The sequence below is a fragment of the Girardinichthys multiradiatus genome, chromosome Y (assembly GCF_021462225.1).
Source record: "Girardinichthys multiradiatus isolate DD_20200921_A chromosome Y, DD_fGirMul_XY1, whole genome shotgun sequence".
NCBI classification, from domain to species: Eukaryota; Metazoa; Chordata; class Actinopteri; order Cyprinodontiformes; family Goodeidae; genus Girardinichthys; species Girardinichthys multiradiatus.
In genome coordinates this window covers 23,731,334-23,845,432 of record NC_061818.1, presented here as the reverse complement: position 1 = coordinate 23,845,432, position 114,099 = coordinate 23,731,334, and the positions used below count along the sequence as shown (strand labels likewise).

The following is a 114,099-nucleotide window of genomic DNA, read 5'->3' as shown; positions in this document are numbered from 1 at the left end:
CAGTCAAATATATTTTGAGTTGCCAGTTAGTAAAAAAACATGTTAAGAGATTCCTATGTGGATTTGATTTAGGCACCCCTTCTAATTAAATAAAATTTTAACATTTGAGAGCTGTACCTTATGCAGAAAATGAGTTTAGTTACTAGAAAGTGAGTTTAGTAACTTATTAAACTAACTTACAAACTAGTCAAATAACTTCATTATTGTCAGTAAACAGCTGAAATGTGTTTCACAACAATTATAGTTTCCAAACTTTTCTTCAAAGGTTTTTTTAATAAAAAAATGTACAAAATAAATGTGTGAAAGATCTTTTTTTTCCACCACAGCAACAATAAACGAAACATGCAATATTTCAACAACACAACAAAGTCTGACTTTTGTAATTCATTGTAGATCTGAAACATAAAAGGGTCTTCCATGTTTAAAAGAAACAGACAATTGCATAGATTTTGTTGGATAATTTTTCTTTTGTTGTGGTCTAGAACATTTTAAGTATATTCTCACCAACAAAAAGAGGACATTTTCTTCACTTCACTTTCGTCACTTTTTCTTCAGAAATGCCTGCTGTAGTTGAATGACATTTAATGAATAAGCTCACCCAAGTCCGCTAATGAGTAAAGTCACTGGATGTTTGTCATCCTTTTACTATCAAATGAAATGCAAAAGGCCTTGTTAATAAAATGCAAATATTTTGTTTTGTACCAAACATTTTACATTGTCATATTTACATTTTTCAATGAAATAATAATCTCACTCTAAAAATAAAAGAAGTGTGTTCATCTGCATCACCCACCTGTGCTGGCTGGCCATATTTGCACCATTCTTGAATTGTGGTCCGGTCACTCAAAATTATTTAGAGGGCCTCAAATGGCCCGCAGACTGCTCTTTGAACACCCCTAGTGTAGGGTCTGCACCTTCACTTGACATCATTACCAGAACAAGTAATACATTTCTAGTTCTGCTCATGTAGTGGACTCTAATCATAGTTTTTATAAGCTAAAATACAACAAGTACCCTCAATAAATTTAACATTTAAATTATTAATAATCCTATAATCAGATAACAGAGTGAATGGAAATTTCCAAATAATTAAGAAAAATATTTGTAATTTCTTTCTTTTTTAAAACCCTGTGTTTTATCTCAGTTTTCTGCAACACTTTATGTAAAAGGAATGATCATTCACTGTTGTGTTCTAATGCAAATGCTTGCAGCACGAAATTGGCTTGCGCGACCTTGCATCTGATGAACCTTTTAAATCAGGTTGGTATTTACCCTTCCACCTACGCGGTGATCACCATACAGCCGGTGCGGCGTGTCATCCAGCAGCAGCAGCAGTGTCCCTGAAAGGCCTCCCTTTGCGTTGTTGCTGTGCAGCGCTGCCAGCTGGTCAGCTGATCACTTATCGCAGCTGTTCCAGTGCTCGCCCCTTTAGATGCTGCTCCCGCTCTTTATTTACCGAACCGCCAGGCAGGGGGTTGGAGCTCCAAGAGTGCCACAATTCAACAAATAGACTAATATTACTTTTAAATTGATTTAAAGAACAAAAACATAGATTATTTCATGGTGCACTTTAGCACAGGGACCACTAAACAGTTACATAAAGCTCGAAATATTTATATCGTTTTTTTCTTAGTCATGTGCATCCCAATAAATTAGAACATCTTTAAAAAGTTGTTTTATTTCAGTAATACAATTGTAATACAATAAGAGATTTATTTCAACTGTTTTTTTCTGTACATTTAGATGATTAGTAAGGCCTACAGCAAATGAAGCAAATTATTCAGTTTTTCACAAAATTATAATATTACACAAGTAAAAGGATTTTTAAAACATAAGTGTTGGCTAACTGAAAGGTATGTATATGTATTGCACACTATGTGCATTCGGTGCTTGTTAGGGCTCCTTTTGCACAAATTATTGCATCAGTGCAGCAACAAATCCAGCAAAACATTTTGATTACAATTTAACCGAAAAATGTTGGTTCGTGATACATTCCATTTGTTGGAATTTCCGATCTCCGAGTAGGAAATTTCAACTAGAACATCCTCGAAAGTCAGAATTATGAGTCGAACAATCAGGACAACTCGACCATACCCGACCTCTGCATTTAAGATGGTTGCCACCCGCACCAATATTAGTAAAAGGTTCTTACTTTGACTGTTTTTAGCAGTTCTTTATTATTTATGAAACATTTAGTCTGTTGAACATGTACTACTTTTCAGTGTTTAGAAGGGTTTTTCAACGCTGTTTATATCCACAAAAAAACGCTTAGAACAGTGTTTATTGTCATTGTTATTGTTGTAAGACTGCTGTTACAGCTGCCAGCAATATGAACAAAAATAAGCAGGAAACTGGAACGCTACAACTCGGAGATGATGTAAACTCCGACTTTCCAGTTCCGACTTCCGAGTTTAATGGAATGCAGCGTCAACTGTTAGCTCATTTGTTATGTGGGGTGTCCAGCAGAGAGCATTAAGGCAGATATGCTTATATGGGTTGAACTGTAAATTAATATATTAACTTAGTAAAAGTTGATAACTGCTATATGACTTGACATTGTAAAAAGTCTGTCTTGGAACAGGAAGTCAAGCTTGAATCCAGGTTGGACTAATTTAGCGACAGGACTAATGCTAAAGTTAACTTCCTAGCAAGCTAAGCATCTTAAACCTGAGGGAGTTGTCAATGAACACAAAATCTTAACTGTGGTAGTCAGGTAAAAGGTTTGCATGTCCCGTTGTTACATTAGATTTAAAATTGTTTGTATCAAGCTTTAATTGGTTTAGTGACATCACTACGCTACCTTGTAATATGCTAGCAGGTTTTACAGCTTGCAATTGGAACCCTTTTTAAAGGGTACTGGCACTGTTGTTTCTAATGAAAGAGATATTTTAGCTATGGTTATTGCTGAAAATATTTACATTCCACCTTTTTACAATAGAATCTGTACTATTTTGTTAAAAGTGCCATGCTCCTAGCTAGCATGCTAGCACATTTGACAACTAACAAGCTTCCTAACCCTGGGACACTTGTTGCTAATGAGGCATGTTAACTGGTTTTGTCCAGAAAAGATTCATACGCCTCATTGTTAGAATATTATCAAAACGTTTATTTCAATTTCACAAATGTTTTCTATCCTAATCAAAAAACTATATATTTTTTGTTTCCTTTTATTATCTGAGGAAAAGGTTGATGAGCAAACAATCCTCATAATCATAAATTAACTATTTTTGTTGAGTAAATACATTTAAAATTGAATTGTTAGGATTTAACTAATTTAAGTTTCTTTTAGCTGCTAAAAACATAGTCTCTACACAAAAATATTCATCAAACTCTATCTAAATAAAATGTATGTAAATTCTTATATTTTTTTCATTTGGTAAATTCAGTTTGTTTTGTTGTTTTTGTTTGCGTGTTGATGTTTATTGTACTGAATGATTGCTGTAATATTAAATGTATAGTATTTTCTAACAATTTTTTCCCCCTTAAATTAATCAGATTTATTTGGCGTCTCTCAGCGCTAAATAGTTCTTTGTTTACACGCAGTTCCCCCGTCTCTGCGGAAGGAGGCATTTGGTGGTGCGGTGTGTGACTCCTACCAGCTGTTTCCCGCCTTGAAAGCAATCCGATCAGCTGCACACACATCAACACACACTCACACACACAGAGACACGGTCATGCAGAGGGGGAAAGCAAAGGGGAGGGAGAAGGAGAGGTAGAGCGCCACACACAACGAGGGAACCCCATCAGCTGGAAGTCGAGTAACATTACAACTCTCGGTAGCCTCAAAAAGAACTACAATACACGGACGAGGGATTCGGATTTACTTTGAGGATTTAACCCGCGTCGGATCACGGGATTTTTGTCAGCTGTTTCCCTTTAATCTAGGGAGACTGCCGTTTTGTTTTTTTGTTTTTTTTAATTTTGGTGAAGGGGGCCAAGCTGGCGAGAGGCGAGCATGGAGTATTTCATGGTTTCAGCTCAGAAGGTGCCCCCGCTGCAACATTTCAGGAAAACGGAGAAAGAAGTGATTGGTGGTCTCTGTAGGTGTGTATATAAACCACATGTGCTCAATTCAGTACGAATATAACTGTAAGAGCTGTCCACGCACTGAGGCAACATGTTTGATCTGATCTGTTATTGTGTACACGACTCGCTCACGGAGGAGCTGCGGGGACTAATTAACACCAAACACCGGTGTTATACCGCAAATGAGCGCCTTGGTCTCTAGTGCTGCGAGTGCAACGTCTCCTGTCCTGTATTTTGCTCATTTGGTGTAAAAATATATGTATTTTGAGGCTAACAAACATAAACCACGTGGTTCCGTGCACACCACGCTGCTACTCCGCTCCAGTGCACATCCCGTATCTATTTATCCTCATACGTGCTTTTAATTTGCATAAGAAAATTTAATGTTTTACTAATGGATCCTGTGGTCCTTAAAAGGGTCAGTTTTAGCTGAACACATCTTTGGGGGGACATGATTTGCTGAAAGAGAGCCGAAGTTATTGTGGGTAGTGCGGCCATGCTTGTGGCTTGAGCTAAAAGTGATGGGGGGGGGGGGTGGTTGGTGTTAGTCTCGCGTTGGATGATCGAACTGTTTTCCGCTAATGTAAAATATAAACAGCTCTTCTCATATTGACCTTCTCTTTAATTTGTGATAAAATAATTGGGGTTTCTGTGCGGCTTGCTGGCGCTATCGAGCCTCCTCCACTGCGTCTTTTCATCCCGCACCTCTGCCATGCTGCCTGCCGCATTGTTGTAATGGCGGAGGACATGAAAAAGTCTGCTCGGAGCACCGAGGTGCTGTCGGGTCGGGCTCTGTGGTGACGAAGGGCTCTTTCCTTTGGCTTTTGCTAATATTTGTTTAATGCGTATCAGATAACGGGATATTTGGCGTTCGAGGGGAGGCAGGAATATTAAAAGTTGCGTTATTAATAAGGGGGTGTGTATGTCGCTGAAGGCCCGTCGATACGTCCGCAGCCCTGCTTGTAGGAGGAGGCGGAGGAATCTTTTGCTGTTTGCTGCTGCAACTGCTGCGGGCGCATGGCTACTCTGGGAAATGTAGTCTTTGTTCTGTTTGTCTCAAATCATCCAACAGTCAGCTGTGAACAAATAAAATCAGCAAAAAATATAACGATATAACAAATGTCTATGCTCTGGTATAAAAATAAATATATATACTACTGTAATCAGCTTATTTACATGTATTATTTTTTCTGTGCAGTGCCTATATTTTTATCTAAAAATAGGGGCTTTTAAGTGTTTTATAATAAAAAAAATATTGTACACAAATCTTAAGGTAACTATACCTTTTACTTTTTTCAAAACAATATCTAAAAAGTGAAACAATACATTTATTAATTTATTGAGATACACAAAGGTTTTGTAGCGAATTTCTGAACTTCGATTTTTGTAAAGCGTCACGATGACTTTCTGATGCAGATTGCTGTCAGTTGAGTGCATTTCTATTTTAGGTGTTTATAGTTACTTAAATATTATCTGTAAACAATATTATGAAATACAGATGCATATCTGTTGTTTGCCTCGTGTTTGTTAACTATGTTTATCCTTTACAACATTGGTGTCTAGAGCTGCCCCAAACAATCAGCCAGAGATAGGACTCAGTCGATTTTCCCTTGGTTAATTCTGGTTATTCATCAGCATGTCAAATAATGAAAATATAAATATATTGTCATATTGTTGGAATTAATGAAAGCTATCGACCCATTTTGGACTATAAACACATCAATCTACAGCATGTGCTTTTATGTATTTTTTTAAATCAGATAACGGTTAAGGAGATATTTCTTATATGGTTCTGGATAATCTGCAGCACATTTTTCTGTTTGTGTATAATTGGTATTAGCCAGAAGAGGCCTGATTGTTCATTACTGGCACAATGCAAGGTTGACTGAATATATCACCAGAATAAGATGACCCTGTTTTGGCACATTAAAGTGTAACTGAATGGTAAAATAAATGGGAGTCACAGAATATTGTTGACTTATGCATTTTATTTTTCATCTGGATGGGAATGAGATTTCTGAGTACTAAATCTGCCACTTGCCTGTTTACAGTCTGGTGAAGTACCTAGGAGATTTATTATAAGTTATTACATTAACAGCACAGACGTTTCAGCCTTATTTGATTACCTGGTTCTGCTCCTCTTTGTTTTCAAAAAGCATTAATTGGATTTGATCATATTCTTATGTTTTTTTGGCAGTTTGCGCCTGTGTGTATCTACACACTTAGCATTCAGACATGCGTGCATATCCTTTTTTTCTCATCTGTGTCTGCACCACAGTTCCTGGTGTGTTCGCGCTGAGTCAGTACAGCATAGAACTTGACATGAGATGCAGAGGTGGAAGTAGAGGATGTTGCAGGAAGTGCTCTTAGAATATCCCCTAACTTGAACACCAGCACCTGGCTTGCACAGGCTAATTTTGAATATATTTTACTTACAGTGGTAAAATGCATACATTGCAAGAGTCCTGCTTTCAGTGCAAAGCATGGAACCAATCATAAGCTGCCAATCTGGTTTGTTTTTCTACTCCTAATATTTTAGTTCCAAGTAATTAATTCCTGCTTTTCTCTAATGCAAGGATGCATAATCTCTGAAATATAAGGTCATAGGGTGAGTCAAAATGCATTTGATAAGCGCATCATAATAAGTTTGTCTGTAGCTGCTGTATGCAAGAAAAGTTTCTGCTGAAGTTAAGTTGATCCTGATTTCCAGCTGAAGGTTTTATCTGCGCTCACAATTCATGGTCAACTAATGGATTTGCTTCCCTCCCTTTTTTGTTTCTCCCTCAGTCTGGCCAACATTCCTCTGACCCCAGAAACAGCCAGGGACCAAGAGAGGCGAATTCGCAGAGAGATCGCCAACAGCAACGAGCGTCGGCGTATGCAGAGCATCAATGCTGGATTCCAGTCACTTAAAACACTCATCCCACACAGTGATGGGGAGAAGCTCAGCAAGGTGGGTCTCAAACTGTGGGTTTGAATTAGGCCGTGTGAAAGTATTTATTCGCTTCAACTTTCTTTGGATTTTATGTGATGGGCAGAAACACAAGGGCATAGTGCTTTTCTTGATCTAAGTAAAAACTAGTGCAGCCAACTGCCTATAGAAGTTAGTAAATGCAGTCCACTTGTGTGTGTGTGTAAATACACTGTTCTTTGAAGGCCTTAGTGGTTTTTTTAGGGAACCTTAGTGAACAAACAGCTTCATGACCACCAAGGACACATCAGACTGATCACAGCTAAATTTGTGGAGAAGATATGGCCGTCCGCCTAAACTGAGACGCGGTGCTGGGAGACCATTAATCAGCAGGCAAGGCAAGGTGCACTTCCTTTGTCTGGAGGAGCTGCAGGGATTCACAGCCCAGTTGGGAGAATTTGTCTACAAAAGAGTTATTACACATGCCCTCTACAAATTTGGACTTTATGGAAGATTGGCAAGAGCAAAACCACTGTTGTAAGAATCCTAAAGGACGTCCCATTTGGAGCTTGCTTCAAGTCGTGTAGAGGAGACTGCAAACACGTGGAATAAGGTGCTCTAATCAGATAAGATGTAAATTGAACTTCTCAGCTTACATATAAGACGCTATGTGTGGTGGTAAACCTACCATTAACATCACCCTAGACAGCCAGTCTCCAATATGAAACATGATGGTGGAAAAATCATGCTGTGGGAGTCTTTTTCTTTAGCAGTGACAAGCTTATGAGTGGTGATGGGCAGATGGATGGAGCTCAATACAGAGCAACCTTGAAAGAAAACCGCAGTAAAATACATTGATGTTTGTTGCTGCAACATGCCAAAGTGATAAAGAGATATCAATACTTTTGCAGGGGACTGTAGATGTATGGGTTTGAACTCGCTGTCATAACTAAACTCCTGATATTCTTCAGGCTGCAATCTTGCAACAGACAGCTGAGTACATCTTCACTTCGGAGCAAGAGAAGACACGGCTATTGCATCAGAACAGTCAGCTCAAACGAATCATTCAGGTACAGAAGTATGCATGAATATGTCCAGACTTCTCTTCAGTTTCAGCGTTCATCTAAACCAGGTGTCTCATTCTATGCTTGTGCTCTCCAGGAGTTAAGCGGTTCCTCCCTGAAGAGGAGACGTGCAGAGGAGAAAGATGAAGGCATCGGCTCACCAGACATCCTGGAGGAGGAGAAGACTGAAGACCTGAAGAGGGAGATGATTGAGCTGAGGCAGCAGCTGGAAAAGGAGCGAACAGTCAGGATGGTGCTGGAGGATCAGGTAACAGTCGGTTGGGGAAAAACCACACAGCAGGGCACATTTTCACAAGTTTTAAGTGCAGTGACTGATGCACCTTTTTCTCAACGTGTCCTGCACGGCAGATGCGCTCCCTGGATGCTCAGCTATACCCAGAGAAGCTGAAGGCGATCGCCCAGCAGGTCCAGGAGCAGCAAGCCCAGACTCAGAGTCTTGTTCATCTGCAGAAGCAGCTAGAGAGGGACCTCACTCCAGCACACAGCCCCCAGGTTGAATCCATCTCACTCCGGCTCTCATTAACACCAAGATCTTATAAAGAATTTAGATTATTTTCTGACTAATCTTAAATTTTAGTAGCTGCTTCGTTTTATCATCCCAAAACGAGCTTCCAGCATTTAGTGAAGTGTTTAAATTCCCCATAGATTATTTTTAATTTCACATCTCATAAAATGTAGTTTATTTGATGCTCTTTAAGCTAAATAATTTAAAATTCAGATAAAATAAAGACACATTTTGACCAATCTTTAAATTTTACAAATACATAGTTGTATAGGAGAGTCATCCCTAGGCCTACAGTCAAAGGTCAACAGCCATGACAATTTTAAAGTGTGTCAAACGAGCTGCTCACACATCCCCTCGCTGTGCCTGTTCCCTCCATGACATCTTTGTCTTCCCATTTCCTCAGCTTCACCCCGACAGAGCAAGAGGTCAGCCCTGATATGATGTCATCAACATCAGACTGAACTAATTAGGCCTATGTATATATCAGTCTGCTTTAAAATGACAGCAAAAAAACTTTTTTTTTGCCTGACTGAAATTACTACGATTTCTTTTTAGGAGTTTTTTCGAACATAAGGATATTTAGGCTTCATCACAGTAAAAGGCATCATATTTGAACTTGTTTACTCCTTAAAATTTTTTATCAAATTATTTTTGATTATAAATGTAAATGTTTTTGTTTTTAGTAAGTGTTTATTGTTGTTTGTTTATTGTGTGATTATTTTTGATTTCAGGTGTTGGCTCCTGCTACCCCGCCGGCACCCACACACCATGCCACCGTCATCGTTCCTGCACCTGCACAGACTCCCCAGTCCCATCATGTTACCGTAGTAACCATGGGCCCAACATCGGTTATTAATTCTGTGTCCACATCTCGACAGAACCTGGACACCATCGTTCAAGTAAGCTGCAGTTAAAACTCAAATGATTACTGTGGTCTTTTTCTCCACATGCGACCACTAGAGGGCGCTATAGTCCCTGACATGTCTCTTCTATTATTCCCCAGGCAATCCAGCATATCGAGGGCACCCAGGGAAAGGGTTTTGAGGAGGAGCAGAGGAGGGCGGTCATCGTTACTTCGGGGCGCATGCTCTCTGACGCGACGGGCTCAGACACGGCATCGAACAGCGACGGACCCGACGAGTCTTCGCTGCCATGAGCTCGTCTCCCTGAAGGCTCGTGTACCGTACACCTTCATACACACACACACTCACAGACAAAAGGGCCCCAGAGCAGACCAGGGCTACGGGAGACTACAAGCTCACAGCACTCTTGATCAGTGGGCATAAACCAGGCTGGTAGTTGGATTATAGCACTCATTTTGACTTGTTTGTTTTTGTTTTTCTCTTCAACAGATTTTATGAAAATAGGCCCCTGAAAAGGTTTACAATTACACATGCATACCCATAGTTTCTCTCTTTTTTTTGCTTACCTCCAGCCTCAGCTCTTTTACTCACCTACACAAACTCTTGTCTCTTCGTGAATCTATGGAAATATAATTAAAGCTACTACTTTGCAGATTGATTTTTATAGACTCGGTCAAACTGGAAACTGGATAAATATCTCCATTAGCTGCTGGGACTGTCCTCCTCGCGCTGTGACTGATCAAAGAAACGGGAAAGAGGCCCACATGTGTGACACCGGCATGCTTCACCTGAGCGTAAATATTATGAAGATTGATGCCCTATCAAACAGCTTCACTCGAGAACTATCCGAGCTGTTTGCAAAGACACTGTGAGCTTGCAAGACTGTCCTTAAAGTTTTTTGTTATTTTATTGTTGTTAAAGTCATATTTTTCATGTTTTTCCTCTTAAAGTCTCCACTAGAACGTTAAAACAAAATCTAAAAGCTGTTTTAATGGCTGACTGGTGCTCATATGATAAGAGAGTGCACTTACTGGTTCAAAACTCCAGTTTTGTTTAGTTTAGTTTTTTTTTGTTTCTTTTGCTGGGCTGGGATCCCAGTAATCCCACATCTTGCCTGTACTGTCCTTACTGTTGATATCCTCCACGTTTTGAGTATAAAAGCACCTGACCTAGTATTTAAGCTAGTATGTGGGCCATGTTGAGTACTTTTGAGGAGTGTGTGTCTCTCGAGTGTTTTGAGGCAGCAGGGTTTAGTGGTGCCCGGGACTCTGGTAGTCTGAAACACCGCCACTTTAGCCTTGGAACACACGACTCGTTTATGTGAAAAGGACGCATACAATCACTTATTCGTTCGATCTTAAGAGCCTGTTTCATTGTTTGTTCCACCTTTTGGAACTACTCACACCTCACAAACTGTTAGGGATATTTGGCATTTGGGTAAATATGGAAAACGTAAAGAGATCATGCTACAGTGATATTATATCATAAAAGTAGGATACTTAAGTAAAGGCATGCTACGGTGATTTCCTCATCTCAAACAATTTATTGAAACAAAATCCAACAACTCCTGCTGTTCACTTGTCAACTTATTGCCTGCTGAGGCATGGCCTTTCTTGAAGGGTGACCCTAAGGTCGTTGAGGATCTAGGTTACAGAGTTACGCGCTTCTAGATGGTGACTCAGCTGATCCCATAGGTTTTCTGTGGGATTCAGCTCTGGAGAAAGGGCAGGCCACTCCATTCAAGGTGCCCCATTCTGCAACAGCCATTCCCTAATGATGTGACTTCGATTAGCCGGAGCAATGTCGTCCATGAAGATGAAATTAGGCAAGACCATGATGCCTGAGCCTCATCATCATTCCAGGCACATTCCTTAAATGTGCCTGGAGTTGAGTGGCATTCATCATACGGTTTCGCAGGGCACCATTCACACTGAAGCGGTCATCAGTGTGGCATTTGGCCAAAGGGCGTCCACTTCCACATCTCCTCTGACTCTTCCAGTCTCTCTGTGTCTTTGTTGCAACCTGCTGATGACACTCTAAGCTCAGTGACCAATTCTGTCTGAGAAGAGGAAGTTGTGCAAAAAGCACTGAAACATTGAACAGTTGGACATGTTCATTCAAAGGTTTAAAGAAAATCACATTAAGTTCACTGGTAAAGGTTATAGTTTATTTCAGCATAATCCTGAAATTTCGCCAGAAAGACGAATATCCCTATCTTTTTGTGAGTAGTGTTTATCAAATGAGAGTATGGTGAAATTTAAAGAAAAAGCCCAATGAACTTGTTTGAGTGTGCCATTAATGGGGGACACTGGATTTTACTACATATGCTCTATGCATTTCCTAACATCCGTACTTTTTGTGTATTTTCCGTTTAACCTTTAAATGTAATGACTGATTGACCTGTCCCAAATAGAGGGGTTGCAGCTTGCCTTATTATTGGCTGCAGGGAGGCCATCCTTTCATACAGCTTCAGGGAACAATCTGGACGCTTTTCATTTGGTGGCAAAACATTTTTACCTCTGTGATCAGGCTTGTAAACACCAGATGTATGCCATTACATATATTTCCATTTATATAGTTATTTTATGTTTTGTTTTTTTCATTACGTTTGCCCCAGAATGAAACATTGCTAATGTACACACTATGATTAGGGTAAATTAATTTAATTTTAATTGTGTTTGGATATACAGTGCCTTGCAAAAGTATTCAAAACTTTTTATTATATATTGTCACATTAAATCAGCAGTCTTTAATGCTTTTACTTTTATGGGGTAGACCAACACAAGGTAGTGGATCACTGTGGCGTGGAAGGGAAATGATACAGGGTTTCTTAAATTTCCTCAAGCAGGTTGTTTTTTTATGTGCAGCAAAGTCAGCTGATACCATGTATTATGATGGGGTTGGTTTGTTCATGATAATGTGAAGTGTTAGTTTGCCCCTGATTTTCAGTTGAATTTAGGTCTGGACTTTGACTAGGCTATTCTAACACATGCTTAGATCTAAACCATTTCATTGTAACTCTGGCTGTATGCTAGAGGTGCTGTCGCTCTGGAAGGTGAACTCCCATCCCAGTCTCAAGTCTCAACAGGTTTTCTTCCAGACAGTATTGAGCTAAATTCATCTCCTATCAGTTCTGACCAGATTCCCTGTACCAGCTGCAGAAAAGCATCCCCACCGCATGATGTAGCGACTACCAAGTTTGAGCAATGGGGACCTTGTGTATAGCTCATCTGCAGTGTATGCTTTCTACCACTCATATTACTTTGGAGGTGGGCTATTGCTTGTCTCACCTGGCTCGAGCACCTTCTTCCACATTTTTGCTGTGTCCCTTACATGGCTTGAGGCAAATTTCAGGACACCTTATGGCTTTCTTTCTTTTTGTAAGCCCAGATTTGCACAAAGGTTGACTCTATTTACGTTATGTTAGATTTATCACATAAAGTGTAACTGAATAAATGGAAACTTGTGGTTGTTGCATGCCAAAGTGTAAAACAGTTCAAGGGGTACTTTTGCAAAGCACTGTATGTGTAGTTCTGAAAGCTTTTGAGCTCCTAAGTGTGAAATATGTGGGAAAAAAACTTCCATACTAAGACATTCCAAGAAGTCATATTGAAGGTTTCCTGCGATCCTGCAGAAAAACCGAATCACGTTTTGGACTCTTTGGCTAATCTCAGCATTTAGATGCAACTGTGCAAAGATTAAGCTTTGAACTGCTGGACAGGCGAGTTAAAGCCGAACACTCCTCTTCATGATCTGTGTGTTGGGAATTCCCCTTTTAAACCTGTTGATGTCAGGTGCGTAGGTTGTTGTTATAGGAACATGGGGGGGTGACTGAAAAACTGAAGATTCTTCTGGTTCCTCCCAGTATCTGCATTGGAAAGTGTTCCTGCTGATTCCAAGAACTGGTTACTCTCCATGCATCTGTCTTTATTCTGTGTTTTGCGTTACAAAGTTATAATGTGGGCATATCAGATTGTCGGATTAGTGGGGGAGGGACTAAGGATCACTAAATAGGGCGAAGATTACAAAGCACTTACTGTAATGTACTGGAGTTTGCCTCTTTTTTATGTGTAAAGGAGGATCTCCTCATCTGAAGCTCTTGAGGTTATGATTAAAAAAACGCACAGCTGTGTATCCCCCTCTCCTCCATGTCAGTCCTCCTACATTTACCAGTTTACCCTTCATCTTTTTGCATCTTTTATCCAGTTGTATCATTTTTTTCTTTTCATCTTTACAGCTCAGTTTCTTCCCTCTTGTGTTTTTGTTTTTTTCTTCCTTTGTTTCCTTTTTTTTTTTTTGTACTTTGTTAGACCGGTCAGTGCATATGGTCATCAAGAAGCTATTTTGTTTGGTTTTTGTTTATGTTTCGGGGATAAAGAGGCTTGTGCCTTTGTAAAGACAGAATAATAAAGTTTGTACTTTGTTTTTTAAACATTTGGCTGGTGTATGTGTTTTCTTTTGTTCCCTAAAAATATTTGATTATAGCACCCATAATGACATGACTGGTTTGTCTCTGCCAATTCTGGTTGGTGACCGTTTGGGCAGCTGAGTCCAAGTGTCTGCTGCCAATTGGTTGATGGGCTTTGGAAGCACCCCCACCCCCTCATTGCTAAATTGAGACTGCCCACCTTGTATGTGACATGCACACCAGGGACAGTAGGTGGCATCTTGTGTCGTTTCCAGACATGCATTGAACCAATTAAAGTTCCCTCTTTTCACCCTCATCAAAGATCCCACAAGTTATGGTGGACAAATACCGATAATCATTTTAAATGTTTTAGCTGTTTTAACTTATCTTCATATAGACTCTAAAAGAATGGCAGCAAGTTAAAGGTTTTATTACAAATAAAAAAATATATTTTTATGTATGTTTTTTTTTTTTTATTGATGCCAGCATCACAGTTTTAAAGGGTAAGCTAAAATAAGTAATGTAAAAACTACCTGGTGCTATACATGTAAATTTTAATGTAAATTAAAAATAATTTTCTTTCAGTAAATTCATTCAGAAAGTGAAAGTCACATACATTTATTACACACAGACTCAATATATTTGAGCTTACGGCTAATAGAATCTCAAAATGCACTTTCACAGAAAATTAAAATGTTACATAAGACAAAATAAAAAGGATTTTTTTCCCCCTTCCACTAAGCTTTTCATCAATACTGGTAAAAGCCAGCTTTTGTAGCTTACCTGCCTTGTGGAGGTTGTCAGTGACTCTCAGGTGAACAACTTGTCAAGTTGGCAGTCTTCCTCATAATCGTGCAGGTCATTAAATTATATTTCTGGATTAAAAATGAAAAAGTAAGAACAAATCCTCTTTTTTTTTTTTTATCTTATGTAATACTACAATTTTCTTTTTTAATGTGGTATTTTTTAAAATAACTGAGTTTTGGGATTTCCTTAGCTGTAAACCATAATTGTCCAAACAAACAGGAATCAATGCTTGAGATGTATCACTTTTTATGTTTCACTTTCTGACTTAAATTGTTGAACACATTTGTATATGAATTTTCAATTTATAAAAATGCACTTGTATAATAACTTTGTTTTAAAAGTTTTAACTATACATTTAATTTTTTTTCTACATTTAATAATTGGCACATATCAATAACTGACTCCTTTAATGTTCAAAATGCCTGGATGTCTGAAAATGGAAGCCTTATTACTATGTATGACATTGGGGACATCTCTTGACATTGGGTTATATGTTCCTTTTATTCATCACTGGTTCATCAGAGTTTAACAGTCTGAAAAAAATAATGCCAGTGTTTGTTATCTATATTTGAATGAAGAGCTCAAGTTGTCTAGAATCCATAAAAGCCTATTTACCTTCAGAATTAAGGTTTTACGCTCTGAAAATGAACATGCTGTAAGGTTTGGACACGCTCCCCAAGTCATATGGGTCCGACGTGGTCGGGAGAGAAACTTCCTGCCATATTTAGGGATGAATTTACAGTTAAACTTGATTCCCGAGGAATGGTGAGATTATGTTCGCCACTTTTTGTCTGCGTGAGTTTGATAAAACACTAATCCGCCCAGCAATCAAGGCTGACTCAGGCGGACTCTCCTAACCCAATTACTTTCACCAACTTGCCAGTCGTTTGAGTATACAGGTCCTTCTCAAAATATTAGCATATTGTGATAAAGTTCATTATTTTCCATAATGTAATGATGAATATTTAACATTCATATATTTTAGATTCATTGCACACTAACTGAAATATTTCAGGTCTTTTATTGTCTTAATACGGATGATTTTGGCATACAGCTCATGAAAACCCAAAATTCCTATCTCACAAAATTAGCATATCATTAAAAGGGTCTCTAAACGAGCTATGAATCTAATCATCTGAATCAACGAGTTAACTCTAAACACCTGCAAAAGATTCCTGAGGCCTTTAAAACTCCCAGCCTGGTTCATCACTCAAAACCCCAATCATGGGTAAGACTGCCGACCTGACTGCCGTCCAGAAGGCCACTATTGACACCCTCAAGCAAGAGGGTAAGACACAGAAAGAAATTTCTGAATGAATAGGCTGTTCCCAGAGTGCTGTATCAAGGCACCTCAGTGGGAGGTCTGTGGGAAGGAAAAAGTGTGGCAGAAAACGCTGCACAACGAGAAGAGGTGACCGGACCCTGAGGAAGATTGTGGAGAAGGGCCGATTCCAGACCTTGGGGGACCTGCGGAAGCAGTGGACTGAGTCTGGAGTAGAAACATCCAGAGCCACCGTGCACAGGCGTGTGCAGGAAATGGGCTACAGGTGCCGCATTCCCCAGGTCAAGCCACTTTTGAACCAGAAACAGCGGCAGAAGTGCCTGACCTGGGCTACAGAGAAGCAGCACTGGACTGTTGCTCAGTGGTCCAAAGTACTTTTTTCAGATGAAAGCAAATTCTGCATGTCATTCAGAAATCAAGGTGCCAGAGTCTGGAGGAAGACTGGGGAGAAGGAAATGCCAAAATGCCAGAAGTCCAGTGTCAAGTACCCACAGTCAGTGATGGTCTGGGGTGCCGTGTCAGCTGCTGGTGTTGGTCCACTGTGTTTTATCAAGGGCAGGGTCAATGCAGCTAGCTATCAGGAGATTTTGGAGCACTTCATGCTTCCATCTGCTGAAAAGCTTTAAGGAGATGAAGATTTCATTTTTCAGCACGACCTGGCACCTGCTCACAGTGCCAAAACCACTGGTAAATGGTTTACTGACCATGGTATCACTGTGCTCAATTGGCCTGCCAACTCTCCTGACCTGAACCCCATAGAGAATCTGTGGGATATTGTGAAGAGAACGTTGAGAGACTCAAGACCCAACACTCTGGATGAGCTAAAGGCCGCTATCGAAGTATCCTGGGCCTCCATAAGACCTCAGCAGTGCCACAGGCTGATTGCCTCCATGCCACGCCACATTGAAGCAGTCATTTCTGCCAAAGGATTCCCGACCAAGTATTGAGTGCATAACTGTACATGATTATTTGAAGGTTGACGTTTTTTGTATTAAAAACACTTTTCTTTTATTGGTCGGATGAAATATGCTAATTTTGTGAGATAGGAATTTTAGGTTTTCATGAGCTGTATGCCAAAATCATCCGTATTAAGACAATAAAAGACCTGAAATATTTCAGTTAGTGTGCAATGAATCTAAAATATATGAATGTTAAATTTTCATCATGACATTATGGAAAATAATGAACTTTATCACAATATGCTAATATTTTGAGAAGGACCTGTAGTGTGCATGTTTCAGAATCTGCATGAATACAACTAGGAACACAATCTCTGTTATTTACATTTTGGATGTTGGTGTTAACTTTGTATGTATTCTGTTTTAATCTAGAACAAATTAAAATTTGTATTTTCATTTTTCTTTAACTAATTACATGTCTACACTTATTTCCTTCTTGTCAGAACATTTTACAAGGTTTGGAGTATACACAATAAGGACCTTTTGGCCATTCCTTTTTCCATAATCTCTAGATCGTCCGGAGCACCTTGAATTCATTTTGTGCACCATTTCTTCTCATCTGAGATGGACTCAAAGTGGAAAAGTGTGATGTGGTCGGACGAGTCCACATTTCATATCGCTTTTGGAAATTCGTGGATGTGTCCTCTGGGACAAAGAGGAAAGGACTATCTGGATAGTTATCAGCATAGTGTTGTTAAAAGGTAAGGTGATGTAACACAGTGGTAAAAGTGCCTCTGTCCCAGCTTCAGATTGCAAGCATCACATTTAAAATGAGGGAATATTTGCAAAAACGTTTTTTGATGGACTGGCGACGTGTCCAGGGTGTACCCTGCCTCTCGCCCGTAGAATGCTGGAGATTGGCACCAGCTCCACCGTGACCCACTATGGAATAAGCGGTATAGAAGATGAATGAATATTTGCAAAAATGTTTTTCATTTAGAAAATTAAATATCTTGTCTTAGTTTATTCAACTGCTTATAGGTTGATCAGGATTTGCAAATCATGTATTCTATTTTTATGTTTTACAAAATGTCCCAACTTCATTGGAATTGGGGATGTCTGTAGATCAACACACTGCTGCCTTACATGAAGGGCATGTTCTCATCTCTCTCCCATTTTGAAGCATTTCTAAGACTCATTTAAATCCCTAGTAAAAAAGAAGTAGGAATTTCCAATTAAAAGATCCTATTAACTGATATACCTTAAAAAAAAAAAGGGATATAAGCTAAAAATAACACTTCCCTTACATTTAGTTTGTTATTGAGCTGTCTCAGTAGGTTTGGATTGTTTCCCCACTTAATAAAGGTTCAAATTAATTTGTGTGAGAATGTGGTATTGCAATAAAAGATGTATTTATCATAAGGCTTTTGAAACATCTGTACAAGGAGTGCCAATGAACATGGAGAGCACTACATGGAAAAAGATTGTACAAACTGGAGTGACTCTGGATTGATCCAAGTCTTGCATGAAAGTAAAAACACAAAGACAGTTTCTTGTACATAAAGATTCTCAGTGGTACTTCAAATGCATGGACATCAGCCCTTCCACCAGCTAGCCCTCTGTTTGCCCCACCTCTTCCTTCTGCATGCACTCTAACCTTCCTGGCTTGGTATATATAGTCTGTGAGACTATCAGAGTTCTCCTGGCAGCCATCATGAAGGGTACTGTCTCGATCTGCTGTCTCCTCACCCTGCTGTTTTTGCAGGCCACAGCAGGTAAGACTCAAAGGCTTTATGGATTAAGGTCTGGTTTTAAATCCGAGGGTGCATTTGTGGTATGAAAAATTACACCATACTGCTGTTTTTTGGGAGAATTTGATAAAGATTTGAGAGTTTAGAGGTTGATGTGATTAAAGTTTACAGCAGGTAAAATGAGAAGCTGAGCTGTTCCGGTGAAGTTTTGTTTCCTGCTGATCTGAGATAGGTTCAATACTACACAGTCCCACCCTGTTTGCAGTTAGCTCATGTTAATTCACCACTAAGTTATCTAAAGTGAAAATCTGATTTACGTTTTCTTATTTCCAATTTTGATTGGTTTCTGAAGGACTGACAATAAGGAATATTTAGCCTCGGCTGTGGCCTGATTGCATGTCAGCTGTCCCAAGGCATGCCACCTGCTGATGAAAAGTCTTAAAGGAGAGTAGAGCTGCCGTGTGGGGATATTTAATAGACACCGATTTGTTCTTCTCAAATCATTACTAAAAATTAGGTTATGCATTGAAGAATCTATTTTTGTGGGATGCTTTGTGTTTAATAAATAATGTCCCAAACTAAATTATGTGGAACAAATGAAAGAGAATTTCTTGTTCAGTAGTTCTGTTGCCAGGACACACTTTCTAAACCTGCAGCCCTGTCTCTGGGTCTCCAGTGGTGCAGTTATTGTTACCCTTGTCTGTCACCCCTGCCCGTCCTTGGGGTGCCGTTTCTCCCTCCACAGTCCGTAACCAGGCTTCTATGTTCCAGGCTTGTCAGGTGCCTAAGACTGGAAGACCTCCTGAAACCTAACACCGTCCGCCACAGTTTCTCCCTCCCTCCCCCTCTTTGCATCATGGTCGGCTTTGGATATGCTGTGCAGCTGCTGTCACTCTGTACTGTCACAATCGCAATTTATTCCCAGCAACTGACCTTTTAGGGACATGCATTCTCCGGGCAGGAGGGGCCGGACTGTAGGAGCCCTTCTCTACAGACCTCCGTAGGTGTGTTGGTTCCTCAGAATCTAAATTCACCGCTGTATAATATGAACACCTAAGAGAATCATCAGAGGGAAACACATTTACCATATTTTTTCCAGTATACACACCCCTGCTATGTGCAAGGTTATCCACATAGCAGGGGCTTAGGCACAACCGAAGCCAATTATGTACTCTTCACAACTTGTGGGAAAAAAAATCTATCCATAATGTTCCAGTAATCTTGCAAGATAAAACCGCACTGTTGAACACAGATCCTGTTCATGGTTCACCAACGCCATCGTCTTTTTAACTGGGCATGTGGTGGTAGGGATCTTTTTGCAGGAGGTTTTTCTATTTTGCTTTTTGTGTGCCAGGACATCACCAACCAGTATCATGTGCAGTGAAACTACCCCACAGCATGATGGTACCTCCCAGTCTGAGTTACATTAATCCACTCCTGGGTGAACTATAGATAAATCTAGTTATGGGTTGGTTTAACACAACAGGGTTGAATTGGGGGTTTTACCCAGCAAAATTAGTTAGGTATTCAACCAAACAAAACTTGTTAAAAAGATTACTAATCTTTAGGCAACCAAAGAGTGGGTTTAAAAGAATTACTTGTTAATCCATGTTTCATGTAACCTGGATTACCCAACAATTAATACTTGGATTGAAATTAACAGTTTAATTGTTTTTGTTTAAGTCAACTTATCAGATAAAGAAATAAGGACAAAAAAAACATTCTAACGTCCCCCAGTGGGCCCACCACCTGCAGGGGGAACCGTGAGGGACCGGTGCAAAGAGGATTGGGTGGCGGACGAAGGTGGAGACCTCAACGGTCTGATCCCCGGATGCTTAGGCTGGCTCTAGGGACGTGGAATGTCACCTCGCTGGGGGGGAAGGAGCCTGAGCTTGTGCAGGAGGTCGAGAGATATCGACTAGAAATTGTCGGGCTCGCCTCCACGCGCAGCGTGGGCTCTGGAACCCATCTCCTTGAGAGGGGTTGGACTCTCTTCTACTCTGGAGTGGCCCACGGGGAGAGGCGGCGGGCTGGTGTGGGTTTGCTTGTTGCCCCCCAGCTCAGCCGTCTCGTGTTGGGGTTTACCCCAGTGGATGAGAGGGTTGTATCCCTGCGCCTTCGGGTTGGGGAGAGGTCTCTGACTATCATTTCAGCCTACGGGCCGAGTGGTAGTGCAGAGTACCCTGCCTTCTTGGCGTCCCTGTCGGGGGCGCTGGATAGTGCCCCTCCCGGGGACTCCATTATTCTGCTGGGGGACTTCAACGCCCACGTGGGGAACGACAGTGACACCTGGAGAGGCGTGATCGGGAGGAATGGCCTCCCCGATCTGAATCCGAGTGGTGTTTTGTTATTGGACTTCTGTGCTAGTCACGGATTGTCCATAACGAACACCATGTTCAAACATAAGGGTGTCCATCAGTGCACTTGGCACCAGGACACCCTAGGCAGGAGGTCGATGATCGACTTTGTTGTCGTATCATCAGACCTTCGGCTGCATGTTTTGGATACTCGGGTGAAGAGAGGGGCTGAGCTGTCCACTGATCATCACCTGGTGGTGAGTTGGATCCGCTGGAGGAGGAGAAAGCCGGACAGACTCGGCAGGCCCAAGCGCATAGTGAGGGTCTGCTGGGAACGCCTGGCGGAGCCCTCGGCCAGGGATGTATTCAACTCCCACCTCCGGGAGAGCTTCGACCAGATCCCGGGGGATGTTGGAGACATAGAGTCCGAGTGGACCATGTTCTCTGCATCTATTGTCGATGCTGCTGCCCATAGCTGCGGCCGTAAGGTCTGCGGTGCCTGTCGTGGCGGCAATCCCAGAACCCGGTGGTGGACACCGGCAGTAAGGGATGCAGTTAAGCTGAAGAAGGAGTCCTATCGGCTGTGGTTGGCTTGTGGGACTCCTGAGGCGGCTGACGGGTACCGTGAGGCCAAGCGTGCTGCGGCCCAGGCTGTGGCAGAGGCAAAAACCCGGGCCTGGGAAGAGTTCGGTGAGGCCATGGAGAAGGACTACCGGTTGGCCTCGAAGCGATTCTGGCAAACCATCCGGCGCCTCAGGAGGGGGAAGCAGTGCTTTGCCAACACTGTTTATAGTGGGGGCGGGAGACTGCTGACCTCGACTGAGGACATTATCGGGCGGTGGAAGGAGTACTTCGAGGATCTCCTCAATCCTGCCATCACGCATTCCGTGGTGGAAACAGAGGCTGGGGACTTGGGGTTGGACTCTTTCATCACCCAGGCTGAAGTCACCGAGGTGGTTAAAAAGCTCCGCGGTGGCAAGGCTTCGGGGGTGGATGAGATCCGCCCTGAGTACCTCAAGTGTCTGGATGTTGTAGGGCTGTCATGGTTGACACGCCTCTTCAACATTGCGTGGCGGTCGGGGACAGTGCCTCTGGACTGGCAGACTGGGGTGGTGGTCCCCCTTTATAAGAAGGGGGACCGGAGGGTGTGTTCCAACTACAGGGGGATCACACTCCTCAGCCTCCCTGGTAAGGCCTACGCCAGGGTATTGGAGAGGAGAGTCCGACCGATAGTCGAACCTCGGCTTCAGGAGGAACAGTGTGGTTTTCGTCCCAGCCGTGGAACACTGGACCAGCTCTATACCCTCTACAGGGTGCTCGAGGGTTCATGGGAGTTTGCCCAACCGGTTCACATGTGTTTTGTGGACCTGGAGAAGGCATTCGACTGTGTCCCTCGTGATGCCCTGTGGGGGGTGCTCCAGGAGTATGGAATCGGGGGCCCTTTATTAGGGGCGATCCGGTCCCTGTACGAGCGGAGCAGAAGTTTGGTCCGCATTGCCGGCACTAAGTCGGACCTGTTCCCAGTGCATGTTGGACTCCGGCAGGGCTGCCCTTTGTCGCCGGTCCTGTTCATAACGTTTATGGACAGGATTTCTAGACGCAGCCAAGGGCCGGAGGGGGTCTGGTTTGGGGACCAGTGGATTTCGTCTCTTCTTTTTGCGGATGACGTGGTCCTGCTGGCCCCCTCTAGCCAAGACCTACAGCATGCGCTGTGGCGGTTCGCAGCCGAGTGTGAAGCGGCTGGGATGAGGATCAGCTCCTCCAAGTCCGAGGCCATGGTACTCGACCGGAAAATGGTGGCTTGTCCTCTTCAGGTTGGAGGGGAGTTCCTGCCTCAAGTGGAAGAGTTTAAGTATCTCGGGGTCTTGTTCACGAGTGAGGGAAGAATGGAGCGGGAGATCGACAGACGGATCGGTGCAGCTGCCACAGTAATGGGGGCGCTGTGCCGGTCCATTGTGGTGAAGAGAGAGCTGAGCCGAAAAGCAAAGCTCTCAATTTACTGGTCGGTCTACGTTCCTACCCTCACCTATGGCCATGAACTTTGGGTCATGACCGAAAGAACGAGATCACGGATACAAGCGGCTGAAATGAGCTTCCTCCGTAGGGTGGCCGGGCACTCCCTTAGAGATAGGGTGAGGAGCTCGGCCATCCGGGAGGAGCTCGGAGTAGAGCCGCTGCTCCTCCACATTGAGAGGAGCCAGTTGAGGTGGCTCGGGCATCTATACCGGATGCCTCCTGGACGCCTTCCTCGGGAGGTGTTCCAGGCACGTCCCACCGGGAGGAGGCCCAGGGGACGGCCCAGGACACGCTGGAGGGACTATGTCTCTCGGCTGGCCTGGGAACGCCTTGGGCTCCCCCTGGAGGAGCTGGAGGAGGTGTCTGGAGAGAGGGACGTCTGGGCGTCTCTGCTGAGTCTGCTGCCCCCGCGACCCGGTCCTGGATAAGCGGAAGACGACGAACGAACGAACGAACATTCTAACGTCTTGTAAGAAAGTTATTGACAAAGACCTGCAATTAAAAGTCACACTAAGTATAAACCACTGTGAAAATATTGCTTATCTACTGACTTTATGACCAATTCTTTGGTGAGAATTGAAAAGCTTGGACCTAGATTAGCATCTGCAAAGCACATTGAAGCTAAAATGCTAATCTTAAGTGAACACACTTGTTCTTTAGTGGGAACTAAAGTCTTTTACCACAACCCACTGACATCAACATTATTATCTAGCATTATTTTACCATCCTACTATGTTTTTTAATGCAGTGGAAGATTTACAGGAAAGTCTAGTCAGGATGTTTCATAATTTAAAATGGCCGTCCTTGAAGAGCAATAAGACTCCGTCTGGTCGCTTTGTCTGGGCCAAAAAACTGTGCCTTTGTTTTTGAACTAATATTTAAATAAATGTTTGATTAACACATCTGTCCCTGTAACATATACCCAGAATTTGGGTTAAATAATTAATCCAGCAGGTTTTTGCATTTATGAGTACAAATGTGATAAAATCTTAAATTCTCCTTTACCTGATTTTATCTTGTCATATTTCTCATACTTTACACCATCATTCACGTTTAATATAAGTTACTTATTTTTGGGTGAAAAAAACAAGCATGTCATTTTGTTAGGGGGTCAACTTGATGGTGCTAGAAAAAAAAAGAAGCTGCGTTCAGCGTCACGAGTTTATCTCTTAAAGACTCTTAAGAAAAGTGACAATATAAAAATAGAATATAGCAGTGTTCTCCAGACCTTTTGCCACATGGGCCAAAGTCACCAAGTTGAAAGTAATCACAGGACACAAAAATTCAAACTCTTTAAAATTGTTTCTAAGAAGCATTTAGGTTAAAACATTTATTCCATACCTCATATTATTTCTGATGTGTACTGGCATTTATAACTCCTAAGTGGTGTGTTTATAGCTCCAGGTAACACTATCCATCCAAGAAAGACATCGAAAATTAAAGCCGTCTCCAAGTGATATCTCATTCCCTCTAATTGAATGTGGCATGTCTGGGACATCCCCACATTAGCTGTAGTAGGAGGAAAAGAACAGATGCACTATATGAAATTACAGCACTTCTTACGAGTAGCACCTAAGTCCCAAGGGTACTTGACTCCCCCCCAGCATAAAGCAATTTTACCCATTGAGCTTGCTTTCTCGCTTCGTGCACCTTGTACAGTCTGCATTTTATTTACAGCTTTACTTACATATTATGGTTGAAGGAAGTACATTGAAGGTTTTCTGTTAAAAGTTTAGAAGTCAACATCTTACCTGCAGTAGACAGCTGTCATATCGTCTTTATTTAGTATAAATTCAGTTTATTCGCAAATGTTAAATATTATGGCCTGTCCAAGAGGTGCCAAGACTAAAGTGGATATGTACCGTCTATAAAAACTCCAATCCAATAGTTGTCATAGTGTTTTAAACAAAAGTTATGTTATTTAATTTCACTCAAATTTATGTTACTAAATGATTAACCAGAAAAGCGTAATATGCTCCTTTCTCTGCACATGCTTTACAGGGAAGATCATTGATAGCGCATCATCTAGCTTCAATTCAAGCGTAAATTATTCTTGTCTTCTATGTATATAGCTGTTTTGACATTTATGAGCCTAGATGTGTTTTCAGATGGCAGAAGTTCAGTTTGGTCTTGGCACCTATGGGACTAGCTATCAGCCTTCAGGACCAACTAGGACCATCTCTCCCTGGTTCAGCCTGTCTTGTGTGTTACACTGTCACTATCACTGAGTGTTGTTTATGTCTCTCCATACCGACAGTGGAAACCCTAAAATAGGCAGCAGTCATTCTGCCTCCTCCTCCTCTGTCCATCTTTTGACCCATTGTGAGTCTATTTCTGACTGTGGGGGAGCACTGGCTGCCCAAGCCATGCCACCTGTTGCCATTTGTGACGTCTTCTCACCACAGCGAGCACAAACTCTTAAGTGTCCTCGCATCTGACGCTTGCCTAAGAAGAAAACATGTGCAGTCCCAGGGTTACAGGTTTTCAAATTAGGGAAGATTTGCCTTGATTCTATTAGAATAAAGCATTTAAAATCCCAACTCTAGATTGTTAAAATTAGAAGGAATTCAATGCAGTTGCTCTGAGATTTCCAGCGCAACAGCTGAATCCTTCAGCACTCAAGTTAAATCCTTTAACTTGCACTGTCAGCCCTTATCATATTCAGTTTAATTAACTTTACCTCCCCTGTGCTGTGAGTGAAACATGATCCTACAATAACTATGTAAATACTAAACTGTTTCACTTTTTGTCACATTGTAACAACTTCTACTGTATTTTATTGGGATTTTATGTGATAAACAACACAAACTAATGGATAATTGTGATGTGAACAGTTAGAATGGCCCAGTCAAAGTCCAGAGCTAAATCCAAGTGAGAAGATGTGGCTTAAAGAGACTTAAAAACTGCTAATAGAGACTCTTGATTCAACATTTGGCTTTAGCTATTAAGTGAAGAAGAATGGCCAAGGATTTCTGTCATTAGAAGTACAAAGTGCATCTTGAGTAAACTGGATTTGTATTCTAAAAAAACATCCAAAAACATGTATCATTTCTCTTCTGTTTTGCAATTATGCACTGTTTCATGTTGGAATATTACACAGAATGTCATTCAAATTCACCAGAGTTTTTGGTTGTATCATAAAAAAATATTAAAAAGTTTAAGGGGCATGAAAATGAACATGATTCAAGTAATATCCTGAACATGATATACCTTGTTTCTGTTTGGGTTGCTTAGTTCCAAAACAGAGCTTTGCAGTTATTCATTTTCACTATCTGTATTGAACAGTTCCCCAATAAGAGGTCCAAAGCTGAGGTATGGCTCCGTGTAACAGAAATATATATATAGCGTTAATGGTAGGTTTAAACAGGGAGCATTCCTGCAGAATGTGCCGATGCCGTCAGAATGTTTCTCCAAACTGAACGAGCGCTGTGTGGCAACAAGCTCAACGAGGGCATAAGGCTAAAGGCGCAGATGTCCGGGGGGCTCAACTCTTCTGGCGCCTCCAGGGTTAATTCTGTACTGTGATACCAAGACTCCCCCCCATCCTGCTTCACAACATTTCTTCTGGGATCTTTGGGGAGCCTCCATCAGGTATTGACTGCTTCAGGAAGGTGCTAACAAGTACGCAGCAGTTTGGCACACTCAAGAAGCTGGTTATAAAAGACATGAAGCTCTGAGTGACGAAGCAAGTTGTAGAAGCTTCTATTACATTTGAGGGCTTTGGTGAAGGATGGCAAGGAAGAGGCAGACTCAACCAAAAGGTGTTAATACTTCTCACTGGAATCTGCGAACACATTATATATCGTCAAATGTCCATGTTCTCTTGATTCCTTGATGCTCACATGAACATAGAGCCATTATATTTAACCCTATGAGGTAAGCCTAGAAATGCTTCCAAATAACACTACTGCACATCAATTATTAGAATTTCTAAAAGACATGTGATCTTCAAAAAAGTGTTACTTTTGCATCTATAGGTTCATTAAAACTGTTATGTTTCTTTTAATGGATTTCAATTGCAATTACCTTCACTTGCACAAAGAAATGGCAAAAAATAGATCTTGACATGTTTATATATTACCGACAACAACCTTTTAACCTTTTGGTTTCCCGTTGTCGTGCACAGAGCTGGAAGCAACACTGCACAGATTTATTTTTAGTTGGCTGACTGGGTAGGAATCAGCATTATTGTGTTGTTTAACCTGCTGAATATCCATGCTGCTATTCGGAAAAGAAGCAGCCTTTGAGGTATAATTTGCCCTTTTGGATAATTGATCACTAACCTCTCTGAGTATTTTCAAAGCTGCTAGGCAGAACTTGGAGTAAGATCAACCAAACTCACAGGTACAGTATGGCACCTAGAGAACAACATGTGGTGATCAGTTTATTGATTTATATTTATTTGTTTTCCTAGTTTATTGAAAAAGTGTTATTTAATGGGATAAAACCTACAATTCCATAAATAAACCTCCATGTGCCATCACCTCCTGGTGACATCACATAAGGCATAAAGCACCTGATTAGTTTTTTTGAGAGTGCCTATTTTTCTTTTTCCTGGATTTTTTCATGTTTTTGAGTAGATTCGTCCCTCAAAGGTGTTTACTGGTATTTTTTGCAACTCAGGCAACTCATTTGAGACATAAGTGAGAATTATCAAAGATCTTCAATGAAGATTTCAGGTATAAAAGCCATATGAACTGCTCAGTGTGTTTCATTCAGTGGATTTAAGTCCCAGTGATGTTTCCTGCAAAGCTGTTGCATCAGTCACAGCTTCAGACAAAAATGATTGCCAGGTAGACAAACTTGTGAGGCCAGTTCTCTGAATTAGCCCCACCATGCATGCACCTTTATTATATCCTATTCAATCACCATCAGTCTAGTCAACATCAAATGGAAGAAATAAGAAAAAAAATCCCATTGCCTGGCAGTCAGAAAGGGAGACGTTATTCAGGTAAGCTAAAGTAGTCAAACTGCATGAGGTGTTGTTGTACTGGCAAATATGGGCACAAATGCAATCAGATGGAAAAATTCAAACAGCAATATAAACAGTTTTTTTTTACCAGTTAGTCCTAAAGATCTTTGTCATCACAACCATCAGCTTCACCATACATAGCAGTATCCATCATGGTCCAGGCTGTAATCTTAGTCATTGTAGCAAAATACACCTTTCCTTTAACTTTTAATGGCCTTTGGACTGTAGATTTAGTCAAAGCAAACTCCTAACCATGCAAGTTACAGACTGGTATCTCAAAACAATAAGCTGTTTACCACTTTGCAGGGTTGTTATCGCCCAGTTTATTTATCTGAAATCCCCCATTCAAATTAGCAACCCTGTTTCATCCTGATCCAGAATTAGGAGAATGCAGACATTCAACTCCAAGAGAGATGGAAGTGCAGGTGCACAGAGACTAGGCAAGCTGCATGAGCATTGCAACAGCAACAAGTCAGACCTATATTCTTCCCTCTGTGGTGGCTGTCTGGTGCTGACAAGTTGGCTAATAACTAAAGTTGCCATGAGAGAACTTATCCCAGTTTCCTTTATAACCTGTTTCTTTCGGATTTAAGTTAGTCATTAGAAATCAGAATTAAGCCACAAGGTATCTTTAATTTCAGATACTGATAAACCAATATGCTTCTGGTAGTTTTACATTTTTTATTCAGTGTCTGTATTTTTTGCAGTGTTTGTTCCCTGGTTACTGTGTAGGTTAGAAGTAGTGTTTACATTTTGTCTGTTGGGGTTTTTGATTGTTTTAGTAAATTATTAGTGGCGGGTTAAATAATGATAAAGTTAATTCTTAATTTTATTGTTGATCAACTAACATCAAAAGTTGCAATTTAACAGAGGTGTGCTGGGGGTCTTTCTGCATGGAGTTTGCATGTTCTCCCCGTGCATGCGTGGGTTCTCACCGGGTACTCCGGCTTCCTCCCACAGTCCAAAGACATGCCTGTTAGGTTAATTGGTCTCTCTAAATTGCCCTTAGGTGTATGAATGAGTGTGTGCATGGTTGTTTGTGTGTTGACCTGTGATGGACTGGCGACTTGTCCAGGTTGTACCCTGCCTCTCACCCATAGACTGCTGGAGATAAGCACCAGCTTCCCCGCGACCCACTATGGAATAAGCAGTAGAAAATGACTGAATGACTGCAGCCTTCAGATTGATAAAGTTCTAAGACTGACTGATTTATGATAATTTATAAAAAAAACAAAATCTAATAAAGAGTTTGTTTTTCTACATCAAACTCTGGTTTAAACATGTAACGGTGAACTCATTGACACATGCAACTTGACTGATAATGATGGTGTTCAAATCTGTTATAAGTCTGCCATAGTGTTTACTAATCCCATCTGATCAGCTCGATTTCTTGAGCCTCTTGAGATGTCATCAAATTAACTAAAAGTAGAATTGGCAGTTTTCTGTTTCTTTAAAATTGTATTTTGTGAAATTCTGCAAGGGAAATCCATACTGCATTACTGTGCTGTGTTTCTGTTGGGAGTGTACTTTTGTTCATGAAGAAAAACAACCGGGCCATATCTTCCAAGGTACGTGTTATCAGTTCTCCATGTCTGACCGGTTAGAGGCTTCGTTGAATGCATCCTGCTTGTAAACAAACAGGCTTTTGTGATTTGAGTTGTCATTTGATGCATCAATGTGCCATTCAGATTCTTGGCCAGAAACACAAGAAATCATTGCCCACATGGCTGTTGGCTTTGCTCCAGTTTGTTGGTGGACAGCCATCTAAGACGGGGGTCATTGATATAATGTGGTTTATTTTTGGATGTATCAATCAATATAGTGTTACAAAAAATTATAAATTCTGCTTTGCTTTTATTTATCAGCCCGCTTTACACTGACTACCACTAAATAAAATCCAGTAAAACTATGGCTTACTTATGCATTTGCTCAGCAAGAAAAATGTGCCCTGCAATTGAATGTGTACTTTAGAAGCAGCCATGTTGTTCGACGAATCTGCTCCAGGCTGCAACAGCCTGACTGAGGTTGCAATCTAGTTTGACAGAACTGTACGTGCAAAGATAAAAGTTTTATCCCTGCGGTCAGAATTCAGCACTCTGCACATTTTATCTACGAAGAAAAAATAAATATCTTTTGCCTTTCCCCTCCTGGTGTCTGAGCTGCACACCAAAGAGTTTATGATGAGTATTACAGAAATCATCGAGGCACCACCATTTCTTGCCAGTCTCCTGCTGAGATCAGAGCACAAGCCCAAACGTTTTATATGCTTTCGATCCTCCAACGCAGGCATTCTTGGTTTTATAATATGGTGCACTTGAGGTTAGGTCAGGTTATACAACTTCACAAAAATCACAAAGGTGATTTTCTTTTTCTTTTTTACAACCCACGTAGGGTCTAACGTATATATACAGGGTCAAAGTTGTGGGCCACATAAATATATACATAACGCACCCACTTATATTTGAACATCCTTAAATTTCTCTAAACAGGCTGCAGAGTATCTGGAAAACGTCATAGCCAGTAATAAGCTTTTAACATATATCTGGCAGTTTTTAGATTATTTAGCTATCATATACCCACATGAATTGCTGTCGTTCCTTTAAATTGTTACATTCCCTGGTGCAGAGCCGACGTTTAAAAATTGTCTTTACATTTTTCATACTGTTTTTTAAGAGTTTGAGACCTATTGTTTGATGTACACCCATTTTACAAACACTTTGGGTTTGTATTTGGGGTTGTTGTTCTGTCATAACACGCCACAGCGTCCAAGTTTCAACAATCTGACCCAAACTGTCATCCTCAGATAAAAGAAATGCCTTCATCAAAGTCGACATCTACAAGCTTGGCTGAAATTTATAGCTACCCACAAGCTAAATGCTTTCTACAGAATAGTTTTTATGCCAGGCAGACAAAGAGAGAGCTATTTAGCATCAATGACAAGTAGTACATTTGTGGGAGGCAACTTGTGGCTTTTTAAGTATAAGAAACTATACCGACTGTCAAGCATGGTGGTGGTAGTATAATGCTGAGGATCTTCAACTCAAATCAACAGATATTTGAAACTTGGACTCAACTTGGACAGTGATCCCAACACACATCAGAGCTGGTTTGGGGCTGGACAAAGCAGGCTAAGATTAAGCGTCTGGAATGGTGACAAGTTAAATTCTGCTGAATCCAAACATTAGTGAGGATTTGTGTGTATATTTGAGCCGTTATATTACATTTTTGACCCAGAGTCAATTAGAGACAACCCCACAAAAGATTCAAATTTTTGTTTTTACAAATCATTGGTTTATCCTTAATTAGCATCTCAACCTAAAAACAGAATATTTCAAATGGACGATCAAAACATCTGATTTGTATAAAATTAACCTCTGTATGTCAATGTTGTATAGTCTATGCTTTAAATACTTTTTAAATGAATTTCAAAGTCCTTCTAGGACATAAAAACTGTCATGAAGATATAGCTTCATTTGAAAAAGCAAATGTGAAACCTACAGAACGTATTTTCATGTGTTAGATCCCACATTAGGCTATTTCTGATGTTTATGTGCTTGAACATAATTTATGTGTCTGTGCCTGGTTGGTAAAAAACCCACAGAGGATTGCAGATCCTTGTTGCATGTATATGACTGCAGAGAATGCTCATTTTGGCTCACCTCTTTGTGAAACCAGGGAAGTCCCAAAGCTTATCTCTGGTGGTCATCATTAAAGCCTGCGGCGGTGCCATGTCTTTGTGTGGTTAATTTCTGCATTAGCTTTCTAAATCAAGAGCTGATTGTACTGACAGCTGTGATCTAAGTAACCTGATAGGTTCAGAAGAGGACATGACAAGTGAGAAATATGCTCCCTCAAATCCTCTGCCTCATTCTCCCTCACTCAAACAACCAGTAGCCTGTAATAGTAAAGAAATCACATTCACGTTCAGGTCTTCTTTTTGGTAAGATAAACCCACAGACAGTTTGAATGTGTATGAAGCAATCAGGTGTTGGAACTGTGTTCCTGCAGATTTTATGTTCAGTTATGATAATATTTCACAAACGGTCTTAACAAGAGATCTGAAAGGTCAGATCCCAAACGCTTGATGATAAAACTGGTTTGTCTCAAACAAAAGTGTCATCCAAAATGTCAAGATTCCTTGAATGGCCATCAAAGATACACATCACTGATGTTTTCTTCTTTGTTACTTTTCTTTCAGAGGTGGAAGAATTTGACCCTGTCCTAAGAGATAGATCCCACATTGATGAGACACTGCGGCTTGCAACAGAGGAAAAAGCAGCAGACTATGCCGGTGAGCAACACAGGGGGTTAGATCATTGATATTTACTTTGCAAAGTAAAATTTTTATCATCTTGCTCTTAACAAAGCGCTGGGTACTTTAACAAAAGTGCCTTTAAACAGTCTTAGAAGTTACAGAACGGGAGAACATTGATTTACTCTCAACTCCTTTGTAGAGAAAAATCTATTATCCCTGTAAATGTTTTTTCTAGTAAGACAAAAAAATTTATTCAACAGAAAATGTGTTTTTTTTTCCCAAAGAAGATATTCCTCATGCAAACTCTTCCTCTACCATTGTCACACTTTGTTCTGCTCTCTCACCTTGTTTTCTAGCGGCTATACAGAAGTTGCGGAAGATCTACCATTCGTCCATCAAACCAATGGAGCAGACCTACAAGTACAACGAGCTGAGGCAGCATGAGATTTCAGGTATCACTAAAACTTGATCTGTTTGTGCAATTTGCCTCCCCTTTATCTGTTGTGTGAATCTATTTTATTTACTTTTTTATATGTACTTTCTTGACACTTTCCAATGACTCATATCAGTGAGGTTCTTCAAATTTCTATTTTATTCTGGGGGTTGCAGTGCCGTGCCAAAGTACAAACAGCCCCTGAACATTCCCCCATTTTGTTGTGTCACAACCACAAATTTCAATGTATTCTATTGGGATTTTATTAGATAGACCAACACAAAGTAGTGTGAAGTGAAAGGAAGGTTTTGGATAATTTCCTTGTTTTTTTTTTAACAAATAAAAGTCTGAAAAATGTAGAGTGAACAAACAGCAATTATAGAAGAGTGGTGAGATGGAAGCCATAGTTGAAAGAACCCATAAAAGTCAACTTTAAAGATTGCCACAAGTCTTGTAGGGGACACAGCAAATATATGCAAGAAGGTATTCTGGTCAGATGAGATCAAAACTGAGCTTTTACCGATATACAGAACATTGTGTAGTTGAAAACTAGCACTCTGAACACACCATGTCTACAGTGAGACATGGCGGTGGCAGCATCATGCTATGGGGATGCATTTCTTTAGCACAGACAGAAAAGCTGGTCTGATTTGATGAGAAGATAGATGGAGCTAAACATAAGGCAGTCCTAAAAAGAAAACCCGCTAGAGACATGGGACTGAAAGTGAAGCTTTGCTTGCTAGCAAAAGTTAAAATTGAACAATTTAGATCAGTGTATATTCACATTATAGAAAGGCCCAGTCAAAGTCCAAATTGATTTTCAATTGCTAATCTTAAACTTTTTTCAAAGACGAATTGTCCAAAATTTCCGTCTCTACATGTGCAAAACCAATAAAGACATGTTCTAAAAGATTTCTAAGGGTGTTTTCACACCTTTAGTTCGTTTACTTTGGTCCGAATCAGTTAATGTGTTTAACTTTTTCTGGTGGTTCCGTATCTCCTTGCACAGAGAAAACTCCCGATGAACCAAAACCTGTCACTACAAAACACACAAGAACGATCATCCCGTTTATTGGTCAGATGTGTCTGGGGCAGAAGTACCACATGTAAATACAGGAAGCAGATGTTGTGTTCCAAGAGAGTAGAAAAATACACAGTATTTACTGACATCATTAGTTTCAGGTTATGTGTATTATTTCAAGCAAAATAATTTGAGAAGTATACTGAATGGTTTCGAGAAGACGTCTTGAAGTTGTATATGGCTTTATGCTTCATGAAAAAGATGTAGGGAGTTTGCTTGTTTACTCTGCGGCATCCCACAATGCAATGCAAACCAGGCTATGTGGGGCTGTGACAGATCACATCCATATCATAAATGAACCACTCAACAGTTTGTTGTTTTGGTCACTGATGACCCTAGAGCGATTGCTGTGTTCACATTTACACAAACAAACCTCATTAAGAGGGCAAACAAACAGAGTTAAACAGACAAAACACCTGAAATTTAAACAACACCCAAAAAGGTATTAACTCAGGAATAAAAATGCACACCACACTTTTAAGATTTTTATTTGTAAAAAATTTGTCAAACCATGTACTCTTTTCCTTCTAGTTTACATTTACGCCTTACTTTGAATTGGTCTGAGACTGCTATAAACATCTTTTAGAATAGAGAATTAAACAAATTTCACCCTCTTGTGGGTTTCCAGGCTCGGTTTGCATGGAGACATTTAGTTTATATCTACGTCTCTAACTAATGATGTACTTTTCGTGCGAGACAGTCCATTCCTGTCATTGCCTGACCACATGAGCACACCATGCATTTGTTGACAGACATGTTTGACAACTTGTAGGTCAAATATGTTACCGTGAATTCCAACCATGATCTCCAACTCATTCATGTACATCGACACTCCCCACTGCTTGTAGAAACCTTACTCCCTTACTGAGCTCTCCTTCACCTCCTCTTACCCTCACTTCTCTGTCCTCCCCTCATCCCCATTTCCCCTCATCTAACAGCATATCCTGGACGAACCCTGGGCGACTCGGCCACAGGTGGGTGTGGGCAGGGCTTACCTGTGCATGGCACTGCCTAAAGAGCTAAGCCCCTTCCTTTCACCCTGCACAAATTTGCTCTCTGTGAAAAAGTATTTAGCCCCTGATAAACTTAAACTGTTTTTCCTTTTTAGTCAAACTTAAATGTTACAGATCAAATTTAAATATCAGACAAAACTACCCTTAATCAATACAAATTGTTTTTGTAATGTTGATGTAGTTTACTAAGAAAAAAAAATAGCTTTATGTAAAATTATAGTTGCTAGTTTTATTAAATCTCAATTTTAGTTTAGTTTTACTAGTCACACCCAGGTCTGTTTACTGTCTGACCTGCAGAATAAATCAATTATTTCAATAGAACCAGTATGACAACATGAAGTAGGCTAAAAAACCTAACAAAAGCAACACATTTTGCCCAGCTCTATGAAAAAATTCAAGAACAGATGAGAAACTGAGTCTTTCACATCAACCAGTCTGTTAAGAGTTACAAAGACATTTCTAAGGATTGTGGAGAGAAAATGGAACATTGGTGAGCCTTCCTCAGGAGTGGCTGGACCACCGAATTTACTCCTGGAGCGCATCAACGATTCATCCAGGAGGTCAAAAAATAAGCCATACCAAACATCTAAGACACTGCAGGCCTCACTCCACTCACTTAAGTTCAGTGTTCTTTATTCTACAAAAAGGAAGAGACTGGGGAACAAATAACACATGTGCAAAAGTGTCAAGGTGAAAACCACTGATGACCACAACTAACACTCTGATTATCCTCAAGACCTCCAGGAAAATATTCTGTGGATTTATGAGACAAAAGTGGAGCTTTTTAGAACAGGTGCGTCCTGTTACATCTGATACAAAACTAACACAGCATTTCAGAAAAAGAACATCATACTGAGATTCAAATCTGGTGGTGATTGTGTTATGGTCTGGGGTTACTGAGCATTTTCAGGAGCTGGATGACTTGTTCGCATCTAATGGAGCATAAATTCTGCTCTCTAGTAGAAAATCCTCAAGGACAATCATGAATACTCTTGTGTCATGAAGCGGGACAATGATCCAAAGCACACCAGCAAGTCCACAACTAATTGCCTTAAAAACACTACAATGTGGTGTGGCCTAGTAAAAGTTTTCATTCTAATCTGATCAATGTGCTGTGGTATGACTTTAAACAGGCTGTTCATGGTCAAAAACCCTACAATGTGGCTGAGTTACAGTAATTCTGCAAGGCAAATTGGGCCAAAATTACTGCAAAATGATGTAAAAGCCTCATTACCAATTATTACAAACATTTAATGACCATTGTTGCTACAAAGGGAGGAGCAAAAAGTTATCAGGACTGGGGGCAATTGCTTTTATGCATAGTGTCAGCTTCGTTTAAAAGTATTTTAGTCACTAAATGACATAATCACTTGAAAAATATGCTTTGTATTTATTTAGGTTATCTTTGTCTGATAACAAAATATGTTTGATCTGAAATAAAAAAAAGCCTGCAAGAAATCTACAAGGGAGACGATACTTTTTCATGGCTCTGCAAATAATTCAAAAATGCTTTCCTTTGTATGAAACTATAAAGCATGATGTCCTTTATTGGGTTGTCATCAAAGCAATCCATCATAGTAAGCTTCTGTCCACAGAAAGCTGCAGTTTTGAAAATTAAAACAGGGAGGACATTAAGTAAAAAATAAATACATTTTGTGGCCAAAACATGAATTTTGTCATTTAATTGCAGCTGTTTTACTGATACATTTTGGGAGGTGGGGTAGGGTGAAGAAATGTCTTATTTGTGCAGGTAGTTTTAAAATCATGGAGGGGGTTGTATATGCAATTCTGCCTTAAAATAATGAAGAGCAGCTTCCGGTTGGTCGGTGTTCAGACAGGACTGAAAACATTTTACTCCAGATTTAGTTCCAGAACATCAAATGCTTGCATTAATGACTTCAAAAGTTGTTTTTTTTTCCTTTAGATTTTTCCTTATCATAGGTTAAATGTATTAATTCTCATAAAGACAATCTTAGCTCACCACTCCTAAACCATTTCCACTCAACACGTGGCAGCTTCCATAGAGACACACAGCTTTCAGTGTTGAATCTGTTTCATAATATCTTTTTATGAGATATGGCTGCAGTTTTTGATACTTTGTTGCTACTATCACCTAACTGTGGCTTCAGTGTGTGTTTTGGCCTATTTTTGTATTTCTTGTCTGAACCTTAAAAATGCAGCCTCCATGTGCATGAATGAAGCTGACAGAGCTCTTTAAATATTCTCTCCAGTGTCCTTTTTATAGACCTCCTTTTCCTGAAAACATTGGTATGCAGTGTGAAACATCAATATAGAGAGAATGCAATCCTTACTAGTGCCATGCAAAAAGTACTCAAATAACTTCAGCTTCATCACATTTTTCTTGTCACATCCAGTAAGTTCAATGTGTGTATTGGGATTGTATGTGATAGAACAACACAGAGTAACATATAACTCTGAAGTTAAGGGAAAATGACACATAGCTCTTAAAGGTGTTCACTAATAAAAAATTAAAAGTGCTGCCTGCCTTTATATTTAACAGCCTTAACTCTGAAACCCTTAAATATAATCAAGTGCTGTCACCTAATTAGTAAATAATTAGATGTAGAAGAAGGTGCTCTAGTCAGATGAGACAAAATTTTATGTTTTGGCCTACATGTCAAACAGTATTTAAGAAAACTAACAATGGACAACCCCACTACGAAATATGGTGTTGGCAGCATCATGCTGTGGGGATGGGTTTCTTCAACAGGGACAAAGAAGCTATTCAGAGTTGATGGAAAGGGATGGAGCTAAATACAGGGCAAAACTGGAAGAAAACCTGAGACCAGGGTGGAGGTATACATTCATAAGGACAATGACCCCACACTTACGTCCAGAACTACAATGGAATGGCTCGATTCAAGCATGCTCATATCTTATAATGGCCTAGTCGAAGTACAGATCTAAATTCAACTGAGAATTTGCAAAAAAATAAATAGAAAATTGCTGTTCATTCAATCTGATTGAACTGATGCTTTTCTTGAGAAGACGGTCAAAACTTGCAAAACCCGCAGAAAAAGACTAGCAGTTGTAAATGGCGCAAACAATGGTCCTGCAAATGGGAAAACGTCCAGAACAATGCATGATTTTTCTTCCACGTCCTAATTATTCTCCACTTTGTGTTGATCTTTCACATAAAATCCCAATAACATACATTGAAGCTTGTGGTTATAGTGTGCCAAGGTTTGGAAAAGTTGACACAGTAAGAATATTTAGCTCTAATTTGTGGTTGCTGTGAAAACCCACTGACTGATGCTTTGTAGAAGTATAAACAAACAAATATTTATAGATGTTAAAATGTAGTCCTACCAAAAACCTAAGGATCTTGACAAGTTTTTGTTAAGATTTACTATATTTCTATATATATTTTTTACTCTGACTTGTTTTACATGAACTAGATGGAGTTTTTCAAAGAATGTTCATTATAAAACATTTTGTTGTTGCTTTCATCATTTGCAATATAATAAACCAATTGAACTTTCCTCTTTTGATATGTTACCAAACCCTTACAACCTGCTTTTTAATTCTTCTTACACAGCATCACAACTTTTTTAGAATCATCATTAAGCTGTTTATTTGGAAAAGGTTAAAAAAACATTTTTGTCAAATTTTTGGCTGATTGATTATTACATTGTAAGCATGGAAGCTCCAGCTTTAGTTTGGAAACCGCTTATATTTAGAATAAACTTGGAAGTATCTACTTACTGATTATACAACTTTACTGAAGTTTAAATTTCTCACCTAACAGATGGAGAGATCACCTCCAAGCCCATGGTGCTGTTCCTTGGACCCTGGAGTGTGGGAAAGTCCTCCATGATCAATTACCTCCTGGGATTGCACGACAGCCCATATCAGCTCTACACAGGTATACCACACGGCTACTTGATTAGTGTATATTATGATTAAATCATAATAATGGGTCATTTTACAGGGGGAAAACGACTCTGAAAGCACTTTTTAAATCTACACAAAGATTAGAAAATTAGTATTCACTCTCTTACAGTTGGACGTTTAGTTGCATTAGCTGAATATTATTGATGCTTCAGGCCTTAGGTGAATATATTTGTAATTTTTATTGCCTATTCGCATTTTCTCATCAATACATTTTCCAGTTGCTACACCATTCTTGCTAACTTCTTCTCTTCCATCATAACTTTGCTCTGCAGGTGCTGAGCCCACTACCTCTGAGTTTACTGTTATAATGCACGGGGAGAAAATCCGCTCTGTAGAAGGTATTGTCATGGCAGCAGACAGCTCTCGCTCTTTTTCTCCCCTTGAAAAGTTTGGCCAAAACTTCCTGGAAAAGTTAATCGGCATTGAGATGCCCCACAAGCTGCTGGAACGAGTGACTTTTGTGGACACACCGGGAATCATAGAGAACCGAAAGCAGCAGGAAAGAGGTAATGAAGAGGGTCAGTTTTTGTTTTTCAAACACACATCAGAATAAAACAATCACATACTGGGGCTTGCAAAAAATAAAGAGGCTACCTCTTGAACTTTTTACAATTTTGTGACATTATACCACAAATGTCAATGTATTTTATTGGGATTCTGTGAGAGACAAAATGGTGTAGAGCCGTGATGCGGAAGGAAGATTATTCACAGTTTGAAAAGTCTGTTACAAATAAATATTGGAAAAAAGGCAGCATGCATTTGCATTTAGTTGCAATGTTGGTCATATATATGCACAACACAGAATGTATATGTGGATACGCATATATATGTATATATGCATATATATGTACAGGTCCTTCTCAAAATATTAGCATATTGTGATAAAGTTAATTATTTTCCATAATGTCATGATGAAAATTTAACATTCATATATTTTAGATTCATTGCACACTAACTGAAATATTTCAGGTCTTTTATTGTCTTAATACAGATGATTTTGGCATACAGCTCATGAAAACCAAAAATTCCTATCTCACAAAATTAGCATATCATTAAAAGGGTCTCTAAACGAGCTATGAACCTAATCATCTGAATCAACGAGTTAACTCTAAACACCTGCAAAAGATTCCTGAGGCCTTTAAAACTCCCAGCCTGGTTCATCACTCAAAACCCCAATCATGGGTAAGACTGCCGACCTGACTGCTGTCCAGAAGGCCACTATTGACACCCTCAAGCAAGAGGGTAAGACACAGAAAGAAATTTCTGAACGAATAGGCTGTTCCCAGAGTGCTGTATCAAGGCACCTCAGTGGGAAGTCTGTGGGAAGGAAAAAGTGTGGCAGAAAACGCTGCACAACGAGAAGAGGTGACCGGACCCTGAGGAAGATTGTGGAGAAGGGCCGATTCCAGACCTTGGTGGACCTGCGGAAGCAGTGGACTGAGTCTGGAGTAGAAACATCCAGAGCCACCGTGCACAGGCGTGTGCAGGAAATGGGCTACAGGTGCCGCATTCCCCAGGTCAAGCCACTTTTGAACCAGAAACAGCGGCAGAGGCGCCTGACCTGGGCTACAGAGAAGCAGCACTGGACTGTTGCTCAGTGGTCCAAAGTACTTTTTTCGGATTAAAGCAAATTCTGCATGTCATTCGGAAATCAAGGTGCCAGAGTCTGGAGGAAGACTGGGGAGAAGGAAATGCCAAAATGCCAGAAGTCCAGTGTCAAGTACCCACAGTCAGTGATGGTCTGGGGTGCCGTGTCAGCTGCTGGTGTTGGTCCACTGTGTTTTATCAAGGGCAGGGTCAGTGCAGCTAGCTATCAGGAGATTTTGGAGCACTTCATGCTTCCATCTGTTGAAAAGCTTTATGGAGATGAAGATTTCATTTTTCAGCACGACCTGGCACCTGCTCACAGTGCCAAAACCACTGGTAAATGGTTTACTGACCATGGTATCACTGTGCTCAATTGGCCTGCCAACTCTCCTGACCTGAACCCCATAGAGAATCTGTGGGATATTGTGAAGAGAACGTTGAGAGACTCAAGACCCAACACTCTGGATGAGCTAAAGGCCGCTATCGAAGCATCCTGGGCCTCCATAAGACCTCAGCAGTGCCACAGGCTGATTGCCTCCATGCCACGCCGCATTGAAGCAGTCATTTCTGCCAAAGGATTCCCGACCAAGTATTGAGTGCATAACTGTACATGATTATTTGAAGGTTGATGTTTTTTGTATTAAAAACACTTTTCTTTTATTGGTCGGATGAAATATGCTAATTTTGTGAGATAGGAATTTTTGGTTTTCATGAGCTGTATGCCAAAATCATCCGTATTAAGACAATAAAAGACCTGAAATATTTCAGTTAGTGTGCAATGAATCTAAAATATATGAATGTTAAATTTTCATCATGACATTATGGAAAATAATGAACTTTATCACAATATGCTAATATTTTGAGAAGGACCTGTATATGCGTGTACACCTTAATGCTGCAGACTAAATAGATTTTTCCCATGGGGAAACATGGTGGTGTAAGCATCATGCTGTGGGGATGTTTCCTTAAGCAGGGACAGAGAAGCTTGTAAAAGCTGATGGGAGCCTGGGTGATGCTAAATACAGGGAATCCTGAAAGTAAACTTGTTAGAGGCTGCAAAAATGTTGAGACTTAGGGGACAATGACCCTAAACATACAGACAGACCTACAATGATCTAAACATGTTCTTGTGTTAAAATGGCTCGGTCAAAGTCCACAGCAAAATCCAATTGAAAATCTGTGACAAATCCCGTTCATCAATCTGAACACATGGTACTAACAGAGAAACATGGTAGATGCAGCATCATGCGGTGGGGATGTTTTTCCTCATTAATGAACAGAAAACCTTGTTAGAGTTAATGGGAAGAGCTAAATACAAGACATTTGTCTCTAAAAAGATAATTCTGCACTATTTTGTGTTGGTCTATAAAATTAAAATATTCCAATAAAATACACAAGTTCTTTTAGTTGTAATGTTTATGCTTTTCTAAAAGCACTGCACAATACAATGTTTTTCTAACAAATTTTTCTTCTTCCACTCAGGTTATCCTTTCAATGATGTTTGCCAATGGTTCATTGACCGTGCTGATCTCATCTTTGTTGTATTTGACCCAACCAAGCTGGATGTTGGTCTTGAGCTCGAGATGCTGTTCCGACAGTTGAAAGGCCGGGAGTCACAGATCCGCATCATCTTGAACAAGGCGGACAACCTGGCCACGCAGGACTTAATGAGAGTCTATGGAGCCCTCTTTTGGAGTTTGGCTCCACTCATTAATGTTACTGAACCACCGCGCGTCTATGTCAGCTCCTTTTGGCCATATGATTACGCCCCAGACACCAGTCGAGAACTCTTCAAGAGAGAGGAAATCTCCCTCCTGGAAGATCTCAACCAGGTGATTGAGAACCGAATGGAGAACAAGATTGCCTTCATCCGCCAACACGCCATCCGTGTACGCATCCACGCCCTGCTTGTGGACCGTTACGTCCAGACCTTCAAAGAGAAGATGAGCTTCTTCAGTGATCCCGAACTGGTCTTCCAGGAGATTGTGGATGAGCCGGACAAGTTTTACATTTTTAAATCCATTCTAGCCAAGACCAACGTCAGCAAGTTTGACCTACCCAACCGAGATGCTTACCGTGACTTCTTTGGCATCAATCCAATCACTAACTTCAAGCCCCTGACATCTCAATGTTCCTACATTGGAGGCTGCCTGTTAGATAAGATTGAGAAAGCAATCACCAATGAGCTGCCTGCTCTGCTGAGTGGCATTAACTCTGGCAAGCAGCCTGGCTTGTCGTCCTGTGAGGTTACTGGCTGTGGTGAAAAGCCAAAAAATCGCTACCGAAAGAACTGAGGAACATAAAATAACTTGTCAGGAGGAAGAAAGGAGACAAAGAAGGTAAAGAGAAAGGGAGGTCTGGTGGGAGCCAGATCCCTGCTTTTGTCAGGACATTTGTATTGTTGAAGAGACAGAAGGAAGATTAATGTTTGGGTTTTTTTGTCCTCAGGAGAATAAGCAGATACGATAGTGGGAGAGGGAAGCCACAGTTTGATAAGGCAGCTTAAGGACACAAATGCTGGAGAAATGAGAACACACAACTTTTATCAAAGTTCATTAAAATATATACCCTTCTCTCTTATGGCACAATCACCCTGGACTGTCTCACACCATTAGGTTGAGGAATTACTGATCCGAGAAAATGACTCTGAACCAGTGAGTTGACATAAAAATGATGACCTCTGACACTGAAATAAGCAAATACCAGCTGCCTTCTATGTGAATAAAACAAAAGGTGGAAACAGATATTTGTATAGTAAAATTACAAGAATTGCACTGCAGCAGGTCAGTTCCAAACATTTCAGAAGCTGTTTTTGAAGTAGCCTTTTTGTGGGTGCTATGCAAAACCATTTCTGTCTGATCATCCAGGTCTTTGCTTTGGATATAGATTATCATTGGATGTTAGACTTTTAATTTATCTACCATTGCACGTGTTTTTCTTCCGCCATAAAGATAAAAACCCTCATGCAGCATTGTTGAGACCAGAACCAAACCTACCACTCATCAAACAAGGCCTTTTTTCTTGTTTTAGCTTTGTATGCGTATCACTCTTGGCTTTTGACAGTGAATTGAACAGAGGTCAGGGTTCAGCAGTCTTTTGGGTACAGGGTATGTTTATTCTGCTACACTTCTTAACGGTTTGTTTTTGAGTCTATAAACTGCCAGGTTTGGGCAGAAATTCATTGGTTTGTTTAGAATATGTTTACTTCTCATTTTGTTACTAATTCACCAGAAGTTCAACACAAGATTGTTTAAGTTACAGCTGCCTTTTTTTTAGATTTACTCAGCTTTTTTCTCAGCACGTTTAAAAGATATATGTTCATTGCTTTCCTGTACATATATCCATCCTTTGTCTTCCATTCATCTGAGATCAGTTCATGTGGGCAACAGTTTCAAAAGGGGAACCTAAACTACTTCTCCCTGCAGTTCCCACCTCATTCTAGGAGACCCCAAGATGATCTCGGTCCAGAAAGGATATATAGTCCTTTTATCCAGTTCTTAATCTTCCCCGAGGTCTCCTCCCAATGGGACATACCCTTGGAGATGTCCTAATCAGATGGTCTAACTACCACATCTGACTCCTTTCAAGCCAAGTTCAAGCTCCTTTGAGCAGTGACTCCGCACTGAGCTTCTGCCACATGACTGGATCTACCTAGGATATCACTCTTTCACTCATTTATAACTCATGGTCATAGATAAGAGTTGGAAGGCAGATGAAAAACCAGAACATTTTGGCTCAGCTAGTTCATTATCAAGACAGACCAGAGCAGCACCTTCATTACTGCTGACAAGGTCCCGGTCCGTCTCCCCATCTCCTACTCCATCCAATCTTCACTCGTGAAGAAGAAACCAAGAAACTTAAACTCCTCCACTTGAGGCAAAGATTGAGCTACAACGCAAAAGATGTAATCAATCTTTTTCCGGTCGAGAACAATGGTCTCAGTCTTAGAGGAGTTGACTCTTATCTTGGTCGCTTCACACTTTGCTGCTAACTGTGCAAATGCATGCTGAAGATGGCGACAGAACCACATTATGTGCACTAAGAAACATCTTGTCCACAAACACCAAACACAGGATGAGTGACCATGGACAGCCCTGGTGAAGTCCGACACGCATTGGGAATAAGAGAATGCAGAATAAAGCTTTACTTAGGTTTTACAAAGATCAGGACAACCCTTACAAACCTTCCAGACCCCCCATACTCCTCTTGTGAGGAATACCTGACACAATCCTAAGCCTTCTCCAGTTCCACTTAACACATGTAGACCGGACAACCATACTCCAGTGACTCTTTTAGCAGTTCCACGGGTAAATAATTGTTCTATTGTTTCACAGTTACCTGTTAAACATTTAAATATTGTTTTGAGTTTCTAGATTACCTAAAAAGTTACAATTTGAACCAATAGCACATGTTTTTGATGGTGGATCTCTATGGTGGATTGGATTAGTTGTAAAATAATGCTAAGCAGGCAAACGTAAAACTGAGGACTCATGAGTTGAGCCCTGACCTCTATGGAAATAAGGGAAATTCTGAACTTGTCCCAGAATTAGTAGAAGGAAATGGTCACAAAGCTGAAAAGGCACAACATAAAAGGTTATCTTAGGAGTATGGCAAAGATTATTGGGTGAAAGTACAGGTCAGTATGCAGAAACAACCAGCAGAGACTCAAGCCTCCTAGGTGTCTTTGTTTGACTATTGAATGAATGACACAAAATACATATTATGTGCTGGGATTTGCTTCACATTTTGTTTACTCCTAATCAACAGATTTAGACCAGCATTTAGGCAAAGCTATGCAAAAAATCATGCCTGCTGTTTCATTTTTACAACAGGGGTAGGATAGGAGGTTCTTGTTGTATCTTTTTACTCAACAAGAGAGCAAATCCTTGCCATTTTAAAAAGCCAGTCTGTGAAAAACACAGTTTGAAGTCCTGCAAAGCAGGTAGATGAAGGACGGGACTCTCTAACTCCCGGTTTACTCCACATGCCATGTCACTAACATCCTTTACTGGTTTCCCCATCCAAACGTCGAAGCATGATGCAAAGAATTATGGCAATCAAAGTCGAAGAAACTGTTTCTTCCCTCTCTTCACCAGTGAGTGCTTCACTGGGTGTTTTCTTTATACTGCCAATTCATGGTCACCAGAGGGTGCTGTTCAAAAGAGTAAAGGAGAAATAACTTTGTGAAATGTGCGGGTTTATGACATAAGCTGGTAGTGTATCTGATATATTTCAGTGTCTGTTTTATTCACCTTTTAGATGATGAATGAATGTGTGTCCAATCAAAATAGTTGCTAATTCACCTTTTGGTATAACACTGACATCACCACTGACCCAAGTTGTGGAGGTTTGACAGAAAAGAATAAAGATTTCTGATTGGTTCAGTGAAACTTTGTGGTTATTTACCTTTTTCTGTGTTTCTTTCTAATGCTTTGCTGCCCAGTATTTCAGTTGAAAGAAATCTAAATCTTCGTTTGAAAGTAAGAGATTATTCCACAGTTACAGGGTTTAACATGGGTTTAAAGTGGTTGATTTGTTCTGTAACTCTCAGTTGTCAAACACACCTGAATCAAATATGACTAAATCACCACCTCAGCATAAATGTAAGTACTACAGAATCTTGCTGATTATTTGATTCAGGAGCATTGAAGAAGATATGCATGTGAACATTGCAGTACAATAGATCCAGAGACCTAAAGTTTCAGACCCTAGTATTACACCACAATATTGGAAAACATTTAGAAAATTATAATTGCACCCTATAATATATAGAGAAACCCCTGTTTCAGATGTCCAAATGGTAGTAGCATGATTTCTAGTATTAGTGGTGGAGGAATAATGTCTAGTATAAGTCCTCAAGGGCCAGAGTCCTGCATGTTTTAGATGTTGGAAACCACTAGTTTAAATCAAAACAATGCTAACTGAGAATGTGTATCAAGTCTGGAAAACTGATGTAAACTGCAGTGTCTATATGTGCAAAGCTAGTAGACTTGCAGCTGTAATTGCAGAAAAAGGTGCTTGTACAAAATATTCACTTGGGGGATTGATTGCAAATGCAAGTCAACTTTTTAGATATTTAGGCAAGAAAAGATCAATTAGATTTAGTTTATCTGGAACAGCACTGCTTGGATGGCTGAAGACAGAACCTAAAAGTGCTAGTTACACGAAGAAAACTAAGGCATAAAGAAGAACCAATGGACAAGAGTAAAAGCATGGCACCATGATGAGCCATAAGAAGGTTCTGAAAGGCACTATGATCAAAAGAGTTTATTGATACGGATGAAGAAAACTACAGTTTGGGGAATTATCTGAGGTGTATTAATAGACTGGAGGATTCAGCAAAATACAGCAAAGCTCAATGTAAAGGATTATACATTATATAATGAGCTAAGAGAACTACTACTAAGACTACAAAGGAAGAGATGTATCATGTCAGATTTCTAATATAAATCGGTGGAGAAAATCCAAATTTAATCTTGAAGTACTTATTTTCATTTTATTACACCTTTTCCAGTTTTGTTCAATTGAGCTCTTGTGAACATTTGCTGCATGTTAACAAGTTCTTCCTCTGCTCAAATCCCAACACTGTTAGTAACACAACGACTGAAATGTGACACAAATCACTTCATTATTCTCAAAAGGGACACATTCTGTTCATTTTCAAGAGTCCAAATCCCAGCCTGTAAAACTGGAATTTGAAGGCCCAAAACGCACAGGCCTTCTGATAACTATTTAAACATCTGAATAAGGAAAGAAACAATAAAACTGGAGAGAGTCTTGTTTTTGTCCAACCCAACGCACTTATAGCATCTTATGTTTTCTTGGTCTGCCTTTGTGTTCCGCTGTCACACATTCATTATCCACCTTAAATTCATTTTGGTGGTATTTCTCTTGGTGCTTTCCATCTAATTACGCCCGCCTATTGCAGATGCTCGCATCTTTATTGGGGGGCTTTGTCACTGAAATCATCCCGATGCTATTGTTTTCCCCTCAGGTACATGCATTTAGTCTACCCCTCCCTATCGGCACTCCGCACATATTTTCTCTGGTTCTGGACGCCTAACACGACAAAACAGCACCATCAAGTTTGTGGTGATTATCAGACCGGAAGTCAGACCGTTTCACAATAAACCTGTGTAATGAACATCACGTGTTGCAAAGTTAAATAATTTCATTTGTTCAGTTTTAGGTGGGTAATTACAGCAGCAACACCTGTAATTAATTCCTGCTGGGAGACAGAAGCTAGAAAAATAAAATTAAACAAAAAATAAAACAAAGAAATAACATTTAATGACAAAAATTTGTTTTGCAGGACAATAAAAATATGTTAGTTCTGCCCTCAGTGTTGACTTTCAGAAGCCCAATTTGCTGCATGTCAGTCAACGATTTGTCAGCAGGCAACCAATTCAGAAACAGATCCCAGTTCTGGAGATTGGTCCAGAACATAGTTATCCTGGAGCCATGTCTTTTCAATCTGCATCAGCATCAATGTGAGCAGCAGGATACTAACATAGTAACTAGATCACCAGAAAGTGAGGCAGCCTTGGAAATAACTGTTACGATCCAGTCCAAGAGCATTATTAATATTAAAAGTGTGACGTACATTTGTATTCACCTTCCTTCACTCTGATACCTCTAAATATAATCCAGTGCAATCATTGCATCTAGAATTTATCTAAATAGTAATTAGTGTCCACCTGTTAGTTTATTAATCTCAGTATAAATCCAGCTATTCTGCGAAGGCTTCTGGGCTTGGTTAGAGAACATTAGAGAATAAACAGCAACAAAGCAGGGTGAATTTAGAAAATAATTTACCAAGCTTTGACAATTTTCTAAAGAATCAGCAGATATCTCAGTCTCAACCCCAGAAGACTTGCATCTTTAATTGCAGCAAAGGGTGGGTTTACCATGTATGGATTCAGGATGGCTGAATAAAACATACAAGTCAAATTAATTGTGATTTTATCTGCAAAGACATGTAGAAAAACACGCATACTTTTCCTAACAGTTATGGACTTCCTTGCAGTACAATCTTTTGTTAAATGAAAGATGACCACGTTATTGTTAAAGGGAAAGGCGGAAGTTGTTTGTTTCTTATGCTGACGTACATTTTTCCAGCTTGCTTCTCTCTCTCCTGCACACACACTCACACGGTCGCGGCTGTCAGCGCTCTGAAGATGGTGGCGGCTGCTGCCTCTGTGATTTGCCCACAGCACAGTTGCTTCAGCTGCTCCATCGTGTCAAGTATGGCCCGGAGAGAAGATATTCTCATCGCAACGTGGACTACAGAGGGATTCAAGGAAAGGCTCTGGTATAATTTTAGTCTTGGGTTAAAGTGGAATGATGTAGATCTGTATGAAAACAAACCTCTCCTGTCTGATCCAGTCGGATTCAATTAAAGTGGTTGGATCGAGGCGGGGCTCTGCTTTTTAACCTGTGGGGCTGAGGTGTGGAAGGGAAGGGGAGGGGAGCGTGGAGCGGAGGTGGGGATCTTTTAATTAGCTCCACTCGGTCTCTGCAGGCTTTTCATCTTCTTGCGAAGGGTGACCCAGCTTTTGCAGGCAAACTTCAGACAAAAGAAAACACCCTTGCTCTCCGCTCAAGGCTACAGTTTTGTTTTTTTTTTCTTCTTCGCAGCTGCCAGGTGGATATTTGGACTATATATAGAGATTTATTTTACTGTCACGCTGGACTTGTGACATGTGGTAGGATGATGAACTAAAAAGTGCTCCCAGGATATCCTTAAGCAGCGTGTTTGTGCAGGAGTCACCCACAGACACGCTTTTTTAATAAATCCAAACGTCCCCATTGGTTGCGTTTACACATGCTCGTGGACCTCTGCAAGAACCGCTCCCAACAGAGACGCCTGTGAGTTCGGATAGGGAGCAGCCGTGGAGAAACCGGAGTGGGAAGTCAGGAAAACACGGGGCTAAGTGTGTGAGAATATGTGGGATCAGGCCCTGCAGCAAAAAGCATGTGGCATGTGTTTGAAAGCTCTCTTGGTGTGTTTTTCTGCGCTCATATTGCCTTATGTGTGGAAAAGAACCGTCCCTTTATTTCATCACAAGTACTAGACCGCATAACTCTGCGGCTGAGTTACTTTGCATGAAGTTTTGCCCTGTCCTGTAAACAAACCATGCGCCTTTTGTGCAGGAAGTATTACTCTCTATAGACAACTTGAGGAAGTAGGGGGGGAAGAGACTGAATGTGGACCGGGCATTAAAGTACCCACTGTGTTGACAAGTTTTCAAAAAAACTCAACATAAAAAATTTTTCTAAACCAATTTCCCCCTCCCAACCTTTACTTTTGGGATAGATTTATGGTTTTGTGTAATATTTTCCAATGAGCAGGCAGTAAGTGAACCTTGCAGTCTCAAGTGCGTCTAAACAGACGAGAATGTAGAGGAATGCAGGGATTGACGTCAAGAGGGGCTATTATGAACTGCTCTAAAGCTTTGGATGGTTTTCTGGTATTGCTACAACCAGAGCACTGAAATCATTTTCTACTGTTTCCACATGCTTTGCCTTACCTTCCTGTCAAGATTTCTCTCACAATTAACGGTGCCTTCTAATAGTAGTTTTCATTTTGGATAGAGCAATAGATAACATGGCATCTCCCCAGCATCAGAAACTGCTGCCACACAACACAGAAGTGAGCTGCGACTCAAGTGGAGATGGAGGCGTCTCCGTGCGAATTGGCAGCAGTGTCAAACACAGGCATGGAGGAGGGCCGCTGGGTTCAATCGGTGGAGGCTTCATCGGGGGCACCAAGCACTGCAAGTACAGCATCTCATCTAGCTGCAGCTCGGGGGAGTCTGGGGTGAGGAGGCCCATGGTGAAGAGTTTCCGTGCTAATAAGGGGATGCCTCAGCTATTCGAGAGGTCAGCAGGTCATTTCTGGGACCCTAAGTTTGACTCTTCTATCCTGGAGGAGGCCTGTAGAGAGCGATGTTTCCCTCAGACCCGGCGGCGCTTTCGTTATGTGCTCTTTTATCTGGTGGCTGCCAGTTTCTTCTGGGGGTTGTATTTTGCTGCCCATCCTTCCTGCTGTGACATAGTTGTTTTTCTCCTCCCAACTGCTTCCTTCCTCATCTTCTGCCTTCTCCTCTTTCTACTGACTTTTACTAAGCTTTATTCTCGCTGCTACAACCAGGCTTCCCTGCTGCTTATCTTTGTAACCTTCATATTGACCCTGGCCCCTCAGATCCAGACATTAGGATTCAGGGACCCAGATTCCAGGTCATCTGAATTTGATGGGGGGAAAAGCCATGGCATAGGGCCCACAAACAACAAGTCCAACAACAAGTTAGTTGGGGGTTCTAATAAGTTTCCCTGCATTTCTCCTGTGGGCACTTTCTCCCTCTGTATTGAGGTTCTACTGTTACTGTACAGCGTTCTGCATGTTCGTCTTTATGCGTCTCTTATGCTTGGGTTGCTGTACTCTGTCTTGTTTGAGACCTTGGGTTGTTTGCTCCCAACCCAGGCGGGAGAGAGCTGGAGCTGGGTTTTTTCCTCAGAGTTGGAGATGTTCAGTTGGTTGGGTCCGGCCAAAGCCCTGCTTCATCTCTGCGCTCATGCTATTGGCATCCACCTGTTTGTCATGTCTGAAGTGCGCTCACGCAGCACCTTTCTTAAAGTCGGACAAGCTATTATGCACGGAAAAGATCTGGAGGTGGAAAAAGCCCTGAAGGAGAGGATGATCCACTCTGTTATGCCGAGAATTGTGGCAGATGAGTTGATGAAGCAAGGCGATGAGGAAATTGGTGATAATTGTGGTAAACGTTACTCTACCAGTGGTGCAGCTGCAGCCATTTCCAGCCCAAAAAACAACAAGCGCAAGAAAACCTCAATTCCCAGAGGTCAGATCATCTTCAGACCCTTCAACATGAAACGAATGGAGCCCGTCAGCATCCTCTTTGCAGATATTGTAGGCTTTACCAAAATGTCTGCCAACAAATCTGCTCATGCCCTTGTTGGGCTTTTAAATGACTTGTTCGGACGTTTTGACAGACTCTGTGAGCTCACCGGCTGTGAAAAGATCAGCACTCTGGGGGACTGTTACTATTGTGTGGCCGGCTGTCCAGAACCTAGACCAGACCATGCCTATTGCTGCGTAGAGATGGGCCTGGGCATGATTCAGGCAATTGAGCAGTTCTGCCAGGAGAAGAGGGAGATGGTGAACATGAGGGTGGGTGTCCACACTGGCACCATATTGTGCGGCATCCTGGGGATGAAACGCTTCAAGTTCGACGTTTGGTCGAATGATGTCAATCTGGCCAATCTGATGGAACAGTTGGGTGTAGCAGGGAAAGTCCACCTTTCGCAAGCCACTTTTGACTTCCTGGATGACCGATACCAGCATGAAGATGGACAGGCCAATGAGAGGATAGGACAGAGTGTGGTGGCTGATCAGCTCAAAGGTTAGTTTTTTTTTTTTACCTATTTGGCTGTCACTGTTTTTTTACAGTAACTGTCAAATTGAAAAAAGTAGATCACCATAGGAATCCCAAGCTCTATTGCTCCTGTTAATTGCTTGTAAATGTTATATCTAATGTTGCAGGTGTATTAATGTGTACTATACTAAAGCAGAACAATGTGTATTTTCAAGGTTGACGCAGGGTTAGGCGTTATGTTTTTTACACCTTGTACTGGTCTGCTGTCAAAGGTTTGAGTTTATCTGCCCTTTCCGTGATGTTTACACTATGCGCCTGTATCACATTCAGACGCCATCTTTTCCTCAACCCTCCCTCCTCTCAGCACAGTCTTTGTTCTCTCGCTCAATTACGTTCCCTTTCAGACGTCCTTAGAGTGTCCGTTCTTTTAACCTCTCCCTGACCCTGACGGATTGCTTTGAGTGACTCCTCTTCTAACAGAGGTTTTCCAGCAGTCTCATCCTTACCCATCTACCTTTGTCTTTCTCCCACCCCCAAACTGCTTGACTGCAGGGGTTTTGTTTTATACATCTATGCAAATCACCTTAGTGTTACTAGATGGGGGCTTAATGGCTCTTGTTATCCTTTAAAGCTTGCTGATCCATTTTCGCTAATCGCGAGGGAAGTAACAGCGTCTAATTAAAGGTGTTTCAAATAGTTTTTATTTGCCCTTTATAAATTAACGGCCGTGATCATTTTTGTTTCACTGTGGTGCCTTCATTTTCTGAATTAAAATGAACGTGCAATTTGTGCACATTAATAATTCATTTGCGCACATTAATAATTTGGGATCCATAAATTATCAGTTTATTTAAATAACCACTTGACTCTTTGCAGATGGAATACATTTCCCTTAAAATCATTTCAGTTCCAGGGAAGGAACATGACTGAGTGAATTTGATGTTGTTTACTAGAGAGCAGCAGTGAGTTATGAATGTGTTTCCTCCCCAACTCTGATTAGTCACTTCCACCCATGGTCTAGCTCCTTCTTTCCTTTCAAGGATTAATGTTACCTGTAGTGTATTCAACCTCTCCTCCTCGCCTGTCACCTCTTTTTATTCCTGATTTCTTCTGCTTTCATCATTTATTTAGCATCCTTCTGACGATTTATTCACTCCCTGTAGGTTTTCTGTGCCAGTGAGAAAACAGGCAGTCACGAGGTGGTTATTCGCCAGAGCTGGAAAAGTCTATGTGCTGTCTGGCTCAGTCTGTGTAAATCGCTTGGGCAACTTTGCAGCGTCCCAGCTGGCTACAGTCCTTGTCCTGCATAGCTGTCTCTTTATGCATTTTTGAAGTCCTTGTGTTGTGACACTCAGTAGAGTTACCCCAGACTGAAGCAACAGATTTGTTTTCTGCACATCGTAAAAAGGTTAACTACATGTGGTAAATTGAAGGTTACAGCTGCGTTCTGTTATCCTCTCAGCTCTGAACTGAGGCTTCAGTAACTGATAGAAATGTGCTGAACCACAGACCTCAGGTTATGTGATTTTTTTTTTTTATGCACCCAATTTAAAAAAATGTCTTGTTTTTGTATACAAGACTGACAAAACTATATCAGTCCATTCAGATTATTTTGCTCTTAGGAACCTCGGTTTTTCATAACTGATTTTCACTCTTTGCAATGTTATTCACAGTAAAACAGAGACTGCATTGGCTGATGCTGCTCCCTGTGTTTTGTGACATTCATATTTGGTGAACTGGTGATTCTTATTGATTTTAGGAGCATGTGTAAGGATGCATGGTTTCTCGTGAGACCCCTCACACTCATACGTTGGGATAGAAAGCTCTACAATATAGAAAGTGTTAAAAATTGACTTGACTATGCGCTATTGTAAATAAGATTGTTTGATGACTTTTTAGCAGTCACTGATGATACTGCATCAGTTACTGTTGATGCGGCATCATTCATTTATGCTGAAAATGATAGTGGAGTCCAGCAAACTGAAAAGATGGATTAAACAAAAGAAATGAATGGTAAAATAATTTAGAAAAATACTATTAAACAGGTTATTGCTGTATTTTTTTTCATGCAACAGCCTTAACAAAAGTTTGAATGACCTAAAGTGGAGAAATTATTTTTCTATTTTCTATTTACAGTTCAGGAGTAGTCATGGGCTCGTTCAAGTTCTACCAAGGTTTAAAAAAATTTGTTTCAAAGCAGCAAAATAACGTTCTGGTGTCTCCTTTTCATGAGAAAGTGTCATCATGACTGAAATTTTTGACTAGAGTGATGCAGTGCCGTCGTTCTCCTACCAGTTTCTGACACTGCTGGTCAGATGGCTGAAAAAAATCTCCTAAAGGCTTACCAGAAAGACAAAAATTTGAAATATTTCTGGTTGCAAACAAATCCCCAGAGATGTTATTAACTTAATGATTTAAAACTGCAGTTGGCAAGCTATTCGTTGGATGTCTGTTAAGCAGGCAATTGCTGGCTGGGTTCCTGAGCAGATAGCCTTTACAATAACAAGCTAACATCGGCTTGTTCTACTGGGCTTAGTTGAAAACTACTGAACTTCTACCAAATTTAGTGGGTATCTGTTCTATGTTTTTGCTGAAGTCTATATATCTAAATCAAAATAATACTAACCAAATGGGGCAGTTAGCATTATTATAACTATAATAGTGTATTATTTTAGTAGCAGAAGGATGTTGCTTTTTTGTTTTTGGATAACATAAATGGGATCATGTTATACTTTGACCTTTTAAAGTTATATGACCCTCTTCTAAAACTTCTAAAACTGTCCATATACTCTTTGTGAATATTTCTCTTAAACTCTCGTGTACTTCTGAATTCAGACATTTTTACTAGAATAGTCAGCTATATTTACCGCAGTTTTCTCTGGAAACTGCCTGTCTGTTTTTCCTTTTGTGCTAAATGCAGAGTAATGGCCCCTGGTTAATGTTATGCCTCTGGAGGAAATGTCAGATTAACTGTATTATGCTGCAGATAAGAGTCAACATTGTTCTCTTCTTTCAAGCAATCGTTGCTTCTAGTCATTTGTTGGCTGATTGTGTGTCACGATATAAAATTCTCACAGTCATTCTTATTTTCTCATTTTAACCCTTTATTCAAAGAATAAAGAACTACAGATTAGTATTGGATGTTTTAATGAGATCAGACAGGTATCAAGTTATTCTGGTCCAAAGTGACTTACTTCGGACATTCTTGGTAAGTTTGGTTCTTTTTCCTCTGTGGACTTTTATAGTCTTAACCTTTACCGCTGTTAAATCATGCCACCTTTTCCACACATGGCAGCTGCTGCTGTCTTAAAAAAGGAGACTGTCTGCTTGGCTTCACCCTGCAGACACAGTGTCTGTTTGAAAACTGTCAAATCTCTTTAGTTAAGATGCAAAATTTGTTCAGGATGTGCTATTGTATCTGTGCATACTTCGCCCTCTGTTCCAAGGTGTTTTGACACATTTTTATGCTTCTTGGGAGTTGTGCTGTTTGGTATGCATGCTGTGAAGCTTCCAGACTGTAGCTCAAAGTTGGGGGGAATTAATTAAGTCATAAGAAAGCCTCCTCTACTTTGATGATCATTGAAACGCTTTTATTCATTAGAGCTTGTGACAGCTCGTTTGCATAATTATTGGGCAGGATCGTCTGTAACCAGTTGTCTCAAAATATACAATCTTTCCTTCAGCCCATTAAAGCTTACTGGACAGCTGTAACACCTCCTCTCACACAACTCTCTTCTTTTTTTGGCCTGAGGGGTATTTCTAATTAAGGAAGAATGTATAATCTCCTTGGCTTAAGTGATTAATGTTAGTAATTCTGCCTGGACATATTTCCATACACCAACCCGGTGTTATTCTGGCCCCCGAACACAGCAAACATCTGCCCGGCCAAACATTTTTATCACTGGAAATCATATTGATTGCCTATAATGAAACTGTCATGACTGTGCTTATTTATGATGATGCAACAAGGGAGTAGAAAAGGCGAAAGCATTTCATGACTGATATTAAAAAGAAAAGAACCCTAGGCATTGGGTTATATATGATGCAGAAGACAGTTTTTGTCTAAGGCTATAAGGTTGTACCTTTTTTTAAAACCTTCTGGACAAAGCCTGATAAATAATGACACTGGTTGCAAAGTATTCAAATGTTGAATTAGATGATGCAACTTTTGTCTTTTGTTTTAATGTTGGTGCTTAGGGATTTGCACTAAGAAGTTTTTAAAGATACTGGGAGAATCACAACACTCACTTTCACCCATCAACCAGGTGAATGTCGTCCCATCAGGCTGTGCTGTCAATTTGCAAATGGTACAATATATGCCTGAAGCTCATTGTAACACCTGGTAAATTTGACCTTGACCACAGCAAATGAGGCTAGTTAAGCTATAGCAAAGTATTTTATTCCCTATAATTTCATGAACTATTGTCAGGTTGTTAACTTGTAAAAAATGTTGTTCGATTAAAGGAAATGAGCTGCATTATTGGGTAATGTTGTTTTCAACTTCAGCTTTGTTCACAAGTGTTCTTAGCAGATCAAAAGCAGTGCAGTTTCAGTAATGGCTCCCTACTGGAGAAACATGTCGTATCATGATGAAGAGTGGTGCTTCTCCTATAAATGACACCTTGGGTTAGCCCCTCCTTCTGCCTACCTTGACCGATTTTAAAAAGGCGGTAATGAGATTCTGGAGCGCAATAAAATGCAGGGAAGTGCTACAAAAGTCACACAAGCTAGTCTTCCTGTTGTCATCAGCAAGTAAGTGACAATTACTGAACACATGGGTTGCCATCTCCTTATTGACTGCATGTGCTTAAAGGGAATCGAAAACTTGTTCAGGGCACAGCTGACTAGTAAGTTCTAGCTTTTTTTCTATCTTGTGTCCTCCTTTCTAATGCCGTCCTGGGCATCTGCCCACATGGCTCGTATAAAAACACCTGATGAGTTTGTTGAACTAAGGAGCAGTGTGTGCCAGGGCCTTGGCAGTTAGCTCCTGGGTAAAATAAGGCCATTTAATTTAGGCTCCTATATCACGCTTCTCCTAAGACACCATTTCCTGGGACGTTTGAGCCCCTGCTCTGCCTACCTATTGCTGCCATCAACAAAAGTTAAACAGTTTGGCCTTTTAACCCCAATATATACTCAGCCTTCCTTTTTCTATGGTGGCAATGAAATGCCTTGCATCATTTATATTTTGTCTCCTAAAATCAAATCGGCACACATCCATCCCTACTGTAAACAGAGAGGAGGCATTGATGAGCTGCACTAAGTGGAAAGGCTTGCTGGTTAGAGAAGGAGACAGTGAAACAAAGGGTGGGGATGATGTGGCTGCAGCTGAGATAGTGTTTTGTAAAATGAATGAGTGTTAAGTAGATTCACTCATAGCCCTGTGTTCCCTCAAGTCTTGGAGCACAATGCGGCTCTACAGATCTACACAGAGGCCTTCGAGCGAAGTGAAACATCCAGCCAGACTCTAAACTGGTAGAGCAACCCCGAACCACGACATATTGGTTCTGCATGGTAGATTACAGCTTTACCCAGAAAGTAATATCATCCCACTGCATTGCACCAGGTTACACTGTACTGTGCATTATACTTCAGCAAAGCATGGAACTGTGGCTGGCACCAATTTGGGATCACTTATCTGAACAAGGAAGCAGGGCATCATGAACCATTGTGGTAAGGTTACTGAAGGGTCAGGATGTGGGGAAGAGCTGAAATTTCATACCGGGATCATTAGGATTATCTGCTGTGTTACAGATTTACTCAGCTGGGTTATTAAACTTGGATGCTTTCAGGCAAAGTGCTTTGCAAGTGTAATGTTTGCTTCTTCAGACCTGTGAGCAACAAAGGATTTGTACTGAGCAGATGTAAAGAGTGTCTGACTAAAGACCAGAAATGCTGAAAACGCAAACAAGCAAATATGCGCTAATAGTCTTTTCTGCATAGCTCACTGAAGTTTGAATTAAACTAATACTGTTAGAGACTGAGACTGTTTAAACAATGTGTTTCTTGTGCTGCCGGTCCGTCTAATAAGTATGAAAGATGTCACTCTGGTTTCTCGGTCCTCCATGAAAGAATAGAATTAGAATAGAGTAGAATCTTATTTTTTAAACTTTCTTTTGAAAGGACTATACTACATCAATAGTGAGGACTAATAAAAAACAAGAGAATTACAAAACACAATTTATGCATTATATTTCTCTAACTTTTGTTTGATTTTTATTAGATAAAAATGTAATTAATGTAAATGTTGTTGATGTTGAGTTCTGAGTTTTGATGTATTTGAAACTCTTGAGCCAAATAAGGGGAGAACTGAATGATTCAAACCTCTGAGTATTTCGGAAAACCACTTTGACAACTAGCACATTAATAGCAAATTTTTTTTTATTACTATACATTTCCCTATAGTCATTAAATGCATTAAAACTGTGAATTCTTAACCGTTTCAGTATGTAAACTCCTCAACAAACAACATTTACTTTGATCCATTTTTTTTTTTATTTTAATCTTTTTTTGTTGTTGTTAAATATCATAAATGTGAGAACAGTGGTGGGCGTGGCAGTGGCGCATGGGTAAAAACGTGCGACCCATTTATAGAGGCTTCAGTCCTCAGTTCCACTCCCGGCCCAGGCACATTTGCTGCATGTTTTCCCCTTCTCCACCTCTTGCATGTCTACTTACTGAAAGAAATAAAGGTCACTAGTGTCAAAAAAAAAAAAAATTAAAAAAGAAATATAATGTTAAAACATGGTTCAATTCAATTCAGTTTTATTTATATAGAGCCAATTCCCAACACATGTCGTCTCAAGGCACTTCACAACAGTCAGGTACATACATTCCAATTAATCCTAACAATTGAACAGTGCAGTCAGAGTTATTTATTCAAATTGGATAGAATGTTTTTCTATCTAAGGAAACCCAGCAGATTGCATCCAGTCAGTGACTTCAGTGACTTGAAGCATTCACTCCTCCCAGATGAGCATGTAGAGACAGTGGACAGTCACTGGCGTTGACTTTGCAGCAATCCTGCATACTGAGCATGCATGTAGCGACAGTGGAGAGGAAAAACTCCCTTTTAACAGGAAGAAACCTCCAGCAGAACCAGGCTCATTGTGATCGGCCATCTGCCACGACCGACCGGGGGTTTGAGAGAATAGAGCAGAGACACAAAGAGAACAAAGAAGCACTGATCCAGAAGTACTTTCTATGGGAAGGAAAAGTAAATGTTAATGGATGTAGCTCCTTTAGTCGTTTCACCTAGAAAGAGAGAGCAGATAAACTCAGTTTTCAAGGTTAGAGTCTGAAAGAGAGTACATACAGGTCCTTCTCAAAATATTAGCATATTGTGATAAAGTTAATTATTTTCCATAATGTCATGATGAAAATTTAACATTCATATATTTTAGATTCATTGCACACTAACTGAAATATTTCAGGTCTTTTATCGTCTTAATACAGATGATTTTGGCATACAGCTCATGAAAACCCAAAATTCCTATCTCACAAAATTAGCATATCATTAAAAGGGTCTCTAAACGAGCTATGAACCTAATCATCTGAATCAACGAGTTAACTCTAAACACCTGCAAAAGATTCCTGAGGCCTTTAAAACTCCCAGCCTGGTTCATCACTCAAAACCCCAATCATGGGTAAGACTGCCGACCTGACTGCTGTCCAGAAGGCCACTATTGACACCCTCAAGCAAGAGGGTAAGACACAGAAAGACATTTCTGAACGAATAGGCTGTTCCCAGAGTGCTGTATCAAGGCACCTCAGTGGGAAGTCTGTGGGAAGGAAAAAGTGTGGCAGAAAACGCTGCACAACGAGAAGAGGTGACCGGACCCTGAGGAAGATTGTGGAGAAGGGCCGATTCCAGACCTTGGGGGACCTGTGGAAGCAGTGGACTGAGTCTGGAGTAGAAACATCCAGAGCCACCGTGCACAGGCATGTGCAGGAAATGGGCTACAGTTGCCGCATTCCCCAGGTCAAGCCACTTTTGAACCAGAAACAGCGGCAGAAGCGCCTGACCTGGGCTACAGAGAAGCAGCACTGGACTGTTGCTCAGTGGTCCAAAGTACTTTTTTTGGATTAAAGCAAATTCTGCATGTCATTCGGAAATCAAGGTGCCAGAGTCTGGAGGAAGACTGGGGAGAAGGAAATGCCAGAAGTTCAGTGTCAAGTACCCACAGTCAGTGATGGTCTGGGGTGCCGTGTCAGCTGCTGGTGTTGGTCCACTGTGTTTTATCAAGGGCAGGGTCAATGCAGCTAGCTATCAGGAGATTTTGGAGCACTTCATGCTTCCATCTGCTGAAAAGCTTTGTGGAGATGAAGATTTCATTTTTCAGCACGACCTGGCACCTGCTCACAGTGCCAAAACCACTGGTAAATGGTTTACTGACCATGGTATCACTGTGCTCAATTGGCCTGCCAACTCTCCTGACCTGAACCCCATAGAGAATCTGTGGGATATTGTGAAGAGAACGTTGAGAGACTCAAGAACCAACACTCTGGATGAGCTAAAGGCCGCTATCGAAGCATCCTGGGCCTCCATAAGACCTCAGCAGTGCCACAGGCTGATTGCCTCCATGCCACGCCGCATTGAAGCAGTCATTTCTGCAAAAGGATTCCCGACCAAGTATTGAGTGCATAACTGTACATGATTATTTGAAGGTTGACGTTTTTTGTATTAAAAACACTTTTCTTTTATTGGTCGGATGAAATATGCTAATTTTGTGAGATAGGAATTTTGGGTTTTCATGAGCTGTATGCCACAATCATCCGTATTAAGACAATAAAAGACCTGAAATATTTCAGTTAGTGTGCAATGAATCTAAAATATATGAAGGTTAAATTTTCATCATGACATTATGGAAAATAATTAACTTTATCACAATATGCTAATATTTTGAGAAGGACCTGTAGAGTTAGTCACAGTAAAAGCTCAGTCAATTGCTATATCTAGGAGAGAGAAAGGGTTAAACATTGAAAGACAGGGCTATGTGGATCGGTAGATGGTGAGCATTAAGTTGTTGCCAGCAGAAGCTTAGACGATGCCCCACTCTAGAAAGGTGTCTCAGGTAGACACAGAGCCAGGCCAGGTGTAGCTTCTAGGAAGAGAAAAGAGAGAACAAGGTTAAAAGCTGAAATAACAGCAAATAATGCAAAATTGGAGAGTAGTGTGAGAATGTAGCGAAGAGGGTGAAAGTGGTCATTATGTCCTCCAGCAGCCTAAGCCTATAGCAGCATAACTACACAGATAGTTTCAGTTCAGATTATTTAGTTAAACGGCGCTTATTTACAACAATGTCGTCTCAAGGCACCTCACAGAGGGTCCCACTGATGGTCATAGTTATACGAAAAACCACAACGATTGGGATACCTCTCTCTGTCAGACTAATTATAACCATTGGAAAAGAGAGGGGGTCATACAGGTTGCAGAAATGGAGGATGTGTTTGCACCTCAACCATAACTGAGCCGGTTTAGGCTAAACCTGACTCCCCCTTACTCCAACCAACAGGGAGGGAGGATGGCGGAGGTAAAAAAAATAAGGAAGATAGCTCAGGATAACCTAAGCCATTCTAACTATAAGCTTTATCAAAAAGGAAAGTTTGAAGCCTAGCCTTAAAAGTAGACAGGGTGTCTGCCTCACGGACCAAAACCGTGTGCTGGTTCCACAGGAGAGGAGCCTGATAACTAAAGGATCTGCCTCCCATTCTACTTCTAGAGACTCTAGGAACCACCAGTAAACCTGCAGTCTGAGAACGAAGTGCTCTGTTAGGAATATATGGAACAATCAAATCTCTGATGTATGATGGAGCTAAATCATTAAGGGCTTTATATGTGAGGAGGAGAATTTTAAATTCTATTCTGGATTTAACAGGAAGCCAATGAAGGGAAGGCTTAGAATAAAAATTCAGAATCAGAAGGTCAGACCTAAAAGAAAACTGTAAATTGGTGTCAGACAAGAAAAAATAGGATCAGTGCATCCCTACCTAAGAGGACCAAAATCCCTTGTACCTGTTTATTCTGTTGTATACATTCTATGTAAATATAGCAAAAACATGCAGAAGAATGACTAAAGCCAGCCCTTCACATTATATAATCTTTTTAATTTCTGTTAAGTTATTAAGAGCTTGTGTAGAAGGACTAAAGAGATACATAAGTGGCTTTCTCTGGAACCAAAGGTTGCAAACCCCTGTTTTATCCATGCAGAGATGATCCAGTTACAGAAGAGAATCCTATATCAACAGCAGTGTCTGACAAGAAGCCACACTGGCACTTTACAGCTAGTAGAACAGACACAGCTCATAAAACATGCAGCAAAACTGCACTCTAACATACTTTATTTCTTACGTGGCACAGAGATTGGGACACAAAACAAAATCAATATGTGCACCAATAAAGGATATGCCGGCAACCTCTTACAGGCTATATTAAGGTGTTCTATTTTGGTTCTTCTTAGGGAATGGTTTCATATAAAGGGGCTTGATTGAATATGATGTTCTTACATAACTTCCGTGACAACAATAGTAAAGGTAGTTTGGTAAAGTGAAATTTAAATATTTACCTATTTTTTGTGTACAGCAGCAAAGGAAATTATAATGCTTTTAAGTAGTTGTAAAGCAAGGTTAAGCTGTTTTTAAAATGTGTAAAATGTTTTATTTGGCTAGAAGCAAAATTCTAAATCCAATTAGTTCATTCAACAGTTTTAGGGATATATCTAGGATAGTAAAGTCTCTTTCTTCTCATAAATATTGATGGCACCCATTTATGCTCTGGAGCATGTGACCTGGTAAAATGGGAGAGCAATTTGTGTTCCAGGTTTGTATCTTAGCTGCTCCATTAGCCACCATTGAACTGGTGGGGTGGTGCAGACAGGCTTTTAAAAAGCAGTAATAAGTAAATGGGAGTGGTTGTTGACTGACATTTCAGATATTAGCCTAATAATTCAAAGGTTTAGTTATGGGGAAGTAAAATGTTAGCGTCAATATATCATAGTTTCCTGTGACATTTTTTTAAAGTAAAAAAGTATTAAAAATATGAATACTTATTTGCTTGTAATACTTGAATATTTTAACTACCAAATATAGGATTTAAAAGGTGGATGGGTAAATGTTAAAATGTGTTAACATTTTCTGAACACTTTAGCAAAGCTAGGCTACACAGTGTAAGATGCTGGATTCTGGGATGCTCAAAAAAAAGCAAAGGGTATCACTCACAAGTACAGCTTTGAAAACTCTGAAAATGACCTGTAGCTAAGGATAAAATTGGTACGTATGTTTGTTCTTTTATTAAATTAGGATGCCCCGCGTATTTCAAATTGTGCTCTGCACTTCTAAGGAACTTTTTCCTCACATATTTATTTAGAAAGGTGAAAACTATGGAGAAATGGAAAGAACCGCCTGTGGGCTTTAGTAAAAAGATCATAGCAACTTATTGTTCTGGTAAGGAATTTAAAGAGGCCTTAAAATAAGTTGAAATAAGTCATTTTATTGCATGGAAAACAGCTACAAGCAGAGGACATTTATAACAATTGCCAACATGCCCAGGTCTGGCTGTCCAGGCAAGTTCACCCTGAAAGCAGACTGCAAGAGGCTAAAATAAGTGTTCAAAAGCTCTAAAATGTCCTCTCGGGTCCTAGATGATTCTCTTGCTGCTCTTGATTAATCAACTTTCATGGGAGGTGTACATGGAGGAAACCTTTGCTTTCTAATGAAACCATTGAAGGTCAGACTAAAGTATAACAGAGAGAGAACTGAGAAATGTAAAGTAGTCTGTAAAGTCAAAGCACAGATCTCAGAGAGATCCTGTGGGTAACCTGAAACTAGCTGTACATGCAACGTCTCAAACATCACACATCTGTGATTGTGTGATGTTTTGATCTTTTCCTAAAAAATAAAAATTATGTTCGACTTTGATATGTGGACATTCTTGACAAAGAATCAAATATTTAATGGGGTGTCCTAATTTTTCCACAATAACTTAAGCGCAAAATGGCAGAAGATTGATTTCTTAAAAATATTGTCCAGTGGTTATCCATTTATTGTTACATGATGCAATAAAATCCTGAATACCTTGAATAAGTTGGATATACAGGGGTTGGACAATGAAACTGAAACACCTGGTTTTACACCACAATAATTACAAGTCCTGCACAGTGGTCAGAGGGATTTTAAGCCACCCTTCTTGCAGGATAGTGGCCAGGTCACTACGTGATACTGGTGGAGGAAAACGTTTCCTGACTCGCTCCTCCAAAACACCCCAAAGTGGCTCAATAATATTTAGATCTGGTGACTGTGCAGGCTATGGGAGATGTTCAACTTCACTTTCATGTTTATCAAACCAATCTTTCTTGCTGTGTGTATTGGTGCATTGTCATCCTGATACACGGCACCGCCTTCAGAATACAATGTTTGAACCATTGGATGCACATGGTCCTCAAGAATGGTTTGGTAGTCCTTGGCAGTGACGCGCCCATCTAGCACAAGTATTGGGCCAAGGGATTGCCATGATATGGCAGCCCAAACCATCACTGATTCACCCCCATGCTTCACTCTGGGCATGCAACAGTCTGGGTGGTACGCTTCTTTGGGGCTTCTCCACACCGTAACTCTCCTGGATGTGGGGAAAACAGTAAAGGTGGACTCATCAGAGAACAATACATGTTTCACATTGTCCACAGCCCAAGATTTGCACTCCTTGCACCATTGAAACCGACATTTGGCATTGGCATGAGTGACCAAAGGTTTGGCTATAGCAGCCCGGCCGTGTATATTGACCCTGTGGAGCTCCCGACGGACAGTTCTGGTGGAAACAGGAGAGTTGAGGTGCACATTTAATTCTGCCGTGATTTGGGCAGCCGTGGTTTTATGTTTTTTGGATACAATCCGGGTTAGCACCCGAACATCCCTTTCAGACAGCTTCCTCTTGCGTCCACAGTTAATCCTGTTGGATGTGGTTCGTCCTTCTTGGTGGTATGCTGACATTACCCTGGATACCGTGGCTCTTGATACATCACAAAGACTTGCTGTCTTGGTCACAGATGCGCCAGCAAGATGTGCACCAACAATTTGTCCTCTTTTGAACTCTGGTATGTCACCCATAACGATGTGTGCATTTCAATATTTTGAGCAAAACTGTGCTCTTACCCTGTTAATTGAACCTTCACACTCTGCTCTTACTGGTGTAATGTGCAATCAATGAAGACTGGCTACCAGGCTGGTCCAATTTAGCCATGAAACCTCCCACACTAAAATGACAGGTGTTTCATTGTCCAACCCCTGTAAATAAGACTGTACCAAAATAATGGAAACGGTCCAATCTTAGGACACTATTATTTATCAGTTTGGGCTCAGAAATGAGTTTTTGTTGTTTTTTTTCCAGACTAACAAAGAACGGTTGGGGGAATGCTAAAAAGTGGTTAAACACAGTTAAATATGGACTGATGGTCTGAATGACTGTTGCCTCTTAAGATTTGTCCTGTGCAAATCTTTAAACATCACGCCTGCAACACACACTCAATCTGTGCAATCTGGGCCCGTGAAGGCTAACTGCCATGGCAACCGGCCATCGAATGGGGTGAGGGTCAGTTGGCTGTTTTTACACATGCAAACAGCCAAATTGACTCAATTCTGCTGAATCTGGGGCTTTCAGGATGTATGAAATAAGAGCCTGTTTTTTACTTTAGGAAGAAATGGCCACCCATGTGCATCTACAAATGGAAAAAAAAAGATTGAAAAACCTTGAAAAGTGTAAGGCAAGGGTTTTTCTCTTGCTTTCTCACTGCGTTTGTGGTTTGTCATTTAACTCTCTTCTAGTTCAGCGTTTGTTTTGTTGTGGAAGCTCTGGTGATAAATTGCTTTCATGAGTCACTTATGCCATATAAGCTTTTTCTCCCGTCTGTGATCAAGAGTGCAGAAAATGCCAGCAGTCCTCAACAGTCACACACTTTTCCTTTACCGACAGTGACGGATGGAGCTCCCTCTAAAGGAGACACACTGTAACCTCTAACTCCATCCACCAACACCTCTCTGTGTTAGACACTTAATTCTGCTTCTGCCCTTCCAGTTGGCTTTATGCAAATCACTTCACATACAGTCACATCCCGTCTGTGGCTGCGGGGACTCGTCACTGTGCTCAGCGGGAGCGAGCATGTGATAAATGGCGGTGTGAATTATGAATGAGTGAAGATGAAGGGCAGCCGGTGCCTGCAGAAGCCTGCTGCTGCACTCAGCTTGCAGGGATTGATTGTGTTCTGCACAATGGGAAATTACTTTTTTTTCTTTTTCTTTTTTAATGATTGCTTGTTTGCATATTTGCTTGAGCTATAAATAAATGACTGCAAACTGTTTTATTATTTACGGTTTACCTTGTGGAATCAAATGATGCCATTTTAAACACTCTCCTCTCAGAACGAGGAAGTGCTTTGACATGCTGGACTCACACCCTTCCTGTGTTACTCCTAAATATGTTTGAGTAATTATCTTCACCTTCCGTTTGACCCCTTGTTTCTATTTCACGTCCCCTGTAATCACATTATTTTTCTAACCCATTGGGGCTTATGTTGTGAGTGATGTAGCAATGTTCTCTACAAACCTGGTAAAAATTTGTAGATTTTGTGCATAATTTGCAATATTTTGTGGCCATGTACTCTTGTTCTCTTTTTGTTGTTGTAGATGAGATGAGATGCACAGATCAGGCTCAGACCGATTTCTAATTTTCTTTAAACTCTGACCTTTTTTCTTTATAAGGAAGCTATACCCAAAGTACCTATTTTCCATAGTTTCTGTTAGGTTGTTTTAAGTTTTCATGTGAAATGTGTGTGTGTAGCAGCACGAATATACAGGTCCTTCTCAAAATATTAGCATATTGTGATAAAGTTAATTATTTTTCATAATGTCATGATGAAAATTTAACATTCATATATTTTAGATTCATTGCACACTAACTGAAATATTTCAGGTCTTTTATTGTCTTAATACGGATGATTTTGGCATACAGCTCATGAAAACCCAAAATTCCTATCTCACAAAATCAGCATATCATTAAAAGGGTCTCTAAACGAGCTATGAACCTAATCATCTGAATCAACGAGTTAACTCTAAACACCTGCAAAAGATTCCTGAGGCCTTTAAAACTCCCAGCCTGGTTCATCACTCAAAACCCCAATCATGGGTAAGACTGCCGACCTGACTGTTGTCCAGAAGGCCACTATTGACACCCTCAAGCAAGAGGGTAAGACACAGAAAGAAATTTATGAACGAATAGGCTGTTCCCAGAGTGCTGTATCAAGGCACCTCAGTGGGAAGTCTGTGGGAAGGAAAAGGAAAAAGTGTGGCAGAAAACGCTGCACAACGAGAAGAGGTGACCGGACCCTGAGGAAGATTGTGGAGAAGGGCCGATTCCAGACCTTGGGGGACCTGCGGAAGCAGTGGACTGAGTCTGGAGTAGAAACATCCAGAGCCACCGTGCACAGGCGTGTGCAGGAAATGGGCTACAGGTGCCGCATTCCCCAGGTCAAGCCACTTTTGAACCAGAAACAGCGGCAGAAGCGCCTGACCTGGGCTACAGAGAAGCAGCACTGGACTGTTGCTCAGTGGTCCAAAGTACTTTTTTCGGATGAAAGCAAATTCTGCATGTCATACGGAAATCAAGGTGCCAGAGTCTGGAGGAAGACTGGGGAGAAGGAAATGCCAAAATGCCAGAAGTCCAGTGTCAAGTACCCACAGTCAGTGATGGTCTGGGTGCCGTGTCAGCAGCTGGTGTTGGTCCACTGTGTTTTATCAAGGGCAGGGTCAATGCAGCTAGCTATCAGGAGATTTTGGAGCATTTCATGCTTCCATCTGCTGAAAAGCTTTATGGAGGTGAAGATTTCATTTTTCAGCACGACCTGGCACCTGCTCACAGTGCCAAAACCACTGGTAAATGGTTTACTGACCATGGTATCACTGTGCTCAATTGGCCTGCCAACTCTCCTGACCTGAACCCCATAGAGAATCTGTGGGATATTGTGAAGAGAACGTTGAGAGACTCAAGACCCAACACTCTGGATGAGCTAAAGGCCGCTATCGAAGCATCCTGGGCCTCCATAAGACCTCAGCAGTGCCACAGGCTGATTGCCTCCATGCCACGCCGCATTGAAGCAGTCATTTCTGCAAAAGGATTCCCGACCAAGTATTGAGTGCATAACTGTACATGATTATTTGAAGGTTGACGTTTTTTGTATTAAAAACACTTTTCTTTTATTGGTCGGATGAAATATGCTAATTTTGTGAGATAGGAATTTTGGGTTTTCATGAGCTGTATGCCAAAATCATCCATATTAAGACAATAAAAGACCTGAAATATTTCAGTTAGTGTGCAATGAATCTAAAATATATGAATGTTAAATTTTCATCATGACATTATGGAAAATAATGAACTTTATCACAATATGCTAATATTTTGAGAAGGACCTGTACTTCAGTAACCTGCAGTGTACACCAGATCCGACATCTTGGATTTAAGTGTCTAGAATACAAAATTATAATCTCAACTTAGAATTTCCTTTTAAAACACACAATAAGGAAGCCATGAAAGATGATTCAAATGTGAAAATATTTACAATGAGTACAGATTTAAGATTTTGAATCCTGTCTAACATTCATATTATTTGTGTGGTCTACATGAGAAAAGTCTGTGAGTGATACTAAACATTTAATTTATTTCATTCATCAAAAATATCCTTAGTGCATCTAAGAATATATGGAAAAAATTTGAGTTTTTAGTTTTAATGCTTTAATGATCAGGGAAAACCAGAATTCTTTTTGAACCTGCAGGTCACTGCTCAGAGCTGGTGAATTGCAGCATCACTTGCCCCTCTATGTTCCAACTCATTCAAAGCAAACTCTGATTAACCTGACTTAACCTTAAATTCTCAGAATATTCAGAGCTATATCAGCTTCAGTTTTTTCTAACCAGTGATCCATATGGACTCGGCATAACATGGTGTTCACCCGAAAGTCTCAATTCTGAGTGAAAACTAACACGACCCAGTGATCTCAGCAACGCAACTTTTGTTTGCATGTTTTATTGTAGAGCTCTGAGTAAGGGGCTAGTGTCAAAGCTGGACCATGCCTATATTCTCTATCTATATTCAGCCCATTTTGTCAGTATAGGAAGGACAGGCACTAAAATACCACAAGCCTTTTTTTTTAACAAGTCTCTATTTTCTTAACATTTCATAAAATATCAGTGACATTTACAGTTGTGCTTACTTTGCACATCACAACTGCCATCTGAACTTTTTTTTCACTTCCTCACTTGAGTTTTCATATATCCTTTAAGCAACTGGTCAGCTTTTGGTGGTGCAAGGATTGGTCTTGCATGTAAGAGATGTTATAAAAATAAACTGGATTGTTTGAGCTTGAACAAGTGCTTCAGAGATGATTTAATATGTAGGTCAGTGGAGCATTCAGACTGTCAGGACGGGAAGCTCTGTGGAGGACGGATATAAAACTCTAAGGAGGTCAAGTTCATTTTTGTAGCTGCAATTTTTAATGTGAATTGAAGTCATGAATGCACAGCCCACATGCTTCATCTTGCTTACACTAATGTTTTCAATGACTGTTTAAGGGAAGAACATGAGAAGATGATGGAGATGAAATTGCAGTCCACTCACCCTTAGCTATACTACTTCATGGCACGTTTGACTGACTTGTTAAGATTTAAAAAAATAAATGGTATAAACAAAAGAGCAGAGCATGTGCATGGCAGTCTGTGGTGTGAATTTGTGGTTCAGTATAGAGGCCAATTTGAAAATATGTACAAATATATGTGTTTAAAAAATTGCATGGAAACACATGAATGGCATATTAAGAATGGAGTTAAGATTTGGGTTGCATCCTTTTGGGTAAAATTATGGCCTAACTGTAAATGAATGTTTCATCTATATATATATATATAATTTAGAGCTGCACAATATCAATGTGTGTAATATCACAATCAGCAAAATTTAGCTGTTAGAAACCACAGAAGACACAAGTGGATGCGTCAATGATTGCCTTGATGTTTGACTACCTGACAAACAGACGGCAGTTTGAGATTAAAAGGTTGTGTGTCTGACCAGTAGGTCAGCAGCACAGGAGCACCACAGGGGACTTTACTCTGACCACTCCTTACACTCTGTACACCTCAGACTTCCAGTACAAGACAGAGTTCTGCCCAATGCAGAAATACTCGGGCAAGAAGCTGAAAAAGGCTGGTGGACCGCTTTGTGTCATGATGTGGAAACAGTCGTCTTAAATTAGTTTAAAAAGAAACAGAAATAGGTCAAACACTATTTCCATCATGGCAAAAGAAGTGGAGGTGTTGGAGTAGAAACACCACAGTGTTCACCTGGACAGCAGACTGGACTAGAGATGCAACACTGAAGCTGTCTACAAGAAAGGACAGAGCAGAGTGTACCTCTTCTGAACAAGCTGCGGTCCTTCGTTGTATTGAAGCATGATGCTGCATATCTTCCATAAGTCTTTTGTGGAGAGTGTGATCTCTTCTGCCATCATCTCCTGGGGTAGCAGCATTAGAGGCAGTGACCTAAAAAAGCTCAACAAGCTGATGTAGAAGGCTGGTTCTATTCTGGGCGACTCCCCTAGAACCTCTGGAGATTATTGTGCAATGAAGGATTAATCATTTAAAGAATAACATCACGGAGAACCCTGAGCATTGTCTTTATGAGACTTCAGTCGATGTCTTCAGTCAGAGGCTTCTTCAGATCTGCTGTAAGACAGACCACTACAGGAGATCCTTCCTGCCCACAGCCATCAGCATCTACAACAACAACGTCTTTAAAGAAACCTGTTTAATATGGGCTACAACAAAATTTCATTTCATTTTGGGATTAATAAAGTATTTTTAATAGAATTGTATATCAATCAATAGATATAGACATGTATGATCGTTTACATCTGAACTATTTTAATCCCAAATTCAAGGAGACAGTTGGATTTTTCTAGGTTTGAGAGCTTATATCTCTGTATCTGAATTCAATGTTGACTCAATTGTCATATTGTTTTAGAGTTCTTAGATAAAAAATATTTCATTTGATAACTGGTCCCCTTGTAACAAACATTTCAGAATTGACTAAATCTGACTTTCTCATCCTTGATAAACCTTCAGCTTTAAATGATTCTCCGTTAACTGGTTAAACAGCACATTAGCATCTCTTTATCTTGCTTTTCACTTTACTACTACAATATTTCAGAAAGAAATGTGCCTTTATTGTTATGGTAGTTGCTTATCTAATGTGTTTCATCCCAACAAGGAACTGTGTTTTAACCAGTCCTGGCTGCACCTTACCTAATCAGTGTTTAATGTGTGTTATTTTAACAACCCACACCAATTTATTGCATAACTTGCGGTGAGATAAGGCAGAAAGAAGAATTATTACCAGTGAGCACTGAACTCGATTCAATAGAAATGTAAAATAAACGCCAGAGGTTTAATTTAACTGAATTTAGATGTGGGTTATATAGATGGTGTCCTTGTTGCTTCTCCATCTGCGCATTGCTTCTGTTTCACACTAGCTGTCAGCTGCTCCTTCATTCAGACTCTATAGCTTTAGGAATCCCCCACGCTGGCAGTCCTAAAGGTCTCTGTTGACTTTTTGTGTCAGTGTGTGCTAAGTACCAGATAAATTTCCTGCAGAAGTGACTCCCCGTCCTTTTATCACTCTGTAGTTGTCTGTCCCCTCCTTTTTCCTCCCCACTGTCTGCTTTTCTTTTTGTTTCTGTCTCACTCACTAAGTACATTAGATTGCTGTCTCTGCTGGTTTTAACCTGCGCCATCATCAACAATGCAACATTACAGGAAGGTTTTTGAGCAAGCCTGGTATCAGATTGTTTCTGCCCTTCTTACTGATACCTGAGTCACTTTGAACCACTTTCGATTCTTCTTTTTATGAGTGCAAGGCACCACAAAGTAAAGAGAATACAAATAACTTGTATTATTCAGAGTAGATGCGGAAATCACAATTAAGATCCTCATGTATTGCAGATGATCCAGCGCATTTTCATCATCAACCCCCCATTGAAGAGATGCCATCACTCAGTGTGTTATTATTAGAGCAGAAAACCAGGGACAGGTGGTGCATCAGAGGATGAAAGCAGCTTTGTCTTGCTTTGCTATGTGCTTTGATCATTTTCCCACTCTCACATCTGTGGTCACTGTTAAATCAATAAGGGAGCTCTGCTCACAGCAGCACGCCGATATGATCTCAGGCTGAGATATTTCAGCCATTTCAAGTGAATGTGAAACAGTGTTGGTGGGGTCTGAAGACAATTCCTTAATCACTAATGCAATTCTCTTTTTTGACCAATTGAATAATAATAATTTCTGTGGGAACCATTGATTTCAACTTCTTTGTCCCGTTTCTTTTAACCTCTGTAACTAACTTTATGATTTATTTGACCTAATGGAAAGTGCTCTGTAAGTAGAACTTGATGTATTTTATCCTAAAATGTCAGAAAACAGGCTTTAATAATGTTGTAGAATAATGGACAATTAGCTTTTTACCTTTTAATTTCTATTTAGCATAACTTTTAAAGATTCTACACACATTAAAGTTTTTTTGCAATACTGTTTTATTGTAAGAAAGATTACGTAAAAAAAAAACTGTTTATTCTTCACTAAGGCTTCATAAGCATGAAGGTACAGACCCATTGATGTAATAAAAAAATTATTCAAAAGTTAACTTATATCAGTAGCTCATGAAGTGAAACACATTACATAGACTAACTGCACACTAACTGATGTTTTCAAGCCTTTATTTCTGTTAACTGAGGATTTTCTGCTCACAGCCTAATGAACTTATGACATTTAAAATTAGAGTATTACATCAGACCAATAAAAAAAAAAAAAATGAATACAGAACGTGGGCTGAAAATGTTTTTATACCTACGCAACATACTGAATGTTATTTTCAAAATATAGTCTTAATCTGCCAAACGATCCTCATTTCAGCACATATTCAAATGTATTGAATGACTATATGTCAATCAAATATAAGTATATGTACAATAGACAATGCAAACGTAATTCTTAACAAAATGTAATAAAATGAATAAATATTACATCAAACTGGTTAAAAGTAGGAATACTAATTATAATTGTCCAATTTAATGGCTATAAAAGAAATAAAATAAGATGGAACTTATTTTAATATTAGGGGTAAAATGAACGTCTTCAGCCTTTTTCCCTCAAAAAAGTTCCATTATTTTTGGGAAATCGTCATAGAAGCAAAGTCCAGGTTGCTATGAGAAACATTCAGTACATTGGTAGTAAACGACCTTAATGTTGAACAGACTATATAATTATAACAGAGTCTGTAATGTAACTTGGTCTTAGACTATTAAGAGCTTTAAGTATGAGGACTTTTAAATCAATTATGAAAGTAACAGGTGATTCAGAGGAGGGGAAACAGAAACTACAGGTCCTTCTCAAAATATTAGCATATTGTGATAAAGTTAATTATTTTCCATAATGTCATGATGAAAATGTAACATTCATATATTTTAGATTCATTGCACACTAACTGAAATATTTCAGGTCTTTTATTGTCTTAATATGGATGATTGTGGCATACAGCTCATGAAAACCCAAAATTCCTATCTCACAAAATTAGCATATTTCATCCGACCAATAAAAGAAAAGTGTTTTTAATACAAAAAACGTCAACCTTCAAATAATCATGTACAGTTATGCACTCAATACTTGGTCGGGAATCCTTTTGCAGAAATGACTGCTTCAATGCGGCGTGGCATGGAGGCAATCAGCCTGTGGCACTGCTGAGGTCTTATGGAGGCCCAGGATGCTTCGATAGCGGCCTTTAGCTCATCCAGAGTGTTGGGTCTTGAGTCTCTCAACGTTCTCTTCACAATATCCCACAGATTCTCTATGGGGTTCAGGTCAGGAGAGTTGGCAGGCCAATTGAGCACAGTGATACCATGGTCAGTAAACCATTTACCAGTGGTTTTGGCACTGTGAGCAGGTGCCAGGTCATGCTGAAAAATGAAATCTTCATCTCCATAAAGCTTTTCAGCAGATGGAAGCATGAAGTGCTCCAAAATCTCCTGATAGCTAGCTGCACTGACCCTGCCCTTGATAAAACACAGTGGACCAACACCAGCAGCTGACACGGTACCCCAGACCATCACTGACTGTGGGTAATTGACACTGGACTTCTGGCATTTTGGCATTTCCTTCTCCCCAGTCTTCCTCCAGACTCTGGCACCTTGATTTCCGAATGACATGCAGAATTTGCTTTCATCCGAAAAAAGTACATCGGACCACTGAGCAACAGTCCAGTGCTGCTTCTCTGTAGCCCAGGTCAGGCGCTTCTGCCGCTGTTTCTGGTTCAAAAGTGGCTGGACCTGGGGAATGCGGCACCTGTGCCCATTTCCTGCACACGCCTGTGCACGGTGGCTCTGGATGTTTCTACTCCAGACTCAGTCCACTGCTTCCGCAGGTCCCCCAAGGTCTGGAATCGGCCCTTCTCCACAATCTTCCTGAGGGTCCGGTCACCTCTTCTGGTTGTGCAGCGTTTTCTGCCACACTTTTTCCTTCCCACAGACTTCCCACTGAGGTGCCTTGATACAGCACTCTGGGAACAGCCTATTCATTCAGAAATTTCTTTCTGTGTCTTACCCTCTTGCTTGAGGGTGTCAATAGTGGCCTTCTGGACAGCAGTCAGGTCGGCAGTCTTACCCATGATTGGGGTTTTGAGTGATGAACCAGGCTGGGAGTTTTAAAGGCCTCAGGAATCTTTTGCAGGTGTTTAGAGTTAACTCGTTGATTCAGATGATTAGATTCATAGCTCGTTTAGAGACCCTTTTAATGATATGCTAATTTTGTGAGATAGGAATTTTGGGTTTTCATGAGCTGTATGCCAAAATCATCCGTATTAAGACAATAAAAGACCTGAAATATTTCAGTTAGTGTGCAATGAATCTAAAATATATGAATGTTAAATTTTCATCATGACATTATGGAAAATAATTAACTTTATCGCAATATGCTAATATTTTGAGAAGGACCTGTATATGTTCTGGTCAGTACACAGCCATTTGTACAATGGACCCTGAAAAATTTTGTTTGTCCATGGATCAAAGAAATATAATGTACAGAAGAACATCACCATATCCGTCACAATATGAAGAGACTCAGTCAGGCTTTGAAATAAACGCTTGAATTGGGGATAATTTTTCCTTAAATATTTCACATTTCATCTGTGATTTTGCTGTAATTTGCTCCATATAATATATATCCCTCACCCTGTTCTTCCATTGATAGACTGTGGGCGGCTGTGGCTTCAGCCAAGAGACTGTGATCATTTTCTTAGCCAGTACAAGTAGAATCTTTAAAAGATAGAAGTTGTGTTTTTTGCGAGTTTTATTCTGGAAAATTCCTAGTATGATTCCAAAGGAATTGTAATGCACAAACATACGGTAATTTGTTTTGTATACCTTTGCCGTAGTTACTTAATTTTGTACAGTCTCAAAAAATGTGGATATATTCTCCTGTTAGACAACAACCCCTCCAGCAATTGTCTGAGGTGCTACTATATCTAGATATGGCAAGAGGGGTCCTGAAGAACCTCACTTCGATTTTCCATTCAAATACCTTCAGTGTTGGACTACAATAAAGTCCATGACCCTCTCAAAATGTCTGTTCCCAATCCTTATTCTTAATTATCACATTCATTTCCAGTTCCCATTTCCCCTTTATGTCTTTTGTGTCCTCCTCCTGTAATATTTTATAAATATATGATATGTATGTTTTAGTAATAGTTCCTTTTATTACAGAGAGGAAAGATTTCTCCATATTGAAGGGAGGCTCTTGTAGTGTGTTCCAGTCCTTATGTCTATGTAAATAGTGCCTCAATATTTCTTTAAGTCATGGGTTAGGAGATTATATTTTTGTTGGAGTTGCTGAAAAGACATAAGGTTTCCAAACAATTGACCCAGCAGAGTTAACCCCTTTTCAGCCCTGTTGTGTAGTCTGGATGTAGGGAGGAATTCAGAGTTATGATTGGTTCTTTTAGCTCTACATAAAGAACTAGGTAGATTAAGTACCTTTTTCATCTTTGACCTTATCGATACAGTGGACTTAACCCATTCATTATTGATTTTGTTCTTAGACCAATTGTTTTTGTTTACCAAAAGAATGGTATCAAAGAATAAATCTCAGCAGAAATGGTGTCTTCATCTTGGCATATCCAAGTGATCATTGACCTGAGTTGGGCAGCCCAGTAATATGTTTTTTAATTTGGTAAGTTTAGTCCCCCATGTTCTTTAGGGCACATAACTATCTTCAGCCTAATTCATTTTGTTTTGCCAAATGAATCTTAAAAGCAATTTGTTCAATATAGTAAATGTAGACATAGGTATTCTTATTGGTAGGGATTGAAAGAGGAAAAGCAATCTCGAAAGGATGTTCATTCTAATGGTTTCTATCCTACCTACAAGTGAGAGAGGCAGAATATCTCAAGAGATCTGTCATAATCTCATCCATCAATTTTCCATAGTTAGCTTTGAACAATTGTGCTAATTACGGAGTTATCAACATACTTAAGTACCGGAATCCCTGTTTGGATGTTCTAAAATTTAATTTTCTCGTTAAAATTGAGGGTAAGTGACCATTTATTATCATTGCCTCTGATTTTGATTGGTTGATTTGATACCCCGAGAGGTTGCCATATTCTTCTAAAGTTCCCATAAGTGAAGGAATAGAGGTGGCATGCAAGAATGTCATCAGCAAAAAGAGAGATCTTGTGTTCCTTATTATTTTTGTCCATAATGCCCTTAATATCATCATTCTTTTTAATTAGTGCCTCCAGAGGTTCAATATTTATAGCAAAGAGTAAAGGGCTAAGGCAGTCTCCCTGGTGGACGCATCTTTCAAGAATAAAGAACTCAGAGCAGCATCCATTAACTCTTACACATGATTTAGGATTTGTATATATTACTTTTTTGTGGAATGGATAAAACCCATAGCTAATAATGTCCTACGTAAAAAGTGCAAATTAACTGTATCAGAGGTTTTCTGTGCATCAGAGCTAATTAACATGGATTCTTGTTTAGTTTCTTTGGCCTGTGTTATAATATTTAGGGTTCTCCTTATGTTATTTGCACTATGTCGGTTTGGGATAAACCCGGCTGGTCCTGGTGAATATGTTTTTTAATACATTTCTGTATTTTAGCTAGAATGCTGGTCAGAACATTTAAATCAGTACATATCAAACTAATTGGTCTATATCCTTCACAGTTGGATGCATCTTTCCTTTGTTTATGAAAACCAGGAGATAATGGCCTCGGACTAAGAGTTTGGCATTTCACCATTTTTAAACGCATAATTAAAGATTTTGGTTAATACTGGTGAGAGAATGTGTTTGAAGCATTTGTAAAAGTCCCCAGGGAATCCATCAGACCCTGGGAATTTATTGCTCTTCAGTTTATTAATTGCATCTTGTATTTCTATCTCAGTTATGTCGGACACCATGTATGATGCTTCTTCTTCAGATAGGATGGGAAATTTAACTTGGCGAGGATCAAAACATCAATTTGATGTTTTGATCCCTAGTTCATTGGATTAGGATCCTCATATAAATTTCTATAGAAAGAAGCAAAAGCATTGGCTATCTCTTTTGGGCAATATAGGATCATTTTAAGTGTGGGGTCTATTATGTACTATTCTGTCAGATTGCATTTTACTGAGTTGGAAGGTTAACAATCGACTGGTTCTCTTCCCCTTCTCATAGAACCTTTTTTTGGAGAACCTCTGGGCTCCTTTGCTTTGTATGTGAGGATTTTGTTTAGCTCTTTCCTGGTCTTGATTAATTCTATTAATATATCATTTGTCCATTCATCATTTATGTTCATTTTCTAGTTGTTTTATTTTGTTGTCAAGTCTTGGTTGTTCCTCCAGGTGCTGTTTTTTAAGTCTAGAAGATATCTGGATCATTTGTCCTCTTATTACTGCTTTTGCTCCACTCCACATCATTGGAGGGGTGACCTCCGCATTATCGTTTATTTCCAAATATTCTAATATACTACTACATTTTAGTTCCTGAACTACTGCTTTATCAGTAAGTGGTGATACATTTAGTCTCCAGTATTTTAAGAGGATGCCTCTTATATTATTCTAGATGTAGAATAACAGGAGCATGGTCACTCAGTGTAATTGTTTCAATAGTACAGTCGATCACTTTATATATATGTTTTTTGAGAAATGCAAAAGAAGTCTATTCTCGAATAGCTGTTTTTGGACCTTTGCAAAAAAAACAAAGTAAAGTCTTTCTTGTTTGGGTTCTTAAATCCCCACAGGTCTCTCAATCCTAATTCTGTTATTATTGAGAATTTTGGTTTTTCTACTTTGCCCTCCCATTTCTGTGAGTGTCCTGTCTATTTTCCCATCCTGTACTGCATTGAAGTCTCCTCCAACCATTAATATTCCCTTAGCATTCTCTGCTACTGCATTGGCTATTGCTTTAAAAAAATTTCTGGCACACTCATTATGAGCATAAAGATTCATAATGGATAACTCCTCCGCCCACATCCTGCCGTTACCATAATATATCTCCCCATTTTATCTTGGATAACTTTTTCAATGGAGAATACCAATGATCTATTAATTAGAATTGTTACTCTTATTTCAATATGATGCACATATGTTTGATTTACTCAGTCCCGTCTTAGTTTTTTATGTTCTAACTCATTTAAATGTGTTTCTTGTAATAGAGCAATGGAACATATCCTCTTGCCATGGTAGGTAACCTCACGTCTTTTGCATGTGGTCTGTATTATTTTTTCTTTCATTGCAAAGTTAGGCAGCCTGATGATGATTGATCAGGGTGGAACCGAGTTTTTGGGCTTCATGTTTAGTGACCGGTGTGCCCTCTCAACACACAGATCCATATGTTGTGGTAGTTTGAGTGAAGTGTGCATCATTTCTGTTTATAAAGGAAATTATGTCATTCTTCTCCTCTCCCTCTGGTATCCCATAAATATGTATGTTATTTCGTCTCGCTCTCGATTCAAGGTCTTCACATTTGGCTGATAGCTTAGCTTCTCTCTGTAACATATACCGCAGCACCCAATCATGGCGAAGTAGCTGGTCCTCTGTGTTGCTCACTCTCTGATTGGTGTCATTTATTTGCTGCTCAAGTTTCGGCGTTCGTTCAAGTACGTCTTTCAAAGATGTTTATACCTTGGACAGAGTAGCTTTGGGTGTTATTGGAAGTGTCCGTGTGTTCCTTTATCAGTTGTATTATTTCCGCGAGCGCTGACTCCATGTTGTCTTCATGTTCACTCATGTCCGAAGCAGCTTCACTATGATGGCTAGTTTCTTTCTTACTGGTAGACTTACTTTTCTTTTCAGCTTCTTTTCTAAGGGTGGACATTTTAAGTTTCACGTTGATTTGCGGTGGAATATGAACTATACTTTTCAAATTTGGCTCTTTTTCAGGAGCTTTCCCCAGAGCAGAACAATCGGGGTGCTTCTCTCTTCATGATGTGATAAAGTCCTACTGGCTGTACATCACACAAGGCTGAAAACTAAGGGTGATAGAGCTTTTGCAACAGTAGCTCCCCGACTCTGGAACTCTATCCCCTTGTGTATAAGGACTGCGGATTTGGTGGTGTTTTTTAAAAAACAGCTAAAAACTCATCTTTTTAGGCATGCGTTTGGTTAATTTATTTTCAATTTTATCTCATCTTTTTTTTATTTTACATATATAAATATATTATTCCAATAGTAATTTCTTTTAGTGTTGTGAAACACTGTGATCTGTGTCTTGAGAGGTACTATATAAATAAAATTTTACTTACTTACTTACTATGATGTCACTGGAAGTCCCCAGCTACAGAACCTTTAATGAATAATTTTTTGGTAGAGTGGTAAATGATGCATTGCAATAATCCCATTGGCTTGAAACAAAGATATGGATCAGTATTTCTGCATCTCTTTTAGTCATTGATGTTACTTTTACAGTATTTGTTATTTAGAAGGTTGCCACTTTGAAGATCCTTTTAATGTTCTAATAGTTATTTAATAAGCCTATACGATAACAACTGGAGTTGTGATCTTGCTTAACCCACTGAATTAACTTCCGTAGGTTTTTAAAAAGCAGTTTGTTTTTTGTTCTTGGCATTTTATTTCTTAAAAATCACTGCTCATTTATTTCTTTCAATGTTGCCCTGTGTTTAGCTCTATCCATCTTCCCTGTCCCTGCTGAAGAAAAGCATCCCACAGGATGATGCTGCCAGCACTGTTTTTCACACTAGGAATGGAGTGTTAAGGGGTATGTGATGTTTTTTACTTTTCTGCCACCAATGGTGGTTTGCAGCTTTTCCAGAGTTGCCATGCATCCCTTGGCTGCTTCTCTGATTGATGATGTTCTTGCCCAGCCTGCCAGTTTAGGTAGACGGCCATACCTTAGAGATTTGTAGGTGTAACTCTTCCCATTTTCAGAACTCTGTAAGAAGCTCAAAGCTTGGAATATTATTTAGAATCTAACACTGTATTACTCAGGTTGTGTGGTCTGTGCAGTAATTTAATTCAGTTTTATTTATATAGCGCCAATTTACAACACATGTTGTCTCAAGGCATCTCACAACAGTCAGGTACATACATTCCAATTAATCCTAACCATTGAACAGTGCAGTCAGAGTTAGTTATTTATTCAAAGTGGATAAAAAGTTTTTCTGTCTAAGGAAATACAGCAGATTGCATCCAGTCAGTGACTTGCAGCATTCCCTCCTCCTGGATGAGCATGTAGAGACAGTGGACAGTCACTGGCGTTGACTTTGCAGCAATCCCTCGTACTGAGCATGCATGTAGCGACAGTGGAGAGGAAAAACTCCCTTTTAACAGGAAGAAACCTCCAGCAGAACTAGGCTCAGGGTGAGCGGCCATCTGCCGCCACCGACTGGGGGTTACAGAGAACAGAGCAAAGACACAAAGAGAACAAAGAAGCACTGATCCAGAAATACTTTCTATGGGAAGGAAAAGTAAATGTTAGTGGATGTAGCTCTTTAGTCGTTTCACCTAGAAAGAAAGAACAGATAAACTTTGAGCCAGTTTTCAAGATTAGAGTCTGAAAGAGAGCACATACAGTTAGTTACAGTTAAGCTCAGTCAATCGCCATGTCTAGGAGAGAGAAAGGGTTAAACATTGAAAGACAGGGCCATGTGGATCATCGGTAGAAGGTGAGCATTAAGTTGTTGCCAGCAGAAGCTCGGACAATGCCCCTCTCCTTGTCTCCAGACAAGCTGGCTTTTGTTTGCTTTACTGGATTTCCTGATCAGTCTGCTTCCATGGAATCCAGCAGTATGCATTTGGCATTGGACTGTGTGCCTTGAGATGTTGCCTGGCCCACATTCCTTAAGGGAGGCTTTGGCAGTGATCCTTGGATGCACCGTCAGTCTTGTCAGTGCAGGTGTCATTTTTGATTCTTACCCCGTCCTCTGAGATTACACAGTGTGGAGCATCTGGCTTTTCATAAATAGTAGTCCAATACTTTGTACTGTGGCCAGACATTTACAGGTCCTTCTCAAAAAATTAGCATATTGTGATAAATTTCATTATTTTCCATAATGTCATGATGAAAATTTAACATTCATATATTTTAGATTCATTGCACACTAACTGAAATATTTCAGGTCTTTTATTGTCTTAATACGGATGATTTTGGCATACAGCTCATGAAAACCCAAAATTCCTATCTCACAAAATTAGCATATCATTAAAAGGGTCTCTAAACGAGCTATGAACCTAATCATCTGAATCAACGAGTTAACTCTAAACACCTGCAAATGATTCCTGAGGCCTTTAAAACTCCCAGCCTGGTTCATCACTCAAATCCCCAATCATGGGTAAGACTGCCGACCTGACTGCTGTCCAGAAGGCCACTATTGACACCCTCAAGCAAGAGGGTAAGACACAGAAAGAAATTTCTGAATGAATAGGCTGTTCCCAGAGTGCTGTATCAAGGCACCTCAGTGGGAAGTCTGTGGGAAGGAAAAAGTGTGACAGAAAACGCTGCACAACGAGAAGAGGTGACCGGACCCTGAGGAAGATTGTGGAGAAGGGCCGATTCCAGACCTTGGGGGACCTGCGGAAGCAGTGGACTGAGTCTGGAGTAGAAACATCCAGAGCCACCGTGTACAGGCGTGTGCAGGAAATGGGCTACAGGTGCCGCATTCCCCAGGTCAAGCCACTTTTGAACCAGAAACAGCGGCAGAAGCGCCTGACCTGGGCTACAGAGAAGCAGCACTGGACTGTTGCTCAGTGGTCCAAAGTACTTTTTTCAGATGAAAGCAAATTCTGCATGTCATTCGGAAATCAAGGTGCCAGAGTCTGGAGGAAGACTGGGGAGAAGGAAATGCCAAAATGCCAGAAGTCCAGTGTCAAGTACCCACAGTCAGTGATGATCTGGGGTGCCGTGTCAGCTGCTGGTGTTGGTCCACTGTGTTTTATCAAGGGCAGGGTCAATGCAGCTAGCTATCAGGAGATTTTGGAGCACTTCATGCTTCCATCTGCTGAAAAGCTTTATGGAGATGAAGATTTCATTTTTCAGCACGACCTGGCACCTGCTCACAGTGCCAAAACCACTGGTAAATGGTTTACTGACCATGGTATCACTGTGCTCAATTGGCCTGACAACTCTCCTGACCTGAACCCCATAGAGAATCTGTGGGATATTGTGAAGAGAACGTTGAGAGACTCAAGACCCAACACTCTGGATGAGCTAAAGGCCGCTATCGAAGCATCCTGGGCCTCCATAAGACCTCAGCAGTGCCACAGGCTGATTGCCTCCATGTCACGCCGCATTGAAGCAGTCATTTCTGCAAAAGGATTCCCGACCAAGTATTGAGTGCTAATTTTGTGAGATAGGAATTTTGGGTTTTCATGAGCTGTATGCCAAAATCATCCGTATTAAGACAATAAAGGACCTGAAATATTTCAGTTAATGTGCAATGAATCTAAAATATATGAATATTAAATTTTCATCATTACATTATAGAAAATAATGAACTTTATCACAATATGCTAATGTTTTGAGAAGGACCTGTAGATATAACCTTGTAACCCTTTTCTAACTTATGGGCAGCTGCAGCTTCTCACTGAGCTCTTTTGTTTTAGCCATGATTTGTCATACATGAACTGCTGTGTTTTCACCTGCGAAGTTGATTCAAACAGCTGTTCCCAAAGAATCCGTGTAAATAGAACGCTTCAGAACAGCATGGACTGTTTGGAATAGTGTGCAACCTTGAGTATTCCCAAACTATCCCATAGTTTGCATTGGGTATAAATATTTCTCGACATACTTTTTGCCATAAGTACTTTTTTGGTGGAAATCAATGAAACGTTTTAGTTTGATACTTCACCACATATCTATATTATTCCTAGTCAGAAGCACCATGTTGGTCAAATTAAGAGATTACTTCAAATCGAAACCTGCCAGCAGTAGGGATGATTTTGGTCTTAGAGTTCAATTTAATGCCAAACTAAACGGGCAGCAAAAGTCAAGATTAATTGAAGGAGAAAGTAGGAATTAACTTTCGTAATTACTGAAAATCAGTTAAAAGTCAAACCAAAAAGATCAATGTAAAGTTTGCTTTTAGATGCATCAATGGTCTCTACAGAGTTGACATTTCTGCCGCACAGATGTGCTGAATGGCAAAGAAGCCATATGGACAGCGTTATGAGGGGTGGAAAGGAGTGCAGGATAATTTAATATTCGGGAGACGGTGTGTTCACAGGCATAGGAAAATGCAAAAAAAAGGAAAGGGAAAATGAGCACACGCTTTTCAGATGATGTCAGCTGTAGCAATTCTATGGAGATAAGAGCTTCCTGTGCCGATCTGCCACTGAAGAAAAAGAAGATGGCCAGATTGCAGATGGATAGAAAGAGAGAGAGAGAGAGAAGGAAAGTGGATGGCATTGAGACTGAGCGAAGCTGACAAAACGAGGAGTAAATGCAGGCCACTGAGCAACAGAAAGAGAGAATGTCAAAGATTGTGGGGGAGTTTTATCTGTATCTATTGTTCAGCCAACAGAGCATGACAGCCACAGACTGTCAAGGATGGAGGGATAACTGGCACAGAATGCAAAAAAGCACAGAGTTGGAGACAAGTGCAGCCAAGTGAGAGTTAAAAAGTTTGGAGAGATGTCAAGAGTGTTTGTTGGGTTTTTGAGTGCTCTGCGTTGGAGCCGGCCAGGAGCCAGGAAAAATGAACGGCCAAAATATAAAAATTTATCCTCACGTCCACCCCTGTTCAGAGCATGGACCAAAAGAGGGGAAGGATATCGACACGTTTCTGTTGATTTCAACGGGAAAAGGAAGGGAGATGTCAGGCTGGCCTGTTGTGTGTGGGGGGCTGTTCTTGTGTGGGAAAGTAGGACACTATTCTCAGATTAAGAATGTTTTTGTGCTAAACCATGAAAGGTCAGGCTGAGAAAGGCCAGGTGGTGTGTAACCCTTCTTGTGCCTCATCAACTCAGAAGCTTCAATAACTTAGCCCGACTTACGTTTTTCTCATACTGTAATACATAAATACTACATTGCATCTTTATTTATAGCATATCATTTAAATACTTCCAGCTATTACTTTTAAAAAGAAAGGAAAAATGGGGACCGCCGCAGAGAAAAACATACCTTTTATCTTCTACTGGATTCTTGCTGCCATTGGTGGGTAAAACCAGCTAAAGGAAATACAGTGCCTTAAAGGAACAGCCATACCTGTTGAGCTTTTTCTCATTTTGTCATTTTACAACCAAAAACCTTAATATGCACGACTGGGATTTTACGTGAGAGACCCACACGAAATTGTGCATTCATATGCCGGACCCTTTTTCTTTGAGTCCCCTGAATTAAAGTAAAATCAACTGCCCTTGGAAATCACATGTGGTACTTCAGCCTAAGCTTTCAGACTGGGCCAGGAGAGCAGTAATCAGAAGCAGCCCAGAGGCCCATTGTAATTCTGGAGGAGCTACAGAGATCAACAGCTCAGGTGGCAGATTCAGTTGACAGGACCACAGTGAGTCATTCATTCCACAATTCTAGCTTTTTTAGAAGAGTTGCAAGAAGAAAGCCAATATTTAAAGAAAGCCACAATAAATCCTATTTGCAGTCTACCACTGGCCTTGTAGTGGACGCAGTTAACAGGAGGTAGAAGGTGCTTTAGTCAGGTTAGTTTTAGACTACATGCAAGAAGTTTTTTGTGGGGGAAAACTAATGCTGCACAACACTCAGAACAGACCATTCCTACTGTGGTGGGGTGGCATCATGCTTTGGCCCAAAATGAAACTTTTTAGCCTACAGAGAGGACCAACACCAGCTGATCACATGATGCCTCAAATCATCACTGACTGTGGAAACTTCACACTGGAGTTCAAAAAAAGTGGATTCTGTGCCTCTCCATTGTTCCTCCAGACTCTTTGACTTTGAGTTCCAAATGAAATGTAATCTTTCCTTTTCATTTGGACAGAGGGCTTTGAGCCACTCGGCAACAGTCCATTTCATTTTCTCCTTAGCCCAGGTAGAATGCGTCAAGCTGGTTCAGACGAGACTTGACACAAGAAATACGACATTTGTAACTAATGCGTAGGAGTCGTCTGTTTGTAGTGGCTCCTGATCTGCTGGATCCAGCCTCAGTCCACTTCTTGTAAGCTTTTTTTAAGATACTGAATTTTGAGTTTTCGCTGTAAGCCACAATGATCAAAATTACAAGAAATAAGGGCGTGAAATATTTCTGTCTGTGTAATTATTCTATGTAATATCAGTTTTACTTTTTGAAATAAGTGACAAAAAATATTTAACTTTTTCATGAGATTCTAAATTGTTGAGATGTCCCTGTACATAAATGCATTAAAATCATTTTGCATGTGAGGACCAAACCCAATGAAAAATAAATACCACAAACATTTCCTGTAGTATGTTGCTGTGCATGGAAACTGAACTTTTCTGATTGAGAAAGCGGTCTTCTTCTTTTTTTTTACGTTGTAAATAGCAATGCTCACATCTTTGGATGCCCTTTAATGCCCCAGCAAAAATGGGCTCAGCAGAATTGTTCAGCTCTGAAGAGAAAGATCAACTGCCCCAACACCTCCCCCCACCCACAAATCTCACGCATGCTTGGCTCCTGAGGTTTCACAAGCTCTCTGCTTCTCCTTTTCTGGGTACCTTATGAACAACACACACTGCATGCATCATTCTTTCTTTTTGACATTCTTTAGATATTCTTACTTTCTCCTTTATTGAAACTGTTTCTGAAATCTTTCTAGTGCATGTCTTCTATACATTCTGTCCCCTAAGAACCATTTTGCGGTAGTAGTTTCTCCTAAACAACTTGCAGGACTGGACAGGTTTCCTCCCTTTTTTCCCTCCTGCCCTCTCCCCATCAACCGGGAACAAGGAGTACAGTATATCCTTGGACAGAGAAACTGTGATGTGAGAGGAAGGAAGGTTTCTTGCTGACGATGCCAAATGGCACAGAGATCAGCTCAGCCTAGCAGTGCAAGTTTCTGTGTGCCACCTGCTCTGCTGCCATCCTGCTCAGATACCTGGCCCTGAAAAGCAACCCTGTCATTATGAGGAGATCAGGCCCATGATACGTTTGTGTGTCTGTGCGCTGAAGCAAGCAAATCTGCCAAACCTTCCTTCGCTCATTGTTGCCCTTTGTTGTAATCCTGTTATTAATAAGCCACTCTGGGACAGCAACACTGTTTTTTCAGTCGAGCTCAGGATTCAAATGCAGTTTGAAAAAAAAAAGATGTTTTTTTCATAAATGTCCACAGAGTCTCGCATTTAAGTCAAGAGAGCTGTTGTATTCTAGTGCTTTTTTTCATTACAATTTATTAATTGTCCTTACTGCTTCACGGAGGTACTTTAATACGGTTTTGTTACTGTTTGTTTTTTCTCCTTCTCAACTGAGCATCTTTTTTGGTCTCTAGCTATGGGGAGATTGTCCTTGCAACCAGTATGCTGTTGTGGGTACCACAAATGGCCAACATTGTCTACATTTTTTTCCCACACTTTACAGTCCATTGATGTGGAGGTTACTGGTACCACATGGATTTGTGTGACAGTTAACCCACATTAATTTGGGATATGTGTTTTTGGACTTTCAATACTTAGTTGGCATTATTCTTGAATGGTGGTGTTGCTAATTCTGTTTTGTAGAGGGTGTCAAAAATTATTAGTCTTAGCCAAAGAAAATGCAGAAAATTCTGACAATTCCTTTCAGTAGTTATTTCCCATATAAAATGAGTCAGCACAGGGTGGGTTCTTAAAATTAACCAGTCTGTTGAACGGCTTTTTGAAAGAAACAGATCCGCAATATGCAGTTGTGAATCCCAACCTAAGCAGAGTACAATGCAAAATTACAACCCCTTAATGCCACAGACTCTAACTTGCTCTGACTCAGTCAGATGAGTCTTCTTCTTAAAAGGTTCTAAAAATCTGTCATTTCAGAACATGGTTCCTCAGGGGGAGCACTTCTTGGGAAGGAGTTGACATGAGGGACTGATCAACCAATCAAATGGAGATTTGGAGTGATGTGAAATTTAGTCATCTTTGACAGCCAATGATAAATAGGTTAGTTTTTTTTAAATTCTTGATTTTGGCATTAATAAGACTACTATTAGGTTCCAAAAATATCAATAATGTATAATTTTTAGCAATAACTATTTCACAAATAAAGCAGTTTTGACACTCAACTATTTCAAATAAATAATCATTACATTTAATGAAAGACAGCTTTTACAGTAACTTAATAATTAATGTCAACATTTACAGTTTATTATTTTTAAGCTTTCTCGATTTCTAAATTAACAGTGAGCCTATAAATTTTGTCTCCACTTAGGTGCAACAAACATCTGTTGGTGGCTTTCATATAAAACAGGACAGTGACATTGAGAACTGTTGTGAAAACACTAATTGTTTTTGGAAAAAAATGTCTTGCTGACTCCGGTGAATAGGAGTTTCTTTTGTCTAAAGTCCGATGGTGACAAAGGAACTGATCGGGAAAAAATAACGTCAGCAGGTGGTTGGACTTATTGCATGAATGGTGTCCTTGGTTAGCCTCTCCTGAAACCCTTATTTTTGTCAGTCAGTCATTTTCTACCGTTTCTTCCATAGTGGGTTGTGGAGAAGCTGGTGCCTATCTCCAGCAGTCTATGGGTGGGAGACAGGGCACACCCTGGACAGGTCACCAGTCCAGCACAGGGCAACACACAAACAACCATGCACACACTCATTCTCACAATTTGGAGAGACCAGTTAACCTAACAGGTCATGTCTTTGGACTGTGGGAGAAAGCTGGAGTACCCGGTGAGAACCCACCGGGTACTCCATGCAGAAAGACCCCCGGACGGAAGTTGAACCCAGGACTGCAAGGCAACACCGCTACCAACTTCCCCACCGTTCAGCCAACCCTTATTTTTGGTTTTGTGAATTTCAAAGTGTATTTCAAAGAATCTCTGTTTAATGCAGAACCCTTCAGATTTTATATTTTATCTAAAGATGATCAAATGTAGCCCAGATTTGTTTGAAAAAATAAGCAGATAGTCCTTTTAATTTAGCACTTAACGGATCTACAAATAAATGACCAACTTCAGTGTCGTTGGCCTCCTGTAGTACTTACACTGTTACAAAATACATAAGGCCGACCACCTCTAATTTATCAAACTTGCAAGTAATAGAGAACTAGATCAGGGTGAAACTGAGAACGTCTTTTGTTTGGAGTTCCAGTGTTGTCCCCAGATGAAATGGTGCCCAGGGTAGTGAGCCTCATCATTAAAAATGAGAGATTATTTGGGATTCTATGTAATAATATGAATAATGACCTGAAGCCCCAGTCTTGGTCTCGGGATTAAAACGTTTGTATGTAAATTGCCTGTTTTTGGTTGGCAATAAAGTAAAAAAAATGAGAGGTTAGTCATGAACTGGTGTGCATTAAATTGTGCACCCCTTCTGCCTTCCAAATCTTTCACAAAAGGACATCCAGTAACATTTTTACATAAAGGGCATCACACTGTAAGTGTGCCATCATGACAGGCTGTGTGTTGACGGTTGTTTGCATGCCATTTACTTGTGGCCTTCTCTTTACTCAGGCCAGGGGACAGATATGTTGAAGTGTCTGAAATTGACCATTTCGCTGTGCATCAGGGTGTAGCCTTTTTATTGTTTGTTTGATGCTTGCTTAGTATCATGCAGAGAGGGTTCCTGGACATTTTCCACGAGAGCATAGCCAGAGCATAAGGGAGGAATAGATTTGTTTGCAAAAGTGTTTTCTCATTTTGCACTCATCTGTTCAGAACAAAGTGGCTCAAGAGGTGGAGATAATGTTACTGGGCTCTCACGGGGAAAGGTTATTTACTGTTCTCAGTGTGCTGATAGCGCACGACAGGACACTTCACGTCCTGTAATGCCTGGAGCCTGCCAGTAATGATGTTCTTCAATGAGCCCAAGGACAGAGGAGGATCGAACACAAGTATGGACCTGCCGAAGCCGTCAAAGGTTTTTGCAGAGTGACTGATGGAAAGTAGAACATGCACACAGAGCTAGGAAAAAAGAAACAAGAGTTTAAACTTCCTGATCTTTGCTCTGTGAAACGTTTAGAGCACATAATGTATTCTGAAGTGGGATGTGGAGCTTTGTATCAGGACCTCCAATCCACGGCCCACAACGGAGCTATTTCAGCTACCTCATGGTAAGATTGTAGATGAGATTGTCCTGGACAGGAAAGGAAGAGGCACACTAAACTGTTTAAAAGCTCATGCATCCCCTCACACACACAAATCATATACTGTGTAGCTTCTGAAAGGCTTTCTGCCCGATTTGCCTCGCTCGTATCGGGCTCTGACATTTGAAGTTAATGAGGTTATGGCTTCCTGTCTTTTAAGATGATCTATGATGGCCTGTTTTAGTGTGACAAGTGAGATCCCTTGTTTTTCTTCTATTGTACATTTAGATTGAATGCCCGTTAACTTTTTCACATTTTGTTATGATAAAACCACAACATTTAATATTTTATTAGGATTCAATGTAATAGACCAACTAGTGATGGATTTGTTTCTTTAGTTTGTCCCACTTTATATTTCTGTCATCCTGCATTTTTTAAAAATAATTATGTATTTTTACTATTGAATCATTTCTTTCTTATCCCAGTTGAGGACCTCTCTGCCATCTTTAATAATATTTAAGTCGGGTGAAAATTAACAGGTGATCTTCCTGGGGAGTTGGATCGCTTGTCAAGCTGTGAAGCTGTTAGATGGTTGTGACTGAACAGTGCCCTACATCTGCAAAGATTTGTCCTTGTTAATGCGGCGTGAGGACTGGTAGTTTGCTTGAGAGGGGACTTTTCATCTTTTACTCCAAAAGGTCAAATTCTCTCTCCGACATTGATGGCACGCCATAGTGCCTGACCTGAGGTACAAATCTTGGTGCTTCATCTTATAGGTGTCATCAGTGGCTGCTGTGTTTTGACCTTTTTAGAAACATGCCATTGATCTTAGAGGCTTTTCAGATGTTTTTTAGTGTCAGTTATACACCAGATATAAAAATGATGCCTAATAATGTATGCACATGTTAATCTGAGGGGTTAATTACGTTAGGGTCACTTCAAATGCAACCTTCAAATGATGCAGCCCAACAAGCTGTCACGTTTTCTGGAATTTGGGGAGGAAAGAACTAAAGTATGCAAAGATGTGATTAGGCCAGACTATATACTTGCCTTGGAAGTGTTCTAAATAAGCTTTTACAGTATTTGGGAACAGAGACTAAATGGCCCAGTGATGTCTTTTAGATAGATTTGGCTTAGTCACCTTCAAATACAACTTTTTATTTCACCTGGTACCACAGGTTTTGGAGTAGGATTTACTCATGCATGAATTTGAGCTGTGCAGTATATTATTACTTTATGCTCACAGCAATATCAATGTACGCAGTATCCATATCACAAATAAGTGCTTGTAGTTTCACTTTTGGAATTGAATTACTGAAATAAAATAACTACTCAATCATGTTGTAATTTATTTGCTTCTATTCACCCTCAACTGAGTTATTTATACTAGATAGATATTAAGACAAAGGCCATAGACGTGTGCTTTTCGATGTGTGCTTCACGATGGCAGAGAGAATGAGATTTGATTATTCAAGAAATGAAATCACTCTGTACTGGGTGTGTTTCTTTCTCTGACTCTGTTTTTAACACAGTCATAGGGACTTGCTCTGATTTTCAGAGCTCCTCTGAGCTTCCCACTGCCTGTTCTCATCTGCTGTGCCATTCTGCATCACTGGTGTGAAGAATTAGTTCGTTGTTACTGCCTTTGAGCACCCTGATTTCTTATCCTAGAATCTCATCCACCTGGCCCATTGACACAGCTACAGCGAAGCTATCCACCTACTCCTCCACACTCTTTGTGCAAAGTTGTTTGACTGATTGTGTAGGTGGACAGAGAAGTGTTATTTATGAACATGTAATCATTTTGTTGTTTATTCATTTGTACTTTTCTATGCATGTTGTTTTTTTTCTTCGACCCCAATCCATTTATCCTTCATGGTGTATTGTGATGTCATGTGTTGCCTGAGTGTGTGTGTAGTACAGCCCTGCAGTGGTGCAACACAGGCTGTGGCAGGTCTGTCTGGAGTGCTTAGCGCAGACAATGCTCAGTGCTGGAAGGCTGCAGCATTACTTGGAGCTGAATTATGTCACCTGTAGTTACCTGCGCTGACAACAAACAGAAACATAACTGAATTTGTTATGTGACAACAAAATGATGTTGACTGAGTGGAGGGAAATGGGCAGAGGGTCAGCCACATACAGGTCCTTCTCAAAATATTAGCATATTGTGATAAAGCTCATTATTTTCCATAATGTCATGATGAAAATTTAACATTCATATATTTTAGATTCATTGCACACTAACTGAAATATTTCAGGTCTTTTATTGTCTTAATACGGATGATTTTGGCATACAGCTCATGAAAACCCAAAATTCCTATCTCACAAAATTAGCATATCATTAAAAGGGTCTCTAAACGAGCTATGAACCTAATCATCTGAATCAACGAGTTAACTCTAAACACCTGCAAAAGATTCCTGAGGCCTTTAAAACTCCCAGCCTGGTTCATCACTCAAAACCCCAATCATGGGTAAGACTGCCGACCTGACTGCTGTCCAGAAGGCCACTATTGACACCCTCAAGCAAGAGGGTAAGACACAGAAAGAAATTTCTGAACGAATAGGCTGTTCCCAGAGTGCTGTATCAAGGCACCTCAGTGGGAAGTCTGTGGGAAGGAAAAAGTGTGGCAGAAAACGCTGCACAACGAGAAGAGGTGACCGGACCCTGAGGAAGATTGTGGAGAAAGGCCGATTCCAGACCTTGGGGGACCTGCTGAAGCAGTGGACTGAGTCTGGAGTAGAAACATCCAGAGCCACCGTGCACCGGCGTGTGCAGGAAATGGGCTACAGGTGCCGCATTCGCCAGACTTGGGCTACAGAGAAGCAGCACTGGACTGTTGCTCAGTGGTCCAAAGTACTTTTTTCGGATGAAAGCAAATTCTGCATGTCATTCGGAAATCAAGGTGCCAGAGTCTGGAGGAAGACTGGGGAGAAAGAAATGCCAAAATGCCAGAAGTCCAGTGTCAAGTACCCACAGTCAGTGATGGTCTGGGGTGCCGTGTCAGCTGCTGGTGTTGGTCCACTGTGTTTTATCAAGGGCAGGGTCAATGCCGCTAGCTATCAGGAGATTTTGGAGCACTTCATGCTTCCATCTGCTGAAAAGCTTTATGGAGATGAAGATTTCATTTTTCAGCACGACCTGGCACCTGCTCACAGTGCCAAAACCACTGGTAAATGGGTTACTGACCATGGTATCACTGTGCTCAATTGGCCTGCCAACTCTCCTGACCTGAACCCCTTTAGAAAATCTGTGGGATATTGTGAAGAGAACGTTGAGAGACTCAAGACCCAACACTCTGGATGAGCTAAAGGCCGCTATCGAAGCATCCTGGGCCTCCATAAGACCTCAGCAGTGCCACAGGCTGATTGCCTCCATGCCACGCCGCATTGAAGCAGTCATTTCTGCAAAAGGATTCCCGACCAAGTATTGAGTGCATAACTGTACATGATTATTTGAAGGTTGACGTTTTTTGTATTAAAAACACTTTTCTTTTATTGGTTGGATGAAATATGCTAATTTTGTGAGATAGGAATTTTGGGTTTTCATGAGCTGTATGCCAAAATCATCCGTATTAAGACAATAAAAGACCTGAAATATTTCAGTTAGTGTGCAATGAATCTAAAATATATGAATGTTAAATTTTCATCATTACATTATGGAAAATAATTAACTTTATCACAATATGCTAATATTTTGAGAAGGACCTGTACTTGGTCTCTTTGCTTTCACTTAGAGATAGTTAGATCCAGCAACACTGCAGTCATCTACACCATGCATTTAATATATCCAAGGAAGGCAAATGCAACTATCAGCTGGTATTTAGTTTAATTTGATTTATTAATTTGTTTCCTATACTGATTTGTGGTCCATTATATGACTTAACTTCCCTTTTTCTTTTGCTGGGTTTCCTGTAGATCTTGTGGTCTACTGTTACACCCAGAAACGTGTGGTAATATACTCAGTGAACTGACCGGTTTTCATAGTTGAAAATTCAAGGAAAAAAAGCTTGTATGAGGCACCTTGTATGAATCTCAATGTTGATATTTGGTGGAAGTAGAAATGTGCAGGTCTTTAAACACTGCCTAAGGCCTGCTGTGTCTGAAATTTACTCGGTAATTTCATCTCATAACAAACAAAGCTACGTAGGTCTTACAGATTTGGTGGAGCAACGCTCATGCTATCAAGGGAAAACTGAGACTATAGCACAATTGCACATCTACCAAGATATGACCGCCCAACTAAAATGACACGTCTGGCGAGGAGAGGGTTAAGCTGTCAAAAGGACTATGTTGACTTTATTGGAGCTGCAGCAATATAAGGACTCAGGCTGGAAAATCTGTCAACAGTAAAAACCTTAGTCATGCCCTGCACAAATCTGCCCATGATGGAAAAAGTGGCAAGAAGAAATCCTGCTGGCAGGTTGTCACCACACACATGTGGTAGAAGGGCCCCTGTCAGATGAGACCAAAACTGAACTGCCTGCCTTACATGCAAATTGCGGAGAAAAACCAACACTGCACTTCACCCTGAATAAACTATCCCCACTGTAAAACATGGTGGTGGCAGCATCATGCCAAAGGGGTACTTTTGTACAGCAGGGACGGTGGAGCTTGTAAGATCTGATTGGAAGATGGATGAAGCTTGTTGAGAGCTGTAGATGAGTTGAGACTGGGGCGGAGGTTCACCTTTCAGCATGGCAGCAACCCTACAAATACAGTCAGAGCTATAATAGAATGCTTTAGATCAGTGCATTTTCATGTGTTAGAATGGTCCAGTCAAAGCCCAGGTCTAAATCAAATTGAGAATTTGTGGCAAGACTTGAACATTAATGTGCAAAGAAGTTCACCATCCCGTCTGAGTTTGAGTTATGTATAAAGAAAATTGGCAGAAATGTTAGTATTTAGATGTGCAAAGCTGTGATATACCCTAAAGCATTCAAGGGGTTTGTCTCCTTTTGCATGGCACTGTACTTGTAAATTTCATACATGAAAGATTAAATATCTTTGTGGAAGAACTTGAGATCAAGGTGGATAAGGGAAAGAAATGCATTTAACCTCATGGAAAGAAAACTACCAGTGAAATGAGTGATGTAGAGAAATGACCACTGAGAGAAGAGGTTTACCTTAAAAGCATCTGATCTTTCTATTAGTGTTTCTCCGTATGTGTCTGAACAATCTTTCCTATATTTTATTACATAAATAAGTAACTTAAAGAAAAAACCACTATAGATCATGTTTACATACATGCTTTTGGAAATAAAAGAATGATTCATGTATATGAACGTGGTCTTTAGAAGTAGTTGAGCTTTATATTTAGCACATTTCTCTTTTTAAACCTGCATACAAAAATAACTGAAGGATTTCTCTGAGCCTTACCTGAAGTCTAATGTAACCCTAAGGTTCCTCTATACACACAGAAACAACTAAACCCCACTCTGACCTAATCTATTTGTCAACTCTCCAGGCATGAGGACCTACCTTATCTCCAGCAGAAAGGTGGAGGTTCACTGTAACTGCACCCAGATGGGGTTGTCTGGTCCAGGGAATGCTGACCCTCAATGCCAGATGCCCAGATTGCACACGCCTGATGGGGCCTGCACCCTTCCCTCAGACAAAACCAAGGTGAGTTGTAATGGTGTCTGAGAGAAATAGACATGTTGTTGAAGGTGTATTGTTTATAGCTGCACAGCTACACCGCCTGAGGACGAACACGGAGCACAGTGTGTTACTACAACCTCTTTTGCTGTATGTGGGTGTATCAGAAGCGTTTATAAATATTTTTTTTTTTTTGCATGCAGAGAGCTTGACTTTGTATTGACTTTTAGCCCAGTATTGTCATGCAGCCTTATATTTCTATTTGTTCCTTATAACTTTATTAATATAACCCTGGCCAGGTGTGACCAGGATTTGTTTACATACTTAATGGTACATGAAGGGACCCAGTGTTTTATCTCTCTCCCATTTGGTAGGTTCCCAGTACGGCACACTAACTTTGTGTCCCAGCTCAGCTGTTACACATAGATGTGGTATAGCCACTCTTCTCTCTCTTTTTTATTATTCCTAGGCAGTTTCCACACACAAAGTCTAAGGTAGATTTTCCGATGACCCATTTCATTCCTAAAAAATGTTTTTCAAAACTGCTTTCATTCAAAGGGAACCAGAAAACATCCCATAGCTCTTTTGTAGGTATGCCAACCCTGTATCTGGTGCATTACCAGCAAAAACAGAGAAGAAGGTGTGTTGCACCCATTATGAGGTTAGAGTAGTGCTATGACATAATCGTTTTTGTAATATGTTTTATTTTTGTTATCTCCTTTAAAATCACATCACAAGTAAATTAGGATTGTTTTGTTTTCGGATTGGAGGGGAGCTCCCTAATATATCACATTGCATTAGTAATCACAAAATCAATATATGGCAGTCGATTCTATTTGCAATTCCCTGCATTCACCTTCTGCATGCTAATAATATACAGCGCTGTGAAAAGTTTCTTTTTTTGCTTCTTTGTCACAATAACATCTTTCAACTTGACGTTTATGGAAAATGTGCTGTTTTCCGAAATAAATTTGAACTTTAATTAAGGTTTCCATTTAATGCACATAGAAGAAAATCTTGTGAACTCTTACCAATCGATTTAAGGGATCTACTGATAGACCAATATCCAAAAAAGAAATTTCTCTTGAAATCCCCTCTGCTCCACATCTTTTAAGTTTTTTACTGCTTTCTGATTAATTCCCAAAAGGCAAGCTCCCATCATCAATAACTTGTATGGAAAACAAAGGGAAGATCCAACGGATCATTCTTTCTGTCCACCACCTTGCGGACACAAAGGTTGTAACGGTTGCTGGCACTATTGTTGCTACATGTGTCAACATAACTCTTGAGATTTCTCATCTTTATGTTTTCATGTTTTCTTCTGCACACCTTATTAATTATCCCACTCTTTGCGTGACTGCATATGTTTGTCTCCAATCTCCGGACAGTCCTGCGGTGTGACCCTTATAGCAGGCGAGGATCAGATTCTGGAAGAAGGAATGGTACATAATGGCTGCCGTGATGACAAAACCAATAACAGCAAGGTGAGAAAGGGAAGCATGTCAACATGGTCATCTAAAATGTGAAAAGAAAATTAATTTAAGCTGTTCTGTGTGTTTATATTTTGTAATAAAAGCTCCAGAAAATATTGAGCACTAAGAAATAAAACTTGATGGGTCCCTGATGAATTTGGTTTAGACTTTTGCCTTTAAATAGATCTGACTGAAGTACAGTTTTTCATTTTCATATCCCCTTTATGCCACTACATTAAACTTTCTTCAGAAAGCAGAGCTACACTTACACACCTTCTTTCTTTGGAGTTTTGGATCGCTCTCTCTTTTTGACCTCTCCTCTCATTCAGGACTCTTCAAATCTGAAGTGTTCTCCTGCGGTATCCGCTGGCCGCAGCCCCAAGACAGTGAATGGCCTGCTCAGTCCTCAGCTCGAGGCCTTGAACAACAGCCAGACTTCACTGTGTGAGATGCTGCAGGAAAAAGAGAAGAAGACTTGGAGTGGAGGAGCCATGGGCATGGACCACTCTGTGCTCATCCCGCTGCGCTCCAAGAACTTCCGGGAACGGAGTGATGCTCATTTTGTGGATGTTATCAAGGAGGATAGGTAATCATTACCCTGTCTGTCCCTTACGTTAGAAAATCCTGTTGCTAAGGGGATAGGTGTCAGGTCTCTATAGGGAAATGCCTGACATTTTAAGCTTTAGATGAATGATTAAAGTGCCTAACTAAAGTATTTAAGCAACTTCAACTTTACCTAGTGTCATTTTACAATAATAAACGTGGGAGTAAGGGAAAAGAAAATGATGGCTTGGTTCTGATCAGAGAACCTTTTTCACGTTTGCTGTGTCCCCTAAATGGCTATTGGCAAACTTTCTTCTTGCCACAGTTTTATTAAAACCACATTTTTGAAGTGCATTACTATATTGTTATAATGTCAACATACAGGTCCTTCTCAAAATATTAGCATATTGTGATAAAGTTCATTATTTTCCATAATGTCATGATGAAAATTTAACATTCATATATTTTAGATTCATTGCACACTAACTGAAATATTTCAGGTCTTTTATTGTCTTAATACGGATGATTTTGGCATACAGCTCATGAAAACCCAAAATTCCTATCTCACAAAATTAGCATATTTCATCCGACCAATAAAAGAAAAGTGTTTTTAATACAAAAAATGTCAACCTTCAAATAATCATGTACAGTTATGCACTCAATACTTGGTCGGGAATCCTTTTGCAGAAATGACTGCTTCAATGCGGCGTGGCATGGAGGCAATCAGCCTGTGGCACTGCTGAGGTCTTATGGAGGCCCAGGATGCTTCGATAGCGGCCTTTAGCTCATCCAGAGTGTTGGGTCTTGAGTCTCTCAACGTTCTCTTCACAATATCCCACAGATTCTCTATGGGGTTCAGGTCAGGAGAGTTGGCAGGCCAGTTGAGCACAGTGATACCATGGTCAGTAAACCATTTATCCGGTGGTTTTGGCACTGTGAGCAGGTGCCAGGTCGTGCTGAAAAATGAAATCTTCATCTCCATAAAGCTTTTCAGCAGATGGAAGCATGAAGTGCTCCAAAATCTAGCCCAGGTCAGGCGCTTCTGCCGCTGTTTCTGGTTCAAAAGTGGCTTGACCTGGGGAATGCGGCACCTGTAGCCCATTTCCTGCACACGCCTGTGCACGGTGGCTCTGGATGTTTCTACTCCAGACTCAGTCCACTGCTTCCGCAGGTCCCCCAAGGTCTGGAATCGGCCCTTCTCCACAATCTTCCTCAGGGTCCGGTCACCTCTTCTCGTTGTGCAGCGTTTTCTGCCACACTTTTTCCTTCCCACAGACTTCCCACTGAGGTGCCTTGATACAGCACTCTGGGAACAGCCTATTCGTTCAGAAATTTCTTTCTGTGTCTTACCCTCTTGCTTGAGGGTGTCAATAGTGGCCTTCTGGACAGCAGTCAGGTTGGCAGTCTTACCCATGATTGGGGTTTTGAGTGATGAACCAGGCTGGGAGTTTTAAAGGCCTCAGGAATCTTTTGCAGGTGTTTAGAGTTAACTCGTTGATTCAGATGATTAGGTTCATAGCTCGTTTAGAGACCCTTTTAATGATATGCTAATTTTGTGAGATAGGAATTTTGGGTTTTCATGAGCTGTATGCCAAAATCATCCGTATTAAGACAATAAAAGACCTGAAATATTTCAGTTAGTGTGCAATGAATCTAAAATATATGAATGTTAAATTTTCATCATTACATTATGGAAAATAATGAACTTTATCACAATATGCTAATAGTTTGAGAAGGACCTGTACAGGGGTTGGACAATGACACACAGCAAGACTGGTGAAAGATTGGTTTGATGAACATGAAAGTGAAGTTGAACATCTCCCATGGCCTGCACAGTCACCAGATCTAAATATTATTGAGCTACTTTGGGGTGTTTTGGAGGAACGAGTCAGGAAACGTTTTCCTCCACCAGTATCACGTAGTGACCTGGCCACTATCCTGCAAGAAGAATGGCTTAAAATCCCTCTGACCACTGTGCAGGACTTGTATATGTCATTCCCAAGACGAATTGACGCTGTATTGGCCACAAAAGGAGGCCCTACACCATACTAATAAATTATTGTGGTCTAAAACCAGGTGTTTCAGTTTCATTGTCCAACCCCTGTACATGACACTAGTAGAAATGGGAAAACAGTGTAATTCTCCTGCCATGTCACTAATAGGCGGTATGTTCACTGAAACGCAACAAAATGTAGAAAATGAGCACTTTGTTGGAGAACCTTTTATTATATTCACAAGAATCAGCAGCACAAACAGTACTTTGTGATCTGCTAATGTTGTTGATATTTTCTTCTGTGGCTTTTAAACTGGTTGGCTTTCGTTATGCTGTGTTCGTTTGCATCAATTTCTACTGATTGCAGTCACACATCAAATGTGCCAGGGCTTTCCCATACTGAAAGATTTGTCGTTTTCAAAGAAAAGCACGATAAAACCATTTAAATAAACTAATGAAGCATTTTGGATGAGAGATGAAACATCCTGTGTTTATTGACTTCACTGAAGTCTCAATTCCTGTCCGCAGTCTTGGGTGTCTATGTATCGCTTCAAGCTTCAAGCAGGCCCTACACCATACTAATACATTATTGTGGTCTAAAACCAGGTGTTTCAGTTTCATTGTCCAACCCCGGTATATTCCCACCTGAGCTAAAAGTTACCATGGGCCTCATAGTTGCTTGTCTTATTAATGGTCTCCTTGCTTGGCTTATTAGTTAGTTGATTAGGTTGAGGACTTCCAGTTGTGCCAGAGTCTTTCCATTTATGGATGATTGATTGGACGGCAAAGCTCAATGCTTTGGTTATTGTTTTATAACCTAACCCTACTGACTCACCCTAACTACTGATTAGAGGATTTCTAAAGATAATTGGTTGCACTAGATTTTATTAGTGGAAATCAGAGTAAAAAGGTTTTGAATAGTTATTAATTCCCCGATTTTCATGTTATTATTTCCCAACACTTTCGAAAACCATGTTTAATATTCCTTTACGGTCACAATTATCAGCAACTTTGTGCGGGTCAATTCAGCACCATCCCTATTAAAAATTACATCAACATTTGTAGGTGTAATGTGACAAAAATTAAAACAATGTAAAGGGCTCATATTTAAGTCTGAATCTGACATGATTTTCTCTGTGTTTCCAACTCTAACAGTCTTATGAAGGACTATTTCTACAAGCCGCCCTTACACAAGCTGAGCCTCACCTTCCTGGAGAGGAGCCTGGAGTCTGCCTACCGGATAAGCTACCAGGAGGAGGTGTGTTTCTGTGATGTAATGGTCTCCATCTGCCTGAATTTGATTGAAAGTGTGAAGGCATATGAAGGTAGTTTGAGTTTATTTGTATGTGCTGTGTTCTTCTCCAGCAACATTCTGTTGTTACTCTTTGTCTCTCTGTAATCAAATATTCGCTATTGATTCTTGAAGAAAAGTCAGTCTCTTCTCATGATATCAGTAAATTCCTTTGTGCTATTTTTCATATTTATGCTGAAATAAGGTTACATTTCTGTTTAGTTACCTGTACCAGTGTTTGTCTGTCAGAGTCTAGTTTGGGAAGCCTGTTGGCACCACATTATCACCAGGCTGGTCAGACTGCGGCAAAGAGAAATGACTGCAGGACCTTGAAAGATGTTATACAGCGGGTTATAATGCCCTCTGCTGGTTTAACTTTAGAAGTGCGTTTATGATGGCATGAGGGCAGCTGTTAGTGATAAAAGTAGGTGCATTTGGTAATTATTTGATATTAATTTCCATCTTTGCCTTCCCTCCCAGGTGGAGAATCAAGGAGCAGTTCAGACGTTTGCCAGCCCAATGTTCAGTTCTTTCCTGGATATGCTGCTGTGCAGTTTAGTCGTTCTGGCGCTCTCTCTTGCCTGTTTCCTCCGACCTCTCGTCACCCAGCAGAGTCCGTCCATACCTGCACTTATTCTCACAGCTGTAGCCACCCTGCTGGAGTCTCTGGCTCTGCTGTTTGCTATTCGGTGAGATACTAAATACAGATTGCAGGTCTTCAGATACCAGGCTGTCGGTCGACAATGAAAAAAATAATTTAAAGGCGCAGCCTTATTGTGGGCTTAATCAGTGTTCCAAGGCTATATAAGGTTTATATTTCCAATAATATAAGATACAAGAAATTCAGGAAATTTCAAGGCTACCTGGTGAATATTCAAACTGTGGAACTGACTGGAGCAGTGTGTATACTTCCGCAGGACTGGAAATACTAAAATGTGCTCTGACAGACAGTGAAATTGGCTAAAACGCCGGTAGAACATGTAAGAAATACACACAATATTTATGTTACCCTTTGTGAGATTAGTTAACAATAAAAAATATAGACAATTACAACAGTCTGTATTTATTTGCAACCTTGTAAACAATGTATAAAAAGTAAATAAATAAAATGATCTTTCCTTGCAGTAGCATATTCTTAGACTCAGTGGGGAGGTCTTGCATGGAGGCCACTCTATATCAGCCCCTCGTCCTATAAGTCCATCCCCTTATTTAACCAATCAAACATTCACTCTCTCAATGAATACCATTCTAAAAAAAAACAGCAAGTTTTTATTATGCAACTTATCAGAAACATTAAAAACTAAAGACAATTGATTTGTAGAAAATGGTCACAAAGACCCAAAAAACAATGACCCAACTATGCCTGTAAGCATTTTGGATATGAAATCTGGTGTGATCAAATGTGGGCCAGATTCTTTAAAAATCACTGGAAAGTCCTCTAATTTAGCTTGAACCATATTGGCCATATCAAAAAAAGTCCATGCTTCAACAAAAAGAAAAAATGCAAAGTCCAGCCTTTAATTTGAAAACATTTACTCAATGGGGGTAAAAAAATCCCATATCAACAAATATGTGTTGTTTTCTTTTATGAAAACAATCACTGGTGCCACATTTGGCAAATCCACATATTACTAAAAGAGTTGTGAATGAAGCATTTTTGTAGCACATTCTTTACTTTTTTAAGGTGATCAAAGTGTCTAGGAAGTCTTTGAAATAATAATCCATGACTTTCTGTTTCCCAGGGGCAAAAAAATTAAGTGGCACTTCCTCAATGGGGTGGCAAAAAAAACATGTCATTCCTGTTAGGGAGATGCTTCCTATTTCCTGTGACCTTTAGCATTATGGGCGCATTCATATGTGCCAGGTGTCAGTGTCAACTGCAGTTAAACTCTATCCAACATACTGAATATCTTGTTGGCGTTCAAAAAGTCCAGTTCTGACACTATAATAACAAATACTGAAATGTGAACACTGCGTGCAATGATATTGTAATGACGATGCATTATGTATAAGTTCTGTCATTCCTCTTTTATTCCCTCTCCAGCATGGCTTTCTATCTGGACAGTGTGCTGAGCTGCACTCGGGTGCTGATGAGGGCCGTCTCTGGCTGGATACTTTGCCACTTTATCGGAGCTGTTCTGGTGTCTTTGCCTGCTCTGGTAGTCTTCTCCCATCTCACCTGTGACATGTATAACTCTATCCAGGTATAATTCAGTTTCATTTACTTTTTCCTGGCATTGTTAACAAAAATATTTAATCTTTATTCCTACAGTGGTTAGGCTTGGGCCTAAATTCAATTCAATTCAATTCAATTCAAAGATACTTTATTGATCCCCGAGGGGAAATTAGAATTCCAGTACAACCCATCCAAACAGACATCATGACACAAGACAAGGGGGGAACGGGTCACCGAGGCTTTGCTGCCCACTCACAGGCGCTGCCCTTGCTATATGAGAAAAGAGGTCACATTAGGCAAGTAGAGGGAAAAAAAATCATATTTCACACTTTATCCTTAGCAGGATACAGTTTGAGATTGCAAAAAACCTCAGCACAAAGAAGCAACAAGTTTACAAAACAACATCATGCCGGGAACGGTGAAGGTGGTGTGAGGGGTGCATATGTTTATCTTGAGCATGTGTGTGTGTGCAAGTGAGTGTGTGCAAGTAAGTCCATGAAGCACTGTCCTAGAGACCATTGTCCTTGATGGTTCGTTGGAATGTTCATCAACCGGCCACAAAGTTCTGAGCAGGTCCACAGATGTCCTCAGGGAAGGGAGGGGGCAGAGGGAGCAAAGCGTCATGTTTACATAACTTCCAGGAGAAGTTGAAGATAGCCAGCCATCAAGGCCGCGCAGGGGAGCCAGATTCAGAAAAACAATAATTATTTGGGTTAGGCTGACTCTTAATTTTCTGTCAGCCTTGAGAGTCTCACTGGTGCTTCTCAAAGGCGAATCCAAACAGCAAATGAGATTCTCATTGTAAGATATCCTTGAGTAAATTATCAATTTTGTAAGATCATGGTATAAATAACACAAACCTTTCAAGCAACATTCTATAACATAATCAGTTGCAGTCTTCAAAACAGCAACTACAGGTCCTTCTCAAAATATTAGCATATTGTGATAAAGTTCATTATTTTCCATAATGTAATGATGAAAATTTAACATTCATATATTTTAGATTCATTGCACACTAACTGAAATATTTCAGGTCTTTTATTGTCTTAATACGGATGATTTTGGCATACAGCTCATGAAAACCCAAAATTCCTATCTCACATAATTAGCATATCATTAAAAGGGTCTCTAAACGAGCTATGAACCTAATCATCTGAATCAACGAGTTAACTCTAAACACCTGCAAAAGATTCCTGAGGCCTTTAAAACTCCCAGCCTGGTTCATCACTCAAAACCCCAATCATGGGTAAGACTGCCGACTTGACTGCTGTCCAGAAGGCCACTATTGACACCCTCAAGCAAGAGGGTAAGACACAGAAAGAAATTTCTGAACGAATAGGCTGTTCCCAGAGTGCTGTATCAAGGCACCTCAGTGGGAAGTCTGTGGGAAGGAAAAAGTGTGGCAGAAAACGCTGCACAACGAGAAGAGGTGACCGGACCCTGAGGAAGATTGTGGAGAAGGGCTGATTCCAGACCTTGGGGGACCTGCGGAAGCAGTGGACTGAGTCTGGAGTAGAAACATCCAGAGCCACCGTGCACAGGCGTGTGCAGGAAATGGGCTTCAGGTGCCGCATTCCCCAGGTCAAGCCACTTTTGAACCAGAAACAGCAGCAGAAGCGCCTGACCTGGGCTACAGAGAAGCAGCACTGGACTGTTGCTCAGTGGTCCAAAGTACTTTTTTCGGATGAAAGCAAATTCTGCATGTCATTCGGAAATCAAGGTGCCAGAGTCTGGAGGAAGACTGGGGAGAAGGAAATGCCAGAAGTCCAGTGTCAAGTACCCACAGTCAGTGATGGTCTGGGGTGCCGTGTCAGCTGCTGGTGTTGGTCCACTGTGTTTTATCAAGGGCAGGGTCAATGCAGCTAGCTATCAGGAGATTTTGGAGCACTTCATGCTTCCATCTGCTGAAAAGATTTATGGAGATGAAGATTTCATTTTTCAGCACGACCTGGCACCTGCTCACAGTGCCAAAACCACTGGTAAATGGTTTACTGACCATGGTATCACTGTGCTCAATTGGCCTGCCAACTCTCCTGACCTGAACCCCATAGAGAATCTGTGGGATATTGTGAAGAGAACGTTGAGAGACTCAAGACCCAACACTCTGGATGAGCTAAAGGCTGCTATCAAAGCATCCTGGGCCTCCATAAGACCTCAGCAGTGCCACAGGCTGATTGCCTCCATGCCACGCCGCATTGAAGCAGTCATTTCTGCAAAAGTATTCCCGACCAAGTATTGAGTGCATAACTGTACATGATTATTTGAAGGTTGACGTTTTTTGTATTAAAAACACTTTTCTTTAATTGGTCGGATGAAATATACTGATTTTGTGAGATAGGAATTTTGGGTTTTCATGAGCTGTATGCCAAAATCATCCGTATTAAGACAATAAAAGACCTGAAATATTTCAGTTAGTGTGCAATGAATCTAAAATATATGAATGTTAAATTTTCATCATGACATTATGGAAAATAATGAACTTTATCACAATATGCTAATATTTTGAGAAGGACCTGTATATCCTGACTCTTGCTTGTAAGTGAAAGAAGAGTGTAGTAAGTGGCCTTTAAGCCTTGTGACTAATCAACAGGTAAGGGAAGGGCTGATCCTTAGTTTTGAAACTGTAACCTTTTAAAACTTAGGTATCACTTGATTTCTGTAACTAACTGTATTACTATGACCATTTGGCTTTAACTTGGATAATATTTGAAGAAAATGTTTAAATAACTTGCAGTCAGTTTAACTCCCACTTTTCTTTTTCTCCTCGTTTCTTCTCAGTTTACTATGTTCATCCTCTGTGCTGTCATCATAGCTATTATTCAGTACTGTAACTTCTGCCATCTCAGCTACTGGATTCGCTCCACAGTAGGCACACTGGTGGGGCTGGCAATGCTTGCACTGCTCTGCTGCTCCCCCTGCAGGTAGGACATAGCTAAAGTAAATCCATGAAAAATGTTACAGATTCTGCTCGTCAAAATGCTCAAAAGTGAACTTGCATATGGTGTTGCATACTTCAAATTGATGACATTATGTTTGGAGGTGCATGCACACACATTAACGTAGTAGTATTAATTACATTTCATTAAATATCATCATCAGCGAACTTCTTTAATATCGTTTTATTGTTACTCTTCATCATTGGTCATAGTTGCAAGTTTACCTTTTCTCTGTTTACTTTCTTTTCAAATATTACATCCAGTTGTCTCTGTTCAACATCACTAACCAGATTAATCACTGTTTTTGGTAGAAATTATATTTCTTCATGGCAAATAATTTAGTGGTAGGTGTAGTAGAGTAATAGAGAAGCAAAAAACTCATGAGCTATGACTTGCATGCTGCTTATTCTTTGTACAGAATCATTAATTGAATGGGGCCATGTTCAGTCTTCAAGGTAATTTATTCTTTGAAAACACAGCTGTCAAACAAATGGCCTCTATTTAAGAACAAAGGCATAAGATGGTGCACATTTTGGTTATAGTTCATTCTTCTAAAGAATCAGAGTAAAATGGTTTGTTTCAGGCATTATTCAGGACAACTATGATTTAAAAGTTATTTCAAGAGGAGAAAATGTATAAGAAGCTGCAGAAATTATCTCAAATACTTTAAAAAGAAAACCACAACCTAGGAGATGTGAAAGAAAAAGAAAAACCTCTTCAATGAATAGCTGATAGTCAAAATAGCACAGACTCAGCCAATGATCTACTCCAATGATCAAAGAAGGTCTACAGCTAGCTTTGAGTACTGTAATGGTTAAGAGAAGCCTATGTGAATAGCAAAAACCACACGCAAAGTTCCGTTGTTGAAAAATGACATGTACAGTGCCTTGTGAAAGTACTCGGCCCCCTTGAACTTTTCAACCTCTTGCCACATTTCTGGCTTCAAACATAAAGATGTAAAATTCAAATTTTTTGTGAAGAATCAAGAAGTGGGACACAATCGTGAAGTGGAATTAAATTTATTGGATGTGTCAAACTTTAACAAATAAAAAACTGAAAAGTGGGGCATGCAATATTATTCGGCCCCTTTACTTTCAGTGCAGCAAACTCACTCCAGAAGTTCAGTGAGGATCTCTGAATGATCCAATGTTGTTCCAAATGACTGATGATGAAAAATAGAATCCACCTGTGTGTAATCAAGTCTCCGTATAAAAGCAGCTGCTCTGTGATAGTCTCAGGGTTCTGTTCAAAGCACAGAGAGCATCATGAAGACCAAGGAACACACCAGGCAGGTCCAAGATATTGTTGTGGAGAAGTTTAAAGCCGGATTTTGATACAAAAAGATTTCCCAAGCTTTAAACATCCCAAGGAGCACTGTGCAAGCCATCATATTGAAATGGAAGGAGTATCAGACCACTGCAAATCTACCAAGACCCGGCCGTCCCTCTAAACTTTCAGCTCAAACAAGGAGAAGACTGATCAGAGATGCAGCCAAGAGGCCCATGATCCCTCTGGATGAACTGCAGAGATCTACAGCTGAGGTGGGAGAGTCTGTCCATAGGACAACAATCAGTCGGATACCGCACAAATCTGGCCTTTATGGAAGAGTGGCAAGAAGAAAGCCATTACTCAAAGATATCCATAAAAAGTCTTGTTTAAAGTTTGCCACAAGCCACCTGGGAGACACACCAAACATGTGGAAGAAGGTGCTCTGGTCAGATGAAACCAAAATCCAACTGTTTGGCCACAGTGCAAAACGATATGTTTGGTCTAAAAGCAACACAGCTCATCACCCTGAACACACCATCTCCACTGTCAAACATGGTGGTGGCAGCATCATGGTCCGGGCCTGCTTTTCGTCAGCAGGGACAGGGAAGATGGATGGGGCCAAATACAGGACCATTCTGGAAGAAAACCTGTTGGAGTCTGCAAGAGACCTGAGACTGGGACGGAGATTTATCTTCCAACAAGACAATGATCCAAAACATGAAGCCAAATTTACAATGGAGTGGTTCACAAATAAACGTATCCAGGTGTTGGAATAGCCAAGTCAAAGTCCAGACATGAATCCAATCGAGAATCTGTGGAAAGAGCTGAAGACTGCTGTTCACGAACGCTCTCCATCCAACCTCACTGAGCTCGAGCTGTTTTGTAAGGAAGAATGGGCAAGAATTTCAGTCTCTCGATGTGCAAAACTGATAGAGACAAACCCCAAGAGACTTGCAGCTGTAATTGCAGTGAAGGTTGGCGCTACAAAGTATTAACGCAAGGGGGCCGAATAATATTGCATGTCCCACTTTTCAGTTTTTTATTTGTTAAAAACGTTTGACACATCCAATAAATTTCATTCCATTTCACAATTGTGTCCCACTTGTTGTTGATTCTTCATAAAAAATTAGAATTTTATATCTTTATGTTTGAAGCCTGAAATGTGGCAAGAGGTTGAAAAGTTCAAGGGGGCCGAATACTTTTGCAAGGCACTGTACCTAGGAGGTTCCAATTTGCGAAAGAGCATAGAATTTCCACCAAAATTAGTCATCCTCATAAAAGTGGATCTAACTATTTTAGGATAAGCAGTTTGCTGTCTTTTTCACTTTTTCTCATGAAATACAACATATGCAAAGTTATTGTCAAATGCTACACTAGGCAACAAAACAGATATTTCTGTTGTCACTCAAAGGTTAAATGAAATGACCTAAAAGTTTTAACTTTTAAGTCATTTCCCTTTAGTGGTGATTTTTGCCTGCACCTGCATTACCTTACTTTATTTATGTCCTGTTTCTTGCATAATCTTGTTAATCCATATTTTTTTACAATTTATTTTAGAGAATGTTATGTTGACAGATTGCACCTACGACTGTAGGCTGAATATTAATACGATGGATTGGGTTCCAATAGTGTGTGCATAGAAAATTCTATTATTACTATATAATGTGATGTATGTTATGTGACATACTAACATTTCTTTAAAAAAAAACAAAACAAAAAAACCTTTTCTTCAAAAGAAGAATAAATCAATACATTGTTCTGATATTTGTTATGCATTGGAGTTATTAATACATTTCAGTTTTTTGTCTTGTTTCTTCCAGTGTTAGGGAGAGTTTTTCCTTTACTTTGACAAAGTTAAAACAAGTATATATAAAACCATTAATTTTTTCATACCATTATCAAATGGCACTAGAAGTGAGATTTTTGGTCAATTCTGAAAAGAACCCTCATGTTAATTTGGGTACTACTTTTGTTGCATGCTTACGTTTTGTTTTGCTTTCCTGTTATTCTTAATTTTCTTTCTTACCTTTGTCTTTCCACCAGGTCTTATGGTCAAAGCAACATCACAATCAGTTCCATTTTAATGTTTGACAACTCATCAAGTTCTGATCGACAACCCGACTCCAACCCACACAAACATCTTATTCCTGAAGCCTGTGTGGCCTTCTTTCTGCTCCTGCTCCTTGTTTGGTTCCTTAACCGTGAATTCGAGGTCAGCTACCGTTTGCATTACCACGGCAATGTAGAAGCTGATCAGCACCGCATCAAGATTCAGAACATGAGGGACCAAGCTGACTGGCTTCTACGCAACATAATCCCAATCCATGTAGCGGAGCAACTTAAAGTCACCCAGAGTTATTCCAAGAACCACGACAATGTGGGGGTCATATTTGCCAGTATCGTGAACTTCAGTGAATTTTATGAAGAAAGCTACGAGGGAGGCAAGGAGTGCTATCGCGTTCTCAATGAGTTAATCGGTGACTTTGATGAGCTTTTACGCAAGCCTGCCTTTGCAAACATTGAAAAGATCAAGACCATTGGTGCAACATACATGGCTGCAGCCGGACTAAACACTCAGCAGTGCGCAGATGCGGTGCATCCTCATGCGCACCTTCGCGCTCTTTTCGAATTCACCCTGGAAATGATGCGAGTGGTGGATGACTTTAACAAGAACATGCTCGGCTTCGGCTTCAAGCTTCGCATTGGCTTTAATCATGGGCCCCTGACAGCCGGCGTGATTGGAACCACCAAGCTTCTCTATGATATCTGGGGCGACACTGTCAACATCGCCAGCCGCATGGACACAACGGGCGTGGAGGGCCGCGTTCAGGTCAGCGAGGAAAGCTACTGTGTGCTCAGTGGCATGGACTACGAGTTTGATTATCGAGGGACGGTTAACGTCAAAGGCAAAGGTCAGATGAAGACGTTTCTTTATCCTAAGAGCAGTGACCGTGGCCCCGTGCCTCAGTACCAGCTGTCAGTCTCACCAGAGATCCGAGCGCAGGTGGATGGTAGCATTGGCCGGTCTCCCACTGACGAGATTGCAAGAATGTTGCCAACCACCAGCAAGAATGCAAACAGTACCAAAACGATGGTACCCAGTGCCAGCACTGGTTCCTCAAACACAACAGGGCTTTGTCAAATGAAAGACTCAGTCATCCGTGAAAGATGTCCCTCCACAGCCGCTTCATGTGCCAGACGATCCATGTCACACAGTGGCTTAACATCAATACCTGTAACCAGTCTTGAGGGACACTCGCCAAGTAACAAACAGCTCATAGTCTCATCCTCAATCCAGCAACATGCACTACAACACTCACCAAGAAAAGACACAAAAGACAAACTAGAGAATAGCTGTGACATTATTACTGGAGATTTAACCAGGCTTTAAGTACTTGCCACAACAGCACTTTTATTACCAACCTTTCCTTTAAGATTTCATTACTGCTATCTGCCATGTGTAGAAGCTATACGTTTGTCCAACTTCAGGTAGAGAAGGAAGATTTGGACAGACACAGAAAGCTGGGTTGTACAAACAAGCCAGGTTTTCCATCAGCCAAAAAAGAGCTTGTTTGTAGTGTAAATGTGATTGGCTGATATCATCAGAGGTGCTTGGGGAAACACACATAGGGTGTTGGGCAGATATTCAGAGAAAATGGAAATTTGCCTCCTAACAATCCCATTGTCTGCCATTGACTTACTTGATTACCTTTGCACCTTTAATCTTGATTGTTTCTTTCAAATGTGTTTTAAGTGCCTTTAGACTAGAATAAGATTTAAACAAGGCCTTTTTAACTCAATAACAACTAAAAGGAAAAACTTTACAAGCGAAAACTTTCTGGAATAAAGCTTTGCTGTTGGTTTACTTTTATGAACTAAATTTTGCAAAGATATTTTTTTCTTTCTATCCAAGAGGAGATCAATAATGTGAGAAATCATACAAACGGATAGTTAGAATTTTTGAAGTGAGGTTCTGTGAAGTTTCCAGTATAAACAGTGAATGCAAAGAGATACTAAGATACTTGGTCCATCTGACAACTCGAGGTGAAAATGTTTGTATCCATGGGATACAATGTTTTATCATTACCTGTCTGAAATTTCACAAGATAATGTTAAATTTGTTGCTGTTTTTTCAGCCAAACAACATCCGAATTACTAAGCAAGTCACTAATCTGGCAGAGGCTACTGGGATAGCAGTCCGCCAGGATAATTTCTAAACAACTGTGCAAACTGGAAGAGCACAGGAGCGTGCCATCTCCGATTCTGATGGACAAAATCCAAAGCAGTCGTCGCTGATGCGTCCGATGGATACACCCAGCAGCCAATGTAACAACCAACATGTTTTTAGTGTAGTAACAGAGATTTTGTTCAGCTTAGAAAATGCCAAAAAAAATGACAACAGCTTCTTATGAAAGTTTAAATGTTTAATATCTCCTCTTTTAATATCTCCACAGAGTCCCAGGGATATTGACATTTTCAGTTGTTGATGTCTGAAATGTGTTAAAATAGCTAAAACGGGGTTGTTTGACTAATTGTTCTGAGACACACAAAGTCCAAACGTTTACTCAAATCTCGCAGGACCTAGAGCGGACTGATGAGGTGAAAGTGATGAGGCAGATTAATACAGCTTCATTAATTAACACTACGTCAGCTTAGAAAACAAAAACGGGTAACAATATACTCCCTTGTGAAGGTTTTGATGGTAAATATCTCTCACAAGTTATGAGACGTGGAAAAGCAAATGAATGCATCAACTTCAATAATGTTGCACCCTGTCCAAATGCTCTACTCTTGGTGGTCTTAAAATAGACTGACGAGTCAAAGCTGGTGAGGTAAATTAATATAGATGGCAGCCAACAAAACTAATGTAACTTTAGCATAATGACAGGGTCGTTGGCATATTAACATTAGTAGATATTAACTGACTGAAAGTGTCGGAAGTTATCCACTAATCTAGCATTGTATTCCATGTATAAAAACATTTTCAGTTTGAGTTGTTTTAAGTTGCTAAAGTTAGCTAAAACGTTTGCCCCCATTTATTAAATGTTAGCTTTTCACTGCTTTGAGGACTTACTCACTTGTTTACAAACGTATGTTGATATGACATCAATAAGGGAACTATTATTAATGGCTTTCTTAAAAATCCACAAATATCCCTTTAAGTGAATGAAATAAAGCAAAATGTTGTTTCAAGATGGCAAAATCTGCATAATAACTGCTGCTGTGCCTCAGTTCGTGTAAAAACCAGAAAACTCATGAAAGCAATGGCCAGGACTAATCGGTACAGAACACTGGTGGATGACGCTGAGCTCTATGAGCATATCCGAACAAATTAAGCGTTGCATGTCTTTCATTTTATAATGCATTCAGGCACAGGTTAAGCTCCCCTAGAGTTACTCAGATGACTGAAATACAAACAGGTTTGCTGTTGTGGCAGGTTTTCACTGACTACAATTAAGATCTTCATATTCCCAAATCACTATGAGATAATTTCTTCAGCTATACTTAATCGGCATGGTTGCAGCATTGAAGGCTTCTGGTTGTTGTGCCTCCAGCCCACAACTTAGACTCTTGTGGGAGCTGAAGATGCGTTTGGTGTTTTTGCAAGAAGCTGACATACCTGTAGATGGGTTTTAAGCCATGATTTCAGATGGACTAAATACAAAAAAAAGTAACTGCCTAAGGGGTTGGATTGCATTACACTGTGTTAAAGTAGTTCTTAGTTTTCTCAAGACGAGGATAATCAATGTTGAATGTCACAAATGTGTTTGTGTTGTTACATGAAACTTAAGCTGTTCATCTAAGACGCTCAACTCTCCAGGATTTCAAAGACATTACTGGATGCAAACAGCTTGATGCTTTTGCTGCTTCAACGTTTAGTGTTATGAAACGTAATGTGCTAGCACTGTAAATGCAAAAGGAGTATCTCAAATGTATTTCATATTCCTAGGTGTTTTTAAAGCTTTTTTTCTATGCTATAATGTGACATTTTCTGTCATTCTAGCTGAAAATGGATTGCGTGCTCAAGAGCAAAAAGCTACAGTTACACTCACTCGTCTTAATTTTGGATGTGTTTAAAAAGTAATACATAACAATGTCCTCATATATTAAAGCTGCCAATTCATATTTAATAAATGTGATCCAATTTGCCTTTTGTCTAAAAAATACTTCTGTTAACCATTTCAGTTAATATTCGTTAATATTTGTTCGCTATAACGCAGATGCTTATATTATAACATATGTACAAATAAAGCATAAAATGGGAACCTTAACCTTAAATCACATTTTATTTTGACAGTTTTTCAAAATGCCTACTGTCTTCTCATGATTCATTTGTAAATAAAGAATTAGGTTTTATATTTTTCTTTTTTTCCATTTTAGTTCAGTATTATGTGCCATATGGAGCTGGATTAGTCTAAATGTAATAATAGAAAATGAAATGGAAACTTTTTTTGTTTTTTTTGCTCTTGATCACACAACCCTTGTAGCGCAACATGTTTGTGACACTACAAAAAGGGGGGGGGGGGATCATTCGTATACGGTTAGGTGATGGTAGAAGTAAACGTGTTGTGGAGAAAGCATAAACTTTACATGTCTTTATTTTTTGGGGTAATTTTGAGGAGCTTTTTTGAACTCTGAACCTTTTTGGGGGACAGAAATGAACTAATATACATGTATGATTCCCCAGAGTCTGATTTTTATTTGCTTTGTTTTCTTGCCTGTACATGAGCATACAGTGTATTGATTTAGCAGGAATAATTGAGATGTTGGTGACATTCCAAACCAGCATAATAGCGCACTGGGAAAATTATGATGCCAAAGAGTGTTATTGCCATCTTGTACAATTTCTTTGTGTGCTGTCTCTATTTTCTGGTTGTTTTCCCATACACATGTACACACTGTTGAAATGCAATTGCACAAGGCTCTTATTTTTGATGTACATTATGCCTTTCTACTGTAAAGCATTTTTATTATTTATATAAGAGCATGTTATTGGGTATTAAATAGTTTAGAACTGGACAACTTTAAAAATGATGGTATAATACTGTTTTTTTTTTTGCATGTGTAAATCTGTATGAGTGTTTATAAAAGTGTGAAGTTCTATGGTATCTTCTGAAAGAAGGGATTTGGAAATGTGTCCAGTTTTCTCATAATATACAGTAATAGAGGTATTTCAGCTAATATTGCTAATAGGTAAAAGTGGAGTAGCTTGCTATTACTCCCACACAATAAATTAATATGTTTTGTGTTGTATAAGGCACGCTAATAGGTGAAGTGAAAGTTAACGTTGAATAAAAGTCACATGCTGAAAATGAAAGAGAATGTTTGAATTTACAGCCTTAACATTTCTTAGACTTGTCTTAAGGGGGAATAGATTGTAAGTCGGTCTTTCAAATTTTGCTTTATCCCTATTGTTTTTGTCTTGGACTGTTTAATCTTAAAATTAGAACATATTGCACATAGTACTTAAAGATAGATGGATGTTGTTTTCTAAAATGTGTGTAATTAAATAATAAACCTCTGATAAAAACGTTTGCTTTCCAAATCTTATTAACTTTCAGGGGTCAGTAACTTTTTCTCATTTTTTCACAACCTTGTGTGATAG

General features: G+C 40.2%; 3 protein-coding genes across 3 annotated transcripts; all 3 read left to right on the top strand.

The window, feature by feature from the left end:
- Positions 1-3,540: 3,540 nt before the first annotated feature.
- On the top strand, positions 3,541-13,824 carry LOC124863769 (transcription factor AP-4-like). The gene is made up of 7 exons (XM_047358242.1): positions 3,541-4,044; positions 6,814-6,979; positions 7,909-8,007; positions 8,099-8,269; positions 8,371-8,514; positions 9,259-9,426; positions 9,531-13,824. Exons 1-7 carry the CDS (start codon positions 3,956-3,958, stop codon positions 9,681-9,683), a joined length of 990 nt encoding a protein of 329 aa, XP_047214198.1. The 5' UTR covers positions 3,541-3,955; the 3' UTR covers positions 9,684-13,824.
- A 17,825-nt stretch (positions 13,825-31,649) lies between these two features.
- LOC124864149 (sarcalumenin-like) lies at positions 31,650-45,496 on the top strand. Its single transcript, XM_047358818.1, has 7 exons — positions 31,650-31,656; positions 32,021-32,113; positions 32,434-32,529; positions 34,530-34,565; positions 38,374-38,490; positions 38,792-39,025; positions 41,589-45,496. Exons 1-7 carry the CDS (start codon positions 31,650-31,652, stop codon positions 42,398-42,400), a joined length of 1,395 nt encoding a protein of 464 aa, XP_047214774.1. The 3' UTR covers positions 42,401-45,496.
- A 2,987-nt stretch (positions 45,497-48,483) lies between these two features.
- On the top strand, positions 48,484-111,260 carry LOC124864776 (adenylate cyclase type 9-like). The gene is made up of 9 exons (XM_047359679.1): positions 48,484-51,526; positions 94,683-94,850; positions 96,200-96,297; positions 96,615-96,871; positions 99,977-100,079; positions 100,593-100,801; positions 102,157-102,316; positions 105,067-105,209; positions 108,537-111,260. Exons 1-9 carry the CDS (start codon positions 49,714-49,716, stop codon positions 109,882-109,884), a joined length of 4,299 nt encoding a protein of 1,432 aa, XP_047215635.1. The 5' UTR covers positions 48,484-49,713; the 3' UTR covers positions 109,885-111,260.
- The last annotated feature ends 2,839 nt before the right edge of the window (positions 111,261-114,099 follow it).

Bases quoted from the DNA above. Each gene is read 5' to 3' on its own strand.
- LOC124863769 (XM_047358242.1), top strand. From the start codon at position 3,956: ATGGAGTATTTCATGGTTTCAGCTCAGAAGGTGCCCCCGCTGCAACAT. The intron at 8,008-8,098 runs GTACAGAAGTAT...TGTGCTCTCCAG, and splicing joins AGCTCAAACGAATCATTCAG to GAGTTAAGCGGTTCCTCCCT. The intron at 8,270-8,370 runs GTAACAGTCGGT...CCTGCACGGCAG, and splicing joins GGATGGTGCTGGAGGATCAG to ATGCGCTCCCTGGATGCTCA.
- LOC124864149 (XM_047358818.1), top strand. The intron at 32,530-34,529 runs GTATCACTAAAA...CTCATCTAACAG, and splicing joins GAGGCAGCATGAGATTTCAG to CATATCCTGGACGAACCCTG. The intron at 39,026-41,588 runs GTAATGAAGAGG...TCTTCCACTCAG, and splicing joins CCGAAAGCAGCAGGAAAGAG to GTTATCCTTTCAATGATGTT.
- LOC124864776 (XM_047359679.1), top strand. From the start codon at position 49,714: ATGGCATCTCCCCAGCATCAGAAACTGCTGCCACACAACACAGAAGTG. The intron at 51,527-94,682 runs GTTAGTTTTTTT...TCAACTCTCCAG, and splicing joins GGTGGCTGATCAGCTCAAAG to GCATGAGGACCTACCTTATC. The intron at 105,210-108,536 runs GTAGGACATAGC...TCTTTCCACCAG, and splicing joins CTCTGCTGCTCCCCCTGCAG to GTCTTATGGTCAAAGCAACA.